At 39.4% G+C, this 143837-nt stretch overlaps 11 protein-coding genes across 15 annotated transcripts; 4 read left to right on the top strand and 7 right to left on the bottom strand.

Moving 5' to 3' along the window:
• Window positions 1-573: 573 nt before the first annotated feature.
• On the top strand, window positions 574-1771 carry LOC102709832. Its single transcript, XM_006652145.2, has one exon. It carries the CDS (start codon window positions 720-722, stop codon window positions 1332-1334), a length of 615 nt encoding a protein of 204 aa, XP_006652208.1. The 5' UTR covers window positions 574-719; the 3' UTR covers window positions 1335-1771.
• Window positions 1772-6718: 4947 nt separating this feature from the next.
• On the top strand, window positions 6719-12497 carry LOC102709552 (SNF1-related protein kinase regulatory subunit gamma-1). The gene is made up of 6 exons (XM_040523068.1): window positions 6719-6972; window positions 9803-9975; window positions 10631-10837; window positions 10915-11190; window positions 11594-11757; window positions 11948-12497. Exons 1-6 carry the CDS (start codon window positions 6819-6821, stop codon window positions 12243-12245), a joined length of 1272 nt encoding a protein of 423 aa, XP_040379002.1. The 5' UTR covers window positions 6719-6818; the 3' UTR covers window positions 12246-12497.
• A 3386-nt stretch (window positions 12498-15883) lies between these two features.
• LOC102709266 (exocyst complex component EXO70B1-like) lies at window positions 15884-18455 on the bottom strand. The gene has a single exon (XM_006652143.2). The coding sequence runs from the start codon at window positions 18344-18346 to the stop codon at window positions 16268-16270; it is 2079 nt and encodes a 692-aa protein (XP_006652206.2). The 5' UTR covers window positions 18347-18455; the 3' UTR covers window positions 15884-16267.
• Window positions 18456-22409: 3954 nt separating this feature from the next.
• Window positions 22410-24414, bottom strand: LOC102713625 (SWI/SNF complex component SNF12 homolog). The gene is made up of 3 exons (XM_040523179.1): window positions 24110-24414; window positions 22865-24031; window positions 22410-22762 (listed from the first exon to the last, which is right to left on the bottom strand). The coding sequence occupies exons 1-3, from the start codon at window positions 24412-24414 to the stop codon at window positions 22678-22680; spliced, it is 1557 nt and encodes a 518-aa protein (XP_040379113.1). The 3' UTR covers window positions 22410-22677.
• A 3830-nt stretch (window positions 24415-28244) lies between these two features.
• On the bottom strand, window positions 28245-30026 carry LOC107304003 (transcription factor BHLH156-like). Its single transcript, XM_040522932.1, has 3 exons — window positions 29583-30026; window positions 29018-29461; window positions 28245-28364 (listed from the first exon to the last, which is right to left on the bottom strand). Exons 1-3 carry the CDS (start codon window positions 30024-30026, stop codon window positions 28245-28247), a joined length of 1008 nt encoding a protein of 335 aa, XP_040378866.1.
• An 11815-nt stretch (window positions 30027-41841) lies between these two features.
• On the bottom strand, window positions 41842-47471 carry LOC102708984 (small ribosomal subunit biogenesis GTPase RsgA 1, mitochondrial). The gene is made up of 5 exons (XM_006652142.3): window positions 46752-47471; window positions 45459-45680; window positions 43147-43335; window positions 42788-42981; window positions 41842-42254 (listed from the first exon to the last, which is right to left on the bottom strand). Exons 1-5 carry the CDS (start codon window positions 47403-47405, stop codon window positions 42086-42088), a joined length of 1428 nt encoding a protein of 475 aa, XP_006652205.3. The 5' UTR covers window positions 47406-47471; the 3' UTR covers window positions 41842-42085.
• Window positions 47472-54332: 6861 nt separating this feature from the next.
• LOC102713353 lies at window positions 54333-59043 on the bottom strand. The gene is made up of 8 exons (XM_015835935.2): window positions 58637-59043; window positions 58194-58238; window positions 57594-57708; window positions 57190-57253; window positions 57050-57098; window positions 56489-56586; window positions 54823-54961; window positions 54333-54654 (listed from the first exon to the last, which is right to left on the bottom strand). Exons 1-8 carry the CDS (start codon window positions 58994-58996, stop codon window positions 54508-54510), a joined length of 1017 nt encoding a protein of 338 aa, XP_015691421.2. The 5' UTR covers window positions 58997-59043; the 3' UTR covers window positions 54333-54507.
• A 4194-nt stretch (window positions 59044-63237) lies between these two features.
• On the top strand, window positions 63238-73495 carry LOC102713075 (dynamin-related protein 3B-like). Of its 2 annotated transcripts, XM_040523296.1 has the most exons (21): window positions 63238-63647; window positions 64284-64566; window positions 64659-64687; window positions 64769-64870; window positions 65436-65504; window positions 65610-65669; window positions 66145-66258; window positions 66765-66813; window positions 67216-67322; window positions 67860-67952; window positions 68066-68158; window positions 68231-68368; window positions 69004-69117; window positions 69568-69672; window positions 69792-69816; window positions 71011-71132; window positions 71210-71356; window positions 71955-72007; window positions 72122-72221; window positions 72291-72495; window positions 73147-73495. In XM_040523296.1, the coding sequence occupies exons 1-21, from the start codon at window positions 63312-63314 to the stop codon at window positions 73197-73199; spliced, it is 2397 nt and encodes a 798-aa protein (XP_040379230.1). In that variant the 5' UTR covers window positions 63238-63311; the 3' UTR covers window positions 73200-73495. The 2 variants fall into 2 exon arrangements, with proteins under 2 accessions (XP_040379230.1, XP_006653321.2); XM_006653258.3 differs by lacking the exon at window positions 73147-73495 and having other exon boundaries at window positions 72291-72853.
• A 31-nt stretch (window positions 73496-73526) lies between these two features.
• LOC107304002 lies at window positions 73527-76429 on the bottom strand. Its single transcript, XM_015835934.2, has 2 exons — window positions 75663-76429; window positions 73527-74433 (listed from the first exon to the last, which is right to left on the bottom strand). Exons 1-2 carry the CDS (start codon window positions 76427-76429, stop codon window positions 73557-73559), a joined length of 1644 nt encoding a protein of 547 aa, XP_015691420.2. The 3' UTR covers window positions 73527-73556.
• A 21285-nt stretch (window positions 76430-97714) lies between these two features.
• Window positions 97715-101345, top strand: LOC102708706 (ras-related protein RABC1-like). Its single transcript, XM_006652141.3, has 6 exons — window positions 97715-98028; window positions 98153-98221; window positions 99514-99579; window positions 99930-100051; window positions 100231-100359; window positions 101019-101345. The coding sequence occupies exons 1-6, from the start codon at window positions 97869-97871 to the stop codon at window positions 101124-101126; spliced, it is 654 nt and encodes a 217-aa protein (XP_006652204.1). The 5' UTR covers window positions 97715-97868; the 3' UTR covers window positions 101127-101345.
• A 28968-nt stretch (window positions 101346-130313) lies between these two features.
• Window positions 130314-132942, bottom strand: LOC107304054. 4 transcript variants are annotated; one of them, XR_001550045.2, is made up of 3 exons: window positions 131414-131657; window positions 130960-131040; window positions 130314-130862 (listed from the first exon to the last, which is right to left on the bottom strand). XR_001550045.2 is itself a non-coding variant. In XM_040523426.1 (3 exons), exons 1-3 carry the CDS (start codon window positions 132623-132625, stop codon window positions 130528-130530), a joined length of 570 nt encoding a protein of 189 aa, XP_040379360.1. In that variant the 5' UTR covers window positions 132626-132942; the 3' UTR covers window positions 130314-130527. The 4 variants fall into 4 exon arrangements, 1 of the variants encoding a protein (XP_040379360.1); XR_001550043.2 differs by having other exon boundaries at window positions 131475-131647; XR_001550046.1 differs by lacking the exon at window positions 131414-131657 and adding an exon at window positions 131382-131404.
• Window positions 132943-143837: the final 10895 nt, after the last annotated feature.

Raw genomic sequence — 143837 nt, 5'->3', positions numbered from 1 at the left:
GCACGCCCGTTTTTCGAACGGTTAAACATTATATTTTTAAAAATAATTTCTATAGAAAAGTTGTTTTAAAAAATCATATTAATCTATTTTATATTTTTTTTAATAATTAATAATTAATTAATCGTATACTAATCTATTACGTTTTTTATGAACTAATGTCCACCCGCCGAACGCGGCGTTAGAAGCATACATCACATACTATACACATCCATCAACTTTTACTCTCTCTTGCCTTCAAAAAAAAACTTTTACTCTCTCTCTCTCTCTCTCTACAGCTTTGCATGCATGCCCCATCAACTAATTAGTTAATCATCTTTAGCGAGCTGCACTTTTGCTTTGTTGCTGACAGCTAGCTAGGGCCTGCCTTTGTTACCACCCTCTCCTTTTCCACCATGTCAATTCCTTAGCCCTGTAAACCTCTCCTGCCTTTCATGAATTGATCATGTGATGCTGAATTAAACTTGTTGCTAGCTAGCCCTCAGTTGGTCACCACTCACCACTCACCCTAAGCTAGCTCTGCCTCTATATATACCCTTGCCATCCCACATGCCAAACTCCATGTCCAACCATCCATCCAATGCACCACACACAATCAGGAGAGATTACACCTTTGGATCTCCACTAATTAGTTACTGTGTGTTCTTTTGCTAATTGCATTAATTGTGTAGTTTTCTTTAGTGGTGAGAGAGAGATATAGGTGAAGGCCGGGAAGAAGCTAGATGATGATGAAGAGCAAGGCGTCTATGTTCTTGAAGCAGATGGTGTCGACGATCATGGCGGTGGTGAAGGCGAAGTCGACGGCGGTGAGGGCCAAGACGAGCGCCATGAAGACGCGGCTGCTCGTCCTCGGCGTCCTCCGCAACAGGAAGCTCCTCGTCAGCGCCATCAACCACAAGATCCACGCCATCATGGGCGGCCAGGACAGCAGCAGCAGCAGCAACTTTACGAGCAGCGGAGGCGCCGCCGGAGAGGAGGAGGACGGCGGCGGCAAGAAGGCCATCGTGCTGTACAACAGCGCGCCGAGCTTCCTCACGGAGCGGGGCTACGACGCCGCCGCCGCCGCCGGGGAGGAGGAGGACAGCGACGACTACCTGACCCACTCGCTGTTCCAGGAGGAGGAGGAGGAGGACGACGACGACGAGCTGGTGAACGCGCCGGGTTCGGTGATCGACCTGGTGCGCGACGCCAAGGAAGGAGAGGGCGGCGAGTTCCGGCTGGAGGACGAGATCGACCACGTCGCCGACGTCTTCATCCGCCGCATCCACAAGCAGCTCAAGCTGCAGAAGCTCGACTCCTTCAAGAGGTTCTGCGAGATGCTCGAGAGGAGCGCATAGAGAGCTAACCCATCGCCTCGCCGGCGGCGGCCGGTGACCGGCGACGACGTGCTCTCGATATATCACTCACTTGTGCATGCATGGTGATCGAGTACTCTCCTTTTTTTTTACCCGTGAAGCCAAGGTTAATTAATCACACAAATTAACTTAATCCGGTGACTCGATCCATCCATGCATGCATGTAAGTAGAGAGAATAAAGTGACAAGATCTACTGCATATATACTTCTCCTGTAGAAAGTGGTTTACTGCTGCTCTGCTTTATTTAGGGAGGATGACAAGGATCAGCTGCAGGTTCATGTACTTTGTTTACTCGTCATGTTCTTTTGTTCTTTTTGGGAGGGAGGAAGAGATTGTTAAGCTTCCAAGGAAGTTAATGAGTAATAAAGAAGATAAAAAATATGTAGAGATTGGAGAAACTTTCTTTCTGTGATTCTGACACTCAATTGGGTCGATCTGAGATTTCTGTTGCCTTTCTACGTGTTACATGCAGTAATCTTGAGTTTTTTTTTCTTTCATTTCTCTCATAGAACATGTAGAAATGTAGAATGGACCGAAACATTCGCCTTGTTTGGATGGGCCTCAATCCCTGGACATCCATGTAAAATGGGCCGAAGTACTGGCCTGCCAAACAAAGGATGGCCATTCACAGTACTTGAAAGATCGATTTTTTTGAATTTTGAATTTTATTTATTAAATATTTTACAAATTTAATGTTGCATTTCAAAAATTCACATAACTAACCTCCTGCCGCCCTATAGGAGGCCGGAATACCGACGTGGTAAACGGCCACCAAGCCTGGAGGGACGGCCGACAACGGTATGTCAGGCCATTTTGCATTTAGCCCCTTTCCGCTCTCTGGGCTAAGTGCAAAATGCCCATGCGCGCCCCAGGAACTTTTCACGATTGAACCGCGGTTTGATATATATATATATATATATATATATATAACATACGTGGTCATTGCCACTCTTCTATCCTACAAATTAGAGGTCGAATCCTCGTAATAGTATATTTTTCTTTGATTTTTGCTTGGGCATTTCTTCTATCCTGGAGACTAGAGGTCGAATCCTCGTAGTAGCATAAATTATCAAAACTTGGTTCAATTGCGAAAAGTTCTCGGGACAGCATGGCAAATTTACATTTACCCCCTTGCTGCCCTTATAGAGGGCGGAAAGAGGCTAAATGTAAAACGCCCCGAACGCCGTTGCCGGCCATCCCTCCAGGCCGGGTGGCCGTTTTCTACGTCAGCATTCCGGAGGGCGGCAGGAGGTTAGTTCTGTGAATTTTTGAAATACAAAATTAAATTTGTAAAATATTTAATAAATAAATTAAAAATTCAAAAAAATCTTGAAAGATCTATTTACGCACGATTGCAAAGTACTCCCTCGGTCCCTCCTAGAAGTATTTTATATGTTTCGAATCTGGTAAAAAAAAGCATTTTTAGCATTATTTATAATATGACATATTCTACCGATCACTTCTCTTTTAAAATTTATACGTTCTTCGTTCCAACATACTCCGCCTTTCCAACATACAGTAATACATACAGTAATATAGTAATGATGTGACACATTCTAATATTATAAATATGATATATACGCTTCATTCTAAAATAGTGGAAATATTAATTAATATTCAAAATTTATTCTATGATATAAGCAATTTTGTCATTGTATACGATGCTACTTATCACTTCTGTTTCAAATTTCCAAGCTATCAAAATTTCAGTGCAATCTCAATCAAATACACTTCCCAGGGTTACCGAAACCGTTTTTCCCACGAAAACCATGGTATTGCACTCCCGCGGATCTCGCAAGGTAACCGCAAAAAACCGTAACGAATTTAAAAACAAAAAATTTGAATTCAAAACCGCGCGGTACCACGGTAAGTATATGCTGAAACAGCGCACGAGAACGGCGAAAACAGTGGTTTCCCGCGCGATTTTTGCAGCCAAAACCGCGGTTACCGCTGGTGTGATGTCAAATACAAAAAACCATTAAAAAATCTTAAAAAATACATGAAAAATAGGAAAACATTTTGAACTATACCTACTACCAATTATTACTAACGTGTACATATAATTTTTCTGCATACATATTTTTCATATATCCATCGTTGTATATTTGTATTTCAACATTATGTACCCTAGTGTCTAGTGTAAATTAATAATGACTTAACAACAAAATATTCTTAACCATCTTCCTATGAAATATTATTTGCAATAGGCTATTTTTTAATTTTGTTTCTTGAAATTCTCGTTTAGGATTTTTAATTACGCCAGAAATATATCTTTTTCATAAATTTCTTTGACAAAACTACACTATATATCAACATATACAACATATATTTTTTTATTAAATTCCTCAATTTTTTTAATTCTCCTCAAATTTAAACTCGATTACCGCGGCTTACCAAAACTGTGCCTCCGCGGAGGGCACGGTTACCGTCACGGTAACCGTGGTTTCGGTAACTCTGTCACTTCCTCCGTCCTAAGATATAAGAGATCGTCTGTGGATAAATCTAGACAATCACTTATTTATCACTAGAATCTTTTATATTTATGGAAAGGGAGAGTAGTTATTTCTTATTCAAACTCTTTATCATGCTTAGTCCAGACCGTAGATATTTATCTGCATCCAAGTCATCTCCATCTTCATGGTCGATTTGCCCTTCACCATCCCGATTGCTGGGAAATAAAAACCATGTGTCTTTTCAGCCTTGACTCCATGTCCTTGCAGACTCTTATCTGCAGTACTGATTGATATATGGACCCTACGACTAATTATCAGTGAGTAGTAATGTAGAGGATATGTATCCTGGGGGCTGTATTGGATCACCACCGCAGTTGCTGCCTCCAGGCTTCTCTACTGTGTCCTGGCCTCTTCAGTCGTGCAGACTAGTACATGGATTAGCAACAACGTAAATATGTATCCTACTGAATTTTCTCCAGAGCATCACACATACGTACGGCTCCTTGTGATACTAGTACGTACTCTCACCATGAAGCATCTCTCTGTCAATCCGCGGCATCCATCCGTACCGTCTCGCAAATCACATCGGCCGTCCGATCGAGCAAGATTGGTGATTGCAACACGTACTCGTAAGGCCCCGTTTAGTTCCCAAATTTTTCTTAAAAACACCACATCGAATTTTTGAACACCTAAATAAAACATTAAATATATATAAACATTAAAACTAATTACACAGTTATAGAGGAAACAGTGAGACGAATCTTTTGAGTCTAATTAGGATGTGATTAGCTATAAGTGCTACAATAACCAATATGTGCTAATGACGGATTAATTAGACTCAAAAGATTTGTCTCGCGGTTTTCAGACGGAATCTAAAATTTATTTTGTAATTAGACTAAGTTTAATATTCAAATATGTGTTTAAACTTTTGATGTGATGTTTTTGTAAAAAAAAAATTTCGCAAACTAAACGACCCCTAAAACGTACTCCTGCAGTCCTGTAGCATCAGTGTGTGAGCTTCGTGCTGCATGATCGATATATCGCAGTACTAGTACTACTACTGTAGGGAGAGCGAAACATCACTCTGGAAGATCGGAGACAGGAAGGACAAGATCAGATAAGCATTAAGCACTCACGATGACGATGCAGGTGGGCCCTCCCTCCTATCGCTCTAATTAATCTGCCCACGACGACGATGCAGATATTTGTCTTTCTTACCACAAATTCTCTCGTGCACATGCATTCCACTCATCCAAGAAAGAATAAATAAATAAATAAATACTCCGTACGTACTCGTTGTTGTTGTTCACATCAGTTTTGCTTCTTGTACGCTTATTATGAGCTGTTTATTTTGGTGCGTGTTTGGTTTCAAAAACTTAAAATTGGGCGGCACATGTACTCTTTAATTTCTTTAGTTTATAACTACAGTCTGTTGCATTTATGTATTATTTCTTCTCCCAAGGGGTTTTTATCATTATTTTTCTAGATTCATCATATTTCTTGTAACACAAAATTGGAGGAACTTTTGAATTTAGGCCCATAACCGTTGAATGTGCCTTGAGATTCATGCATATGAGAGAGAAATTAGAACGAGGCACGTGTGAGTTTGTGCTGAGAAGAGAGGAGATAAATGAAAACAAGACGTGCATAGGGTTGCATCAAGAACAAGAGAGATTTTTTTTGAAAAAAAAGATAGAACATGGGGGAGAAATTAAAACAAGGCATGCGTGGGGCAGTACACTTGTCGACACTCTACCGGCTATACTAAAGCATGTATTTATTGATTATATGCAAGATAATTATGTTATAGTTATGAAATTTTTTATGGCTGTTAATAAACTATCTTTAGATACTAATTTTTTAATGTAAAATTTGTCAACAATCACATTGGATCAACGGAAATTAAAGGGCACCTCTCTAGTATCTTGAGGTACCGAAGTTAAACTTCAGTATAAATAATGGTACCAGGAGATACACTAACCGTCATAAAATATTTTTTTTCTACCATATCCATTTGTTTTAAATCGTAGCTATTTCTCAACCTATCCTCATCTCAACCAATCACAATAATTTTTTATTTAGTTTTTCCTCTATATTCTCTTCTCAACCAATCATACACTTTCTCGAATCATTCTCACGTACTTTCTTAACACCTGTGCCAATCTCTAAATACACGTTTATTTTGTGACATATGGAGTACCTCTCAGGATAGTAAAAATTGTACAGATACATACAAGTTATAATATAACTATAGTATAATTATACTATAGCCTATAGCCTATAGGTATATTTAAAAGTTTAGAGAGGATATTCAATCAAAAGTTTTTGGAGGGATGTTTTATGTAAAATGCTCCTAGTAGTACGGAGTCCCTTATTTTTTTTCTTCCCATGGTGCCGCGTAGCATTTCTTCCCCACAGCCCAGACAACTGGATCCCCGGAATGAAAGCGCGACACCACACGAGTACACCACCGACACGTACAGGTGGACCCCACCAAGATCCGGGCCCACACGTCATTGTTAGGGCTACCTCTCCAGTGTGTGCCACCCACCTAGAGGGCCAGCCGGAAAGGAAAAAAAAGAGAAAATACCAAACCACGTCAGTCCGCAGCGGTTTTCTTTAAAAAGCCCAGAAAAACCATGCGCACCATTCCCCCGCCTCTTCTACCCATCCCAATGACCGGTGGGCCCGACCTCCCCGCCGTCCCGCGGTGTCAGTGACTGCGGCCGACATGGTGGGGACCCGCCGCCTCACGGCTGGATCGGCATTTCGCCCTCGCCCTCGCCGTGGCCGTCGTCGTCGTCATCATCAGTTCGTCCCCTCCACTTCCCCTGCACCTGCATTGACGCGCAGACGCAGAGCAGAGCAGCACGCGGCGAGCAGCAATCGAGCAGTATTAGTAGCAGCCGACACGATCCCGGAGCTCATCATCCATCGCTAGGAGGAGGAGGAGGAGGAGGAGGGAGTTGGTCGGGAGGAAGGGGGAGGAGCGAACGAGTTTGTTGGTTGGGGATGGAGAGCCCGCGGAGCCCGGAGGCGGAGATCGGGCACAGGGTGGAGGACCTGTGGGAGGTGGCGGAGCCGCAGCTGTCGCCGTCCGAGAAGCTCAACTCCTGCTTCGAGGACATCGCCGTCGCCTCCTTCCCGCGCGCGCGCGCCTTCCAAGGTAACGCTTATCATGCCTCTGCCTCTGCTGGCTTTGCCGCTTGCTCTGTGAACTGTTGCTGCGTGCCTCTGGTTGATCAGATGTTTAGTTCTTTCATGCAAGCTGACATGAGCATTTGTAAAATGTTTTAGTTCAGCTGGGTGATGAAATTGCCTCATAGAGATGCTCAACAGATTGAAACATTCAGTTCCGTGTAGGAATTGAAACATTGATGAAACAGCCAGTTCGTTGATGCAAGAATGTGTTTGCTGTTTCATCCTGATTGGATTAAACTGGTAGCATTAGCACCTACCTTGTCAGTTGTTAGTGTTGTGGGTTGAGCCATCAGGCATGTCTCTTTTCTGTGCTGTCCTATTATATTTTTTTCCCAGCCTGTTGATGAAATGGAGGTGGCCACTATATAGTATTTTCATTTCCTTTGTGTGGTTGCTTGGGTCATATTTGCAGTCCTCATCTGAATCAAATGTGGATTGACACTTAGTGTGTGCTAGTGCTGATGGCCTACATCCCCTCTACAATCTGGCCACTTTGGCTCTTGATGGATTCAAAAGGGTGGCACCTTTTCTTTGGTATTAGTGGCACACTTTTATGCGAGCGGCGAAAATGCTATAGGACATTTTAGGAATTCACTCTTAGCTGTATGATGAAGTTTTTGTTTTGGAGAGAAACCTGTATGATCAAGTCAGGGGGGACATGGTGATTGCTCTTGTTGAAGGGTCCTTTTCATTTCTTACACAGGCTGAAGAACCTTTTTTGGAATTTCATTTCTTTATGCCAAATGCGATATGTTATTAACATAGGTATCTGCTTATTGACAAATTACTTCACTATCATGATTTCCAAGATATGTTCTAGAATGGTTTTACCATTTGATTTCTTAATTCTTATCTTTGCTAGAGGACTAACCAGGAGATTATTTTGGAAAATAGACTTGTCCTTAGATTTCATCTTATGAATCTCTGTCAAATAATATGTTTTTGGTTGGTGATTCCCTGATGGTTTTATGGTCGATACAGATTGTACAAAGAGGTGTAGGTTTGCCAATAGCCAGCATTTTGTCCAACCTCAAAATCTTAAGTTGGACAACTGGTAATAACAAGATTAGATAGCCAAAACTGAATTTGACTGAAATGTTGTGCTGTATGGATGGCATTGAGTGTGTTTCTATTAAACTCATTTTTGGTCTGCTTGGAGAAGTTTATATACCATATAGATCTTAAGGAAGTTTTATACTTGGAAATTTTATACCTAGAAAGTTGACTTCACTACAGAAGTTTGTTATGAGGGGAGAATACACCTTGACTTGTACGAAATGGATTTGTAATCATCACTCTAATTTATTAGGAAAATTTTAAGGTGCTCCAAGTATATTTGAACCGTTCATTGGTGTTTGATCCAATGGATGATACAGTCTCTTACCTTGCTAGAGGTAATACTTCATTACAAGGAAATAAAGTATTTATGTTGCATGTGCCATTAAGAACAACCAGGTTAATAAGGTAAGTAAATATTTGTAAATTGAACTCACAGCTATAATTTGTTAACTTAAAATATCATGTTTTAATTTCACATGTGTAGAATCAAAGGCACCAATAATACTTCAAACATGTGAAATCAGGTAGAATATTACACACAGAATTTAATTGTAAACCGCTGTAAAAAAAATAATAGTGTCTACAAAGGTGCTTATGAAATTCAATTTAATTTTGTGGTATCCAGTTTATATTTTAGCGTGATCTCAAATATGACAACGTTGACATGTAAAACTATTAAAAATTGCGACCAACTACTGCCAAATTTGTATCCCTAATTGATGGCATGCACGACTAATTACGCATTAAGTTTGGAAAGAATAATTAGCAGTGTCAGTTTTTTCCTTCTTTCACGGTGATCTTTTAATTGAGATAAATACAATATTTTTATTTGAAAAAATGGATAATCATCAATGGCTGAGATACATTTGAGCTCTTACCTCTAGAGAGGTAAGTTGGAGCACTGTAAAACTCCTCAATTTATTATTTACATGAAGTCATTCATAACATGGTGTTGTTCTGGCATAATTATTCATAACAAAATGTTGTTCTAGCATAATTATTCATAACAAGATGTTGTTCTGGCATAATTATTTATAAAATGATGTTGTTCTGTCATAATTACCATAAAAGGACACATATTATTATGATATCATGGCATCTAAAGAACCTTTCGAGCATACCACGTCCAACAAGCAGACTATATTCACTTTGCTTCTTTCAGAACTTGTGTTCTTGGCTTCACAGACTAACCTATCTGGTATTTCATCTCATCTCAGGAAGTCTGGATCGATAAACCTGTTATCCATACATATCTTTTAGACATACTTTGCTTGTGTTTTAGAAAAGTGTAGTCTTTCAGCTTATTTGATTCGGTCACACATGTTTTGACAAAACCAGATGTTTTTTAATCATTATATTCATTTTTTTGAGGCAAATAAATCGTTATATTCAAGCGAATATGAAAAGTAATAAATTATGAATTGTATTGAACTTGTGACATCACCTTGTATGGTTATGCTCCAATAGGCTAGTATATTTATATGTACAAAGATATTACGAAGTTATGCTCCAACAGGCTTAGTATACACTAAGATATTATTCAGAAATGCATTATTACTATCTGTGTATCATAGGCTCAAATAGTTTCCTGTGGACTGCTTTTACTGCCACAGTTTTAATTAATACACACATATTTGATTATTTTTCCCTCAGAGAGAATCTGTGCTCTATGCCTCTATGACTAAATATTAACTGATCATCAATTTAAGCTTCAACCTTTATGGTTTTTTGTGCAGTAATCGAGATACCTTCAAATGCTAGCCTTGCTGATACTGTGGAAATATTGTCCAAAAACAAAATTTTGAGTGCACCCATAAGAAACGTTGATGCTCCAGAAGATGCTAGTTGGATTGACAAATACATTGGTATTGTGGAATTTGCAGGCATTGCTATTTGGCTGCTCTGCCAGGTTAGCAACCTAAGTACTCCAGGCTACATCACTTCTTAGTCCCTCTCAGTTAGTTTCCTTTTCAGAATAATGGTTGGACACTTGGACCCATATCATAATGTATCATATCATGTTAGTTTAATCTAGTGCATCTTTGATCAACATGCTATATTTATGCACGCCAAGTCATAATGCCAGATTTAATGATATGGTAGATTATAATGTGCTATACGATATCATTCAGTTCAACCCTAATCATGGTGTTCGCATTTTTGCAGTGAGCTGTTCAATTTTGGACTGCCCATCAATCCATACACAGTAGCTTAGCACCTTACAAGCTTGTTTTTCTCTTATGAAAATGCATTTTCAAATAACATACAAGCTTGTATGTTATTTAAATGTTGGGATGGCTAGAAGGAGCTAGCCTCCTTTCTTAATTCCATTGGATGGCTAGCTCCTTCTAGCCATCCCAACATTTAAATAACATACAAGCTTGTTTCTTTACAAAATAACGAGTCTGATTGAAACATAGAGGTAGTTAGCTTAAAATAAAATAATCTGATATAGGGAAGGAAATTTTATATTTTGTGATACAATATAGCCTGTATGAATTCATGAACATCCCATCTATCTGACATGGATTGTGGCATGTTTGCTGCTTCTGTTTCTGCAACAGTCTGAGGCTGCAGCTAATGGCACGAACGGATCTGCAGCAGGGTCACCGGTAGCCAATCTAGTATCTAGGCTGGGCTCTTTTACATTCAGGAGAACATCATCTGGCAGGGTAGAAACCACCACTGATCCAGAATCAGATGAAACCACGGCAGTTGGTGGAAGCTTTTTTGAAACCCTCACTTCCTCCGAATTCTATAAGAACACAAAGGTGATTTTCTTTTTCCCTCACTTAAAAGCAGATGTATTCACCAGGATCCATTCTTGACACAACCTATGCCACCACAGGTTGGCGATATCTCAGGAAGCTTCCGATGGGCACCATTTCTGGCATTGCAGACCTCCGACACATTTCTCACCATGTTGCTGCTTCTGTCCAAGTACAGGATGAAGAGCCTCCCAGTAGTAGACATGGGGGGAGATAAGATTGAGAACATCATTACACAATCTTCCGTTGTGCACATGCTTGCAGAGTGTGTTGGACTTCCTTGGTTTGAGAGCTGGGGAACTAAGAAACTCTCAGAGCTTGGGCTTCCTCTTATGAAGCCACAGAAACTTGTTAAGGTACCTCCAAGGCTCCAAGGGCCTTCATTCATATATATGTTTGGCAAATTCTTATGCTTATATCTGTTGCATTCAGTTATTAGCATTTCTTGTTCCATAGTTCTTATGTACTTGTGCCAGTAGTGAGTATAAACAGCAATCTGACTGTCAACAGTCAACAAGGTTTAAGCAAGATAAATTTGCTAGAAGCATGCTGCTGTAATAACTAACCGACCTGTGCAAGCATGTTAATTTGGTCTGCTGTGCAATACTGACATAATGTTTCAATAATAAACTGTTTCAGCACACCTGAGCAACTATAGGGAGGTGGAGGGGGGGGGGGATACTAAACCTTATACAGTGTCTTCTATTCTTTTGCTCCCTTTCCATATGAGATCTGTAATGGCTCTCTGTTGTAAACCAGGTAAATGAAGACCAACCTGTGTTAAAAGCCTTCCAACTGATGAGGGAAAAAGGTGTTGGTGGCCTCCCGGTTATGGACACAAGTGGCACAAAAGCAATCGGTAATATCAGCATCAGAGATGTCCAATATCTTCTAACTGCCCCCAACATATACAAAGATTACAGGTTTGAAGTTCTTAGCACACTTTTTGATATGCTTTCTTATGTTTGTTAACCAATGCAAAACTTGATGCTGCAACTTATACTCGCACACCCCATCCATCAAGGCACTTCAATGCACTATAGGAAGTAGGAAAACCAATTGCATCCAGCACAGCAATACATGTGACACTGTAACTTTTTGATCCATCCACAGGACAATCACGGCCAAGGATTTCCTTACCGCGGTCCGGCAACATCTCCACGAGCAACACGAGGCCTCACCCTTACTGGGCTCTGTCATCACATGCAAAAGGGACGACGCGATCAAGGACATCATACTGAAGCTGGACTCAGAGAAGATCCACAGGATCTATGTGGTGGATGACAAGGGGAGCACCGAGGGAGTCATCACACTGAGGGACATAATCTCCAAGCTGGTGCACGAGCCACGCCATTACTTTGGGGATTTCTTTGATGGTGTTGTTCCCCTGCCTCCAAACAGCACTGTATGACGCATCTGTACTCTTCTTTGTATAAATGTACTTTATGTGATGTCTCCCTTTCCATCTTATGGACCTAATGGATGGCGATGGTGTACAGTTTGTTTGCCCCTGTAGTTCTTTTCTCATAACGAACAACTAATGGACTAATGGATGGCAACGGTGTACATTGAATAACTTGAAGAGAATATGAGCTCCCTGCTGTGTGTTTTTACCATTTTCTGACCAGAATTTGGTCTCTTCCTTCTAGTGGACAATTGCTCCCTTCATTCTTGTTCTTTTTTCTGTCAACATTGTGACATCTTTCAAAGAAAAAAAAAACAGAAGGCTAACTCCAACATCTGAAAGTGTCGAGGATTATTCCAGCATTCCATGTTCCATTACACTGCATATAACAGTGCCATGGCCCTACTGAATTGGATTTGCACTGCTTGATTATGTCTTTGCTGTCTGTCAGAACTTCTGGAATCAGTGTTATCTCTGCCTAAATTTTAACGATCAATTCAGTTTCAGATGTAAATGTTATTTTGTACTATACTTGCACACACACAAAAACAAATATGACCTGTCCCTACATGTAATGCAAAACTTGCCCTCTTCTGCATACTTAGAAGCAGCATGGCACACATATCAGTTACTTATAGTCTCTGTAATGTTAGCTACTTGTCATGTTATAACTATTTTTTGCTGCTTTCGCAATACTTTATTTTATGAAGGCGATGCTGCTGAAATTTTTCTTGTTTCCAGTATAGTTTTTAGTAGATCTCATAGTGGTTATGGTTCTTGGGGGTGTTACAGCTAACCCCCACCAACTCTTCTACCGTGGAAAGTAAAAAGGACGGTGTAAACCCAAATGCTATATATGTTAGTACCAAATATATAATGATATATATGGGAAATGATATTAATAACGAGTTAATGATGATTTTTTAATTTAAATGTTTTTGCTGCAAACATGCAGTATGCTAGTAGCTCGAAACATCTCATCCAATCTTAACTTGGACACAATCAGTACTACAGAAAGAACAAAACACTGGTACAAGATTATCAACTTTTTTTTTAAAGCATCCAAAGAGTTGAGAGTCCTCAAAGAGTATTGACAAGGTTTTGTTATTTATTTATTTATTTATTTATTTTGCGTGGAGGAATACAAGATTAACATTATACAAGGAATCATAGTCTCCATTTTGTCGTTCACTTAGAATCATGCAGCGATATACTGAAATTCAAAACGCGGCTTGACCTTTTTTTCACAAGGTCGTTTCTGTTGAAGATATTACTCAAGTATAGACATGTTGGATCTGGTTTTCTGGACCATCATAGCAGTATGCCAGTATCAGTGTATAGCTGCTAATCCGCAAATATGTGCGAACGTACTCTAGGAGACATATGATGGGACCTGAAAAGCATCGCAAAGAAGTCAAATCTCAAATCTCTATAGCATGGATCTGGATATCAGAAACTGTGATGCAGCTATGATTTTAACAAAGGTTCTTACTGACACTTGACAAAATTTACAAAATCATCATTGTCATCACCACTACAAGCAACAAAAATAGCTGCAACACAGTGACATACAGCCTATATATCATAAATTGAATGCCCAAAATAAACCAATTCAATGTACCTACTTTTCTCTTACATGTTGATGAGGTCCAGATCCAGTCAGAGTTGAGGTCTAGCTGTCTACGAGTAGGGGTGACAATAGATACAAAATGAGAACTGTTTTTAGTAGCAGGGAAAAGAAATATATAAAAAAAGTATCTTTGAAGTTATCCAACAAACCATCAATGAAATTATTGTCAAACAACACAACGGAAACTGCAGCAGGTCCAGAATATTAGAATAAAGGAAATAGATTTGTGAATTGGCATGAAAACAAAAGGATAATTGCACTTGAATTCAGCAAATATTGGTCCCAGTTATGGAGACAAGCAGCATGGCGATGAAAATCAACACCAGAGTACCACTACCCATACGTATTACTGCTACCTCCGTTTCATATCGTAAGACTTTATAGTCTTGTCTAGATTTATTTATTGATGAATGTATATAATTTGTATATATGTCTAGATTCATTATCATCCATATGAATCTAGGCAAGGCTAGAAATCGTACATTATGAAACAGAGGGAGTACTTGATAATAAAACAGTATGTAGGAAAGATGTTTAATGATCTTACCAATCAATTATTATTTCATAATAACACCTCCACATGCTTTATCGTAAACCATATCATGTTCATTTGTCTACAGCAATAGAGAGAAACCTGCCAAACCATGCTTGTCATAAAGAAGTTGCCAATACAATGACAGATCTAGACAAGGATAGCATTGTTCCATCAAGTGAATCAAGCTATATAAAGAACAAATGAATCAAACCCCTCCTGTCGATGCTAATTCTGGTGTCAACCTCAGGTAGTTCAACAAGTTGTTCCAGCTAGGTGCAAATACCAAAAAAATGGATGAATCAATTAAAACACTTGATCTGGTAGACGTTATTACAAGAGACAGTAAGTATTATTAAACTAGGAGATTTTTCTTGCAATACATGCTTTCTTCGCTTAACTCAAAGCCAATGTTCCGGTGACAATACATAAGCAATGTTCTAAGTCCTCCCAAAAATTTTCACAATTGCAAATTTGCATAATTTCAAGAAATCAAGAAGTGTAGAAGATGGACAGACATTCCCATGGACAAATATATTTTTAACTATAATCTATACCGAAAACAACTAAATATTTAATTACATAAAAGTACTTCCTACAAACTTAATATTTTACAGTTATTGACACTCAAAATTTTAAAAGTTTTGACTTTAATGTTGTCCAAAACGCCAAGAAGTATGGAACCGGAGGGGGTACAATAATAATAATTAAAAGTGGAAAATACAATATTACATAGAAAAATATACTGTATTGAACTTACGAGACCAGAAACTACACTTTCAAACCAGAAGATGACCAGCACCAGGATATTTTTGGTGTTCTGCTGAAATAAGTAGAGATGTGAAAGCCGCTTCATATAAGCAACTACTAATGGTACTTTTCATAATTTTGGAGCTAGAAAAGGCATGGAATTTTATGCACTTAGTGCGCAACTGTTTAGATAGAAGCTCATATTCCGTAGATAATAGTTGTCACGTGTTACTGACTACTTGACATCCAACCAATGGGTGCCAGGGATGTGTATATATTTTTCATTTCCCCACTACATTCTAAAGGAACTTCAAAAATACTTGCAAAATGTAAATTGTGAATTGTATTTAGATTTGATGAGCATCAATAGGACAACCTTTTCAAATGTTAAATGTGAAAGAACATAGATGAAATTAAATGTTGCATGCTGGTTAAATACATCTAAGATGTCAAGATTGGGCAGTGGTAATAACAAGTTCTCATTTTAATAAGATATGTAGGCGCTGACAGAGAACTATGTACGATGATCAGAAAAGGAAAAAGAACTTAATATGCACAAGACTCTGGTAACATATTTCATAAACACTGCAAAATACTATTTCTCATAATATAACTAAACAGATGAGATAGTTTGTCCAAAATGTAGATGTATGAATCACACCGTCAGAGATAATATTATCTGAAGACCATCGTTACCTCCTAGCAATAGCTTACAGATGGACTAAAATTACATTTATTTCAGAATCGACAATAAATGAGTTCAGTTCATATCAGTATCTTGCTAGATATGATTGCTCCAACAACAGATGCTTATTACTTGTTAGTTGCATTCCAAGAAATGGCCACTCTACAAAGTGCAAAGTTCCTGGATCTTGGAAATGAAGTGTGCAAGGATATGAACACATTGAAAAAAGCAATGTATGTACATCACTTCTTGGTAAACATAATCCCATGGTGAAAAACCAGGGGATCCTTGTAAGGTATTACAATACTGTAATAACCAAGGGGACTATTTGAAAGCACTAGTCAGTACATGTGATGACTCAGCACTTCAGCAACATAGCATCCCTTATAACGAAAGCATACCTGTAACCAAATTTAATCAAATGGGAGCTACTATCTTCTCCTAGAATGGTTGGCAGACCCTAGTGAACCTTCGAATAGATCGGACAGATGATTCTCCAAATCCTCTGGGGTATACTTGATGTATCTTCCTGAATTCCTTCCACTATCCACTAGACTACCATATCTTCCCAGAAAAGCACGATATGCTGGTATCACATTTTCAGATATAGATATCTTGAGCTCTTCACGAAGCTGAGGATCTGGTACCTTCCAGAGTGTTTGACTCCTGTATATCTCATCAAAGGCCAAGTTGAAGTTCTTGAATTTCTCCTTGATCCTAGAGCTATTCCCACTGCCACTACCACTACCACTTCCACTTCTGCCACTGTGTGCATCATCCTTGAGAAAAGACAAAACCTTAGTCCATGATACCCTAAGGTAGTTCTTTGAATTTTGCCGAATCTTTCCACGGCGCCTTCGTATCCAGTGATCACCTAAAATCCTCCCAAGCTCAGAGTCCTTCACCTTTTGGACAATATAGAGTATATTATTCATGGAAAATATGCACTGCAGTGCACCATCCTCGTAAAGTTTTGATTTTTCCTCCAAATTTGCCTCCAAATAAGAAATCAACTTCACTAAATGGCGTCCAAGTGGGGACAAGCTCTCCAGATACTCCTCTTCATCAGCATCTCTATGCGAATCATCATGATCAACGTCCCTAGAAGAATCATCGTCCAAGAGTTTGTCAAGTGTGTCACTGTAGATAACCAACAACCTAAGATAGTTCATCACATAACGTGTCATTGGGTGGATCTCACCAGCCATCATAGGCCGCCGTGATGACTCCTGCTGCAGAACCTTCCCAAACTCAAGAAGGGTTCCCTTCACTGCATCTCCAAGCCTTTCAAGAACCCCTTCCAAATCACAGATTACATCATTCCCAGAATTCCCAAAGAACAACTCCTTCAGTTCAGGGATCACCTCGGCAAGAGCCTCATACATGTCAAGAATACGAGAGAGCTTCTCCGATGAACGAGTGCACACCGCCACGGCATCCCCAAAGTTAAGGATCTGCATTATGCAACCCTTGGTAGATTCAACAAAGCACTCATCACGCAGCTCATCAGACACAGCGAGCACCTGATCACAGATCCGACGCTCACTGGTGAGCAGGGATCGAGCAACCGTCTTGACCCCATGCACCCACTTCTTCATCTTGTCATTAAGAAGCTTCCACTCCATACGCTGCACCTCGTCGATGCTGAGACGCTCGACCCCCAGCACTGCGAGGCACTCCTCGAGAAGGTCCCTTCGGATGCCACAGTAAACCTGTGCGAGCTCACTGGCATACCCCGCACGGTCCATTCTTTCGGCGATGGAGCGCAGATCATCGATCGCCTCAGGCCGCACGAGGTCGAACACCTGGTCCTCGAAGGGGTTGGCCACCAGGCTGGCGCTACGAGCGGTGTCTGGCCCGCCCTCCAGGCTGTGCGGGGTGGTGGGATCGAACTCCGAGGAGGTGTCGAGGTCGTCCATGGACTCGAGGGAGAGGCGGCGCAGCGAGCAGAAGAGCCCGCTCGCGTCCAGCGGCACCGCGTGGCGGACCATGAGGTGGCGGAGCTCCTCCTCCAGCCGCGCCATCGCGAGCTGCACGACGACGCCCGCCGCCTCCGCCGCGGCGGCCGCGGCATCCCCCGCACCGCCGGCAGCGGAGGCGAGCTGGTCGACGGCGACGTCGACCGCGGCGAGGTAGCTGGCGACGTCCTCCTCGGGGGCCTCGAACACCAGTGCCTCCGGGGTGGCGTCCCAGAGGCGGATGAGCTGCTCCGCGGCCTCGAAGGCCTCTCGCGGCGGCGGGGGCGGCACCGGGGAGGTGCCGCCCCCAGCCGCGCCGCCGCCGCCGCCCGACGGCGACGGGGACGGGAAGAGGTCGGCGGTGATGGAGGAGAAGCGGTGGTCGAACCCGGAGAGGATGCGGATCATGTCGTCCGCCGCGTTCTTCGACGTGGCCAGTGACTTGACGATGTGCTGCGCCGCCGCCAGCACCTTGTCTTCGTTTCCCCCTCCCCCCACCGCAGATGCCACCTCCCCCTCCTCCGGAGGCGCGGCCGCGGACGGCGCCGACATCGCCGGCGGCGTGGGGGGCAGCTAGGGTTCGGCTGGTTCAAGTGAGCTCGCCGCCGCCGCCGCCGCGAGCAGTAAAAGGCAGCAGCAGTAGGAAATGGCGGAGGGATAGGAGACTGGAGACGGCAATGCGAAGGGGACGAGAGAAACTGAGAAACCAAGCAGATGGCAGCGCTAAATTTTTTTTATTAAATTAAATGAATACTTTTAATATTTATTTCTAAAATTAAATCCTCTAAAAATCTTTTATTATCCGCTCTGTTTTATCGACTAAGCAAATATAATTGGGTTATTGTCATGAAGGTAACTGTGATGGAGGCCGTGTTCGATTTGCGTTCTTTTGCGATAAGCTATTCGGCGCAAAAAATATAGTAATAAGTTAGTATATAATTAATTAATTATTAATTATAAAAATTTAAAAAATATATTAATATGGTATTTAAGCAACTTATCTATAAAAAAATTTATATGAAAATACACCGTTTAACCTTTCCAAAGGGTGCGTGTGAAAAATGAGAAAAATCTGAGGGCGACTTATAATTGATAGTCTCTCCATTTCATAACGTAAAATGTTTGATTTTTTTTCTTGAAATGTTTGACCATTTGTCTTATCAAAAAAAATATGAAAATATTATTTATTTTGTTTGTGCCTTACTTTATTAAAAAAAACTTTAAACACGACTTGTCAGTTTATATATTTGTATTAAATTTTTAAATAAAACGAATGATCAAACGATGCAACAAAAGAGTCAAGCATCTTGCATTATGAAACGGATGTAGTATTTAAAATGTGTATTTAATAAAAGATTCATGTTAATGCGGTGATTTTCCATCGTTTAAAAGAAAAGAACAAAGAGAAAATAAAGGAGGGAAAGCGTCTGATTTTGAGATCCAACAAACATGATTTGTTGATGCGTACGTCCAGCCCCATCTGCACCGCATGAATTTTCACCATCGATATTACATCTGAACTTTTTGTAAAAACGAGGCGCCTACGCATCGGATGATTGACATGAATGGAAACATCTGACAGTGTTACAACAAGAAATATTTCCGATGTTTGGTTACATTAGCATATTTTGCGTGTGTGTTGTAAAGTAATTTTAGTTAAAGAAAGTGATCGTTAACTCATTATTACTATCCAAAATAACTTAAAAAAATGAGGATGGCTGCCATGTTGGTCATTTGTAAATGAGATTGGTGGCAGGGTGGTGACAAATATAAGAGTTGGTGGTAGGACGGTGATAGATTTACCATCACCATTACTTTTTTTTAAAGCAGTACAGATAGAAAAATATTTTAATAGTAATATTTTAGATGTTTCAACCTATAATAAAATAATGTTCTCCAACAAGAAAGAAAATTTTTGACAAACATGAAAAATTGGTGAGGCTAATTCTTTTCCTCCTATAGAATGAGCCCTAAATTTCAGTAATAATGTTCTCTAACATTTTATCCAACCGGATGGAAAGCCTTTTGGCTAGCCAAATCACCCTTCTAGATAGTCAAAATTGTCGCGCCACCCAATTGATTGAATGGTAGGCCTTATTATAGAACCCACCACTTTCCTCCTCATCTATCTCTCTCGATTTAACATAAGACCACTGACTACTCTACGTGCCAGCTCTGTCCTATGCCTTCTACTAGTGAGGACTAAGGAGGAGTGTTGCTACTGCCATCTTTGCCCTATGATTCTCGCTCTCGCCTTCATGTAATCATTGTCGTTGGTTTGTCCTAAAGTGCAGGCGCTCCTTCGTCCTTGTCCTTATGTCTATTGAGTAAGAGCACCATAGCCTCCGTAACACCGGCTTTCGCAGCACACCCTCCTTCATCCGCCACCTCCCATCCGTCCCACTCAACTCCCCTCCCCCAATACTTGCTCGATGCCTTACCAATGAAGCCTTTGCTCGGATCGTTGGTGCACCTCCTCATGCCACCTTCTTCCTAACAAACAAACTGCTTGGGTAGGAAGAGATCGAGGAAGGGAGAAATACAACAGGTATCAACGATGAGATTGGAGTCTAGAGAAGTTGTTGTAGTAAAAAGAAAAAATTACTCTCCAAACTTTTGAGTAGCTAGCCAAATAAATATTTGGAAAGCCAAAATGCCCATTTGTTGGAGATGCTGAGAGACACTTTCATATATTTTCATGTAGTCATTTAAATTGTGTCGAACATCTTAAAGTGATTGTGTTTTAGAACCGATGGAATATATTACCGAAGCCTTTGTATTACGTGTATCGGATAAAACAAGAGCAAAACGTGGTCATTAAAGCACAATGCAATAAATAAATAAATAATGTTCAACACAATATTTCAATCTCTCCAAGATTGTTGCATACAATTACTATAAAAGATTCATGGAGTGTCCTACCTCAGCTCCAAGACGGTATTCAAATCAACCCTAAGTCTTACATTACTGCCAATCTCTGATTCTCTGAACCTGAACTCAGCATAGGATGTGATGTGGGCAAATTGGCATGTTCCTCCATGTGCATCTTCTTCGTACAAAGTTCAGTTCCAAAAGCCCAATGTGAGGCACCAGATTAGTACGTGAATAAATCTAATAAACTATGCTGGTAGGTGCCTCAAGGTGAGGCACCAGAGATCGCCTTTCACCATCCGTACTGCTGGTAGGTGCCTCCTAGTTCTTGGCATGTTTCGTTGTGAGCTCACGGGTTGATGCAAAATTTCAAAGCTAAAATGGCCCACCCACCCGTGACTTGACTGAATCTGATATTCTCCCGTTATATATTATAAAGTTTTTTCCCTAACTATATTCATATTTATACTAATAAATTTAGATATATATATATATATATAATATTAGTACGTGAATAAATCTAAATAAACTAGATAATTTAATGAATTTATATATATATACACATATAAACGAACCAGAATGTTTACGAGAGAAGAGGAGGATAAGAACACGGGGATCAATCAGTCTTATCAATCATGCATAGTACTGCTACTTCTACATGGATACATCGATCGAGCTGGCCTTCACTCCACAAGATCACATCTGCTCAAGAGCACCAGCTCTGGAGCTTGGATTTCTTTATTGTTGCATGCTTCAGAAGTTCAAAGTTTCAGATCCAGCATTTCGTGATTAATACCTTAGTTAGGAGTATATAATATGGTAGGATCATGCTGTTACAGTTCACAATGAAGTACGTGTACTAATAAGGGGATAAAATAAGGGCCATGTAACTGCGATTGCCCAACTACCATTGCCGACTGATGATTCTGAGGTGGTGTTTTTTTTTTTCTCTCATTAGATTTTAGATAATCTAAATTATCTGATTCTACGATAGCTATTCGAGAATATAAACAACTAAATTAGCTAATGCGAAATTAAACATTAGAAATATTAGATGATTGGTAAGAAACGCGCTATTTTGAAGTTTAGAAAACGTGCCGCCAAAATCCAAAATCCACAAAGAACGCCTGAAGCTCACGCTCAGACAGATTACAGTACGGGGCAATGGCATATCATGCATCCTTTGCAACAGCTCTGAACTGAAATTGCACGCCTCAACTCTCAGAGTGTTTACTGTAACATTGAAGAAATTCAGAAACACTGGTGCCGTTCCATGAATTGAATTGAAAACTGAACTGGGAGACAGGAGCCACTGACCAAATATAGGACGAGCACAAGAATGACAACTTACGGATCCAGAATATGACAACCAATCAACCAGGCAAGTGAAGAACATGGAATGAACAAATAAATGAACCAGAACCAAGTAGTGCCTTGTGTGCATAAATACCCACAATGATATGCCCACCTGTTAGCCAACAGTGGACAGGCATGATGATCCAGCAAAAAACAAGTTACAGCAAGGAGAAGAAGCTGGACCAAGAGACCATCCAGACACTAAAGATAGGGACTGGAGATGCTCCCTCTCTCTCTCCATTTCCCTCCACTCAGCATGTTCAAATACAAAAGGTACACTTTCTCTCAGGTCCCCTCCAGTCCACATCCCAACCCAGTGAGAGTGTGAGACAAATGATAGCTCACTCAGACTCGGGATAGAGTAACTTTGTGCCCACATATGTATATGTTAGGTAACTAAAAACAGTGTATTTCCCCTTCAGCATTTAGCAATTAGCATGACAATTCATACTGCCACCATAGTTAGGGATCACTTATCACACAATCATACAGTAGATAGCTCGTTTCGACAGACAGACAACAGAGGTACACCTGCCAAGATCATTCACAGCAGCGAACAAATCACTTGTCACTAACATATCTGAATTTTTACTAGTACATAACAGATAACTTGTTTCTACACCAAAATGGCACTACAGAAATCATGACCCTTTTCCTCATGAACCACCAGCACCACCACCTGGACCCTCATTACCGCTAGCCGGTTTGCGGTTCAGATATCTTATAACAGCATCCTCAACCCTATTGCATTGTGGAACGGAAATCAATTTATTAGTCAGCATATTCATATGTGCTTTAAAGCAGTAAGTACAGTGTGTAAATCATAGATTTGCTTGAGCTTACCATGGTTGGTTATAGAAGTCTGCACGTCTTTCTCTCTCAATATTCCTATTTGCTTCTCCAGCAACCAACTTCAAATCTTTACTCTGTGATGCTATCAGCGCATTGATGAACTCCACTGGGGACTGGCTGAAACCAAGGAAGAATGCCCTCCTCCGGCGGTGCTCATGAATCTTCTTGATCGAAGCAGATATCACCTCATCGCATGCCTCAATGTCCTTGTGCTTCTCAGTGTTGGCGAGAAATGTAGACATCTCCTTCTGCAGAGGGAATGGAACATCCACCAGCACATCATAGCAAGCACTCGCATGCGCACCATTCCCCGAGAGCTTAATCTTGTGCTCCAAGTTGATGGGTGGCGGAGGAGACAGATGTTGCGATATCTTCTGCGATAGCATCGCAAACCTCATCTTATCCTCCCCAAAGACCTTCTTCAATTGAGGATCACACATAAAGAACGAAGGATCAGTTGGATTCTGCAGCTTCTTCGCCTTGATGTACTGCCAGAGGGCGGCAATCACCCTTGCACGAGTGTCCACCTCGACCCCGAGCACCTCCATCAGAGGCTGCGAGAGCTTGAACTTCTCAGGGCTATAGTTCATCTCCAGCCGGATATTCGCAGAGAATTCCTTGTCTCCTTTCCTCTTCACCTCAAACCCTTCCTGGGGGGCAGCGGACCGCGCATTCTCCCATATGATCAGTGGGTTCTCCGGGTACAGGGACGGGTCGAGAGCAATCGTCACCCTCTTGAAGAAGGACGAGAACTTGGGATACACAGGGTTGTGCTTGGGCACGACGCTGGCGGGGTCCAGCTCGGCGCCGTCCTCGAGCACGCGGCCGATGATCTTGAGCGACCAGGTGGGCGGCTCGGCGTTCTTGGGCGGCGGGATGGTGCGGGGCGCCTGGTTGGCGAAGGTGTTGAAGACGTAGATGCGGAGCGTGCGCTGCAGCGCCGGCGGCGTCTTGAGCGCCTCCTGGATGTCCACCTTCTTGCGGTGGAGCGCGGCGTCGACGCGGGCCTCGAACTCCAGCAGCTGCGTGTACAGCGCCGACTCCGGGAGCAGCGCGGCGACGCGGTCGGGAAGCTGCTTCTCGGGGAGCTTCCGCTTCTTGTTCCTGCGCGCCGCGGCGGGCGTGAGGTCGACGCCGCCGCCCCCGCCGCCGGAGTTGGCCCCCGCCGCCGCGGCGGCAGCGGCCGCCTTGTACGCCGCGGCCGCCGCCGCCGCCGTGGCGGCGCCGGACGAGGACCCCGGAGCTGGGGGCCGCGCGGGGGGCTTCTGCGGAGGGCGCTTGCCGGAGGCCGCCGCCACCGCCGCCGCGGCGGCGGCGGCCATGAGCGGGTTCTGCGGCGAGGCGGAGGCCCCCATGTGGATCTGGAAGGCCGGGTTGTGGGTGGGCGGGGTGTGGAAGAGCCCCTGGTAGGGGGAGCCCGAGAGGGAGGGCGGCCGCAGGTGGCCGAGCGGGGTCGCCGGGGACCCCGCCTGCTGCGGCTGGGGCGGGCGCGGCTGGGGCGTCGGGGTGGAGGCCGGATTGGGGTTGCCGCCGGTGGCCATGGCGGAGGCGGAGGCGAGATCTGATCTCGGTGGGGAGATGGACTCGGGAGCTAGGGTTTGGGGAGAGAGGCGAAGCGAGCGAGGAAGGAGGTTTCGGGGAGAATGGAAAGATGGGGTTGGGTTTTGGGCTTGGGCTGCCTTGTGTGTGGGCTGGGATGTGCAGATGGGCCTTGGTGGTGTTGGGCTTGGGCTGCCATGTGTGTGGGCCAGGATGTGCAGATGGGCCTGGGTGATGTTGGGCTTGGGCTGCCTTGTGTGTGGGCCGGGAGTGCAGTGGGCTTTAGTGGGCTTCAATCATAGCCCATTTTAGGCTCACGTTAGTGGGCTAAATGGTGAGAGTGGGATGGAGCTAGTGCGCTGTTTATTTTCCCTGATAAACAGCAGGAGGGGCTCCTAATGTATTTACTATTAAAGAGAATATAATATTTACAGGATATATTTACGACGAGGGAAAAGAAAAGTACTATGAATATATAGTTACAATGAGTGTGAAAATATATTTACAGTGAGGAAAAAGAAAAGGACTATGCAAGGTTTTTAAATATATCGATGCCCATTTCGTCGGAAATTTTTAAATATGTTGGTTTGGATTTTTGTCTGAAAAAAGAGAACAACGACCTCTTAGCTACTTCACTGCTCTGTGCACAGTGCACGAGTAGAGCAAACTCCTCCTAGAAGTGGTTTTCCAAGAAATAAATGTTGGATTCACATTGTCAACAATGAGATCATTCCTTCTACAGCATAAACTCTAGAAAGCTATGCACCCCATCTTTTTTCTTTTCCTTATGCTTCTATGCCAAATTTAAATTTAGAATTGATTTTTGGGTTTTTTCACTAAAATTTATTTTTTAGGATTGGCTTTTAGATCGTTGAAAATACATGTATAAAAGTTTTATTTACAAATTATTATTTTTTGCAAATATATCATTTGGTTTTTTCTATAAAAAAAGCCAAACAATCAACCCCCACAACTTCTAATAAAAATTTGTTGAAAACATCTCCTTGCATCCTAGAGGATATTCATAAAACGTATGTGTTTTCCAATTGTTCCATCATCTTTGTGCAAAAGTGCAAGAAAAAAACATATGCATGAGATCTTCTAAGAGCATCCATACACAATACACATTCTTGGCCACTTTGTATTTCATAATGTCTCCTCTGTAGCATATCCATGGTATTAACATGTCATTCAATAACTACCACAGGGAAACTTTGTACTTCATAGTGCGCTTGCTTTCCCAGATCAACACTAAAGGGACTTCAGCTTGAAAATGTTCAAAGTGCAGATCATAAACTCTCTTTGATTTGTAAGATGCATTGTCCCATATGTAATGCCATTCACTATCATCCTGAGTAAGATTATATATTCCGTAGAAATTCATAAAGGTTTTCCCATTGTTGCATTCTTCCTCCGTCCCAAAATAAATCATTTTTTTAATTTTTAGATATAATGTTTGACTCTTCGTCTTATTAAAAAATCGATTAATATTTTTATTTTTATTAGATGATAAAACATAAATAATACTTTATGCGTGACTATTTTTTAAAAAAATTTAAAAAATTTTCAAATAAGACGGATGATCAAACACTCGACAAGGAAACCGAAAGGCTGTCTTTTTTAGGGATGGAGGAATTTCAGGAATGGAGGAAGTAGCTTCCATAGATAGGGGTAAATTGGATTTATCAGCCGGTTTGATCCCTAAGAGCATCCGAACAGCTCATCTATCCCATCCTCTATTCTGAAAATAGAGAATAAAAATTATAAATTGAGCTCCAACAGAACGGTTATCCTATCATCTATTTTTAGAGGTCATCCATATTAGGAGAGATTTAGAGGTCATCCATATTAGGAGAGAGAACATTTATATTTAGATGATCTCTCTCCATCCTCAAAAAAATATAGAGGATGTCATATATGAATGATCTAGTGGAGTATAAATAGATATGACGGATGAAACTAGTTTAGATGATCATCCAAATAAAAATATGGATGACTAAATTTAAATGAGCTGTTAGGGATGCTTTAAGGCCCTGTTTGGAGGGGTCATGGCAATTTCAGGTACTCAATCTACAACTCTCTAAAGGCATGTTTGGCGAGCTCTATGTATCACATCTATTTTCTTTCTTTAAGCTGGAGTCTAACCAAACTAAAAGTGAGCAAAGAGCGGGTTTGAGTGAATAAAAAAAATGAACTAGAAAGTTGGAGGGAGGTTCAGACTTCTCCACAGCTGCACTATGGAGTTAGATCCATGCCAAACACACTTTAAAAATAGTCTAGATCCTACTTTGGATTCAAATTATGAGCCTTGGTTGTTGCAATATTTAGAAACAAAATTAGTAACCAAAAGCTGGGTAATCCAACTTGTTCATATTCTTAACAAAATCAAATACTCACGAACCGCTTTTCAGAATCCTCAGCAGTTGCCCAACAGGGCCTAGTTTTGAATTAATGTGGGGAGCAATTGGGTTATTTGATGGTGAGCAATCTTATTTAGGCTTCTCGCATTTTAGACTAAGATTAGGAACCTGATTCATCATATATTTCATTTAACTCCATATGGTACATATAGAAGTGGGTAATTTGGTAAATGAGTTATAACTTCCAACTATCATTATGATTCCGATCCTTACCAAAATTTTGGGAGTGCCAAATCTTTGGTTTTGGGCACTATAGAATATTGGTAGGTAGATTTACCTTAATAGCTAGTACATGGATTTGGTAAAGGTTGGCTCCAATCCAAATACTAACTACCAACTGCTGTTGAAAGCGACAACAGAACTGTTAGGAGACTATAAAACAGCCCTTAACTTGATCATTTCACTGGTTATGACCCTAAGTTCCCTTCCAATCATAGATGGTTCTTTCCTAAGCCGTATTACTGTTACTAATTTACATCAGTACTCACATACACATCTGGTCCAGGTCACATCTTTGCCATGTAATCTCCCCAATCTCTTATCAAAGTGCGTAAGCCTTTTTTACAAAAAAAAAAAGGTTATTTGAACAAGTGTTACTAATTTTCACCCCATCTTTTCACTTATGTTTGTAGTTATAAGCCAAAATTTGAATTTTCAACCTTAAATTTAAATTTAATTTTGAGTTTTTCACTGAAATTTATTTTCCAGCCTTGCTTTTAGTTCGTTAAGAATACATATATACAATTTTTATTTATAAATTGTTTTTTTACAAATCGGTCGTTTTGATCACCCCTTTTCTAGTAAATACAACAACAGGACAGCCAACTTAGGAGCGAAAAATTAATCCTATTGTAAGATGCATACATACAAACACATGCCAGCTCCTGAAATAAAACCGGCACAAACTTAACACAACAATATGTATCCTTTTGTACCACTATTTATTCAAATAGAAATTGCACGCTTTTAAGTAACCTCTTCACCATCAGTCAGACCATGTTACACATGAACGGTAGTACTACCTCCAGACTTTAATATTTGTCGTTAGGATAAACAACTTTAGACAAAAGCCAGTGAATTTACTTGTTGGAAGTGTCAAATATTAGCGACCGGAGGTAAGTATAATACTCCCTCCGTCCCTAAATGTTTAACAACGTTGACTTTTTTATACATGTTTGACTATTCGTCTTATTCTAAAATTTTACATAATTGTTAATTATTTTTATATCATTTTATTTATTATTAAATATACTTTTATGCATATATATAGCTTTATATATTTTATAAAGAAATTGAATAAGACGAACAGTCAAACGCATATAAAAAATTCAATACTGTTAAACATTTAGAGATAGAGAGAGTAGACGAAGCCGTTCGATCCAAAGGTGGGGATTAGCTGGTTGGTGTGCGGATCAGGAGATCTGGACCGTTGGTTGGGGCCGGAACCCTTCCTTGAGAAGAGCCGCCATCACCCACAGCTTCACCGTGCATTCGCTGATCGCCGCTGCGTCATCCTCTGCTTCACTGGCTACCTATATCCATACATAAGTAACTAATCAACAGAGGTCAATGTTGTAAGTACTCTAGTTTTGTTTCAGGTTATAAAATATTCTGTTTTAATTCATTTATAAACTTTTATATATATATATATATATTAATATGAATATAAGAAAAGACAAACCATGTCATAACAAAAAATAGGGTAATAGTTGTTTTGTCCTTTAATTATTATGTCAGTTATAGTTTTTTGATTCGCGACCTTTGTAATATATGCTTGTATGGCTTCTTCTAAGTGAAAAGGTCATTGTTTGGTTTTTTTTAGTTAAAAAGTCAAATAGAATATTTGCAAACAAAAATAATTTATAAATAAAACTTTTATAAATATGTTCCTAGCGAAGTAAAAACTGAAAAAAAATTATGATGAAAAAAACCGAAAATCAATTTTAAATTTAAGTGAAAAATTCAAATTTTGACTTATAAATATAAGAAGAAGCGAAAAGATGTAGATGTAATATTTAAAAAAAATAGTGCTTAAAGAAACATCCCAAGACTGAGAGGATAGTTAAATGAAGTAACCGGTTAACTTGTGATGATTAATTGACGTGGCAGATGTGGTCAAGAGGATAATTACATTGGTTAGGTGAATTAGTGGTACGTGTGACACGTAGTCACCTATGATACGTACCTTGAAGGTGAGAGTTGACACGACGCGGTCCGGCGAGCAGCCGAGGGTGGAGCTCTCCACCTTGAAGCACGACAGCGACTCCACGGCGGCGCAGAGCGACGCCGCCGCCACGCTTCCTCCGCCGCCGCCCGGTACTGGCTCGCACTCCACCGTCACGAAGAACCGCCCCTCGCCGACCCGCGCCGCGCCGACGTGCGTCACCCTCGCGCCATGCGCCGTCGTCGTCGTCACGGCGGCGGGGGCGCCGTTGCTCTCGGCGTCGTCGTTGGCGCGCGCCGCCGCGCGCCCGCCGCGTGGTTGCCGCGGCTGCCGTCGAACGGCTGACGGCGACGTCGCGGCCGGGCGCGACTCGAGCACGGCGACCTCCTCCCTGAGCTTCCTGGCGTGCGCCTGCAGGTCCTTGACGTACACCACGGCGTCGGCGATGATCGACGCCTTGTCCATCTGCGACGGGATCGATCGCAATTCAAGCAATTGAGCTACTGATCGCACGCATGGCCATGGCGTCGTCGTCGTCGCCGTCGCCGTCGCCGTCGTTGCAAAAGCAGCAAGAGCGAGCACTGACCTTGGTGATGTTGGGGACGAGGGCTCGGAGCTCGTAGAGCTTCTCCTTCATGCGGACCCTCCTCTTCCGCTCCGACACGATCGTCTTGGACCGGTCCCGCCTCTTCCTCGTCGCCGAGTTCTCGCCGTCGTTGTCGCGGCAGGCGACCTCGCCGCCGCAAGGAGCGCTCACCTCACCCCCGCAGCTAGGCTGCTCCGGCGAGCCACCGCCCTCGCATTCCTGCCACACGCACAGCACCTGATCCTCAACGACGGCGGCGGCATTACCACCACCATCCTCGCCGCCGCCGACGCCGACGCCGAACAGCTCTCCGAGACGCATGAGCTCCTCCACCCAGTCGCCGCTGCCGGCGACGCCGACGTCGAAGAAGCCAGGGCTCATCGTGAGGTGCGCCGGCGGCGGCGGCGGCGGCGACGACAGTTGCAGCAGGTGGTGGTGTTCCATGGTTGCTGCAAAACTAGCTCGGTGATGGTGGATTGGTGCGCTGTTTTGGATATAATTAATTGTCAGCGGCTTAAGGAGCTAATTAAGCTTATCTTGGCCTCAAAGTGGTGAGCTTTTTATATAGAGTAAGCAGCTCTGCAAGTGTGTGCGTGTGTGGAAGGAATCTCGAATCTTTTTGTGTGTTTTTTGTGTGTGTAAGGCTGAAACATAAACTTCAGTAAAAAAAAGCCCAAACTTAACTCTAGTTTTAAGATTAAAAATTTAAATTTTAGATTATAAATATAAGTAGAAGAAAAAAGATATGGATTCTGATTGTTAGTAAGCCGTACGCGTGCAAAGGCACGGGGTTAGATACCTTAGGTCATTAGTGAACTGCAGCTTCATTTTTTTATATATATATTTATAAGCTAAAATTTAAAATTTTAATCTTAAATTTAGTGTATATTTTAGAATTTTTATTATAGTTTATTCTTTTAACCTTAGATTTTATATTGCTATAAACAATTCTATAAAAAGCCTTTTTTTTAATCGCCCCCTGACCTCTCTTCCTATGGAAGTCTAAAAATTCTTGCTCAAAATTATATTTTAGAATTTTTATTATAGTTTATTCTTTTAACCTTAGATTTTATATTGCTATAAACAATTCTATAAAAAGCCTTTTTTTTAATCGCCCCCTGACCTCTCTTCCTATGGAAGTCTAAAAATTCTTGCTCAAAATTAACTTGTCTCTACACGTACGGTCGTTCTTGAAATGCGTGTGGCAAGGTAAGTTAAGGCTTTGACTCTAACTAATTAATCGAAGTTTCAACATATTTCTAACAGAAACAAGATAATGCTTGCTGCCGGCCGGTGAAAGAAAAAAAAAGTTATATTGAGGCAAGGCACCATGAATTCCGCGAGGCCACGTTCCATTTTACTACTCTACCTACTTCCGTTCTAAGCTAAAAAAAGTTTCAATGTCTATATTCACCTAATGATTAGTGTAGGTTTGTATGTGTTCATTAACGTTTATATGAACCAACGTAAACCTAAAAAGTTTTATATCGTAAGGAGGAAGTAACTTCAAATGTAACGTAAAAAAGAAAGTGCTATATTATCATGACATGATACCCAAGCCAGCATTAAGAGTTTTTTTCTGAAAAAAAATCTATATAGAAGTTTCTTCATAATCATTTAAAATTTCAAAATTTGTAATTTGTAATACTCCATTGGATTCCATATTCGTATAGTTTTGGATAACATGAAGTTGAGCTTTTGAAACTTTAACTACCGATAACTTTTAAAGTATTACTACATCCGTTTCATAATATTTTAAGATGTTTGACTTTTTTATTGCTACGTTTGAGCATTTATCTTATTTAAAAATTTAGTACAAATATAAAAAATGACAAGTCGTGCTTAAAGCTTTTTTTTGATAATAAAGTAAGTAACAAATAGTCAAACATTACTAGCAAAAAGTCAAACATCTTATATTATGAAACGGATGGAGTAGTTCGAAGACAGTAGCTTAGCATGTGAAGATGAGTGTAACAAAATGCTTTAATTAAAGTAAAATTTATTTATTTTTTATATATTATAATAGATAATCAAAGTCAAAAATAGGTACTGATGACCGTGTTATTATCTAAAACAACACAAATTATCAAACTGAAGGAAGTTGTTACTTAATTATCATGCACCAACTACCTATTACCAAAAATGTTAAATGCCTGAGGAGTCATTTATACTGCAAGGTTAGGGTTTTTTTTTGTTTTGATGAATTTTGACCCATAGAAATAGAAAAAAAAATAGAAGAATATGAATAAATATGCACACCAAATATGTACGAATTTTTTCAAGATATTGAAGTAGATATGAAATTTAATTTGTTTTTTCTCTACAACATGCATGAAAGAAATTTTCTTTCGATTTTCCTATACTTCATTCCTTACAAATTAAATATAGCTCATAGGAATTAATACTTAAGAATTCAAATACTTTGTTTTTTCTCCAAACCGAACAAGCCCTATGTTTTATTGTAACTTTCACGGGACCATTGGGAAAATCTTTTGTAAAGCAGAAGCTATTTTGCTACTCCTACCTGGTCAATACTAAAGTGATAAAACCAATGACTTTATTGTAATTCCTGTAAAGCTGGAAGGGGGCTATGAATCATTTTTTCTTGATGAAGCTCCGGTGTCCATCTTTTGGCTTATTAGAAGAATAAGTGAAAACGGTATAATTGCAAACGAAAAATAATCTATGAATAAAATTTTTATATACGTGTTCTTAGCGATCTAAAATCCAAGGTTAGAAAAACCCAAAAATCAACTCCAAATTAAGGTTAAAAAATTAAAATTTTGTCTTATAAGCGTAAGTTTAAAGATGAGGGTGTCCACCTCTGCTGATGGACAATGGTATTGTGAATTCGTCATTCACTATTTAGATGCATTACAATTTTACAGTAGAAATGCATTGATGCTTGGAAACTCTTGCTAACCACAAATCTAAGCAAGAAAATTAGTTTCCAGTGCTACTAAAATGTAATATATTCAACGAAAATATTTGAATTTTGAATATAATTTTCATGCATACAGTCTAAACTATTTGAATATTGATGTTCAAAATTTGGAAATGTGATGTGAAACATGACATGCTCTTGTGACATGATGGAGTAGTTAACTATACATTGAATAGTCCTTTTGAGAAAACTATTGCATACATTTTGAATGGTGTTTTCTTTCTTCTCTTTTTGTGGAATTCAGATATTGTTAGTGTGTACTTAGGATTCTAGATGAAGAGCAGAAGTACATGATCAAATACTAGCACTCAAACTTATTTTATTCTCTCCTTTTATGGATCTTATTGTATTCACTTTTTCCTTGAAGGATCTGATTCAATAATTGACTGCTTATACTTTCACAGCTTGCTCTTATGTCCACATGATTGCTTAATTGTCAGTAATGATAGGACGGAAGGTACTTATTAGTTTATACACCCAAGTTGTATAACAAGTGGACTTTGCAGAAAGATAAATATTCCATATAAAAAACTAACATGGCAAAGGACTAGACCGTACGAATGCAGTTTAGGTTTGAGTTTATAATTTGCAGCAAACTTTCTATTCAGTGGGAATGGAAAATAACTTTAATGTCAAATGTGTCCTTGGTGAATTATATTGTAACCATGCTTGTATGACTAGTAAAATGGCACATTGCAATTTTATAGAATCATGTGTAGGTTCTTTAGCAAAACACACTTCAAATAGGGTGAGGATAAATCGAAAACTCCTTTCTTGATAATAAATCTAAAGCCCCTAAAAATCGTCCTCTTTGTAATTTACCATCCTAGTAGAATATATCGTGTACCTCTTTCCATACTATAGCCATCATATTTAGGCCGCGTTCGCTCGGCGGTATAAGTTAACTTACCTCTCTCGTTTTCCGCGTGTACGTTTCCCGAACTGCTAAACGGTGTATATTTTACAAAAATTTTCTATAGGAAAGTTGTTTTAAAAAATTTCATTAATCAATTTTATATTTTTTTAATAATTAATTAATCATGTACTAATCTATTATTATGTTTTTCATGCCGAGACAAGTTAACTTAACACCCCTGGACGAACGCGGCCTTAGGATAGGATGGTGCAAGCAACCATAGCTATTTACTTGCTCCCTCCGTTTCCATTAGTTTTATACTGTAAAATGTTTTGGCTATAATTAGATTTATCTATATATCAATGTATATTGTTTATATATATATGTTCATAAGCATCCATCGTGAAACGAAGGTAATACTATTTACAGGAGCGGTTCAATTAAGGAACCACTTATGAAAGTCGATCTTTGCAAGTAGTTTTTAACCATAATACCCTCTTGTCATTATCGTAGGTAGATTTTTGTAATGTCCTACAGTAAAACAGAAGGCATCCGTAAAAATTGGTTTCATAATGTGTGTCAGGAGGTAAACTGAGTGACTTCACGGGTAATGGTAGCCCGGTTTAGAAACCATGAATGAAGGGGCATTTAACTTTTTGCCACTTTTAGAAATGACACCTAACATATTTGCCATCCGCTTTCTATGACACGTGGGGCCTCACGTGTCTATGACATATGGGCCCAGTGGCAAATATGTTAGTGCCATTTCTAAGAGTGGCAAAAAGTTAATTATTCCATAAATGAAAGGCAAATCCTGAGCTAGTTTTACCCAGAAAGTAAGGAGTAGGTCATTGTCAAGTGACAAACAAAAATGGTCAGAGAGATTAACGTCATTTATCCTTCCTGTTAAAGATAATCGGTTTAGGATGTAATGCTGCAGTAACTAGGTTTAAGGTTCTATTGCTCCGACCATTTTGACAAAACAAAGCATCCATCCATATACAGAACTCCATGTGGCCCTTGAAGTAGCTAGCACAGTTGAAAAGCTGGTACAAAATAAAATAGCTACATGATTGTGTATCTCTTAATTTATATTTTAATTAGCATTAGACGCAAGGCATTAACTAATCACAGAGATCACCATCGATCGTTGCTCTGGTCAGGAGTTAGTTTATGGGAAATATTTGGAGTACATGCATCAGCATGACAACAACCAAGGGGAATCTTGTGGTTTCTTCTTACTCCTTAATGGACTTGCTTATGCTCTAATCGATTTCATTTTGTGTTGAAGTGATTTGTGATAAGTCGATACAATCATTAATTTGGTGGGCATTCACCTTTTCTTTAACATAATATATGCAAACAGAAATGCTGTTGTGTGTTCAGAAGTACAGAGGTGTGAAACAAACTAGATAACAAAGCTACTTATTTGAGGTGTCTAGATTTTCTGTTAGAATTGAATCAGATCCCATCTTTCTAGATTTGCCTCATTCCAATGTGAGCTTGAGCATATGCTTGAATTAGCTTTGAGATGGGAAAGCCATTCAAACCCTTACATGGATGTCACCACACTTCAAATGCAATCCAAGTACTTAAGAAGAAAAATAATTTGAAAAATATTATTCTATGGTTGAATTTATCATGTCACAAAATTTTCATGTCTAAACTCCATACACACTTCACAAGAGGAAACAAAATTGACCATACTGCTCTTTTATTTTTCTCATGTGACTCGGTTTTACTTTTACACTTGAATTTTTTTAGTGTAACATGTGAATATTGTATCAAGGTTATTAGATCTCTTCAGTATTCTGCATAATTAAGCTGGATCGGAGGAGTTGAGAATATACAAGAGGCATTCCCTCGAAGATTTAAAATATGCCTCCCTTTTTAACAACAAATAAAAAAAGGGGGGGGGGGGTAAGCTTCATCTGCTCTATAGGCATCTAAGTACAGCGATGACCTAACATTGTCCACTATAGTCCCATTTTTTTTTTCTCTCCTATGGAAGTTTAATGTCTCCTCTCTCAATTATGATAGTGCAGTTATGCACCAGGGCCACACTAGGTTCAGATCAGTCAGTAGGAAAATTAATGAGAGTGCACTACTTTTTTAAAGTACTAAGCTACCACTGTTAATTACAAAAGGTAATTTGGTGCTGTTGCCAAAACATTGTTGTCCCCTAGTGACAGAAGAAATGCTAAAATTCAGAGTGCCAATTCTTTTCAATCGAGTATATAACACATACAGAACACAGCAAATCTTAAGTGCTATTTTTTTCATGTAAGAAACTAGGTCATATAATTAACTTTTACATTTAAAATCGATATAGAATATTCTGTCTCACAAGTGTTACTTACATTTTTATTGTAAATATATTCCAAACTGTGTGGCGAATATTTGCCTTATCCAGCCATGCAATCACTGAAACTTGTTAATTGTGTCATGCCTTTTGGGAGATGGAATATGAATTTGCTGCATCGTTAACAAACCCACAAATATTTTTAGTTGATGTGCTGAGTAATCATCTTGTCTGATGTTCAACTCTGCACTCTGCTCCAAAGCAAGCCAAATAATACTGTACCCCAAAGGCCAAGGCTCAACCATTTTTAAACAATCCTATTGTGACATGGTCGATGAGGAAGCTTTGATTGGAAACTTCTAGAGTAGTTTCATATAAGTACTGCTTGTTGAAGTGTATATATACAAAAAAAAATACACACAAAATGGCCATGACATTGTGAGTTTTTCTTTTATATTTTGTGACAGAGACAAGCTGAAAAGTTCTAGCCAGGAACAAACAAGAAGGTAAATTGTAGGGACAGAAGTCTATAGAAAGGGGAGAAATGGGGAATGGATAGGTTAGAACAGAACAGAAGGAAGAGCATAAGATCAACCGAGAAAAACAAGAATATTGGAAACTTGTTTGAACTAATATTGTCTATTTATGTTCCTTAAGGAAGTGTATCATATGGTTAATTATGTTGCATATAATACATAAAATCTAAAATGAGAAGTTTTTACTAATGTACAAATTTAACTGAATTATATAGACATCTAGTGGTTTACCTGACTTTTGCATTTGCAGTGTTCCAGATAGCGGGCCAAGACATTTAGCGATTGGTCTCCTAAAACAGCCAATAGCAGGTTAAATAGGGCTATAGTAGCTAATTGTACATGAGAACAAATAGTTATACCCTCCTCAAACAGCTTTAGCCAGATATTTAAAACCTTGATACTTTTTTGAAACCAAACCGGCCAGAGAACTAGCAATTTTATTTCACATAAGCAGAGCAAATCCAGACATGATTACAGAAAAATAAAAAAAAAATAGATGAGAGAAGTCCGCCAAGCAACAGAGCCCAACATAGGTTTTCCACCAAAGCGACAAATCAGGTCCTAGTTTGCAAAAGTGTGTCATAGTTTCCAAGCTTGCCATCCAAACGACACAATAGCTTTGACTTCACAATAAATGCGTCAATGTTGTCAATATTGCCATCAAGATGAACAACTAGCTCCGACTATATATGTTGGACACCAGCCGAAGCCACCAGAGCATTGTTTTCTCCACACGGCTAAAGCTAACACACACTAAGCCGGAGACTACAATATGTTATTGTTGCCGAGCTTCACCACACCTCCAACAATGAAGTAGCTCCGACTCCACAAAGGAAAAAAAACAAAGAGAGCTACTCAGTCACTAACAGAACAACGGGAAGCAAGGCGAAAAGGCCTCGACAAACCTACTAAGCATGCACAACAACTAAGCCAACACAGAAGGTCAGTAGTGACCAATGTTGCACGAGGTATATTCTCCAAAACGACAACCCCAAATGGGACGTGACGTGAAACGCCGCCACCGCTCATCCAAAACAAAACAAGGTTTTTACTCAAAGATCCGGTGTGCGTAGAAGGGAAAACAAAACCATGATGATGCCTCCAAGGAGGGTAGTAGTGTCCACGAGCATCACTATTGTCAATCGGCCAATGTCCTGACTTGGTTTTCACCTGTAGTTCCCCCTCCACCCTCATGCAACCAACTCGTAAAAAACGATGACCGACACATCACTTCTTTGTGGTCAAACAAGTTGCTTTCTTCTCCCTACTAGCACACAAAGACACTTGTGTTGCCAACATCCCACAACAAGAGCACCAGAGAGGGGCCCTAACCCATTGCTACCATCATATGAAAGCCCACGGTGAAACCAGTGAGGGACGACCCCAAGGGGACAGCCTGGAAGGGCAACTTCCCCTCGCTTGGTCACTGACACCTACTGTGGTCGCCCTGCTGTCTTGGTCATCCTACACGGGGGTCCGTCCAGATCTGGGCCTCCCCATACCTTCGCGTCGTCATTGTCATTATGCATGTGCCCTTGATCTTGTGAGATCGTCGAGGGTTGCAACGGTTGGCAACCTGCTCCCGCCGCCTCCTTCCTGCTACCACCTCTACCCCTTTGACCAGATCCATCCACAAGGGTGGCAGATCCTCTTATTTTGACGCTAAATCTATCCACCCTCATCTTCCACTGCTGGTTGTCCTCATCTTCCGTTGCCACCCAGCCTAGTGCCTTTCCACGCCACCCCCGTCCGTCAGGGTCATGACCACACCGGTTGAACCCCTACCACCGTCGTTGGATGAGGGAGGGTGTGGCGGCGGTCGGTGGCCTAGTCACCCGTCTGGGTCGCCCTAGGTCTTGGGCGATAGTAGGGCACGTCCGTCGACGCTCTGGTTAATCCTTATCTAAAACCTTGATATTTGGTCATACATCTCAACTAACCAACGTTTCGGGCTCCTTTCGAATGTACGAATCCTACCAGACTCATTTCATACTATTGCTTACCCGTTCAAATTTGGTAATAAAATTTTGCTGCTTGCATGTGAATATATGTCCTAGATAGGATTTTGCATTGAATTGCAGAACCAAACTAAAATGGGTTGATCGGAGCTATTCTCTAGAATTTCAAACTTGAGATGACTTGCTTGAAGGAAATGCTTACACTGAAGTCTAATACCGTTTGTGGCTTATAGGGATTAGGGAGAAGAGAACCAATTCCAGTGGCTAGGACTCACATGGTTTTAGAAGAATCAGCTCATTTCCCTAAAATTCTTACAAAATTCCTCCGTTCCAAAGGAGGCCTTAAAATATATTAAAAGAAGTTTTCATGTCTATCCATCCTCTTAGACAAGACTACTGGAGGAGAGATTTGCTACAGTTAAACAAAAAGTACCTCGAGGTACTGATATCTCATGGTACCAAATCGTTTTTTTATCGTTGGATCTAACAATATCCATCCTGCTTAGCTAGATCTAATGATGAGAAATGATTTAGTACCGTGAGATACCGGTACCTCGAGGTTTTTTTTGTTGGAACAAATCTCACTTAAGGATGCCTTATACTCTGTATCTTCTTCAAAACAAACGATGCAACAAGAACCCCCCCCCCCCCCCCCCCCCCCCCCCCGCGATGAACATTGTGAATTCAAAAAATGAACAAATTCTAAAAAAGCTTGAGCATTGTTAGTTGTACCAATTATTCAACATGGCCAGTAAGCATCTTCTGAATGGAAAGCTCTCGAAACATACCCCCAATGAGTGACAACACCGACGGCCGAACCTGAAAAAAACATGAAACAAAACCAAAATAAAGAAGATGGGATGCATGACATATTCAGATTGAAGCTCTCATCTTTGGGAGAGTGACAGCCAGATGAACCTCGACCAGAAACAATGCATACTACATACCAACTGAAATAAAAAAAAAACATAGATGAACTCCGGATAGCATAAAAGTAAACAAAAAGAAAAACCATTCCCTCTTAACTTCTTCTCCTTCTCCCCAGGTACAGCTGACACCATTCAAGAACACAAAAGAAACAACAACACAAAGGAATTTAAACTCTAATGATTGGCTGAGTCTTACCCTCTTTGTCCAAAAAAGTTAAACTCTAATGATGAATATAAACATAAACATATTTTTGCTCATCTTTTGACTTATTCGAGGAATAAGCGAAACGGCATATTTACAAATGGTGGAATAAAACTTTTATACGTGCGTTCTTACCAATCTAAAGAAAATGCTAAAAATAAACTCCAATGAAAAAATTCAAAATCAACTCCAAATTAAAGATTTGAAATTTAAGTTTTGATTTATAAGCACATGCGTAAACGAAAAGACGAGGGTATAAGTTTCCAAATTTATTCTCAAAAATTCTCTCTCTATATATAATTGGGGGATGAGGGAGTAAATTCTATTTTGTATATCATCTTGTGCGTTGCATCAGCAGCAGCAAAGCAAATTAAGGCGAATAGTTAAATAGCCACAAGACCGGACCGTGGAGGCACGAGCACACCGCACGCGGCGGCGAGCGCGCGCGCGCGCGGCGGCAGGCAGGCGGCGGTCAGCGGCGCCGTCGTCGTCGTCGTCGTCGTCAGCTGCGCCGTCGTCGTCGTCAGCTGCGATGATGGGGCCATGCGCCGGTTAATTCACGTAATCACCGGCCATGGCCAGTTCTGTCTTGCTGGCAGATGCGCATGGTGTGGTTGGTTGCTGGTGGCTCCAGAGATTTATTTTTTCCCTTGTCACATTGTCACATTAGATATTTGGACATTAATTAGAAATATTAAATATATCTAAATAAAATTAATTACATAAATAAAAGCTATTTTATTAGATAAATTTTTAAGTCTAATTAATTCACGATTAGCAAATGTTTACTGTAGCACCATATTCGCTAATTATAGATTAATTAGACTCAATAGATTTATCTCACGGAATAGTCCAGAGTATAAGATGTGTTCTATTAATAGTCTATAATAAATATTTTTAATAAATATTTAAATATTCGACGTGGCAGGGATAAGTCAGAGGAAACAAAGAACCACTCGTCTAGCTTAAGCTAGCTGTTGCATCGCATTGCGTCGGGGTTTGGGTTTCGTATCATGATCAGCAAGATAATGCTGCTGCTATAGGCGTTTTGTGTCCATGCAGATTCATGCTGAGCTTGATCTGACCATAATAGAGACTTAGACCACCAAAAAATACAGTATACTCGCCGTCGCATCAGATGTTCACATCAGTGACAAACTCTAATAACGTTTAATCAGCTTCTATTAATTATTTAGGTGCAATATTAAAATTTATATGATAGCCAATAAAACCATAAAGGCTCAAATATATTCTAATAACATGACACTGTTAAAAAAAGCCATACTCCTACATTTAAAACATTGCACTGAAAATGACCTATGGACGCTTCGCGAAGAAAGACTGTTTTTTGTGTCACACGACTGAGGCGCTAATTCCAAAGCATCACAACTTCATTTTGAGTCCATGACTAGCACTCTTCTTAATTGCATCCGTTGGGATACATGAAAGCTCCAAGTCAGGTGCTTAGCTTCCCCCGGGCCCTATACCTACCTTCACACTCAGTATTCGAGACGACGGACATACTTGATGTAAGTTTTATAATATAATTATTTAAAGTGATATATCATTTAAAAAGTTTAAAACTATAATAAAACACTCATCTCTTAATACATAGTTTTATCTATTGTTGCTTCCTAAGTTACATATAAGAGACAAACTGTTTAGGTAACCGTGCATATAATGTTTCATCTCCATGAAATTTATTTCATCTCTCTCTTCACTAATACGTTGTCACATCAACAAAAATATCTACATAACACCATATTTATTGTCCATGAAATTTCCATTGAGACTGACCTAAGCCAATCAAACAAATGAGAGATTTGGTTAGCCACTTAAATGACTTATAAATAGCTTTAGAGCAAGTATAATAGCAGGCTATAAGCTAGCTAAATACTTATGTGGAGGAGAGAGAGGAGATGAGAGAGTGTAAGCGGGCTGTAAGCTTGTAGCCAGCTCAGTCACAAGAAGTAAAAAAAACTCTGTAAGAGTGACATGAGAGTCTTGTATTAATGATAAAGAGCTAACTACTATATATGGGCTAAGAGAAGACTATAAAAAATCTTATATCCAGCTTGTTAACTATATTATTAGCCTTGCTCTTGTGGTCCAAGGTTTACAGTCCATATACCATATTAAATACCACTCGCTAGAGGTATATCTGATTTTTAAAAAACCTTTGATAAATCAACGTAAACTGGAGAAATTTTGTACAGAATAAAATTCAGTCTCCTTATTTTTTGAACTTGACAAAAAACACTAAGCGGTTGTATGGCCAAGACACCTTTGATGATTCAACAAAAACAGGAGAAATCGTCAAAAATAAAAATAAAATTCAGTTTGATTTTTTTTTCTGATTTGTGTTATCAGACCGGTTAAGAAGTCGGAATTTCATGAAATCTGAACAGGTCTCCGTCGGTTTTGCAAACCTTGCGCATAATAGGCAATAATAAAGTTCATATGTACTGAAACAGATAGCATAGTCGATTAAATATACCAATCAAACAGTTCGAAACAAATATCTGCAGAACATTCAGAATTCTGCTTCTTTGTTTAGCTTGCTTTCTTTTCAGCGTTCTGCCACAACTCGCAGGGAACACAATAAATCAATAATCGAGCACGTTTGTACAGTTTCCTTTGTCTACAGATTTCTATTTGCAAGTGTTCACTGTTCAGCATACAAGTTAAATGGCATGGTGGAACAACAGATCCAGCTATGTACAACACATACATGGGTTACAAATGTTTAGAGCCGTCAGATAAGAAAGTAATTAGGTCATCGTTTCCTAGAACGCTGCTTCACATCAAACCAGTCGTCTTCATCTAGGTCATCATCAATATCATCAAGAATCGACTGGTTAATCTTCTTTCTAGATACCCTTCTGTGCTTTTTGAGTTCAAGACGAGGCTCTGCTTGCTTTACACCCATGACACCTGTTTTATATCTGAAGCAAGATGTGTATGTTTTCATTGTTAAGATAGCAAAACTTAACATATCAGTATTCCATTGCAAATAAAAACTGTGACATGAGAAACTATTCGCAAGAAAAAAGATGAGAGGATGTGGATTTGATTTTTTAAGTTAGAATCCTTATGTGTATAGGCCAGTACAGATAAAGATATTCTCTCAAGCACAGATCAGCGCAAACATCTTATCTGGGACTTTTGGCAAAGTTCAAATTTGAAAACATGGCAATATGGGAATAAATTGTTTGTTTAATGTACCAGTCCATCGGTGTATAAAGTAAAAGTAGTTTCATAGGTAATCAAGTCTAACATTAAAAGAACTTTTTTCAGAAAATGGATTAAGTTCCAGCCCCTACACCCAATGTGGATGTACATAACCAAAACATTAAAGGAACTGACTATTTCTCAGAAGAGAATTAGCAACGAGCCAACCACAGTACTAGTGCAGGAAAAGGCATAAAACATCTGGCACTGAAAATAATTAATAAATAAATATATCTTGATAGCGTACCTGACATCACCCTCTCTTTTTGTTCCAAATGTTCTTAACTGGAATGATTCTCTGATTTTGATTTCATCAAGCAACTGTAGATAGTACGGATACCTTTCCCAATCACCTTTTACAACACATCCACGCTCACCAAGGTGAACACAGTTATTAAATAAACATTTTGAGGGTTCATTCTCTGCAAGCATCTTTCTTATCTGGATAGCCAAATGAACATAATAAGTAATCAAGTGACATCAACCAAGATACATGGCCTTAAAAGCACATTTGGCAAGCATAGAAACTAAAATGAAGATTATCAAAAGAGGAAAGCATTCTATAAAGCATATGTAATGACACATACATAGAATTAATTAACATACCTCTGGAAATGTTTCTGCAAGACCCTTCTTGGTCACTTTTGTCAAGCTAGGCTGGTTGAATCCTGGAGTATCTGCAAGAAAACCTCCACCGGCTATAGGAAGCAATGAAACATGACGTGTTGTGTGCTTTCCTTTGCCGCTTTTCTTTGAAACGGTACCGACCCGTTGTTCACCAAACCATTTACTATTCTGAAAGCGATGTACGCAAGAAAGCGACTTCAGTGTCCACATCAAGAAAGGATTTGGCATTTGTTAGATTTTACAGGAACAAACCTGTGGCATTTTATAACAATGATAGAAAGGAGAAGATGCCAAATCTAACTGGCATACAATTTCTAAGGTATCGAGAATGTCTAGGATGTTCATATCAAGTACAGGTTACTTACATCATCCTTTGCATTATTTGTGCCTCTCTCCAAGCCAAACTAAACAAATAATGTGCAAATTCCTAATATTATTACCAGGATAGCTATGAATAACGACCAATCGATCACTCTGTAACAGGGAGCATGTGGCTATTTTATTCGTGATACAACATGTATGGTAAAGCAAATGTCCAAAAATGCAATCTATCTATGGCTTTTAGTCATAAGTTTAATTGTATTTATATTTCAAACTAAGATTCATAATTTGTTTCGACCATCATCTTCCTTACAATAAGACTAAAGAGGCAAATCCATATCGAATATTAACTGGTAATATTTGCCAACAGCATATCCACTTGAAAACCATCTTCATTTTTGTTGCAATGAAGTTTTAGCTTTGCTTCATGGAGCGGTCATATGGGAAGGACAGTACTGGGCACACATACATCACTCCTTTTGTATCTGGAACTATGGCTTTTTTGCAATAGCATATTCACCCATTTCTGTGCGAGGGCCATTTTTTTCTCTTTTTGCAACTAATATGCTAGTTGTTCTGGAAGCACTTTCCTTAGCCTATATGATTTTGTCATCAACAGTTTCCCTTTATTTTTAACAAATAAATCGTATTTGAACATGACAGGTTCACAAAAGAAATCCCATCATAATAGTGCAAGCAGAAATATCAACATTAGGTTCATCAGAAAATGTTGAAGAACTGTAGCGTTCTTGGCACGTAAGAACACAGGTTGCTTTCGTTTTGCCCAACAGGAGGGCTACAGCTTGCCATTCTATTTACAGAAAGTGCATACTCGTTTGCCGTGTGGCACACATGCACCACGTAGATAACCTATGATGACACTAGATCTGCAAGTCAATAATAGCCCCCCAATCAGAGAAAATTCCTTCTATGCTCCTGAAAATTTAGCCAATCCCTTGTATACCCCTGAGTTTTTGTCACTCTTCTATATACCTCCGAAAATTTGATTTGATCCCTTCTATACCCCTCCCGTTAGTTGACCGTGAGTTGACCATTAAATAAGTGTAAAAATGTCTATTTTACCCCTGAATATGTAAGAAATGAGGAAATAAAGTATTTACACATTAAAAATACAATACTTTGTTTTATGAGAATAAGTTTGATGTATGAGAAAGTAATATGGGTAGCACAATAGATTTTTAATAGTAACCATAATAAATTTAAGTTATCGTATTTACACATTAAAATTTTAAATATATGTTAAAAAATATGTGTAACATTTTTAAATTATGGGTAACATTTTTTAAAGTTATACCACAAGTAGCAAATCTATTATACTACTATCACAAAAATGCACTACATATATTTTTAATAAAAATGATATATTTTATTATTATTATTATTATTATAAAATATTTTTGTCATGAATAATAACTTACACGGTAAGGAATATAATAATCACACGCAACTAATTTATAGCTTTTTAATACTATATTTCACATATTTCTATTGTTTTTTCTTTCTAGGCATAAGGGCAAAATTGACATTTTTACAAAAATTAAATGGTCAACTAACGGTCAATTGACCAAAAAGGGCATGGAAGGGATCAAAATCAAAATTCAAGAGTATGCAAAGGAGTTAGCAAAAATGAGGGGCACATAGGGGATAGGCTAATATTTGGAGGGCATGCAAGGAATTTTCCCTCATTAATACGATGCATAGTTTACCAAAATTCATAATCCAATAGGAAGGTCTTCTGGATAGCTAAAATCCATCAAATTTGCAATCCTAGGAGCTGGTCACTAGTTCGTTACCCAACAAAGAGCAAAGAAACAAATCATTTGCTCAGTGAAATATAAAACTGAGAAACAATAAAAGGTCAGAATGGATACCTTATGCCTAGTCAAGATTAAGGAAATTGTTGAAATATAATTGAAGCAGGTAAAGGATATGAATGAAATAGTAACCACCTGCTCAACTAGTTTATGTATGGGGTCTTCTTCTGAGATGTTCTGATTGCGTCTCAAGGCATTGATCAGGCTGGACTTCCCAACACCGCTTGGACCAACAATTACAGTTGTCTGCCCTTCCAACATTTCTTCAAGGGCAGATAATCCTGATTTCTGATCAACACTTAAAAATAGCGGATCATATCCCCAACTCTTCATCCTATCTCTCCAGTATGCTATGGTCTGCATATAGACTAATATAAGTGATTATCTGAACTATGTTAATATGAAATGAGGAAAAACATGAGACATCACAAAACAAATGAACTAAACAACCTGTAAAAGCAAGTAGAAATATGATTCCATCATGATGATTTAAAAAATAATGGAGAAAACTATATATGTACATGATGATATTTTTTTTTATTTAAGTAAAAACATGTACTCATGTACATGCATCTGAGTGTTTTACAGACACACCAGCATCAAAATTTGCAGCAATTGTTAGCATTTACCATTATCAGCTTAACACAAACAACATAAGTTTTCTATGCACATGATTATTTTTTTTTTATTTAAGTAAAAACATGTACCCATGTACATGCATCTGAGTGTTTTACAGACAGACCAGCATCAAAATTTGCAGCAATTGTTAGCATTTACCATTATCATCTTAACACAAACAACATAAACACTACCTTTTGTGAATCCAAAGGAGCATGATCCCCAGATGTCTAGAATAAGTTATAGTCTGCTGCAACACAACTTAATCCGTGTATGTTGGATGAACCAGGAAATCCTATTATGTCCCAACCATGTTTACTATTGGCCTGGTTGATCTTTTACTCAAAAAGCTCCTGTAGCGGCACATTTGAATAACTAAGTATTGCTTAAAAGCAACACTCACATTCCTTTGGTACAATTAAAATAGGATATCTGTTCAATCAACATGAGAACAGCAGAGCAAGAGAAAAAGGATTGTTGTTATTTCAGATATACTTCAGTCCCTCAATCTTTTTTTTAAAAAAAAAACTGTTAAAGAGAAGATACGATTATACGGATAATGTTAGTCCACAAGCTCAGTGTAACCATCTTGAATCTTCCTGACAAGTAAACACAGCAGGCAACAGGGACAACACCTAATGTCTTATTGCAACTGACAATGGTTCATGATTCATCTTCTTTACTTTAAAGCGGAAAAATACTAGACGATACCCTAAATTCAGTTCACGTGATGATGCAGAAGTAGAAACAGTTTACTACTGGTAGCAACCAATTCAATCGAAGAAAGGAACAAACAGGCTGCTGGGGTACCTGGTCATCGACGAGCTCGACCTTGTTGAAGACGAGCACAAATGGTATCCCGGTGGACTCGGCGTCGACGAGGAACCTGGTGAGCGTGGCGGGCTCGGGCTGCGGCTGGTCGAGGGAGAAGAGGAGGATGAGGCGGTCGACGTTGGCGACGGGCGGGTCGGCCACCTCGGTGCGGCGCTCGAAGACGTCCTCGATCATGCCGCGGCGGTCCGCCCAGTCGACGGCCCCAACGAGCACCCTGTCCCCGACGAGCACGCGGCGGCGTATCTTCTTGAGCAGCGCCCGCACCACGCACAGCAGGTCCCCGCCCAGGTGCTGCTCCCGCCCCGGCGGGGCCGACCCCACGATGACCCGCATGTAGTTGGCCTGCGACGCCGCCACCAGCCCCGTCGACTGGCTCGGCAGCAGCTCCTCGGGCGGCGGCGGCGGCGGCGGGGGCAGCGGCGACGCCGCCGGCGCGGGCAGCAGCCGCGGGTGGTGGTGCCGGTGCCGCCGCTGCTGGTAGTGGCCGAGGGCGAGGGGGGAGTAGTGGGAGGAGGAAGCGCGGCGTAGCCGGAGCCCCCCGCCCCGCGGGAGGCGCGCGAGGTGGGGCAGCGCGGCCGCCGCCGCCGTCGCCGCGGTGGTGGCGGCGGTGGAGGGGAGGGGCGGCGGCATTTCGCGGCGCGCGGGTGAGGCGCACTGGATTTTCTTTTTTTTTCTTTCTTTCTTTCTTTCTTTCTTTTCGCGGGGGGAATGAAATCGGGTGGGGTTTCTTCTCTCTCGTGGATACAGACGAGAGGGATTGTGGACAGCAGAATGGAGAGGATTTTCGCGTGGTTTCTCGTTTCACGCGGGTGGTTGTAACTTTACATTTATAAAGAAAATAATTTATAAATAAAAATTGTTATGTACGTATTTCTACTACTAATTTAAAAGTCAATACCGAAAAATAAATTTTGGTGAAGAAAAATTAAAATTAACTTTAAATTCAAGATTGAAAATTCAAATTTTATCTTTATAAGTATAAGTGAAAAGATGGAGGTGGAACTCTCAAGGAGGCGCCGGCGGAGATGGTAGTTTTGGTGATGGGCTCCAGCCCAATGAATGCGAGTATGAATTTAATTTTGTACTGTCCCTATATCCGTTCGTAACCTCGTAACTCAGTGGATGACGGCTGGATTTTATATTTTACATATAAATAATGCTCGTCTAAGTCGATGTATACGTAGGGGTTGAATTTTTTGGCATATCTCTCATTTTTCTATTGGCTCTTAAAATCTTAAACTTCGATAGTTTGCTAACTTTTGGGATAATTTGTGTTGCTCTATTAAATTGTATGATAATTTTATAACTTATTGATTATGTTGATATTTATAAAATTATATTTCTATCGAAATATTACCCATATGAAATTCGTTGGGTGCTCACTAGATATATCCCCGATGAGCTCAATACAGGTACGGAGTTTTACCAACACTATCGGATATGGATCGGATAGAGATTTAGTCTATCTATACTCGACCTGACCCATTGTTATCTCTAGTTGTACAAAATTGCTAGAGAATTGCTGCCGCTGGTAAAATTCTTGATTGGTTTGTATTGTTTTTTATTTCATCTGTATATAAATTTTAAATTTTAAAAATATTCATCACTATTATATTAAAATCAACACTAAGTAATAAAGTCGATAAATATAGAACATTTCCAACTTATCGAAACACATTTTCATTTCCATATGAGTGATATCATTTTCTGGTTATCTTCATCCCTAGAAAGTATTATGTATTATCGGAAGAAACACAAGACCATCTGTTTCAAAATGTAACTATTTTATAATTTAAATCTGGTACCCAAATCCATCACTTTTCATTTAAACATTTCTGACACTATTTATAGTATTTCTTGCCATATCAATCAGTTTTATTTAAAATGTTTCCTGATTCATCTCTACTTTACCGTCCCACTTTCATTCATCTATCATTTATTGAGAGTCAATGCAGTTTTTTAAAAATTTATTCTCTGCTAAATAACATAGAGTTGTTTATATTTTGTAACGGATGAAAATATTTTAGACTTATGAAAGTTAACAAGATAAAACTTTGTTCTCTTGATTCTTTCGTAGGTATACAATCTACAGATCTGCTATTGTAAAAATATCTGTTATGACAAACATAAATACATAATTTTTTAGATATTTAATATCTATATATTATATACCGTCCTTATACAGACAGTTAATTTGCGTTGACCGGGGAATTTCTCAGTATGATTATAGGTTTTGTGGGAGTATTTATGTTGGTCAACCGCAGTTCAAATTATTTTTTCAATAGATTGCTAGCATGCATGCCATAGGAGGCATGTCAAATCTTGTTGCGAGCTTCAGATCTTCTTGGTACTCTCCTCGGATGGGTTGTTTATCCGCTGTAAACGGATTTTAATTAAAATTATTGTTATTAACTTGTTATTACATGATTTTCTGTTATATTATCTCTTAATTATTATATATATGTAGCCGATATGCTAGTCTTTTTGTTATCTTACTGAGAAGATGAAGAGAGTTGCTAAAGTGGTGGCAGATACCACCACTTTTTTATTTTACAGGAGTATTGACACGATTTTATCCGTAGTCTGATGACTTTTCACTGCAATACTTATCTTTTGACATACAGATATAACTAAAACGATTTATTGATAATTAAAAAATAATTTATATATAAAACTTTTATATATGTGTTCTTAACCATATACATAAAAAGGCCGGAAAATAAACTAGAATGAAAAAACCTAAAATTCAACTCCAAAATTAAATTCTACAATTTAAATTTTAACTTATAAACATAAATATAAATGAAAAGATGACATCCTAAAATTAGACATCAACCAAAATACATACTTTTTTTAATATATAAGGGGATAAACCAGTCATTGCTTTTAACAAAATCAACAGCCAAATCAAACAAAAACAAATTAAAACATGCGGTTTTAATTTACCCACCATCATTTTATTCGCCCTTTTTGCCGACGCTAAAAATTTTCCACAAACCCCACATGAATCTCCATCCCGTCCGGCGCTACAAGCAGATGAAGCAGCTGCAGCTGGAGAAGAAGAGGCCGTGGCTATGGCAGCGCCCGCCCTGGTGCAGCTGCAGGATGCACGCCGCCGCGCACAGGATCTCGATGCACGGCCCGCGGTACAGCGTCGACTCCACGCAGTCCGTGCTCATCGGCGGCGCGCCGCCGCCCACGGCCACGGCCGCCACCCCGCCTTCTTCCCCTTCGCCTTCCCATGGCCGATCACTCCACGCCGCCGCCGCCGCGACCACGCTCTCGCCGCCGCCCGGCTGCTGCCCGTGACCATCCCCTCCTCCTCCCTGACCTTCTTCAGTTGATCACCGAAACAAAAGATCGATCATACGCTACGTACGTGCGTGATCACATAGCATTCCAGCTAGCCATGGACGACATGCATGGAGGGTTACCTGCGGCGACGGCGAGAGGAGCCACGGCGACGGCGAGGAGGATCATCAGCGCGGCGGCGCTTCTTGCCGGAGCCGTCGTCGTCATCTTGCACCTACTGGAGTGATGAAGATAGTAGCGTGCGCTCTGCATGAGCATATGATATAGGATGATTATATATGGTGATGCAGGAATTAATTAATTAATTAATGGATGGATTTATATTTTCACATATTGATTGGCTGATTTATGTGGCTTTGGGCATTAATGCTGTCCAGCATGAAACATCTTGGATTATTTTTTCATCAATTTTTATGGATGTTGCATATAGTATCAGGATTTTTATTTATTTGGTGAAGAAACAGTGAGTGCACATTTAATACTAGAGGAGAGTTGTTCTGGATTTTCAGGGTATTAATTAAATATATGGGATGTGTACTGCAGGGTTGTGAAAATGAATATGGTTTTCGAGCAAATCTTCCAAAGATATTAATTGCTCAAGTATGTGCCATCGGATACACTGGCCAGTGATATGATCGTCGTTGATCACTCATGAAGAACAGAATAACAAGAAAAAGAAAATCATCACAAATCCTTGTCTATTAGATTCAATATATTTTTTCAAAGAGAAATATGTCCTATCACTCGTAAGTCAGTGATACCTTAGAATTTTTCCTCTCTCTCTCTATATATATATTTTATCTCTGGTTCCTGTACATTGCCAGCTATTTGGAAATAAAAAAACACTACGTGTTACCAAATGTTCATAGAAGATTGCAACTTCTATGACTTTGGTTTGTCTATGCCATCAGAAATACATAATTTCGTTCAAAATGTATTACAACATAGATTGTAATTTCTGAACCAAAACATCATGGATCAAGGACGTTTTTGGAATTAAGTAGCCTTAAATTTCCTCTAACCACACAAAAACAGAATCAGTTTTGAAGCATAAAGCACAAAAATATAGAATATTATTTTCCAGTTATGTGGAAGCCCCTTTCATTTCCTCTATCACGTTCTCTTCGTACATTTTAGTATAAAACCGTATATTATGCATGACGTTCTAAAATTAAGATGCATTAGAAATGTATTTGTCAATTTTATAGACTCAATATTTCGCAAACATATAAAGTAGTATGCCTACCCATCACCGAAAAGAAAATGCTGAGAACACTAAATATGAAACTTCATATAGCTGCATAATACAGAAATAAATTGCTCCATTCGTTTCAGATGGCTTGTTGTTCTAGTTTTGTGACAGGTTAAATATTTCTATCTTTGACTATTACTTTCTAAAATTTCATATAGTTTACCAACATGGTGAATATAAAATCATAAATGTTATGATGTTAAACTATGCATTTGTATAAAAATTGATAGTGAGATACAAATAGTTGATTTAGGATAAACCTAAAATGACAAGCAATTTGAAATGTAGTTAGAAAGGTGGTATACTTAGTAGGTAATAAAAACTATAAATTCAGGGAAAGGACTTACAACTTACGTGGTAATGAAAATCAAAAGAGATTAATGATGAACCTCACATTTCCTGTGCTTAATTGCTCCCTGGTGCCATATGGTATCCTTGACTTTCATCAAACTGCAAATATATATGTAACCTAGCTCCTGCAATTTTGAAGCATGAGAACACCAGAATAACGTCAAAAATTAGGGTAGCAAATAGCTAGAATGCATAGTTGCCGCAAAGACAGTTCAATCATTGATTAAACAGTGTGGCCAATAAAAACGAAGGTGTGTTGTGTGGTTGCATGCCTACGTGATGGCCATGATTAAAAAAAGTAAACACACTAAATTGCATGCACATGCGCACAATATATCCGACGATGCCAATGACCACACGTAGTCATTAGCTATTAGCTAGTGTAGTTTTATAAATAGGCAGCGAGTTCGTGCATGCAGTTCCACGAGCACGTCAGTGCAAGTGATGATGTATGTGTACTGTGCATGTCATTGCTAATTAGCTAGCTTAATTTCTGCCTGTGACAGTGGGCGCCTAAGGGTGTGTTTGGTTGTTATGACGTATGCAGCCGGGCTCGAGCAAAACAGGTTGGATAAGTTAAGCCAGGATAGTAGAATGTAACTGACGTTTGTTTGAGAACCGAGCGTTGCTCGGATGGCTAGCCGTGCGGGCGCACGATCGAGCAGCCCACGCGAGTTCGATCCTGGGATCACAACTCGTGTCTCACCCGGGAATTTTTCCCTCACACGCGTGCGCATCCCCCAAAATCCTAAGCGTGTGGTAGGGACGCGCACGCATGTGTGTGCGTGTGTCGTGGCGTGAGTGTGGTGTGTGTTCGTGTGCGTCCCGAGTTGTACCCTTTCGAAAAAAAACTAAGGTTTGTTTGGTCGCTTGGTGTATGGTGCGGATAAAATGGACGATATGCCACTCAATTCACGTGGCTTCGATCAAATACAACTCCTACAATAGAACCGGATAAAATACTACTCCATACGCTGTTAGCCGGATATTTTGCCACTCCAACTAGTTTAAACCATTTTATTTACTATTTTATTGTTTTCTTCTCTCTATCATACGCGAAATGACGTTATTGCCCTTGAGGCAAATCACCATGTCGCTGTGTGCATGCAATCTTGTGCTCTGCCTGTGCGTTCTTTCCACGAAATTAGCAGATCGCTGTGGTGTTCTCTTGGACCAGTGAGTGCACCGAAATATAAGCAGAAAAAATAAGCAGCAAACATATAATTTGATAGCTTAAGTTTGGATTGCATTCACCTAAAGTTTGAATTCATAGCACACCAAAAATAAGAGCAGCGCCGGGGCGGTTCCAGCGATGAGCCGATCTGTTCTCTTGCTTGAGGGAGAGAGAGAGCACGAGGGGAGATCTGGTGATTTGCCTCGGGGACAATAACGTCATTTCGCTTATGATAGGGAGAAGAAAACAATAAAATAGTAAATAAAATGGTTTAAACTGGTTGAAGTGGTAAAATATCCGACTAACAGCGTATGGAGTGGCATTTTATCCGGTTCTATTGTAGGAGTGGTATTTCATCGAAGCCACGCGAACTGAGTGTCATATTGTCCGTTTTCTCATATGGTGCATGTATTTGCTTGGATATTGTTTGGTTGGTTGGGTTGGAGATCTTGGATAACTAGTATTGATGTGATAAAAATATCAATAGTTTTTAAATTTTTGGAAACATAGTTTAATAGATAATATGTGTCATATATATTCTTAATATAAATTTATATACACTAATATCTCATAATCTACCCTAATGACTCCTTAATGATAGTGCTAATCTAGTTATAGTCCGGCCAGGTTCGATAGAAACGGATGTTGCTCTCGTTTTCTAGGAGCCTGATTGAGCTATACCTGGTGCATGTGATGAGTTAGGCTCTATCCTGCACATAGCTAACCAAACAAAGAAATCGTGTATCTTTTCAACAGGGCTCCTCTCAAATGTTGGTAAACAAACACACCCTAAGAAGATGGTGGCACCAAACTTGAGGGGTGAAGGTGTAGCGAATGCATGAAGAGAAATTTCGGAAGAGAGGCCTAGAAGTAACCTTAGACGTCCATTTGAATAAAAAAGATTTAGACCGCTGGATTTAAAGAGTGAGGATAGAATAAATGAGGATTTATAGACTCGGACGTCCATTTGAATGAAAAAGATTTTAGACCGATAAATTTAAAGAGTAGAGATTATAGAAGTGAATTCTTGTTGGATAGATATATAGATCTAACTTTTACGTGAGAGCCGACACTCTTTATTCCTTTTTTTTTTCTCTCCTCGACATAAGCTCATAGTTTGCAGCGTGTTATTGTTCTCGCTCTCAGCCCTCGTTGCCTCGTTGGACCAGATTCAAATCACCAAAACACCACCACCAAAAAAGCATTAAAACGGCCACAAATAGGAAGCGAGTCTCTTTGGATTCCGTCTTGTAATGGATTTGAGTACTTTCAGGGAAAAAAGGAAATGGATTTGCGTAAATGTTTGACCAAATGTATTTCTTACCAATTCCCTAGCTTATAACTCCTGCAAATAACAGCCATAATGTTCATGCAGCCGTTGAATTAAGAATAATAACTAACAGTGACGAGAACACAAAAAAGCAGTAACAAGATTAATCAGCATAGAGATTCAGACGAAATGCCGTCATACTATTTGCAATATCGTGCACTAAACATGCTTAATTTTTGTTCAATCAAACAATAATACAAAAACAACTGAAGAGCACTAACTAAACTGCCTAGCAACAGAAAATTCTACAATACAATGAACAAAGGGCTACAAAATGTACAGGCAGGTATCAGAAAGAACAATAATAGATTTATCATGGTGTGAGTTTCTCCAACCACGACAAGATTATTCCAGCTCCTTTATCCCAAGAGAAATCTAGCATCATGTCATGAGCTATCCCTTCGACAGAGACTGGTTGCACATTGTAAAATTTTGCAGTTTCTGCAAGCCCTTCAGCATCCTAAATGAAGGAAATCAAATGGTTTAGGTGGAAAGAAAACAAATTTGTGTGGAAAGAAGTAAATATGTTATCTACAGAGATGAGAGAGAGAGAGAGAGAGAGAGAGAGAGAGAGAGAGCGAGAGTGGGAGAGAGTGAGTTTTGAAGGGGTGTATCCCTGGACCCTTACAACTATGAAGTCGTTGCTTGCGCCGACAACAAGAATGTCTACTGTCTTGTCTGGCACAGAAGTTACAGGCAATGATGCATTCAGCTTCCTTAGGTCAAACAGTGGCAACTTTGAGCTGTCCTTCATTAGCCCTTGGTACCTTCAAGACATTGATAATATCAGTAGTAAAAGAAATATTTAGAATGCAGAAGCGCGTCAACATATATTTATATCTGAATGTGATGCAATTAATCCACATATAAAGGTCCCAATAAGAACCATATGCCATATTGAAATCATGAAATGGTTGATTGGTGGTACTCAACCAATCATCCGATAGGGAAGAAGGCAATGCCTCGTAGGAACCAATATCAGGATCAGGAGGCAACACACTCAAATTCAAGGAATATACATGGTTGGATGATATGACTAGTTTATTTTCATCGTGGTTAACCGATCACAGAAGTCTCATTGAAACATGGTTTTTCAGGAGCAATCGGCAATTTTGAAAATATTTAGCATCAATACTGTCAGAACAATTTAGCATTTCTGCAAGAATATTGTAGACATGTTTCAAACAGATTGTATTTAGTAAAGTAATCAAGTTACCAAGACTTAAATCTGTGAAATATCTGTTAACATGTCAAAAAACAAAATTAATGATTTTACGAACTGCAAAAACAGAGATAACTGTTTCTACAATTGGGTGGAAAATGACCAACTTTGAATTGAATAGCACCAAGTCACCAACCAGAATGAATTGTGGATTGGAATAAACAGTGCAGCTTACAAGATGCGGAGTGAGCTTGTGCAATCGATTAATTTTTTTTTTGACAAAAATAATCGATTAACTATGGATCGCATAGGTCCAGGTTTGACTCAGGCATGCCCCTTCATGAGCTTATGAAATGGAGCAAAAGAAAAGGCACAGTTGGCTAGTTCATAGATAACCGGTTACAGTTGATGGAATTCAATTGATCTTTGACATGTGAAGATCAAAGAGTTTAACTGATCTTTCCAGAACACTAATACTGCATAAACTGTGTAACCAAGCAGATGGCAGGAGATTGATGGTTGCTTATTGCTACCGCTACACAAAAATAACGTTTCCGAGTTACAGAATAAATAATGGAATGGAACAATCTAAAAGAAAGGTTAAATACCATAGTTAAGCCCTGTTTGTTTCAACTTAGGATTATTGTAATCTAGATTCTAGAAATAACCTGAAACAAACAATTTGAATATTATGACAGCTTATTATAATCTAGAGCCCAGATTACTATAATCTGATACGCTCTTCCAAAGATGCTTTTTTCAGATTATTGGATTATTATAATTGTTTCTTCCAAGGGTCTTTAAAGACCCTGGGTACTTTAAAGTAATTACTCAACTTATCATCCATTACATACTTCAGCTTATAATAATTTAATTTATATTAATCTGGGTCAATAATCTAGATTATAGTAATCTTAAGTGGAAACAAACAGGACCTTAGTTCAGATTTTAGTTTATCGAACCTTTATTACTCCTTATAGAAGTTATTATTATTGTAATCAAACAACATATTAGAGACTACAAAGTAATGACCACTGCACTGGTACGTTAACATCGTTAACATGCATAGAAATATTCCTCCAGGTATATGGTCCAATTTTAAAATGATGAAGCCATTTCCTGTAGAGAATACCTTTGGACAAGCTCATCATCCATCTCTGGTGAGAAAAATGTTTCCTTACAGAGGGACAACGAATTTGCATATTGTTTTGCAGCCAAGCTGAGTGTAACCTGATTCAAAGATGTTTAAGATTTCACAAAACGTCAACAATACATAAACAAATTTCTAACAGCGTGAAAAGGCATATGAAGGGATCATTTCTAATTCAAATAAAAGAAATGCATCAAACATCAGTTCATATATGCACTTTTGGGTGCAGATGATTATGACAATATCAAAATAACAGTTAATTACTTGTTATCAGGATATTAACTAAACTGAACTTGCAAAAAGGAATCAGAGGTTCAAAGCTATGAAACAAGGTGAACATTGGACTACCAGCACTAATTGTCAAAGTTTATCAAATGCTAGTTGCTTGTTTCCTTGAACAAAACAGAGGACACATGCTGCGTAGTATAACTGTATAAATAGTTAAGTGGATAAATTGATTGAGATGCAAGATGATTCAATGGAACTTCAAGAGAGATGGGTGATAAAAATCAAAGAAAAGGACAAGTATACAGGTTGATTTACCTTAACAGCAGCAACTGGTTTGGTCAAAAGGTACCGCCATACCAACCCACTATAGAAGTGTAGATATGATAACATAATTGGAGTTAAACCCCGGTATAAAGATAAAGATGTGATATTGCAATGAGTTACATGAGAAATACCTGTTCCCTGAAGGAGGCACAGAGCATATCAGAACAGCACCAGCAAGACTTGGATGCAGAAGTTCTGAATTTGGAACAAAAAAGTAACATTGATTAACTTTTGCATGAAATAAAGTGACCATTGTTGCCACAAACTTAGACCATAAGTTACTGTGTTAGAACATAATAAGTGGCAATCATTCCCTAATCCGCACGATAATTCACCTTTTTCCTCTAATTTAAGGACTCAAGAAACCATTGAAAAACCGTTTGGCAATTGGCAGTTTGGCATATATATGTGATTGAAAAGTATAAGGTTCTTGATGATGCAAATTCAGTTAAATAGAAACTGAAAAAAAACACAAAGAATAACCAGATTTAACATATAAATAACAGCAGTTCATTTGATAATTGAGAAGGCATACCTTGCAAACAAGATATATACTGCTGCACAATCAACCCTCCAAATGAATGTCCAATTAATACAGGCGGCAAGGAGATCTCCTTCCGGATGAAATCAGCAATATCACCAGTATGTGTCTACTGCAAGTTAATAAAATATTGGACCGACTATATTGAGATGGCGGAATGAAATACCTTAATGTAAAAGCTGCTACAAAATATTAATTTTCTCAAGTGACACATCCTTGCAACTCTGCAGAGTTTACAAGTTCGATATCTACCAGTATATTTACTCATATGATTTTATAATTAACAAATTAAAACATCGAGTGAAAGGTCAGAATTGATTAGATATATCAACACTAATTCAAAGCTCATCCTATTTTTTACGTAAATTCAAAGCTCATCCTTGTTTGTGGTTGGGGGAAAATGAGGATTTGCCAATATCCCAATGACATGTGGATCCTACTCCCGCAAATCATAGACACATGAGTGCCAAATCCTCAATTGTCACAAGTGAGGAGTAGAAAATCCTCAAATGGAATGCATAACCATGAAGTACATAAGACACATCAATATTTGAGAATTTTTTAATGCAGTCCAATTATGTTTATCAGAATTACCTCGAGTGTGCCAGCCACCTTTTCTGACGGAATGCTACTTTCACCCTGCAGCAGCAGAACCAAATAAGTGAAGCATTATATACCACGGAAAAGAAGTGCAGACAATCAAGACATGCGATCAGTCATTACTCAAAAACCGCAGTGTTGAATGCTGCACATACTCTACAGTTTGATAGCAGTGTAAGTCTGGGCAGCAACAAACACGCTATGATTCATATCCCTAATATAAAATCCACACACATAGACCCCTTTGTATGTCTCATCTTTACTGAAATGCCCGTAAACACCGCGACGTCAATCGCTGTGATTTTGTGTCAATGTTTGAACTTTCGCTTTAGGAGATATGCGCCCAACACTATCCATGATGCTTCATGAAGCAATGGCACTCCCTCTGAGGCAATTCGACAAGCACTCGCTCGGCGGGGTGCAGGGTGACGACGTACCTGGGCGCGGAGGCTGAGCGCGTAGCAGGGGAAGCCGGCGCGGGAGAAGAAGGGGAGCCAGTGCTCCGCCCAGCACCAGGCCGCGTGGAAGCTCCCGTGCACGAATACGAGCGGCGGCCGCGCGTCGCGCGGGGCCGGGGCCGGGGGCGGCTGCTGGGCGACGACCTCGAGGTCGAGGCCGCAGGGCAGGCGGTGGAAGCGCCGCGACTGGCCCTCCCGCAGCGCGTAGGCGCACGCCACGCGGGGGAGGGGCCTGCTCCTTCTTGCCGGGGCCGGGCGCGCGCGCGTTGGCGGCAGCATTGGCGGCGGCGAGGTGGGGAGGAGGAGGGTCATGGTGGTGGAGGCGGTGGCGGTGGCCATGGGTGGCCGGCGCTCGCGCTCTGTGGAGATGTGGATTTGACCGGATGAGTGTGACGACTGACGACCCTCGACGTCGACGGGTCGCTGTGGTGACGGTCTTCGCATGTTTCTTTCCTTTTCGAGATTTTCGTTTTCATATTTAAGATTATAAGATTAAGAGAGAGAATATAGCGACAAAACCAAATTTTATATTAAAAATTTAGTATATTTAGTTAATCAATACAGAAATACTATACAACGGATGGGCTGGGAGGAGCTGCTGGCGCTGCAAGCTCCGCCGCCGATCTCCCCCGCACCCGCGCCACCGACGCCACTCCTCCTTGTTGCCCTGCACACCAGCGTCGATCTCCACCTACACAATTTGTGTTGCTCGCGTCGCGTCACGCCGATGATACCAATTGATATCATTTTATACGTAGTCGTGCTGTAGTATCATATGGTTTATAATGTATCTTATCTAGTGGGATTTCGTTATATAGTCGTTCTGTAATCAATAATGGTATAGGTATGTTTGGCAAATTTTGTTGTCGTCCTATCATCGCTATCCTACCAAAATTTGAAATTTTTGAAAGCTCACTGTCATCAAAACATTATAAGCAATTAAAAAGATTCTAAACTAAACACATTCCATGGTATCAAATTTTGGTGGCACACCAAAATGTACCAAAAATATGTATTACCAACATTGGGAAAGGTTGGTTTTGGCAACAAATTAAGCAACCCCTATATAAAATAAGACTCCTTAGGGTGGGTCGGTAGTATGGGTAGTAATGAGCCTAACTATTCAGCCTGTCAAATTTAAGCGTTGGATATGGGTAAGAAGAAAACAACTAAGGCCCTGCCTAGTTCACAAAATTTTTTTCTAAAAACATCACATCGAATCTTTGGACATCTAAATGAAGCATTAAACGTAGATGAACCAAAAAAACTAATTGCATAGTTATGGGGGAAATCGTGAGACAAATCTTTTGAGACTAATTAATACGTGATTAGCTATAAGTGCTACAGTAACCAATATGTGCTAATGACGGAGTAATTAGACTCAAAAGATTCGTCTCGCAGTTTTCAAGCAAGCTGTGAAATTCGTTTTTTCATTCTTATCCGAAAACCCCTTCCGACATCCGGTCAAACGTCCGATGCGACATTTTTGCCAAAAAATTTTGCAATCTAAACACCACCTAAGACAAAAAAATACCAAAACCGAGACATTCGATTATTAGCTTGGTCCTAGCATCCAAGTAAATGAATTTTATGCGCCCAATTCAGTTATCGACCTCCATTAACCAAATTGACCCAAATAATGGGCTAGCAAAATAGGCTCCATGACTAAACCCTATTTGCTACAAAACCATCAGGACCAGCACCTAGCCACTAGTGGCGCACTTTCCCTCACTCACTTCCTCGGTGCTCTTCTAGCTCGCCTATTGGCTCTATGATGCCGCCCTAATCGCCACCTCTGCTTGTCCTCGTCTTCTCTTCCTCTTGTCGTTGCATGTCCTCCTCCATGGGTCCAACCCACTAGATTGTTACCACCTTCTCCCCCATCATCTAAATCTAGCGAATGCAAGTGGCACCATTGCTGCCAACCCCCTCTTGCTTTCTCCTCTTCTCGCTTGTCACTTGTCTGCTACTCCTACAATCCTCCACCCCACTAATTTGTAGTTGCCTCCTCCCACCGTGCAAATCCAATGGTAGCACATTCTGCCCCTCCTCCTTAACTCCACTCCACCAGGCCACTCTTGCCTCCTCTCGCTGTCTAGATCTAGTGATAATAGGAGGTGTCACACACCGTGGTTGCAATTATGTTTTTTTCCTAAGATTTTTTATATTTTTTCATTAATTTTTTGTATCTATGAAATTGCGGATGATCTGTGGTAGCTTAGAAATTTGGTCATGATCAATACTTGAGAGTGAATTACTCAGACTTCAATTTTGATGAAGACCAACCAATCTTGAGTTTGTGAAGACCGAATTTTCACTAAAGACTGAAACTAAATTGCTTAGTATGACCAAATGCCCACCCATTGTTCTTGGTATAAAAGTGGGTGGGTTGAGTTCCTATTGATTTTGGAGCTAAAAATATATAACGCTCGAGTGGGTTGTGAAAAGACCCACGGATCATGATGACACGTTACCCCTGCTAGTTAGAGGAAATTTACCATTTGTCTTCTTCTAAAAACGGCAATACTCAATTTCACTTCCAAAGTTTTGCTCTCATTTATCACCTGATCCCAACTAAGATTCCAAATACCATGTTTTTTAGCTTTTCTCATCTGCATCAAGTCCTTTTACATTCTCACCATGTCCTATTTGGAAGCAATGGCTCAAAGACAAATATGGATGCCTACCGTCAACGATGGTGGATTGGTGGCTTGGAGACATGAAGCCATTGAAGGTAGTGGCAACATCACATCCATGTGAGATCAAGGCAGAGAAGCAGCGATCGTGCTAGAGGCGACCCCTCCCTGTTCCGGTAGAGATTGGTGTGTTGGTGGCCTCGACCATGGATGCTAGTGGAATGCATGGTTGGTCCGGGGAGAGTGGAGTTGAGGTGGAGGAGACGGCACTCGATGTGGTGCAAATCAAGTAGAGCTTATCGTCAATCTGGTCTAGTAGATGCCTCCACCAAATGAAGGACGCTCCGAGCATGAGGCCATCACTCGAGAAAGTCATCTTTCTTATTGATATCTTCTGCCACTAGGTGGGTCATCGAGTTGATATCTCCATCTACCAGGTGCCCACTGAGGGGACGAGCGCCATGGCCACGTCCTCAACTAGCCTTCGACTCATTCACCAACTTCCTGTCTCTATCTACTAGATGTTCCATGCTCACCCATCTACTCTCTCTCATCGAAGACCAAGGGGATGAGCGCTCGTCACTAGCATTCTCAACTATACCACTGGTCCTCATTGACTTTGACTCATCTTCCTGCTTCCTTGTCTTCATCTGCTATACGCCGCTAAGTTCACTTATCTGCTCTCTCTCTCCAAAGACCAGGAAGAGACGCGTTTGTCGCCGACTTCTTCGACCCTATTGCTAATTATCATCACCTTCATCTTCTACGACCACCATGGTCACCTCAACCGGTCCCGTCAGTTGGGATTGTCTAGTCCCTCCTCGCACATCTTACAAAGTGGAATTGAGGGCATCTTTATCTTTTGACCGCTTCTTTCATGTAAGAGAGGGGAAAATGCAAAAATGATACTACATAGACGAGAATGCTTAATAAGTGGTGCATGAGAGAATCTTAGTGAGGATGGTGGCAAATGAGAACAAAAATTTAGGTTGACATCATTTAGGCATTACTGTTTCGGAAAAATGACAAATATTAAACGAGAAAATCTAAAAAATACTACTGACAAACGTCTAAGTCTAAAATGTCATTGACGAGTACGAGTTCTACGAAATGCCATCGTACAAATGACTTTGTCTGAGAAATACCATCGTCGCTAGGGTTCTGTCCATTTTTTCTGTTAAATGCGTTGTTCATACTATAGCACTTAACATAGAAGTGTTGATGGAACCCTAGTGAGAACTGCATTTTTTAGATAATTCGTTTGTACAGTAGTATTCTGTAGAACTTGTACTAGTCGATGACATTTTCTAGAATTAAGTATTTGTCAATGACATTTGTTAGATTTTCTCATAGTAAATTTGCCATGAGCCATATATGAAGAAGATGGTGAAAAAAATAGGAAGGGCATTTGGTCCTAGAAAAAAGATTAGTCTAATGGGTCATAGATGTATATAATGGTATGATTTAAATTTACTTAAATACTAGTAGGTTAAATTGATTTAACAAATAATAATACTATTTTTTCTAATGGAACAATTTTAGAATACCATAATTTCAATTAACATGGATTTAAAACGTCCACATAATCATTATGTCTGACAAAAAAGTTGAACAAGAAAGCACTTGTTTGGATGTTTCGTGAAAAAAAAGCTAAACGCCATATTTACAAACAAATAATTAAAAATAAAAAATATACATATATTCTTAGCGATAGAAAATTAAAACTGAAAAATAAACTTTAGTGAAAAATATTAAAATCAACTTCAAATCTAAGATTAAAAATTTAAATTTTTGTTTATAAGCCTAAGCGAATAGATATGGTGACGGGCACCACCAATTAAATATAAATATATCCCCTAGATAAAAATTTGAAAAACTGCAAAAATCTTCCATCGCAATAGGTACGTCACACCAAGCACGACAGCACATCCGTGCAAAATCCAGCCCAAAAAAAAGTGAGAGGAAAAAACCCGCGTTTTGCTCCCTCCTCCCAAAACCCTACTACTCCGTCGGCGGCGATGGCGGAGGCGGCGGAGGCCCCGGCGACGGTGGGGCAGGCGGTGATCCCGCTCGTCAACAGGCTGCAGGACATCGTCGCGCGGCTGGGCGGCGGCGGCGGCGCCGGCCTGGAGCTGCCGCAGGTGGCGGCGATCGGCGGGCAGAGCAGCGGGAAGTCGAGCGTGCTGGAGGCGCTCGTCGGCCGCGACTTCCTCCCCCGGGGCCCCGACATCTGCACGCGCCGGCCGCTCGTGCTCCAGCTCGTCCGCCACTCGGCCGCCGAGGAGTGGGGGGAGTTCCTCCACGCCCCCGGCCGCCGCTTCCACGACTTCGAGCAGATCAAGCGCGAGATCCAGGTCAGTGCTGCTTTGGTTGCTGCACCTTGTTTATGGTAATATTTTGATGTAATGCTTCGAAGGTTGATAGATCTTTAGCCTGTGAAATAGTTGCAACGATAATGCTACAGCCATTCAGTAATTTTAGGTTGTAGTTTGGACTTGGAGAAAAATGTTCTGCTCACTTTGTTGACTTGATGCATTACTAGCACCCCCAACAAAAAAAATGTTATTGGGTAAGAAAACATCTCGAGCTAAATTTAGTAAATGGAAATCTTTGTTACCCTTGCTTTGTTTACTCTAGGCTCCCATTGTTTCGCGTTTTGAAAGGAAAAGTCAAACGACTTATTTGCAAACGAAAAATAATTTTTAGGTAAAACTTTTATATACATGTCCATAGCTATCCAAAAGCAAATGCTGTAAAATAAACCACAATGAAAAAAAAACCACAAAATCAACTCCAAATTAAGTTTTAAAGTTCAAATATTGGCTTATAAGCAGTTGCAACAAAGAGATGATGGGAGCCTACTGGGCACTGATACATTCATTTTACTCATATTGTATCCACACTTTCTATTTGGGGTATCTTTGAATGTTATTTTGGGAATATAGTTTTATGCCTCTGTGATGTTCTAATGAGATTAATCCTATTTTCAGTTAGAAACGGACAACGAAGCTGGAGGTAATAAAGGGGTTTCTGAGAAGCAGATTCGTCTGAAAATATTTTCACCAAATGTCCTTGACATCACCTTGGTGGACCTCCCTGGAATTACAAGGGTGCCAGTAGGAGATCAGCCCAGTGATATTGAGTCAAGAATAAGAGCAATGATCATGCAATATATTAAGCATCCAAGTTGTATTATCTTGGCTGTCACTCCAGCTAATGCAGATCTAGCTAATTCTGATGCGCTCCAACTGGCAAAGCTTGCTGATCCTGATGGTACTTAAATAACTCAAGTAAATCAAATGATTATAGTTATTAGTTTCTTTGCGGTGGAATAAAAGTATGAAAGTTTATTGTCGTTCTTGCAGGGTCTCGGACAATTGGTGTTATCACCAAGGTACTTTGTAATATATGAACAATAATGTGTACCCTTTACTTACTTTGTGATCAGTATGTTAACCTTGCTTCAACGGGCTAGTTGGACATCATGGACAGGGGTACTGATGCTCGTAACTTTTTACTGGGAAATGTGATCCCCCTCAAGCTTGGTTATGTAGGTGTTGTAAATCGTAGCCAAGAGGTACTTTCTAAGACAATACCATGAGCCTTCATTAGATTGACGTTCATCTTGAATTTCTTCTTTGAGTTCCATAATCTCATGTAATATGCCAAATTTTTCTGCAAGAAAGTTATATGGTTTGCTCATGCATCTTCAATTGAAATGAATTTAGTTTCAAACTAACTTTTTTTTTAATATGCTCTGGTAATATTTTGAACTGTTTATTTAAAATTGAATATTTGTAGATAGCTTCCAGCCTTATATGACTGATGGTTTTGTATTGGTACCAAATGATGGCTTGATACATAGTTACATACAAGATGACATACTTTTCGTTGAATTTGAGCTTGATATAAAAATGAAAAAAAATGTACACATGAAAATAACAACTATTCTTTCAAAACATGATATTTTGTATTGTTACTAAATTTAGGTGCTTATCCTTTTGTTATTCATAATGACCACCTTTACTGTCAGCTACACTTCTGGTCTTATAACTGTTGATGCATTTCTACATTGAAATATTTGCACTCAGATTGATAACCTTTGTAACATGTAACGTCTAACACCTGGATGATTCTAACAGGACATCAACTTTAAGCGAAGCATCAAAGATGCACTTGCCTTCGAGGAGAAGTTTTTCTCAACTTTACCTGTATATGCTAAGACCCCAATAATTTTTTCAAGCAGTATACTATTCATTGTGAGCTGGGCATATTTTGCTAACTCAGTGGTTAATATTTTTTTGTGCTATTAACAGGCTTATCATGGTCTTACACATTGCTGTGGTGTCCCTCAATTGGCCAAGAAGCTAAATATGGTATTCCTGTTAATTATCGCTATTTAGTTTTTTCCTTTGAATATTCATTTCTCTGCGTCCCTAGATTCCTCCTGTCAATATCTTAAACAATTGTTGGTAATATGGGCTTTAACGAATATTCTTTGTTAGCACAAAACTACATGGAATGACTTAGTAGTCATTTAGTGAAGGATGACAAGCCAAAGAAAGATGCTTCATGATTAAATTAAAAGCCCCAAAGATTTAGGGAGGAGCTCAGAAAATCACATACACTTAAGGAGCTAGTAGCGTGTTTAAGAGTACTTTCAATACCCATATCAGCATTGGTTTTAAAATAGTAAACAATGAATTTTTTCTATTAAAATCTAAACTCATTACAATGCTTTATCTTTTAATTGAAAATGCAAAAGTTTGGTACTGTTACTTTATTCGCAAGTGATTTGCTATTCATTGTATATCTGCAATTGACTATGGCAGCTCTTGGCTCTTTTTGCAGATTCTACTAAATCACATCACACATATGCTTCCAGGCCTGAAATCTCGCATAAATTCTCAGTTGGTAGCAGTTGCAAAAGAGCATGCTGCGTATGGTGATACTGCAGAATCAGCGGTAATAACATTTTTAGCTCATAATTGTAAATTTGTAACATGTGCCTCATCAATTAAGTATGGAAACTCTACCTCTAGTCGCAAAAGGGTGGTGTTATTCACTTTTCATAGTAAACAAAGTGTCACATCTATCACTAAGTTTATTGTTGTGTATTTGAAAAAAAAGTTATTTTATAGAAGTGTTTTTATTTGGCTCATAACATTACTCCTACCATTTTTATGTACCAAATCATACATTTTAGGTGGTATTTTTGGCAAAAACAGCATTTCAGCTGCATATGTTCCTGAGTATCAATATTCAAATCTTTTGTTACTAGGGGGTTTCAGTTTATTAGATTTTTTGCAAGATAACTGCTTATTATGAATGTCTTATGCCTTATTTGATGCTGTCATGCTTCTTAGAAGCAGCTTCCTTATGTGTGTTTTATTTTATTTTGTATTTTTTGTTTTAGTTTCTTTTCAGCATTTATACATTTAGTGTTGATTTTGTCATCCCAATGCATGCAGGCTGGTCAGGGGGTCAAACTGTTGAATATACTGAGAAAATATTGTGAAGGTACAAAAAGAGGAGAATAAATTTACCCTGTTTATCGTAAGACTTGACTTACCAACTGTGCTTTGTTACCAGTTTTTCTAGAATTACAGGTGGCTCTTATGCAGTTTTTCTTAAACAATCCTTTGTTGCTTGTAGAAATAACTTGCATGATGCCACAGAATAATCATGTTGAAAGCTCAAAAATAGAAAAAAGGATAGCTAGAAATTATCCTTGATTTGTGTAAATGTCTTAGGATGATTGTGCAAATATTTAGACCACACAGTATTGAGCTTTAAAACTAATCGATTCTTTCATAAGATTATTGCTCTTGTGCATAGATTTTCTTCCTCTTCGATCTGCCACTTTGATGATTCCCTATGCTATACTCTTCTAATGTGATTACGTTTTCTCTCTGTTCTCAGCCTTTTCTTCCATGGTGGAGGGGAAAAATAAAGTGTCAACAGATGAACTTTCTGGTGGAGCAAGAATCCACTACATTTTTCAGTCAATTTTCGTCAAGAGTTTGGAGGTAAGCAAAAGCAACAGCTTTACATTTTTTGGATGTCAATGATGTGTTAGTGTGATAAAACTTATATATGTGTGAATTTTCGAAGGAACTTTGGAATTGGACACTAGACCAAGTCATATGGTTTAAATAATGGAAAATGAAAGAAACATTGCTTATTTTTGGGAATTTCTTGTGATAGTTATCCATCTAGAGTTTTGAGCAGTTTCTCATCCAGAAAATAAATTGTGCTTTTGCATCATTTGACCTTTCTACCAGTAACACTTTCTACATTACCTATCTCAACATGCTCGTGTAAAAAGAAACTGTGCACTCTGCTTAGTCTACTACAAAAACATTACTTCTTGCAGCAAATCACTGTTTCTAGGTAGAAACAATTATATTTCTGTTAAACTATGACATTCAGTGGATAAACTGCGCACATCACACCCTGCCTTGTATTTCTTTCGTTTCCACCTTCTTGGCAACATCATGCATCATTGTTTTTTACTCATTTCATTTCATCTGTTAGTTTATATTTTAGTGCTCTTGTATCTGCAGGAAGTAGACCCTTGTAAGAGCATAACTGATGAAGATATCCATACAGCTATACAGAATTCGGACGGTCCAAAGGGTCCTATGTTTCTACCAGAGGTTAGTGTTTTCCTGAAATATGTGTATCATCAGAACAATTATGGTATGTCTGATTCATGCTTTTTTTTTAATGTAACTTGTTGCATGCTCATAAATGTTCTGTGGAATTGTAGTTGCCGTTTGAGATTCTTGTGCGAAGGCAGATAAGTCGTTTGCTTGATCCGAGCCTTCAATGTGCAAATTTTATCTATGATGAGTTAGTCAAAGTATGTATTTATACCTCTGTTATATCGTACGAGCCTTTATTCAACCTGTTTAATAATCCCTAAATCATGCAGATTAGCCGTGGTTGCTTAATCAGCGAGCTGCAGAAATACCCAATTCTTAAAAAGCGGATGGGTGAAGCAGTTAGCAATTTCCTGAGAGATGGTCTTCGACCTGCAGAGACAATGATAACCCATATTATTGAGATGGAGGCAAGTGTTTACTTTCCTGAATTCTAACTGTTCAACTGAAAGATTATTGAATTGTTCTCAAAACAATGTTTATTGTTATGAGTGTTTACTTTTATATTCATATTATTTTGAAATAAGCTAAACCATTAAACAAGGATTTGTTTGCACGAAAATTTAGTTCCCACCAAACATTTGAGATATCCCATGATGCACTATTGGGTATCTTTTGAAAATAACTAAGATGCTTCTGTGAACAATTTTGTTTTAAACCTTTTAACCTGTTGAATTACCGAGATTGTATTGTTTTAGGAATGACATTTTCGTTTCCCAATGGCATATTAAATTATTATCTCACAATGTGTCATGTTCACAATCATCTTACATTTCTATTTCTTTTTTAATTAACGAATAATCTAATTTCATTACTAAGTGTTACACTTACTGATGCTAATTAGATATTTTAGATTGTTAATTAGTATCCCATCTCATCCATGGGTTTTTGTTATTTTGAATTTTGGGTGTTGCCACATGCTAATGGAATTACAAATACATTCTGATGAGGTACCTGTTGGTTTTGTTCAATGGTTGTGCAAAATAAATTACCTGTATTTTGTTGATTTTTTGTGTAATGAGTAATAACACATATCTTTTTACAGATGGATTACATAAATACTTCACACCCAAGTTTTGTTGGAGGCAGCAAGGTTGTCGAACTTGCTAAGCAAGAAATTCTACCTCCCAAAGCACCAGCTTCTGCAACAATTCCTAAGGCACTTCCTTATGCCCCTTAGATTTGGGTTTACTTCTATTCTTAGAAGAAAATAAAGGGAGAATTAGTTTTGGAGTCCTGTGATTGTACCTTCACAGCCAAATAATGAGGATTTGCTTGTTCATTTATTCTGCATCTCAATAATTCTACTTGTGTTATCCTACATTTTTTATTCTCTTTAGTGCTATAGGTAATCATAGTAACGGTAATTAATAATTCATTAGTTGCTGTCAACCTCATGTTCCTTACGAAGAAATCAACTAATTGAAAGTGAAAAAAAGAACAATTTGTATGTGTCATTGTTAATCTAAAATCAATGTGCATACAAGTTCACCATTTGATTGTAAGATAATACGTAACATATTAACATACACCGGACTATTCTGTTGAGTCTCTTTATACTCCTGCATTCAAAATATTACTGCTTAATCTTCTATTTCCCATACTGTAGGATGGTAGCACTATTAGCTCTGAGATACAATTAACATCTGACAGAAGTCAAAAGTCACGTGCTGTTTTTGCAAGAGATGCTACTAGAGGAGCCACATCTAATCAGGTTTCAAATGCTATTGTTTGTCTGTTTTAGGTTTTAGTTTTCAGATATCTTGAATTGGACATTAACCTTTCATTTTTTTTTACTTCATTTCATTATCTGCTTCTGCTTCTGTTGGACAGGGAGTGCAGCCTGATGCTGATACAGGTAAACCTGTGTACCTATAACTATACAAGTCATGCCCTTAGCCCCATGGTTTTACATGAGTAGAACCTCTTAGCAGTGGTACCACGCTGCCAAGCATCTTAACGCTGCTTTGTTCTGATACGCACTCTTTCTGTTCCTAAATATAGGTCCTCTTGGGTCTGTGACTGTGTTCCACAACTTTAACTTGTGCTGTTAGTACATAAGAGTACTTTCATTGGATTTGACTTTCAGAATACTTTCACAACATATATGTACATATTTGTTTTAATTTTGTTGCCAAGGCATTGTGGATATAGCATACTGTAAAAGTACAAAATAAAGGCTTACTCCCCCGTCCCAAAGTGAAGCTATTTCTAACACCCACCCTTTGTCTCAAAATAAAGCTATTTCTCCACCTACCTCATCATTTCAAACCAATCACAACCATTCTCTATTTAATTTTCTCACATATATTATCTTATCAACCAATCATAACATTTCTCCAATCATTACCACCTACTTTCTTAATCCCTTTGCCCAGCTCTGTAAATGGTTACATTTTGGGACAGGGGGTGTATATTTTTACAATGAAGAAGTATTTAGTGAAAGGAGGAATAATATATTTTGAATGGAAAATACTCTTGCTGCTCCAAACTGTAGTGTTGATTTGGCAAAACAAGTTTATGTGCTAATTTGCAGTCTTTGCTGCAGCAGTTGATGTTTAATCTTGTCTCCTACTCTTTTAATATCCTTGCATTGGGACTCTTGGATAGTTGGATCCACATTTTTTATTTGTATCATGATTTTTAGAGTGCTAACTTGAAATCCACATGGCTGAATACCAGTTGTATATTTTACTTCTCCTTTTTAATGGTTGATGTAATTAGATTGCACATGTTGAAATTTACCCTTCTTTTTTGAGATAATTAACTAGAAGGCGTTCTAACTCATGACACACTTCTGAAGTAAATAATACATTGCGGAGGAGAGCATCTAGTACAGTGTGTCATGCACCTATATTTTTTCTTTTAAAAACTGAGTACCTTACAATAGGTGGAACCATATAGCTTCTTATGGCAATCTTTTACCAGAAAGTACCAACCTGCTTTTTGCTAACTCCAGCAATAGTCCATACATTAAACTGTTATGATTGTAGCAGCTTTAGATAAGTGATTTATTTTGTCTATGATCTGACGTATGACTTGGAAAATCCAGGAACAGGTCCGGCAGGCAGAATTCAGAGGGGTCACTCATTGGTTGCTGGGAGTTCAGCAAGCAAGTCAGTTTCACGAGTTCAAAGCCTAGATAACCTTTTCTCTATCATCCAGTTAAAAGAGGTAATTTCACTATCACAAGTCAGTCTTGGAAGATGGAGGTCATCATATTTTAATATTCCACTTTATATTTCCACTAGCCACCCATCACTTTGAAGCCATCAGAAAACCAGCCTGCACAGGATGCAACAGAGGTGGCTATTGTGAAACTATTGATCAAATCATACTATGACATTGTCAGAAAGAGTATTGAAGATGCTGTTCCAAAGGCTATAATGCATTTTCTGGTAAGTTTAGTTTTTTACATCTTGTTATCTGTAAAAGAAACAGCAGTGGTGGTGATCAGTGGGTGAGTGATTGGTTTTTTCATGGAAAAAATCAAACGACATATTTGCAAACGAAAAATAGTTTATGAATAAAACTTTTATATACGTATTCTTAGCGATCTAAAAGCCAAGACTGACAAATAAACTTCGATAAAAAAACCCCTGAATTAACTCAAATTTAAGGTTGAAAATTCAAATTTTGGCTTATAAGCATAAGTATAAGTGAAAAGATGGGGTGGACATTTAGAAGTCACTGTCAACATCTGCTCTCCAGTAATTATTGGTGGTGGTTATGATATTAAAGCCTACTTCAGGCTTGTATAACTCATGTGCAATGTACTAAATCAAAAGCATGTGAAACTCACACTGTTGAATAAAAATCGCATGCTGCTCAAGGAGTTGAGTTTCTAAGTGACTAATGGGATCAACTCTGGACTTTGGTCATTGTCCACTCAAACTATCATTATTGTTGATATAGTGTTATAACTGCCCAACTGTGATCTAACATCTTTGGTTGCTGTATTAGTAGCACTGGTTTTTGACTGATATTTTACCTCAGGTGAACCACACAAAACGTGAGCTGCATAATGTTTTAATTCGGAAACTTTACAGGTGAATGAGTTGTTCTTTCTTTTAGTTTGTAACAAGCTGTTCAATTAAACTGTTAATTCCGAATGAGATTACTTTTACAAAAGAATTGTTCTGAACGATGTTTATGCTATGCAGAGAAAACTTGCTGGATGAAATGCTGAGGGAAACTGATGAAGTAATTATCAGAAGGCAGCGTATTCAAGAAACACTCCAAGTTCTTGAACAGGCGCATAGGGTATCTCCAGTCTCCTAGATGTCCTAATCTATTTGTTCGGCAATCTTTTGATATCTGTTTATTTTTCAGACGCTCGAGGAATTTCCTCTTGAAGCTGAAAAGGTCGAGAAGGGGTACAGCCTTGGCGAATATGCAACCGGCTTGCCAAAAATCCATGGTCTCAGCAATGGCGACCCCAGCTTCATTTACGGATCCTCGCCAAACCACAATCCAAAGAAAGCATCTCATGCAGATCAACATTCGTCGGATTCAACTTCTTATCCAGATGCTAATGGTGGGTTTCTCTCCATCTGATCTCGATCATATCCTCATGCCATTTTCAAGTGACGGTCTTCAGTTTTGCCCTGTAAATTCAATTTTCATTTTGTTGTTATTTGTGGGCTATTTTTGCTGCAACTGGCAGCTATTTCTGATGCTGCACCTTGATCTAGCAGTTGTACCGAAATAGCAAGAACTGCAGGAGCCCACATACATTCATAGCCAACAGGGGCAGTAGGATGGTGGTTGTGTAGATTCACAATGGAACTGACCCCCTTGTATCATTTTTTTACTTTTCACTTCTGATGAGAAGTGAGAGCGGGAACGGCATATTACGTAATAATTACTTGCAATCACAAAGCTATTTTACTGTACCATGAGAGTCCATGACGGAAGTCCACAAATTCTTCTTCCAGGTTCCAACGTGCAGTGTTTTGCTAGACATCATGTAACACAAGCTTGCTTGCCCACTGCTAAAATAGTAACATTACTACTTGTAGTTCTGGATCCCCAAGTGTGCTGATCTTGTGACCAGTAACACAGATATTTGGGGTCAAGTCAGATACTGTGGTGATGAAACTGGTTGAATACGCTCATATCTTCAGACTAGGAGGGATGCCGTTGGGCAATCTCGCTATGCCAACAAAACCTGAGTCATGTTTATTAGCTTCGTGCAGAGTGAAGGATGCGCCACCGGAGTTGGGGGGGGGGGGGGGGTGAAGGATTGCATGTTGAGCGATATTGGTGTGGATGCTGAGATGAATGGTGGATTTTCCTGGAGCTCTGGAAGCACAAGCAGGGGAAGGGGAAATACAAGCATCAGGACATGAGGAGGAAGGAGAGAGGAAGATGAGCTAGACGAGAACAGTTATTCTAGTATCAGTTAGGATAAACATAGTTCAAAACTGTATCATTTTAAAATTATTTTCAGAAATGTTTGGTAACAGTCAGAAATTTTTCACATTTATGAATTACCTATGTAGATGTGAATTGAATATGACACCATCAGAAATTTTTAAAAAAACACTAAATTTTAGAAACATAAATGGTTGGAGAAGACATTATTTTTCATATTAATTATTTATGAGAAATGGTATCGATAGTCCACGAGCTGATAGAGGCACGCAGCTTCTCCGACTCCCGCACCACCCACAGCTTCAGCAGCGGCCTCGCTGACATATCCCGCCACCCCTCCACGCTAAACCTCATCCTCATCTTGCTCCTACTTCTTCTTCTTCCTTCTCCCCGTGGAGTACTCCCGCCGCCGCCGCTCGCATTGGTTGCCTTCTCCACGCAGACGTGCGCCGCGCCGTGACCGGACCTCAGGCACACCTGGTACGTCCTTGATGCCGTGTGCGTGCGGAGGTGGTCCACCGCCCTTGGAAGGAGCCTCTCGTCGAGGTCTTGCAGCCGGCACGCGCCGCCGCCGTCGGCGTGCTGCTGCACCCGCCGCGCCTCGATCTGATCCTCGTCGACCACCTCCACGGCGTGGTACGGCGGGCTGGACGGGTGCTGCTTCCTCTTCGTCGCGCCGTCCTCCTCCTCCTCCCCCCGATCCTCATGGGTGCCATGGTGGTCGTGGGGGAGGAAGAGGACGGTCAGCTCCAGCGGCGGCGGCGGCGGCGTTTGTTCTCGCTCGCCGTTATTGTTACACGCCGCCGCCGGCGCCGGCTTGGCGGCCGGGACGCAGCAGTGCAGGTACACCTGGATGACGTGCTCGGGGTACGCGGCGGAGAGCGGCGCCGCCGGAGATGGCGACGGTGATGGCGCGGTGGTGTCGCGGGGGAGGGTTTGGTGGGTGGTGCAACAGAGAGGGTTTGGGCGGTACCAGCGGGTGAGGGTGGTGTGGACGTCGACCCAGTATTTGGTGTGGGCGTAAGGTGAGCGTGGCATCCAGGTGAAATCCTGCGTCGGCAGCTGCACCAGCTCTCTCCTTATATCCTCAGCAACGACCCTGGAGAAATCATTGCACACATATGTGAGTTTTATCCAAATTGTTGGAAATCATTGATAACAAGAACCAGAGAGAGGTATGTATATAATATGAGGCGCGGAGCTAGAGTAAAATAGAAGAGAGTATTATTTATTTGTTTTTTTAATGCTTTGTACTAAATGTTATGATTGAATTTGGATTAAGGGGATGTGTATAGGAAAGCAGTTTTTTAGCACACGGGTGTATATACACCCGTTGCTTGCATGCCATCTAAATAGTCATAAAAAATTATGAAAAAATTTAACAAGATAGTTTAGTACGAGTTATATCACTTCATCAACATGCAAGTTTAAATTCAAATTCTACAAGTTGTAGCAAAAATAACAAAAACAATTATGAATATGCGTATACTTAGTTTCAGTTTTGTTTGTTTTTTGCTACAACTTGTAGAAGTTGAATTTAAACTTGTATGTTTTTGGAGTGATATAAATCATATTAATCTATCTTGTCAATTTTTTTCATAATTTTTTATGAATATTTAGATGGCATGTAAGCACACGGGTGTACCTACACCCGTGTGCTAAAAGCTGTTTCCCGGATGTATATATGGTAAAAATTAATTAACTTTAGCTAAAAAAAGTTTGGATCCTCCGTATACATAGCTCCATCCCTATATAATACAATGTCGATATATTCATGAGTTTACTTATATGCCACTGTAGAGTCCACATTTCATCAAATTTTTCTTACCCTATACCCTATAATTCGTAAATTGTAATGACATCCTTCTGAATAGCTATATTTGCAGTGGCATAGAACGAATTAATCCTAATTAATTTGCATGTGCGTTGAGACCATAAATTTAGAGTGATTTTGTGGTTTTAGATCATAGTTTATTTTCTAGCTTTGACTTTTAGATCGCTAAGAATATATATATATAAATTTTTTATTCATAAATTATTTTTCTTTACAAATATGACATTTGATTTTTTCCATAAGAAAAATCAAACAATGAACCCCATAAAGAATTAAGAGGGGATGCAAATTAGATCTGGTTAAATTTTACCAAAATTCTTTTAATTAAAGAGGTATATTGTACCAAAATTCCTTTTTGCTGGGGTGTAGTAATAACTCTTTAGTTGGTGTGAGTACAGAGTAGTATTTGTGCGTGCGTCTTTCCATGGTTGAGATGCTCTAGAAGCGAAATTGACCAAAATTTTTCACTGTAAAGAGGTTAAAATTTCGTTGACCTGAAGTGAGTCGTGGACGAGGCTGACTGCATGCAGTCGATCATGGTGCCGAGCAGGTCGGTGCGCTCGGAGAGGCGCACCATGAGGCCCAGGTTGAAGCTCCTCGCCGGAGCCGCGAAGTCCTGCACGACGAACCCCACCATGGCCTCCACCCCGCGCTCCTCGAAGCTCACCGGCCGCACGCCCAGGTAGCACAGCCTGCTCCCCCGGCTCAGCGACAGGTAGCTCAGCGTCTCGCCGGCGAGGAGCCGGCCGATGAGCGGGTCGAAGAACGCGTGCTGCCGCGGCCGCGTCCCGCCGAGCTCCACCAGCTTCAGGAACTCGCCCGCCCCGTCCGCGAGCCTCTCGAACCTCCGCACGTCGTCGGCGCTGCCGCCGTCGTCGCGGCCGCCGACGAGGAGCGCCGAGACGAGGGACATGGTCGCGCGGGCGACGCGCCGCGGAAGCGAGGACGACGGCCGTCTCGCCGCCTCGGCCTCGGCCTCGGCCACGGCGCGCTGCTTGCGGCGGCGGACCGCGCCGTCGCACTCCTCCGCGGCGCGCTTCAGCCTGCGGCGCCACCGGAGCAGCGACACGTCGGTGACGGGCCACCGCGTCGAGAGCTCGAGGACGGCCTCCATCCGGCTGTGCGCTATCTCCAGCCTCTCGACGCTGGCGCTGCCCCCCCTCGCCCCGTCCTCGCCGCCGTGGCCGGCGACCGCCAGCCGCGACACCACCCTGTTCAGCGCTTCTCCCACGACGGCGGAGCTGATCATCTCCGCCGCCATAGTGGATTGTCCGAGCTACGGGCGATCAAATTACAAGAATCTAGTTGGTAGTTGCCCCGGTGACCAAGAGTTAAAACATGAGGGGTTCAGAGAGTTAATTGTTTGAGCATTTTTTCATCCTCAATGAGTTACCCGAGATACTATCGTTTTCTGTATAAAATTTAGTACCTTATAGTATCTAAGAGGTACGAAGAGATATTAAATTTTACGTAGAAAACAATGGTATCTCCTAATACCTTCTTAATGATGAGTAAAATTACTCTAATCGCTTAATTACGTAGTAGCAGTGCTATCACACGATACCTGCCTGGCTATCAGACGGTAAAAAAACAATCTTTACCATTATTTTCTATTATAATATATATTAATTCTCTAGGGTTTTAAATTAAGTATTTTAAAAGTTATTGATAATCAAAATTCTATAAGTTTGAAGTTAAAATATCTGATATGTAGGACTTTTTTAGTCTTGACTAGATTTATCTATTGACTTATAAATAAATAAATAAATATATATATATAAGTCTTAAATTGTGAAATAGATGGAGTAAGTAATATGGAACCGAATGCTCTTTGTTAGAGCATATCTAATAGCTCATCCAAATTTAGTTGTCTACATTCCATTTGAATGATCATCGAAAAAAGATTCTTCCGCTGTATCTATTTATACTCAAACAAATCATCCATATCATATCTAACAATATTTTACTAATATACCAACTAACCATTTCCTCTTAAGCATGTACTAGTAGTATTTCATTCATGGAGTACGGAGAGAAACTTCAAATTTAGGATTTTTTTCCTATATGAATGATTGCTAAAAAATAAAAAATATGTTGGAGAAAATACTATACCATATTTTTTTTATCTTTTATCCTCTATTTTGTAAAGTATGAGACCCATGAACCGTTGGACAAGCTCTTAGCTCTCTCTAGTAGTACCAGTTTTGCTTTATTGGAGTGTGAGAATGAAGATCAATTTTATGATAGTTTGCTACGGCATGATATTTGTTACTAACACATTCTTGTTTTCCTCTAATGATTATGCATTCTAGTGCTATAAACAGACCGAAAGTGGTCCTACAGTAATTATATCATCTTAATATACTTATTTAACATTAGTAACGAACTATCTTTATTTTTTAAAAATCTATGCTTCTTGCTTGGAGATCATCCTAACGAAAAATGAAATATTTAACTCTTCACTGCTCCGAAAGGAATGAGTGGCAAATAATTTGCCACTTCGTAATAAGGATATTTTGCTAGAGATTAAAAAGGTAGTTTGGCATAGAGTGGTAAATAGCTAAGGCCCAGTTTAGTTCACAAAACATTTTCTAAAAACATTACATCTAATCTTTAAATATTAAAACTAATACACAGTTATAGGAGAAATCGTGAGACGGATATTTTGAGCCTAATTAGCATATGATCAGCCATAAGTAATACAGTAACCAACATGTGCTAATGGCGGATTAATTAGACTAAAAAGATTCATCTCGCTATTTTCAGGCGGAATCTGAAATTTGTTTTGTAATTAGACTACGTTTAACATTTTAAATATATGACCGTATGTACCGATGTGACCCATCTCTCAAAGATTTTTAGAACTTAACGTGCCCTTATAATGCCAAGAAAAAAAGAGTTAACTTGATTGGTAGGTGGTCATTGTCAAAGACATACTTTGACCACAGATTGCACATACCGTGTCTGGGACAAAATAATGGACGAGCTGGCACATAGTTGGTGAGGTGTAAGTCAACATAATAGACCGAAGACTTGTTGTTTCCTTAACAGCATTCAGACTTCGTTTTCTACCTCCTTGAATCAAATTATACTCCCAGCCTTTTCACTTCTATTTATACTTATAAACTAAAATTTAAATTCTTAATATTAACTTTGAAGTTGATTTTAAAGTTTTTTTTATTGTAGTTTATTTTCAGGCTTAGTTTTTAGATCACTAAGAACACATAAAATTTATTCATAAATTATTTTTCATTATAAATATATCGTTTGGTTTTTTTATTGAGTATTCTGCTGAAAGTCTGCAAGGCGATTGCTTGCTGCAATGGTGATGTTGCCTACCGCTCGTCATCACATCTAATTAACTATCATCTACTAGTATGGATGTTATCACCTCTGTTTATTTAAAAAGATATCAAAAGATTCACTGTTAATTATTTATGTGACTAATTTTTGAATTTTAAATTGATTGCATTCTTTTTCTGAGTATCTGATTGGCTCTGAAATGATGGGAAAGATTGAAAGCATGCTGGTCAGTACCAAAATACTTATATTATAATATAAAATTAAATTATAGAAATACTTACGTTTGGAGCTGAGGGAGTAACTGACGAGGGTACGAATCGTAGTGGGAATAGTGGTCAATTAAAGATAAACTTTTAAGATAACAATGGAGTCAAATTTTGTACCATAAAATTATCGGGGTGTTGACTAAAAATACTTAGGGCATGATTGGGTACGAAGTTGATTCTGACACGGGTGTAAAATGTTGATGAATTCAGCAAAGGCGTATAAGTAGTAACCTCGGCTGTTCGGAATAACCTCGATACATTTAGACCTGTGCCGGGGTTTTATGGACAATAAATAAGATGTAGACATTTTTATGATGTGACAACGTATTAATGAATAGAGATGAAATGAGTTTCGTGGAGATAGAAATCTGTATGCACACTTAACTAGACAGTTTGGATATTGCATATAATCTAGGAAACAACGATAGATAAAACTATATATGAGAGATGTGTGTTTTTTCCTAATTTCAAATATTTTTAGATGACATATTACTCTAGATAATTGTATCCATGAAACTTACGTTCAGAACAACCTTACTACACTATGTTTGATACACCGGCCGGTGTTGTATGCTGCAAATTTTAATATTACAGCTGCGCTCTTCTATCCCGCTTAGGCGCTTACTCACAGCTTTTTGTTTAGCTTTTATGCGCTTATTCCCAGCTTTCTTCTTATATTTTACGCATATTTCTTAATCTGCTAAATAATACGACTCTTTAAAATATTACATATATAAATTTATCATTTTATCTTTATAAAGTATATTGTAAATCTAACAGTAGTTAATTCAATTATTTATACCATTTTAAATGATATTGAAAACATCAATCTTTTATCTATAAAAGAACACATCGTCAAGTATATATATACACGACCGCACTTTTTTCTCTTTGATCGTTCTGTTTTCGAGTAATTTGCGTTTCTGTTATCACACTCATGGATTGGCAGCAAGGAGAATTTGTTTCAGCTGAGTGCAAGGTAGATGGGTACCGTTTGAAGATTAAACTTAAGATGCATGGTATGGTAAAGGCACTCGGCTCTCAATTGTGGCGTTGCCCTCTGCCTCATATTTACAGCTATATAGAGAGGCATAGCTCTATTACTGATTCACTGGGAAGAACGGCAGTACGATGGACCACAGAACCAGTGTTGTCAAAGTCGACAATCACAACCGTTTAATTGGCCGTCTAAGTGGAAACGGTGGTAGACCTGTAACGTATCGTCAAGTCGGAGTAGCAGAAAATTTCAATATGACTATGCAGCCAAATAACACGATTAATTGGTCATATTTAGTCTAATTGATCTAATCAACCCTGAAGTGTATTTATTAAACTATTGTAACCTTGCAGTACAGCTGCACTCGTTCCATAGACAATCCTAGTTATATCAATCGATCGTTATTTGTATTCTTGAAGCAAATAATGATGTTCTCATGATATACTTATTAAAAAGTACAAATATATTTGGTTAAAATTGTATAATCTCCATCAACTACAACCATTAACATAAAAACTATATGCACTACGGTGAACGTACATAATTCATAATAATTCCATTTAATCATCCGTATTCCTACTAATTGTTCGACAGTATTTCGTCCGACCAATACCCGTATTCTATCTTCCATAACACTGTGATGGACCATGTGTAGCCCAAGTAAGAGATGCACACTCGGTGCTTCGGAGTGAGCAATCCTCTTGATTGATATCTCTCTTGTAAAATCCTAGTTTTTACTAGTGTTTCGGTCCATTCGTGTGTTCTTGTTTTGATTTAGGTCCATTAGATCCAAATGTTTGTTTTGTGGGATTAGTTTCATATGGAATCCCACGTGGAGAGTTTACGTAGGCTTGAAGTAGGTTCACTCCAAACATATTACCTATAGTTTAATCCTTTTATAAAAAAGAAGATGAAGATACACGTGATGTAATATGCAACGGTGAAATTATAAGCGAAGTACTATGAGAACGTAGACTCAATGGTTAGAGTTGACTATATGGGCCTCTCACTACCTTCCTTTTATCCATATTTACAGTGATGTGTAAATAAGCAAGTAAAGTTTTCTGATGAACTGTGTTTATGTGGTGACATGCAAATGATATTTACTCGTGGGACTAGGACACACTGTGAGAACGCCTATTAGACATATTTGATAGAAAAACCATGTGATTTTAGTTACTTTTTCCATGGATTGCATAAGATTTGTGTGTAAACAGTAACCATGTCTTCTCCTCTCAACCTTGTTTCTCCGAGTGAAGAGGCTCGTTGGTGCTTCCTCCTTCCTTCTTCCTTCCCTCCTTCTCGTTGGTGCCAATGAGGCATGCCCGGTTGGCCTCCTCCTCTCCTTTTTTTTTTTCACACGCACGCTTCCCCGAACTGCTAAACAGTGAATTTTTTAGAAAAAAAATTATATAGAAAAGTTGTTTAAAAACATATTAATTTATTTTATATTTTTAATAATTATAAATTAATTAATCATATACTAATCTATTACTACGTTTTCCGTACCGAATAACTAACCTACCTCACACCTCTAGCCGAACGCGGCCTAGGCTATCTCCACCTCTCGCTCGAGCCACCACAATTCACCGGAGCAAGATCTGAAGGATGCTATAGTTGATCTTGGTGTGGATCAACGGTCCAAAATTCAGCAGCAGCCCACCCCAAATTTCTGTCGGGAAAAAAGTTAGCAATCCCATAAATGTATGTATTATAGCCCATCACCATTTTGAGTATGCCCCAAATACTTCTGTTTAGACATAAAGTGTTTTATGGCACCTCTTCCAGGACTGTAACAGTAACGCCTTAGCGGCCATAAATCAACTGGTTTTCATGTTTTTTTTTTAATTTCGTATTCACACTTGTAGCTAACAGCTGATATCATCTTAAATTTCTACGTCAGAAAACGGGGTACTCTGCATGCTAATTAGTCAACGTTACGGCTTTTAAAATTTGAATATTCCGACGTTAATGCAAGATTGTTTGGTATTGTAAGGAAAAAAAACCAAAATGACACGTTTGCAAACGAAAAATAATTTATGAGTATAACATTTATATATGTGTTCTTAGCGATCTAGAAGCAAGACCGATAAAAATACGATGAAAAAACATCGAAACCAACTGTAAATTTAAGGTTAAAAATTTAATTTTGGCTTAAGCAGAAGGGAAAGATGACATGCATGACACGCCTAACTTCAGTTTGTCCGCTGAATATTGAGTATTTATATTCTGTTTATTTAGTCTTGTTGAAGTGTCTCCTGTGTATTTTTTTTTTTGTCATTGGCATGTCTCCACATCGAGTGATTTTGCATAAAAGGAGAGGAGAACACAGCAAGGTGCAAGCCCCTGGGTGTTCTTAATGTATGTTTTAAGAACACATATGGTAAATTATTTGGTGTAACAACTAATAATACAGTAAGGTTAGTACATATTTTATTTGAGGCTCTCAACATGTTAACGACACCGTCTATTAAAAGCCGAAGGGAATACTAGTTGGCACACTTTTGATACTAATTTTTGATATTTATGGCCCTCTAAGTCTCTTTGACCGTACTAGTATGGTGTCGAGAGGATACATAGATTAATAATAGAAAAGTATGATATCTCATATAACTCTGAATTACAACTATATATCTACAACTATAAATACATGATACATTTTTAAAAACAACCCTATAGAAGGTTAGGGACACATGGCATGATCTAAGGTAGTATCCACCATGCCCAAACCAATCCATTCATTTTATGCTGTAGACATGGAGTTTGTTTTCCTGTTATATCATACAAGTTGGTGTCTCCTTGTATTTTTGTCCCTTTACCATGTGTTTTTGGTATCTAGAAATTACTTGGCCTCTTTTAGTAAGGCAATGTTGAATGTAGTTTGTTTTGTACACTCAATCACAGTATATGGATCATTGCCTATCATAAGACGGTATCGAGAAACTTGAGAAGAGCTATTGCGTTTCTCACTAGATTAGACCACGGGTATGACAACAACTTGGTCTACTTGGTGATCAAAGCAAACTTTCTCTTTTCCCTATGCCTCCTGTTCTTACATCATATCTGATCTAAGTGCTATGCTTCCTGCAGTTTTCTTTTGCTTTATACTTTTTCCTTTTTGTCCATTTTTTCTATCTCCTATTTATTATTGGGTTTTGTTTTGCCAAGCACAACACACTCCTATAAAGCAGTGGAAAAGAAGAGAGCTACCACTGCATGGAAAGTTCTTGGCAGGCCTTTTCATGTATGAATATTGCAGTAAAATGAGGCATTTTTATTAGCTACCCTCAATTTAATGTGTAGCTTTATGATCTACTAATGTGGCCACAGGCGTAGTCATAAGAAACGAGAGAGAAAGAGAAGCACATATTATTTATATATGTTATATTTTTTGAGCCCTGCTACTTGTGCTACAACTATTTTTGTTGACACATTCAACCGATTCTTCGAGTTGGGTGAAAATGAGATGATTTCAAAGCGATCAATGGTAGAAGTATGTTTGTTCCCATTCTAGCATTATACTCTGTCTCATCACCACAACTACAAATCTTTGTTATAAATTAATTAAGAATATCATATCTTTTGTTTTGTTTTTGTTAGTGTTATGTTTTATTCTACAGATGAAATCAATATGAACCTGTGCCAATTGTTTTATTTGAAGAATCTGACGTACTGCGTGTCAAATCTAAAATATTTCTTCACCCCTCTAACGTAAGCTACACCTTTCCTTTCTCTTTTCACCTTTTAGTCACACCGCTCCATTTGTGTTAATATCTTCGATGCTAATTGTTACTCTTATATTTTGTACTTGACGTGGTTGACTTCTGGATATGCTTTTAACTGTTTATTTTATTTAAAACTTGTGTGCAAATATATAAAATTATAACTCATACTTATATGCTTTTATTAATAAATCAAGTCCAACAAAACAATTAATAATTATACAATTTTTTTAAATGATCAAACTAACCAAAAGTTAATGGTTTAAAAATATAAAAATGGAGGAAGTAGGCTTTGGCACATTCTGTTCCACACATTCAGCAATCAGCAACAATTCATTGAAGCTCTAGAGTGCAGAGCAGTGCTTCTCCCTATGAAGTATGGTGTAAACACTGGTTTCACATCGAACCATATAGCTTCAGAGTGCCAGTATTTCTTTTGCTGGAGCAGCATTGTGAGCATGATGAACAATGTTGCAAACCAGGGACAGAGACCCTGACCTGATTGGTGGCTGCAAACATGGCTCATGTCCCCAGCGATATCCCCATGTCTCCTATTCCCTGTGTTTTCTGGTTCTCTCAGACCTCTGTAGGCTTCCCACTTCTTCTCATCCATCTTTTTGGTTTTCCAGCTATTGTGTGGTGTGTGAAAATTAGCAATGTTTTCTCATATATTGTGTATATAAACACAAAGAAATTGGTATACTATAAATGCATGGACCCCTCTCTAGCGCATTCTACCGGTAGTACTATCATTAGAATTAATCTGAGCCATTGATTAAAAAATGTATTTTAGTAATTTGTTAATTAATTAATTAGTAGTATTTTGTAATTTAGATTTTTTGGCAAACAAAAAGGTAGCTCACAATTAAAAAGATGGTAACTTCTACTACTCTTACTACCATTGATAGTATAATTTAATCATAACCATTTAATAAAAATAGATCAACGGTGTTGATTAAATTCTGCTGCCAGTAGAATGCACCGGAGAGGGGCTCTAAATGCATATATTCATTATATATCGTCGTCGCCTAGAGTATACTTATAACTTATAAGGTGTTTCCAAGGAAATATAACTACTTTGTACAACTTACGTTATAGTTCAATTCTTTCAGAATAACATGTGAGCATTGAGCACACCTGTTTATGTGCATTAGAAGCAGGTGTAATAGTCTTGACTAAATTAAATGGAGAGCTTTCCGCTGTGCCTGAGGAGGTACTGTGAGACTAAACACTTTCTAGTGTTGATTACTGGTATATATATCTCATATCTCAACATTAAAAATTTTGCGGGGAAGTACGAAAGATTAGCATTAAACTTCTCCAAGAGTCTAGCAAACTTATCAACCGTATTTAGCAGTAAAAATACATGGTAGTACTCTTCAACTTGCATGGCCACCCGCCAAAGCAGCAGCACATCGGTGATTTACTGCTAAGAGATTTTACGGTTCTTACAAAAGCATGTAGTGAATTAGGCATACTTTGAAGGTACAGCCCCGTATACTTCTGCACACCGGTAATCAGTTTCTAGGGATATGCAAAAATATTAGAAACTTCATGTTTCTTTAAGATAGCACACACATAATACGCCTGAACATTAAGCACGTATAATTCCTATTTTGTGACCAAAAAGCGCATCAGATCAGACACATTTGTTGAGCCGGAGAGAGCAGCTGCAGCTGGTGACCTGAGATCTCAATCAGCTGGTTTGGTTGGTCTTTGTCAAAGTTTCTCAAAATTTCAACAAACTAGACCACGGTAGTAGAAAGCAACTCATAATTTATTTCCTGATGTCTCCTATTCCTAAAAGATCTTGGTGGTGCCGTTGTTATTTTCCTCTTTGCTTTGGCTGTCCACTTCATTCGTTTGTGTGGAATGATACTGACCATCAAGGCCACAAGCTATATATTACTAGCACTACATTTGGCACATTAGGTAGTTATCATATCTGGAGTTTCTGATTCTGATTTTGAGTCTAAAAAAGTATGAAAACAAATATGGTAGATGTATTTTTCATCCGTTTTCGAACATTTCATCCCTACTGATATTGAGGTCACTTAACCGTTCACCTAGCGCAACACATGTGATGGAAAGAAAATACATAGTATTTATAGAGTAGCGTTTCAACATATGTTCCATTCAACCAGATGGTCAAACCGCTGGACCGACACAATGGCCGGGTCCAACCACTGGTCCGAGTTTTTTCCATTGTGCCTTCGTACCACGGCAGGGAGGACTATTATTTTTGCAAGATGTGTCTAGAAACTACATAACATCAGTTAGGATCATACGATTGGCAAATAACAGCCTAGGATATCCTTATCACTTCAAGGACACTTGTAGGCCCAATGCACGACACACCTCTAAGATTGGGGAATGGTCTAAAGGAAAATAAAGTCTTGGGTGACTAAGCTGCACACCGAAAACTCTAGGAGAGAGAAGAAAAACTAACTGGGGTATTCAAGATGGATAGGATGAGTTTTGCTTCACAGGACATGAGACGTTGTCATTGATGAGATGAGGCATATGGAATGCCATGGCAGATTCTCTTGTTACCAAGAATAAGGTCTCATTCTGTTGCCAAGATTGATGGGCTCATTAACATTGTCATACATTATTGATTAAGGTGACTAACTTTAGTCTTGCTATACACTTTTGCTTGCTGACTTTGCCAAGCCATACTTTAGACAAGAATGTGGCTGCCATAAGAAAAGTATGGCTAAGAAAATGATAACGGCAACTTGGCTAATGTTAACCTAGAATATGAGAGTAGCTATGATGTGTGAGGTCATTTAGAGAGAATTGTGGCTAGCGGGCATGAACTAAATAAGCGTACGTATAAAAACAACTGTACCTGCCTAACCTTTGGTGAAGCAAGTCGAGGCATCCAACCAAACAAGCCAAAATAACAAACTAAACTTAGGCAAAGTTAGATAAGAAAATAGAGAGAATGACATGTAAGTCAGGCGGCTAAGAGTTAGGTAGGTTAATGTGATAAAAAACCAAACACTATCCACGAAAAGTATGGCTCGCCTAAGATTAGTTGTGGCAAAGTTAGTTGCCACTAAATAGACCTTGAGTATGGGAGCCACACTTTAGCCTAGTAAGAGACACTCTTGCTAGACATTTTTTTTGTCTCAATGACATGTAGGAACTACATACTAGAGAAAGAATCTTATCATAAGTATGGCTATGAACCAAACAATAACCTAACTTAAGATGTAATAAAACCATAGTTAAGTTGTGGGAGCCATCCAAACAGCATTTGCATAACATATTTTGTTGCCAAACCTCTAGTGGTTTCTTTCCTAATACCACCTATTCCGGGGCGCTATTTGCACCTTTTGGAACATCTATTCCACCAAGCTAGCCACCTTTATTTCCTTGTAGGTTGCAACTGCATATCGAACACCCAATTCTAAAGGTGGTGTGTGGTGTGTACTTGGTAAGTTTAATTGCTGAACCATTACACAGGAGTTTAGTATTTTATTATACAATTGGTATTTCTAGCTAACTATTGTTTATTGAAATGTTTTGGTGATCTTTTTTTTCCTAAAAAAAACATACATATAGTAAGTGGGAATGTTATGAGCTACCACTGATAATCAGGTTCTTGGTTAGTAGGTACTTGTAATGCTGTTTGACATTTTTCCCATTTTGTGTTTGAGAAAATTGATCCTAATTTATCCTAAATTAACCAAAAAAACTATATAAATGATCTTGGACGGACAAACCGGAACACTGCCCATCACTTGGGATAATTAACAACACTAAAAACTACAGTTTCATGTCCAAGGCTTATAGCTTGAGAGCTCTACCAGAGAGGTGAAAAGGAGTTGGACAAACTCGTAGCTATTTCTTTAACGATTACTCGAATTCCTAACGTTTTTGTTGCTGATCTGCATCTGCTTCTATATATCCATTTCATCCATTGACATGGCAATCAGAAACATGCCACTGATGTGGCGATATATATGATGCATGTTTGAGCAGGAATATGCATATTGAAAGGAAAAAAAAATATATCGAGCTAGTATATATGTACCACAAAGTGAAAAAAAAATCTGCCATAACCAATTGCCTCTCTATTTGGTTGGGATTAAATGGGCTGAGCATAAATTAATTGCATCAAAAATTCTAGGCCTACAACAAATATTATGTGGAATTAGTCTCATATGGTATATTAATAAGGAATTGACTCAATTTGAATAACCATAATGAGCATATCTTGAGAGAACGAGGGAGACAGACAGAAAGGCACACACGTATTTACAGGCCGGGTGAAAAAAAGTTCGAAGCTCGTGACTTCGATTGGCTGGTATTAAGCCCATCTTAGCTTGGCTCGAACTCACGGTCTTAATGAGTCGAGCCGAGCTTGGCTTTTAGCTCGTGAGCTTAACGAGCCAGCTCGCAAACTGCTTGTTTAGCTCGGTTGTACCAAAAATCACTATATTCCTATAATTATCTAGTGTCTATTCTTTAGTGTCTGTTCTTACATTAATTTATGATAAATAATAAATTTACATATTATAGAGATGATTTAAATGATATATCGCTCATTAATGTTAACAAGTCGGCCAAGCATGGCTCATCAAGATAACGAGCCCAACCAAGCCGAGTCTTAATGAGCTGATCTGGCTTATTATTCACCTCTACGTATGCGCGCCGAACTGGGTTGTGGGCGAGGCATGCGTGCGCTTGTCTTGATGTTTTGTGTAAGAAAAAGAGGAGTTAACCAAAGTTTGCTTACGGACGACTGGAGGAGTCACCTCCGGTATGTCGTTCTTTTATCCTAAATATATTACTAGATGTTTTATTTCCAGTTAGTTTATGCATGTTTACCACTAGCAATGGATTACTCATGTTCATGATTACACTATTAATTTCATGAAATTCTGGATTAAAATATACTGAAATTTGACTAAAAATTCATCATATTTCACCGAACTCTGTATGGTAGAAACCTTTCATCATTATCTCACTGAAAAAAGGCTCTGGGATAGTTATAATATTTCTGTGCCTCAAACACGCACAGGAGCTGTGCATTATTATATTGCGAAGAAGAAAGAATGAGTTATGTACCTAAGGAAGTCGAAAATAGTCATAATTTCACTAAGAATCAGATTGTAGGACCAGTAACTGAATACTCATAGTCATAATTTGGGCTAGCTAGTGTGAAGGCCTGAGGTAGAAATGACAGGTATATTCATTTGGATATACACTAAAAAAATTGAGCAAGTGATAACTCCTGTTAATTAGCACCCAATCTTTTGTAAAGATGGTTCATGAATTGAACTGTTCTCTCATGAGCGAGGCTTGTGAACCATGTGTGATAAGAGTATCCCGTATGCAGCAGTTTGGCTGGCCTGAGCAAAACTGAAAGAGGGCACCTGTAAATGTTGTTTGCACTGTACTCAGAACTCTGCCAAGGAATTTGATGTTGGGAGAATTCACTAGGACAGTGCAGGGCCATGTTGATCCGGCTGCACATTGTCACTCAGTGAGAGAACTCAGTCCTAACATTTGGTTTCTGTCAAACAGAGCCAATATATGCCCAAGAACCTACGCTCAACAAGATGTCAATCATTGAGTACTCGGTTCCACGGTCGACGTCGAAGGAGGGGCAGAGTGGCGCTCCCATATCCAATGCTCACCTCCACCTGGGCGATCAAGATGGAGGCGCAAGGCATTTGGGATGCCATCGAGCCCACGGCCGACAAGGTTGTGAAAATGAAGAAGGACAAGGTGGCATTGGCATGTCAAGAAGAAGACGGCGAGAGAGGCTTGGCAGATCTTGAAGACAAGGTTCCTTGGTGTTGATCTAGTGAAGAAGGCGCATGTGCAAACCTTGAAAAGTGAATTCAAGGCATTGCATGTCAATTAACAACTTCGTGGACAAAATTAGTGCTCTCACGAATAAGTTGAGTGATCTCAGTGTAACCATGGAGGATAATGGGCAAGTCAAGAAGCTTAAACTATTGTGGTCAAACAATTCTCTAACTTCAACATCCTGCCATTTGATGAGGGGATTGACCGTCTCAAAGCACACGAAGAAAGGATACACAAGCCGGATGACAAGAATGGTGAGCATGTCCGGCGACACAATCGGTGGTCGAAGTCGCGCCAAGAAGCCGGACAGGTCTAAGACAATGTGCTACTACTGTCAAGAGCTTGGACACTTTGTATATGAATGCCCTGAGAGAGAAGAAGAAGAAGAAGAAGAAGAAGAAGAAGAAGAAGAAGAAGAAGAAGAAGAAGATAACGCTCCTTGCACAGCGTGAGTTGATGATGAGCCAACTCGTCTCTGAATGAACTATGCCAAACCGTTTTTTGCGCGGATAGTATTTAGTTGGATGTGTTGAGATGCATGTAGAGCTGCAGCTCTCAGGCTGGGTGGCCACGAATTGATTTCTTTGTGGAAGAATAGGTCTAAGCTAGTTACCTTTGTTGCATGTCTCATCTGTAAAAGTAAGGCGTGAGTCAAGGCCAAGTTGACTAATTCTTATCTTTTGCATATACTTAAAGCCTATATATAAAGACGATAATTGTGTGAACTGTGTGTGGCTGCTTTGACCAAAGCTTGAGTGTGTGTTTAGTTCTCGTGTTTTTTAATCCACCGACTTAATACAAGTGTCTTTTGGTAGTGCTAGTGATTATCACCTGAGCAATTAGAGAGGAGAGACTCCTAACAATGCGTGGGACTATAGATGTGAGACCCGTATGTGCTTGTGTAGGGTCCGTTAGTGCTTAGGGATATGTGTGACTGGAAGATTGTTCTAATAGTCCATATTAGAAACTAAGTGAGAGTTGCACCAACTCAGAAGTGGATGGCCACTTCATCTTTTGAGATAGCTTTTTGGGTGTAGTAACTCTTTCTCCTCGTTGGGTTAATCTCTCCCAGTTTTAGACCAACGCTCGGTTCAAGCACCAAACTTATTGGTCTTTTTTGAATGCCAGTTACCAATGGTTTCCATTGGTGCCTCCAACTCCTAATTATCTAATCAGCATATGTGCTTCACACCTTTTGAGTTTTGTGCCCTCCTTCATTTTGTTCAGATTTCAACTTTCATCTGATCCACTGTACTGATTTACTGAAGTATTATGTGGGAGTAGAATTGGTATATATAGAGAGAAACACACACTACAAAGTCCTAACTAAATCCTGGAACACATTGGTATATACTAACAGCTAGCTCATACGTCATATTAAGTGGTTGGTTTCTGGATCAAATATGCTGAAAGATGTGGTAGGGAAACTAAGTGGACAGACGAGAGTCTCTTTAAATAAGTTTTGCAGTCTAGGGGTTTTTTTTTATTTAGCAAAACGGCGTTAGACACCTGCCGGGACATATTTGCCGAAACAAAAAAAAAACACAAACAGGGTTTAGGTTACATAATGGAAAAGGAAAATGGGGAACTTCAGCTATTAAGAAAGGTAATGATAAGGGAGGCTTGAATGCTATGCTCTTCAAGTCTAAATCTTCCTTTGACTAAGTCTGCATTCTCTTGGTCGATGAAAGATTATTTGATTTTTATAGCTATTAATAGTATAAATGATAAAATTAACTACTATAAAGTTAAAAATCTACTCCATATTGATAAGATGTTGAACATCTATATGGAAATTTGTTGAAAAGGTTACACTGTTAATGGTTCAAAAAACATTTGCGCACTTCCACACGAACACAGCCTAAATAAGCTACTTGCATCTCCCTTTTCGAAATTCTGAAAAATTAGAAGGTTTCTGTGGAGCAAAATGGTCCACCCATATAGTCATCATGGGCGATACTATCTTTGTTCTGTGGTGTTTTGGTTGTATTTTTGCTGTAGTTGTGTTGTTTTGGTTGATAAAAGATAAAATATTATTTGAAACTTTAATATCTATTTAATAGTATAAACGATGAAATTAATTACTATAAAATTAAAAATCTGCTCGACAAAGATGAGATGTTGAACATCTATATAGAATTTTTTTACAAAAAATACACCATTTAACAATTCGGAAAATGTTTATGTAAAAGATGAGGAATAATCTTCTAGAGAGCAACTAAACTACAATAACATCATGACTGTATATTGTTGCTACAGTACAACTAATGCATGTGAGAGAGCTAAAATATTGTATTCCATTCTTTAGAGAGCAATATCTCATGTGTTGTATATTATTTTGCAAAACCGTTTTCACCACATTGATTAAAAAAATGTGATTTAAAAAACTAGATCCGTCATGACTATATTTTTGATGTTGTTACTGTATTTTATAAGGCATGTTACTGTATTTTTGTTTTTGCGTTACTATACTTTTCAGATAGACGGGAGTTGACAAAAGTGGGGTGTGGAGGAAGGTCAAAGGACGGGTTTGACCAACAGGAGGGTGCTTTAACCAGGCTAGAAGAGGGGTTTTAGGCCTTTGGAAGGGGGTGGGAGAGGGTTTGAGCCTTACGAGGGAGAGGGACATAGAATAGCTTATTCTAAGAGACATGCACATATTAGTTTTGATATATATATACCGGCCGTTTGGGAAACGCACGTGCAAAGTCCGAGAATTAACGTGGGGTAAAATAATGCAGCTCACAATAATCCATATTACACGTTTCTACCCATGACCTACTCCAGCTCATAATAATCAATATTAGAGTAAACTAAACCCCAATTGTCCTGCTTGCTGTCGTCTTTAAAGGTACACTGTCGATTTAGTGAAGATTTAGGGCCTGTTTTGTAGCCTCTGAACTTCAGATCCTAGCTCTAAACTTCTACTTTAGTAAGAGTTGCACCTGTGGGAGTTGGAGAGTAGATCAAAACTCTTTGGCTAGCTTGGTTTGCTTCACAACTCCTAAAAGATAGGATAGAAATTTGATTGACAATAATATCTTTTTAGTCATGATTAAGCCATAATTTAATTATGTTTTTTTTATCCAAGCACAGTGGGGAAGGCCCCCACGGTATATATATTTAAAACGAAACTGTACAGTAGAGAAGAAGGAGAGAAACAAAAACAAAACAACGAAATTACAAGCGGTTAATCCATGTTTGGACTAGTTGGTGAGAATCATTGAATCTAATCAAATGTAGAATCAAATCTGCTTTGAAACTGCGTCTCCAACTTGTAACCAAGGGCTGATTTTGATGGAAACTTTTGCCATTTCTTTGCTTCCAAATATTCCAAGCAGCTAGGAGAAAAAGCTCCATAAAACAGGGACAGTTGATGGTGGAGCTTTGTAAATGAATTCTTTGGAAAAAATCCAACTGCAAATTCCAAATCCAGCCCATAAAGTTCTAGCAGTCACGACTAAAATCACAGCAGAAGAAGAGATGATCCTTGTTTTTCCTTAACGATCGAGTGCAACTCAGACAGTTCAAGGAAGTATTCGGCGGTAGACAATGTTTTCTATCCAATAGATCTTTAGTGTTTAGCCTGTCCATCATAAACAACCAACCAAAGACTTTGATTTTTATATTTAGCTTGCTCTGCCTGATCTAATTTAGAGGCTGGGGTGGTACCAGGGACCAGAATGAAAGTCGATAGAAACGTTGGGAAGAGTATTTAGCTGAATTCCAAAGATAAAACCATGTATCCTTAGCATCTGACAAGATAACCTGAGCCAAGGAAGTTTGCAAATTTATATACTCTTGAAAAGCTTGTGGGGGGAAAGGGGAAGCTGAAATTGGTCTGGAGCATCTGTTGCAAGAAACTAAGCAACCGTATCAGTTCTATGTTTTGAGAAAGAAACAAGTCTTGCATACTGTAGAGATCTTACAACACCTTCCCAACAATCATCCCAAAATAACACTGTTGTACCAGACTTGATTATTGGCCTTGCAATCCCCTGAATAAAACATCAAACTGTTGAATATCTTTCCACCAGAAGGACCCACAGTTTAAGGAAACCTGAGGTCCTCAAGTTATATAGTAAGATGACCAGATTAAATTGACCTCAGGAACATCAAGCTTATTATAAAACTTGTTTCAGCACAAGTGCATTGTTTTGCACTCTTAAGTCTAAAACACCGATACCACCTCTGTATTTCATGTTTCTTTTTCATGTAATTAAATACTGATTATTTTTCTTTTAAATTTGAACAACATAACTATATAGTTACAAAATACTATATGACAGCTAACACACAATATAATTGTTTAGTAATAATATATAGTATCATTGTCATAAACATAAATGAAATGAGCACAAAATAACATGCTATGGTATAAATCTATTGTGCTGCGAGCACTGCCGCCGAGTCCTACGAGTGTCGTCGCCGCTATGAACCGCCGTGCGCTTTACGTACAGGGGGAGACAAAGAGAATAGATTAGGGTACTTGAGTGACAGATTCGAGTAATTACAATAAAATAATAAAGAGTAGTGGGTCTTTTGGTATGGAGTGGAGTTGTGGAGTAGCAAAAACCTAGTTCCACCCTTGTAGTTCATTATTTAGAAGCAGCTCCGTCAACTTCGTTCCAAAGAAATTAGAATATGTACCGTTTGACATAACTCTAGCTCCAGATAAGTTGGAGTTGAGAGCTGGAGCTGTGCCAAATGAGTCTTTAAGATAGAGCTAAATATCACTTTCTTTCCCATGACTCTTAGATCCATAGAGAATACAGCTAAGCAATGGCAACAGTGAAACTAGGGCATCACTTAGTTGAAGGGGATCTCATGAAAACACTGATCCAAGCTGTATCTTTTAAACTTGGAGCTATTTCCTTCACGATTCCTCCGATTCCTAACTTTTTCTTGAAGCTGGTCTGGTTTACGAGAGACTATTTTCTAGCACAAAAAGACATGTCACTGATGCTGCGATGCGCATGTGGAGTCTTTGAGCAGGAATGTATGCTTGAAATTTAGTTTTTTTTTTATAAAAAAATTGCTTGAACTTTGGTGGTGACATTAGTTATGGTACCGCTAGTGGTTGGTAGCTTGGATTAAATATGCTGAAAGGTGTGACAAGGAAGCTAGTTAAGCCACCACTTCAAAACTTGATATGGCATAATGGTAGATAAACACATCTGGTGAATATCAATATGCATGCATCTTGATGAGTCTTTAAATAGACAATGAAACTACACCGTTTTTAAGATATGGAACTTTTGCAGTCTAATTGAGTGCCAAGACCGAGTTCAGAGATCCGTCAAATGGTCCTGCCGAAGATAAAAGAGGATTCAATGACAAGAATTTATGCTGTATGTTTTTTTCATAAAAAAAAATCAATCAAACTATCACCCCCTTCGGTTCTAATTTACTTATCCTCCTTTAAGATGATATCGGAAGAGTGATTATGAAGCGAACAATCTTTTTTTCTTTCCTGTTTTACCTATGAAACCGTCTTGTCATCTGGTGTAATCTTGAAGTCAATAGGGAGTACTCAGCAGCAAGCAGCAGATCAGAAGCTCGTGATCTTGCGCTACATTAGAGTATTAGAAACGGCAAAATGGGCTTTTTAGTTCTAACTGTCCCGTCTTTTTTATTATGTTTATACCTAGAAACTAAAATATAAATTTTAGAACTTAAATTTAAAGTCGAATATAGGTTTTTCTTCATCTTAATTTATTTTTAACCTTTCACTATTACACAGCTAAGAATATATATATATATATATATATATATATATCAAAATTAATATGTACACCCCCTTAGAATAAGCTATTCTAAGCCTCACTCACCTCACAAGGCCCAAACTCACCTCCCAGCCCCTTCCAAGGGCCCAAAACCTCTCTTCTAGCCTGGTCAAAGCCCTCCCCCGTCGGTCAAACCCATCATTTGACCTTTCTTCTCATCCCAACTTTGTCCAGTCCCGTCTATCTAAAAAGTGCAGTAACACAAAGGTAAAAATATAGTAACATGCATTATAAAATACAGTAACAATATCATGATAGATCTAGTTTTTTAAATTATAATTTTTTAACCACTGTAGTGAAAACGGTTTTAAAAAATAATATAAGACACATAAGATATTGCTCTTTAAAAATTGGAAATACAACATTTTAACTCTCCCATATGTATTAGTTGTACTGTAGCAATAACTTTCAGTCACACCTCATGTTACTGCACTTCGATCATAATATTACTATACGTATCATGATGTTACTGTTACAGTAACAACACATGTTAATGCACTTGTATCACTATATTTCTATATATTTTATAGTAACATGACGTTATAGCGTTACTGCAGCTATTATCATAGTATTAGTGTATACTAATACAAATTCTATAGATATTTCTTAAGATTTCAAACTTTAAACAACTTTATATGTCGCCTCATATATTATTTTTTAAAAAATTTGTACCACGTTGTTATAAAAAATGTTTTTAAAAAGTAGATCCCTCGTAGGTATGTTTCGACGTTGTTACTGTGAATTAGTTGTGGTGTTACTGTATTTTTGCCTTTCGTGTTACTGCAGAATTCGTGTGAGACGAGGGGTGAGCTTAGATAGATATTTTTTGCCTTTCGTGTTATTGCAGAATTCGTGTGAGACGAGGGGTGAACTTAGATAGACATGAGAGGAAGCCCTTGCCCCGTGGGGAGAACTCTTTGACCAATTAAGGTGGGGATGATTTTTGGGCCTAGGAAAAAGAGATGGGAGGTGGAATGGATCTTGGAAGGCTTTGAAAGAAAAATGATGTATAATAGCTTATACTAGGGGATGCACGTATTAGTCTTGCTATATGATAATTCTTCAATAAATGGCTTCTCCCGTGCTTATTAAAGACAAAATGATAAGGCGGAGAGTGCGTGCAACTACTCCCTCTTGTTGCTTTACATTACTGGATAGTGCAAATATTTTTTAAATAGTTAGCCTAAAATAATATAATAAACAAATGTTTGATGCTTATATTCCGAATATAATGCATTTTAATAATATGACATCATTTGAAGAGCTTATGATTTCTTTTTTTAAAAGAAGATAAGCGGTCAAGGTTTTTAATATGAAGTGTCTGATGCCATCTACAAAAGAACTGAGTATACTCTTAAATGGATGAAACATTTGTAATATACGGAGCGAAATCATTGACCTTAGGTTGCTACTATCGTTGATCAACAAACACTAACAACATTCAATTGGGGTCGTTTACCTAACAAGGAAGTCGATAGCTAGGTCAAAAGGTGCTCTACATTTTTTTTTTGTTATAAAACCAATAAACCAGGAAAGATGGATGTCCTCCTCTTTTGGCTTTTTCTGAATAAAACAAATGATATGTTACACCATTTTATAAATATAGGACTTTTAATATTATCCATATATATATATATATATATATATATATGTGGATTTAGGCACAACCAAAACACATTACAATATGAAACATGAAGTATTTTTAAATAAAAATAATGATTTATCAATAAAACATTTATATACAGGCTCTTAAGTCTTAACTATCTAAAAGCAAAGGCTATAAATAAACTATGATAAAAAATGTCAAATCAACTCTAAATTTAATGTTGGGATTTTAAATTATGGCTTTAAAACATAATCAAAAGCAAAAAGGCCATGCTGAGCGTATTTTGTGAAAAAAAGTTCAGCCTACAAAAAGCAAATTTGTGCTTGTGAAGAGCATGCTGAAAACAAAGATGAAATATTTTAAAAAAAGAAAGTTATAACATCGCAGCTTGATTGCTTTGGTAGAAAAATTTGGAGAAGTCTTAAGAGATGGAGGACCAGTCATTGGAATCCAAACTTCTCATAGCCTCTGTATTCTCATGGATTTTCTAGACTCAGCAATTACAAAATCCAAGAACCTATATGAATATGTCGGGTTTTTGCATTATTTGACCATTTTCAAGAACAAATTATGAAAATAAATTGGTTAAAAAAATATTTTCAAAGTGAATCATTTGCTCCACGTACCCTAAAAGGTACGAAGGTCCTTTATCTCCACACCAGAGCGCGGTTCGGGCCTATGACTATGTGTCACGCCTAGGTAGAAGGAAACTCCACGCCAATCCACTATCGCGGTGACAAAAGACCTCCGAATCATCAGGAGTATCGCTGAGCGAAACGGTTGAATTTTAAAATAAAATTTAAAACCGGCTTATTTTCGCAGTTACTTCTAAAAATAGTTAATTAGCTCAAATTTTAGTAAATATGTATGTACGTTTGGAGTGACATTCCGGTCAAAACTGCAGCCGCTAGATGCTCCGGTACCTAAACAGGCCCTGCTAGTCCCGTCCCGGCCCGGCCCAAGTCGAGTAGTTTCTCCTCGCCTCCTCGTCTTCCTCCTCTCCTCTTTTGGGGAATTTTACTCGCAAGCAGGAGTATTTCTTTACTCTACACTATACTGTTGCGTGACCTTTCCTGAGTTTGCGTGAGTGCGTCGCAGAAATCGGATCGATCTCCCTCCCTCCCTCCCTCCGCTCGTCGGTGGATCGCCGCTTTCCGCGCGCGCAGAGGGCGGCGGCGGTGGTTCCAGCACGGTATGGCTTCGTCGTCGTCGTCGTCCTCCAGCCAGGCGCAGGGCCCGCCGGATTTCGACTACCTCTTCAAGCTGCTCCTCATCGGCGACTCGGGCGTCGGCAAGAGCAGCCTCCTCCTCCGCTTCACCGCCGACTCCTTCGAGGACCTTTCCCCCACCATAGGTCAGCCCGTCTCTCCTGCTAGCTCCAAGTTTAGTGCTTTTTTTTTCCTCCTTGGTGTTCGTCGGTTTCCTCGTGTGAGGATCCAATCCATAGCGCTATCAATAACCCGGGCTGACCTATTCAGGTGTCGATTTCAAGGTTAAGATGGTTAACGCCGGCGGCAAGAAGCTCAAGCTTGCCATCTGGGACACAGGTGCGTTTCGATTTGTTTCACTTTGCAAAACCCCATTATCATGTTGTACTACTCGCACCGATGCGATTTAGATGCGGAATATCATGTTGTACTACTCACACCGATGTAATTTGGATGCGAAAGCGGTAGTGGGAGGCCAAAGGAGCAACCTTCGCTGATACCATGAAAGCGGAACAAACTTGCGCAATCATTTAGCTTGATATGTATAGCACATACACATTTAAGCCTTTCCATATCCTAACTGCCGTTTTATAGAAACAGGACCATGGAAGATAGGGAGGAGACAGATCGATTGAAATATCCAGCATAAAATAAGTTCCTGTGCTCCGAGAATGTACGGCACTTGGGCTAACCACTGAAAATGATGTTGCATTTAGTTTTCTTCTCATCTTAAATTCTTAATATTACTTGTGGATTATCAACTCAAATCTCTTCACTCATCATCTAAATGCTTACGGTCACAACACAACTACAGTCCCCAAAGGCTTGATTTGTTGTTAATTATGCTCATTACTCGATAGAAACTAAGCCATATCTGTGCTAAATGGAGCCCAGAAAGACTGTGATCTCGTATCTGAGCTTCAATCAAGTCAAATGTGGCCATCGGATGAGCCTACTCACCTTTATTTACTTGTTTTGGTTATCAGAATTAAACATGCTCGGTGCACCTGATCTATAAGCACTCTCTCAATTCCTTACATACTGCTATATGGTATGGTTCCATTTATTTTTATTTTTCCTGCATGTTCAAATGTACACAATATACGAGTGTTGTTTTAGGATGGCTATGGAAAACAAGAAAAGTGCAACTGGGTTATTTTCTCATAAGAGCCTGATTATTCTTTAGTTGATACCCAATTGCTGTTGATAATACCTTAGGTAATTTGTTTTGATGAAAAATTGAGAATTTGCCACTCTTCAAGTGTGGTGTCCTATGATTCGCCACGCCATGTGTGGATGATATGTGGGTCCTGCTCGTACATGTGATAGACACATGCTCATACATTGGATAGACACATGAGTGACAAATTCTATATTGCAACTACTAATGCAGTGCAAATCCTCAAATACCCTTTCATGCAATGGGATATAACATACATTTGATCTAGCTATTCTAATTCGCCTCACTGTTTTGAATAATTAAGCCTTGATGTGGTGTTATTCCTTGTCTGTTTTTTGAACCTTTGATGTTTTCCTTACAGCCTGTGTCTGGAATACACAAGAATCTTTTAATATCTATAATTAAATTATCCTGTTATTTTCTTATTTTACCTTGTCTACCTGTTCTGCAGCTGGACAAGAACGATTTAGGACCTTGACCAGCTCATACTACAGAGGTGCACAGGGTATTATTATGGGTAATTGTCTTCAACCTCATCTCTGCAGATGCTCACTTCTTTTTGCAGTATTGAAGGAACCTTTACTACTTGTTCCATTTCTTTATGTAAGGCATGCAGTCTCCCTCTTACATTAATAACAAACAACTGACTAATAATCAGAAAAAAGAATCACTAACCATCACATCTCTTATTCCGAGGATATGTAAATATGTGTAGCGTATTCGTTTAACCCTTTTTCTCTTCATCTCCTACTCTCCGTAGATTTTGTCCACTCGAATTAAGCCTTATAAAAGAGATGGATGGAGTATCTTTTAACTTGTGTCAAATATCAAGAGATTTATCTTGATTAATGCAAATTAATTTTTCAGTATACGATGTCACTCGACGGGAAACATTCACCAACCTTTCTGACATATGGGCTAAGGAAATTGACCTCTATTCTACAAACCAGGATTGCATTAAGATGCTTGTCGGAAACAAAGTTGACAAGGTAATCCCATTCTACAGTTTATTCTACAGCTACAAACCAGGATTATGTGCTTCAATTCTACAGTTTATTCCGCTCTATGCTTCACTGAATTATAATCCCATTCTAATTGTGATAGTATTCTGTATAGTTTTTTATGTTTTTGGTGCATTATATCAAAATATAACTGCTTGGTTTGGCAGGAAAGTGAGAGAGCTGTCACAAAAAAAGAAGGCATTGAATTTGCCAGGGAATACGGGTGTTTATTTCTAGAATGCAGTGCTAAAACCAAAGTGAATGTTGAACAGTGCTTTGAGGAACTTGTCCTTAAGGTATGCATGTAATATCATTTGGCTTCATTTTGATTCGTACATGGTATGCTTTATTCTTTGCTACATGTTTGGTTGCGAAATTAGTGGTGAGAGAAATTTGCCTTTATATATGTGTGGTGTCATAGGAAATGAATTTTTATATATCTGTGGTGTCATAGGAAATTAATTTTTATATACCTGATAGTGCACTGGTGTCATGTTTTTGATCTTTTTAATATCAGCTTTTTAGAGAGAACCAGTAGTAGTCTGCATCAGGGCAATTTTGCGTCATACTTTTTTTTGAAGCAAAACCATCTTACCGATAAAATACACATTGCAGCGACAGAGAGTAATTTGCATAGTCAGATTCGTAAAACATATTTCGTGGCACTGTCACAGAAATTATACATTAGTATAAGTAATTTTGTCAGGTAAAGTTCCTTATAGAGCTGCTCTTGACAGATACTACCTTTGTTTCATTATATAAGACTTTTTAGTATTATCTAAATCCATATAGATGCTAATGAATCTAGACATATACATATAAACAATATACATTGATCAATAAATGAATTTACGTATAGCTAAAAAGACTTGTAATACGTAATGAAGCAAGTACAATTTATATCTACAATTAGTCTGATGTTGAGCTCAGTTAATGATATTCGTTCATGATGTAGATATTGGATACACCAAGCCTCTTGGCTGATGCTTCCTCAGGTGCGAAGAAGAACATCTTCAAGCAGAAGCCGCCAGAAGCCGATGCTGCCGCTGGCAGCTGCTGTTAACATACTGGGAGATGCTAATCTGGGCTCGTTGATGAAATACTTGGTTGCTGAAAGTGATAAGCTTGTTTTTGTCGATTTGTTTTTCGCTTTCTGTATATTTCCATGTGAACCGCCCACCCCAATGGTTCATACAGAAAACACATATAGTCTCCATTACGTTTGCAGCTACTTAATGTATTAAGTTTAATTTACTGAATACGTACGATGATCGTACCTCTTCTTTTTGTTAAAAAAATTGCTGAAAACATGTTACTATTGTTGAAAGTTTATTTCCCTAGTCTGTTTGCTGCTACTTCGAAGGCTTGAATCCCACTAGGGCCGTGTTGGGTAGAGGCATAGTTAACTTAACCGGCATGGAAAACGTAGTAATAAATTAGTATATAATTAATTAATTATTAATTATTAAAAAATATAAAATAGAATAATATGATTTTTTAAAATAATTTTTCTATAGAAATTTTTTGTAAAAAATACATCGTTTAGTGGTTCGGGAAGCGTGCTTCGTTTTAAAGGTGTATAAGTTAACTTGCAGGGGGAACAACGCGGCTAAGGTCTAGTTGGCAAGAAGCCACGAGCTTAAATTGCTGAGAGCTCGAATTGCTGATGTATTCATCACGTCTCTCCATGAACTCCACCCTGCTCGATATCCTTGCTGGCTGCCACCACTCCTCGTTGGATGAGATTTTACTAACTTATTGCTCTCTGAGATGTGTCACTAATATATGAGCCCATTGGTATAGGGTCTACATATCAGCGATCGATTTAGTATTAGAGGGCAGCCCATTGCTATAGGGTCTATATATCAGCCACTTAGTTTTAGGGGACAGTAAGCCACATATCCCCATCAAACAAGTCCACATGTCAACCACTTAATGTTAGAGGGCAGCTTGATGTAGGGTCTATATGTTAGCCACTTAGTGTTAGAGGGCAGTAAGTTATAGGATCTTCATCAAATAGGCCCATATGTTAACCACTTAGTCATAGAATCTCCTTGTCTTGTTGCCTCTACATCTGCTCCTCAACGGTGCCCTTGCCACTGTCGATCACCTGACCCACCCAATGTCTTCTTCCCACTACTCATCATGTGTGAGATGACGGGCTTCTACACCTACCACTGCCTTGGCACATGGGTCTTGCCTAAGGACATCGATGCCCGTGTCAACACACTCATCTAGATGGCAAGAGACCTCAAATTCCTAATGGATCCGACACGTTTCCTGCTGCCTCGGCCTTTGCCCTACTTGATATCCTTGTTGGCTGACAACACTCCTCATTGGATGAGACTTCTTTAACTTACTTCCCTTAAACATGAGTCACTGATGTGTGGACACGTTTGATATGATGCCTACATGTTAGTCACTTGATGTTAGGGGATAGTAAGTTACATAACCCCCTTGTCTTATCGTCTCTACACCTGCTCCTCAACAGTTCCTCCACCACCATTGATGACCTAACATGCACAATGTTCTCTTCCCGCTACTGATCATATGTGAGACACTGGGTTTCAGCTCCTGCCACCACCTTAGTACATGGGTTTTGCGCTAGGACATCGATGCCCACGTCAACACGCTCATTGATGGATACACTCTCATATGCATCCCCTCCGCCAAGTTCACGACCCTCTCCGCGGCAAGCAAAAGTCAACAAGTTTTATAGGCGAATGACATAGTCGGCCGTGAAAATCCATTTTCACATAATAGATTTCTATTTTTTGTTGTTCGTATACAAAAGACACCAAAAAATATTTCACATTTACTACATATTTATATATAGACATGATTTATTCACACAAAATATACAAATGTGCGATATATAGGGCAGGAACCTCTCACTGCACAAATAGAATTGTTACCATCTCGTCTAGAGACTAAGAACACTTAGGGGAGGGATGATATTCTTTTAACTTCACCCTTCCTAGATTTATAATACATTTTTGGCTCTCTAAATAATATTAAATAAAAAGGTGAACTATAAGACCTCTCAAGCTATACAACTTTTATATATCCATCTAGAATTCTACAAAAAAAATTCAACACTTCATTAAAAATAACAGATTTGAGAGCTTTAGCGAGTATGTAGGCCCCAAAGAAATATCAAACGAAAAACACTAAACTATAAGATTCTAAATCTCATCAAGGAAATACACAACACACCATACTTAGCTTTCATTCTCACTCGTATAAAAAGGTTAATCCAGAGATACTATAAGTAATCTGCGTATATAATCTGGCCAAAAACTATCTAAATTTTTTATATGGAACAATTCTCATCAGCCAAATACATCATATCATTCGGTCTCACGGGTCTAAATCAGAAGCAGAAAACACAGGCCAAACCGGACTACGAATGGGCTAGGGTATTACAAATGTCATTTTTATTGTCACTTTCATTAAAAAAACACTTGTAAAAGTTTATTATTACCGCTCGAGGACGTGGCACACCCACTGCAATCACCACCAACGGTTGGGAAAGTTTGGACTCTACTTGCCGAAGGCCCCAAGCAAGCATGGTAAGAGCGAGGGTGAAAATAGTTTTTTGTAAACAGTGATAAGCAGAATGCCTTTACTTTGGACCTGACCATGGTAGGTAGATGCATATGCTGAAGATCAATTAATAGGTATATATATGTTGATGCTAGTCCGTACGAGCCTTTAAATAGACCACAGAACTAAAGGGTTTTCCTCATCCATTGTTCTAAGGGATGGATGATGGACTCCTGAGATAGCAGGATGGGTAAGAAATGGAGGCATTAGGAACTTATGGGGCACTCGTATACAGTGGATAGGAAACCGCCGAAGACCTTTGCATACCGCCCGGTGGTAAATAAGACGTTCTTGTGCCGTTACCACAGAAGCTACGATGAATTTAATATTAAAAAATTTTGAATTCAAAAACTACGATGACCGTGCTAGGATGGTGAAAACTGCATGGTTTGGCGTAGAAACACGCGGTTTTGGTAGAAACCCACCCGTATTGCAAACTGAACGTAAAAAGGATTAAAAAAATTAATATACTATAATTAATATACTATAATTGTAACAGTTAGGAAATAGTTCATATAGCACATGTATAAATGTAACTAGCAAATGATTCACATAATATCTAACTACAAACATTTCCATTTTTCCTATAAACATCTCCATTTAAAAATGCAAATGTATACCTATAAATAATTCACATGGTAAATATTACCTAACAAGTAACCATCTCCATTTTTCATCGATTTCTTTCACCAAAAATCACTACAAATCATTCTCTACACACACATATAAATTTTCTCATTTTTTTAAAATTCGGCCAAATTTTATTGGTCCATACTGCCTGATACTGCTACGGGCTCTGACGGAGCACACGGTTACCATGACAGTAACCACGGTTTTGTCTACCCAACTGATATGTCTCCATCTGCCCTACACGGTTACCATGGCGGTAAGCGTAAGTTGAGAAGGACCACAACCAAGAGGTAAGACCAGCAGGTGGTGTGTCATGTGTGGAAGCCAAGAGAAAGATTGTTCATATTTTTATATTCAGCTCTTATTGGATCAGTTTATAATATAAATCATTTCCCATATTACATACTTTTCACTTCAAATTCTGCGTGACACAAAATCCTCATTGCTTTTGTATAATAGTTTTAGGACTGGAAAAATGCCTAAAGTCAAAAAAGAAGAAGATAGAAGACAAACATTTGAAGCCTCTGAAGTGCACTAGCGGTACCTAAACTTGTGTGCATGCGTCATCTAGATCCCTGACTCTCAAAATACATTTTTGGGTCCACGAACTTGTCTGGGGGTGTCATATAGGTCCAAACCGGCTCCGACCCGCTCCATCCGCTGATGTGGCATGTCATGGTGGCGCCTACGAGAAGGGAGAGAAAAGAATAAGGGGGAGAGAGATACTGACATATAAGACCCACATGGCCCCACCAACACGTAGGCGTCACCGTGGTATGCCACGTCAGCGGATGGAGCGGATGGAGTGGGTCGGAACTCGTTTGGACCTATATAACACCCTAGATAAATTCAGGACCTAAAAATACATTTTAAGAGTTCTGAGACCTAGATGATACATGCACACAAGTTTAGGGACCGCTGGTGCACTTTATTTTTTTTAGTGAATCTCGTAGCATTCATAATACGAGAATATATTATTACAGCTTCTGAATTCTTAGTTCATTTGCAGAATATGTTATTACAAATTCTCAAAAATTGTGAACCGTTTGGAGCAGCTTTTGGGAAAAGTTACAGCTAGGAGAAGCTCCACCAAACAGGCCCATTATCTCTAGCCATGCCCAACCTAGCTTGCAAGTGAAAACCCGTCCTTGATTCTTACTGGAACAGGTGGTTTCCTGCTTAAAAGTTTTCAATTCCTCTTTAAAAGTGCACTCAATTCAATCCCTCCTTAAAAGTTTTCCTGCTTTGACAGAAAATCACAAACTTGTAACCACATATTATGGATTTTGCTTATAAACCAGAATTTGAATTTTTAAATTTAAATTTACAGTTGATTTTGAGATTTTTTCATTACAGGTTATTTTTTCAACTATGACTTTTAGATCGCTGCGAACATGTATATAAAAGTTTTATCCATAAATTATTTTCCATTTGCAAATATGTTATTTGTTTTTTCTTTAAAAAACCCAACAGATGACCCCCCCCCCCCCCCCCCCCGCCCATTTTGGTTCCCACTCGAAACGTTCTGATCTCCGTTGCCGCGTTTGATCTTGAAAATATCTATTTTCCTTGTCTAGGTGTGTTTAGTTTCTCTCTTTTCTAATATTGTTCTGGGGCAAGGATGGATGACGATGGATGGTCTCATGAGAACAGTGAACAGTGTGAAATGGAGGCATTGGGAACGTTTGCAGCACCGGTATCTCTTACTCCCTGACCACCAAAGAACCTTTCAGAGCTGAGTGATGGAATGAGTTCAAAGATCCATCTAATGATTCTTGAGAAACTGAATGATATGGTTCCATTAGCTTAAGCGGGAATCATGCCCATATAATTTTTTTTCTGCTAGAAAGCTAACTATTTTAAGGCAGCCTGTACCCCTGGACAGTATAAGATGACAGTTTAATTAGCCTAAGCATAGGTCAAACTTTTAGATTGGGTACAATTTCAGACTAAAACAAAAGCATCCGAATTGCTTCTGAGTTGCTAAATTTCCCTAAGGATTGCAATTACTTCCGCACAGATTTCATGTTCCCATTTATAGTGATCCGCGCAATTATCCATTTCAAACTGAATCAACAGATTGAGCCCATCTGGCAGAGCCCTTCCGAGCGGCGTAAATAAAGAGAAATATTACGACGTCTTTTGTTTTAAAAAAAGAGAATATCTAGTTTCTAAGGGCTCTCACACTTCTCACACTGGGTCTACGTGTCGAGTTGCACTTAAAAGGGAGGTCTCTGCAAAGCCCGTCACCCCGTGTGCTCCGACCGCCGCCATCCTCTGCCCCAAGCTCCTGTGGCATGGCTCGCAGTGGTCGCCCTGGATCTGTGCGCCACCAGTCTGCCACCCCGGATCTGGCGTTGGGGAGATGAGAGTGAGAGAGCAAGATGTACTGCAGTATTTTTATTTATTTATACTGCGGAGGTGTTTGACATCAAATACTGGCTACTAAATGAATTAGAAAAAAATATGAGGACTAAAATATAAAATTGCAAGGGCTGATATATAATTGAAAGACACTTTTTAAGCAACTTTGCACTGTGGGAAAGAAGGTGTGGCCTAGTCTACGTGACAGTTGAAACCACTCGATTTGAGTGTCTTGCACTGTGAGCGCCCTAAGTGAATCCGTAAGGAAGATGCATTAATTGGTTCATTTGATAAAAATAGTATTTCGTAGTCTTCCAACTAACTTCCCCTATAATATATGTTTTATAAAAATTCAGGACACATAAAAATTGTTTGAATATGGCCAAGTAAAACACTTCTCAAATATGCTATTAGCAAACAAATAAAATCATTGTGACATTTGTCGACAGAAGTCAGCATGAGAGTCCTGTAAAAATGTGGGGTGGTTGTTTGCCTTTTTCAGTGAAAAATCCAAACAACATATTTTTAAATAAAAAATAATTTGTAAACAAACATTCATATATGTGTTGTTAGCAATCTAAAAGCAAATGCTGAAAAATAAACCATGATAAAAAAACTCAAAATCAACTCCAAATTTAAGTTTAAAAATTTAAATTATAACTTATAAGCATAAGCGAAAATATGAGATGATGGTCAGCACGAGAGAGAAAATAGTCCTTTATTTGTCAATGGCAACACAACTGCGCAAATGCTAAAATTAATTCGATCTATGATATCTCATACGCTACCTTTGTAGCCTAAATTCTCTACAGAGAGCAGGTAATGGATAATTAAGTACTGCCAATTGGATTCACAGGAAGGTGAAAAAAAAAATCATAGCTGGAGCCATGCAGGCATGGCAGCTGTATTGCCTTGGCATTTCTTCCCTGATGTTGCATATTCCTCCGGTGCTCGTTTTTGTAGTTTTTAATCCTCTATGATGTCCTCGAACTTAGTTTTTTTTTTTAAAAAAAATTATGAGATGAAAGTTTGATACTCAATGTTAATCTACACTAATATAAGAAGTAGATATCTGTGATGATATTGCAGAAACTGAATCTTCTAGCTCAGAAACTTTATATTTATCGCCATTAAATGGATGGTCTCGTCGCCACAGATCAGTATGATACCCCTCGCTAAAACCATTGAACTAGTTTTAAGATAATTCTCTATGTTATCAGTTAAAACAAGATCAAACGAATTGAAATTTCTTCTGAATTCCTGAATTTGCTTGAGATTGAGGATTGACATGACTTGTGCAGAGACATTCATGTGTCAGATTAGGAAAGACTGGCTATCCATTTCAAACTGAATTCTGTGAGAGCTCCTTGCATGCTGAATGACCACCATGTTCAAAGCATTAAGGAAAAGTGTGGAAACCCATTTTTTTGTTTCATCTCTCATTGAGCAGTTTGTACCATAAATCATCAACACATGTTACATCTTTTGTTATTCTACAAAATCTGCACAATCCAAAATTTTAAATCACCTATGAGCCTTCTGGTACGAGAGAGAGACAATGGTTACTTCTCGTACATTTTAAAGCCAATGAGCACGGTATGATGCATCAAGCAGACTATGATATCGTGCAACATAAACGCTAACTTACATAAATTAAACTTTTATGTCTAAGCAATTTTGACCCAATCTTAGAAAAAAGAATCATTTCAGCTTAAGCAATGTCATGCCATAATGCAGATTTTGTGTTGACAGGCCTAGACAAGATGAAACACAAGAAAGAGGGGCCAAAAATTTCACAGTAGGCAAATTCACCCACCCCGCATTCAAGAAATATCCAAACAAATCTTCAAAAACCAATACCACACAATTTACATGAAACTACAATCCAGTTGTATGCTAACTTTATAATTTCCATGTGTCATGAGGATTAGTCACTCCATAAAGAGGGAACTCACATCAACGAAAAAGTTAGAGTTATGGAATAGGTAAAAATTTGTTTCTCGACATCTCCTATTCATAGACGTGTTAATCTGTAGGCTGTAGCCCACAGACCCAATATATATATTCATCATGTTTTTAAGTGATTGTGCATTCCCTAATCCCTAACTATTACTTATGGAGGAATATGTACACAGGAAAACTGTGATGGTATATTTTGGTAGCAAACTGTTGAATAAGTATGGGGCTGTCAGCACTCAAAATATATCTTGATTTTTATGTGCACATTACAAGTCATGGCCTATCTAAATACTGGAAGGCTGGTGGTTGGCATTATTTTTATTTGATCCTCTGAATGTACATTTCATATGGAAGATTATGAGGTTGTTTGGTTACTGTCCTAGGGCTGCATTCGTTTGTGAGTAAAAGGGTGTTAGTTATTCAGCGTGGAAAACATATTAATAGATTAATATATGATTAATTAATTATTAATTATAAAATAGATTAATATAAGTTTTTAAAACAACTTTCCTATAGAAAAATTTTACAAAAAATATGCCGTTTAGCAGGTTAAAAAATGTGCGCGCGGAAAACGAGGGAATGTGAGGATAAGTAATGGGCAGCCAAACGCGCCTAGGAATCTCACTTGATGCATGCGTTGGATTTAGGTTGCCTGCGACTGGATCGACCTGCTTGAGAGAGAGCTCCTATGCCAGCACAACAACCAAACACACCCTATTTTTTTGAGCTACGATGCTTAAATTGTTAGATAAGTGAGTCGTGAATGTTGAATCCTGCTCAAATAAAGTGTTTTATTATTTCTTAATAAATTAATGACCTGATTTTACTCTTAACATATTTGTCCTATCTTTTGTATATGGAAATAGTTTTCCTTCAAATCAATTGCAAAAATAAGGTTTACATGCATAAGACATCTTTAAGCATTGGCAAGCCTCCCAAGTTAGTTGAGCTCGTCTTGAGTTCTCGGCCAAAACTTTATGTTCAAAGTCCAACTATGTAGTTGCCCTGTCAAGCTGAGATTGAGTAGTTTTTTTGGCCATACGCTTTATCAAGTGCCTCATATGTGAAGGTGACATGACCATCTTCTGTGGAGGGAACATATGTCCACTAAAATATCAGCACTCCAAAAGAAACGACCCACTTCTTCCTCGATGTCTCCTATTCATACATATATATGGGGTTTTACCGCCCATAATGCTGATCTCTCTCCTATTTCTTTGCATCTGTCTATTACCTAGCTAGTACTATATATATCCATATACCGTAAAATGGTGATAGTTTATCTTGGTAGTAAATTGTTGTGAATTATGGAGTCAGATGTCACGCCCAGAAATTTACACCAAATTTCTGAACAATAGCATGTATTAAATCTCGGTCCAGGCATCAGCCCGAGTACACACTATGACAAATTAATACACAGTTCCACGTCTTAAAAACAAATAAAAAAAATTATCTATCGAAATGCAGCGGAAAAGGAAAACAAACTAAACCATCTAATCTTCAGCTTCAGCTGGCGATGGCGGCTCTACACCACAGGCACTCTCGACGGCGGACTGAACCTCACTTCAACCTTGGGAACAACCTTCTGACTGAAACTCTGGCACTTGCTCTGGTGGGGGAAAAATTAAGCAAGGCTGAGTACAAACCACCGTACTCAACAAGTAACACCCAAGAGAGGGAGAATAATGAATGCAATAGGGTACAAGGATAGGCTAAGGTTAAATTGCACAAAGCTGCAGTAATTTAGGAAAACACTTAAATAAAATAGACTGAAATGAAAGTAAGGTAACATTTAAAATAAACATCCACTGTTCAACGTTACACCACGTTGCAACAGGCCCAAACCACTGTCGAACGTTACACCACGTAGCGACAGGGTCAACCCTTTGCCCAACGTTAAACCACGTTGCGACAGACCCAAACCACTGCCAACGTTACACCACATTGCGCAGGGTCAAACCAGTTCCAAGATTAATAAAATTATTAAAGGGGTTCAACTAATCCCAGTGAGTCTGTCAGTTCGCCCAATAACCGCGGGCACGGCTATTCGAATAGTTTTACTCAGCAGAGGTGTACAACTTTACCCACAAGACATGGCTGCTAAGCATGTTACCATGCCCCAACGTATCACCACGATACCTCAGTACGGAAACCATGATAAGACCTTTCACCTAACCCTCCCTAGACAATCGCACCACACTTCAGGTTTCACCCCCTCCTTTACACCAAGTCGGACAGTCCCCTCTTGTGCCTTTGGTAGATCCGGAAGCAGCAGAGGCTTTCGTTACACCACGATTGCCCGTCCATACTCCATCACGCCTACCCTTGCCTCGGTACGTCGAATAGGGACAAGCTAGATTACGAGTCTCACCGTTGCCCATTCTGGCTTGTGGTTAGTACGTGTAAGACTTTCAGGGTTTCCTGAGAACCGGTCCTTAATTGCCATGGGCACGACTCTCAAAACCATGCACCCACAGCCCACCATAAGCAATATTTTAGTTGTATTAATCCACATCGGGAGATTAATAATGATTACAACCATTAAAGGTCTATCAAAGTTTAATCAAATAATTAAATAAGGAATGGTGAGCTAGTTGAACTAAGCATGGCTAAGCATTGCCTAACCCTAAGTCTAGTCAAATTAACCCTGGGATGACAATAATAATAAATGGGGATCAACGGATATATTGGTAAATGCCCAACAGATAAATAAAGCAAATACATTTGAATACAATGCATGTTTGAATGTAAAAGCGGGGGATTTTATAATCATAGGTTCAATATGATCAAAGAAGGGTGCCACTTGCCTTGCTTAGACCCACGAGGAACTTCGGCGACGACTTCGGGAACGAACGGCGCTGCGACGGGGTCAAAACCTACGACAAACAAGGCAAAACAAACAAAACAGGCTATAAAACTACTGAAACAGAGAAAGAAACTATTTTTAATGGATTCTTGGCAATTTTCTGGATTTAATAAAACTTGAATGGACCTAAACGGAGACTAGATGAATTACTTATGAATTTTAGAAGTTTTCTGGGTTTTAGCTAAACAGAAAAGTCCTAAATCAATTATTGCGCAATTAATGGGGCTGCTGACGTCAGCGAGGAGAGAGGAGGCTGACGGCTGACAGGTGGGGGCCACTTGTCGGTGGGAGAGAGGGGAAATGAGAGACTGACACGCGGGCCCGGGGAGGAGAGAGAGGAAGGGAGGGCTGACAAGGCGGTCCCACGACACGGGAGAGAGAGGGCAGACCGTCGTGCGGGGCCCACGGGGAGAGAGGGTGCGGCTGGCGGCGAGTGGCGCGACGGCGCGTGGCGACGACGCGGCGGAGATGGCGAGGGCCGAGGAGAAGGAGAAGGTGGCAACGGCGATGACCGGCGGCGCGAGGGCGTCGACGTCGGCGACATCGACCGGTGACATCGACTGGCGACCGGAGGGCGATGACGGCGTCGGCGACAACCGGCGCGAGGCGATGGGCGGTGGCGCACGGCGAGGCAGGGGTCCCGGCGAGCGAAGGGGCGATGGTGACGTCTGGGGCACGCACACGCGTGGCGGCGGCGACGACCTCAGCGACAGCGTGCGGAGGGAAAAAGAGAGGGGAAGGGGGACGGTGACGGCTTCGGCCGGAGCGGAGGGATGAGAGGGCGGTTGAGCGGCGGCGGTCGATAACCAGCGATGGCGACGGGGTCCGGTGACCAGTGGTGGCGAATGCCCGGCGACGGCCGGTGACTGGCGGCGGCGGAGGTGAGCGGAGCGGCCAAGCGGCAGCGACAGAGGAGAGGAGAGGCGGGCTTGACGGCGGCGCGGGGGCAGCGGCGGCCAGCGACGGCTTGACAGCAGAACGGTGGTTGGTGGTCGGCGGAGGCGAAGGTGGTGGTGGGCGGAGGGGCGACGGCGGTGACGACCTGCGGGGAGTTGGCGAACGACGGCCCCAAGCAGCGCGGCGATGACGTGCGACGCGGCGGCGAGGGTCAGGGAGAAAATAGGAGAAGGGAGACCGGGGCGGCGCCGAGCATAGCTGGGGAGAGGAGGAGGAGCGGCGCGTGACGACGGCTTGGCGACGTGGCTCGTGCGTGGGGAGGCAGAGGAGGATGGAGGGGGAAACTGTGGCGACGACGGCCGGGAACTGGCGGCGGCGTCGGCGCAACGACGGCTTTGCGTCGCGCGGCGCGGAGGAGGTGGTTGTGCGGCACGGATGGGAAAAGCGGCACGGCTGTTGGGCCGGCGCAAGTGGAGCGGCGGGATCAGCGGCGACCGTTGCGAGCGACGGCGCGACCGGGGGAAAGCAGAGCGATGGTTGTGTGTGGGAGGAGGTGGCGCGGTTAGGCGGCAGGCGGCCGGGCGAACGGTGGTCGACGACGTCGGCGCGACGGCAGCGGACGGCGGCGACGACCGACGGCGCGGCGAGGGGCGGTGCTAAGGATCGGCGGTTAGGCGGGGACCGAGGAAGAGAGGAGGCACATGGCCGACGGCGGCAACGGCGCCCGACGACGACGGCGACGACGCGACCAGCGGCAACGGCGCGGGACGGAGGCCGGCGGCCGGCAGCAGATGCGTCGCAGCGGCACGACGGGGACGCCGGGCAACTCAGGGAGGCAACGACGGCGCGACGAGCGCGGCGGTGCGGCGAATGGCGGGAACGAGCGGCAAGCGGAGGGGCGACGACAACGGAGGGGCGATGGCAACGCCCAAGGCACGCGCGCGCACGGCGGCGGCGGCGGCGGCCTCCGCGGCATCCTGCGGAGAGGAAATGAGGGGAGGAGGGGAGCGGAGAGGCTCACCGGCGATGGGAACGACGGCGACAGGTCGGCGAGGAGGCGGGACAGGTGGTGACGTCCGACGGCGCGACGGCGACGACCGGGCGATGGGATCGGGGTGGCGGTGGCGAGGTCGGGAGCGGCGGCGACCGAGTGGCGAGAGGATGCGCGGGTGCTGGAGATGCCCGCCGGCGATGACCGAGGCGGTAGCAAGTCGGCGACGGCGAGGCGGAGGTGATGACGCGGCTGGACGGCGACGACGGGTGGCAGAGGGCGCAATCGCACGTCGGCGGCGAACGGCGGGGCACAGCGGCGGCTTGGTGGCGGAGGGGAAAACAGCGGCGACGCGGCGGCAGGGAGGGGACTTATAGTGTGGCGGCGCCGGCTAGGGCGGGACGGAGGTTGGAGACCGAGTCGGCAACGCGACGAACTCGGCGGCGGCGGTTGCGGTGGCGGAGCGGCGGGCGGAGGAGTCGGGGCGGCGGCGGACCCGGCTGGCGCGGCGCGGCGCGGGCGCGGGCTGGCGCGGAGGCGGGGTTTCGGTCGCTGACAGGCGGGGCCCGCCTGTCAGTGGCGCAAGGGAGGCGAGGCGGACTTCGCGGCGGCGCGGGCGCGGACGCGCGAGCGGGCGAGCTGGGCCGAGGCGGCCCGGCCGGGAGGAGGCGCGCGCGTGCGCGGGGACGGAGCGGAAGGCCGGTTCGGCTGGGCCGGCCGGGCGGGGAGAGGTGGGCCGGCTCGGCTGGGCCGGCCCGAGAAGGAGGAGAGGAAAAAGAAAAAGGAAAAAGTAAAGGAAAGGGAGAAAAATTGGACTTCGGCCCAATTTGAGAAGGAAGGGAAAAAGAGAGGAAAAAGGAAGGAAAAAGGAAAACTCCACTTTTGCCGAGTTTTAAATTAATTTGTTTGATCAAATTTTATACTTCTGCAATTTGAGTTTAAATCCAGTTAGTCGATTTGGAATCTCGATTTAATTAAATTAGGTTCTTTTTAGAGGGATTTTTCCTGGGTTAATTAAACCAATTGTTATTTACGAATTTGTTTTTACGATTTAGGCTTGGGATAAAACTCCGGGCGTGACATCAGAGTACTCCATAAAAGTAAATTTCATGAAACTATTTTGATCAACATCACAAAAGTACATATTCATGACGATGTATTATAAAACTACATTTTTAGCACTATCACAAAACTACACATTTGAGATGGACTATCACAAAACAATAGAATTATTCTTTTTAGCCGGGTCAGGCTAGACTGCCGACCGAAGATTTAAGATTAATAGGCAACAAAACAATAGAATTATTAATAAAGTAATCACAAGACTACATGCATAGTGACAATTTAATCACTAAATTATAACATTTATAATTCCAATATGGCATCAACTCCAATTTAGGAGAGGAGAAAAGAAGAGGCAGTTAATTCTCCTTGCAATTTCTCCTGAAATTTTTTAATACTTCCAGAAAAATAGAGTTATAAAAAAATAGGCCAGAAGCCACAACCTACCACCCCACTTCGTGACAAGACTCAGGGAGTAGATCATCTACCTCCTATATTTTTATTATTTATAATAAAATAGTGCAACTTGATTAAAAAAATATACATATGCAAATTACTAATTAACATCTACTTGAATATTTGTCATGACTTGTCAGCTCACTTCTGAAAGAGTAAACGCCGCATAAGCAGTGTTTTATTAGAGATAGGATTGTATAATCGTATTGTGATACATTGTATCCCATGTATTAGAGTTTGTTGTAATCTCTGTTGCCTTCATTATATTTATAAACTGCGACGTATCATAATACTTTACGGTTATCATTCTGTATATGGAGCTCTGAATATACCTATCAAGCCATTATCTAGAAATAAAATTTATAGTTATCATCCTGTATATGCAGCATTTGACTTTGCACATGCTATCTTTTTTTTTTCCAGAAGGACTGTATTTTGCCTTTAGGAGATGACAATAATTAGCTAAAGAAGTTGACCTATGCATTATTAATTGCCTTTTTGTTTTGTGTAGGGTCTTCTTCCAAGAAGATATCAAATATTTGGCCCATGTCTATTCCCACCTCCATGACATACATTGAGATTAATTAACTTTTCTCTATTATTCATGAGAACCATAGCATGACTTTATTCAGGAAATGTGTGGATTTTTTGGCTAGCATAGTACATATTTATTGATTTGGTACTAAACTTCACTAAAATTCTGTCAAAAGGTAAGACTCAAAACATGAGACAAGACATGACATGGCACTCGAGTAAAACAAATATATAGATCCAGAAAGAACGTTGATACATTGACTCAAACATATCATGTGAGTGCAGCAGAGCAGGGGTGGAGATGCTTCTTTGGAAACCCCTCAGAAAAAATTTTAGCTAGAATTCATTAATTTTTACCATATATGTATCCACGATAGCAGTGTAAACCTAGTTCAAAACACTGAAAAACAAATAAGTGGCACCTCCTCTGCAGCAGATTGCGGATGTTTAGAGTGACATAGATTACGCTACAAAACCGATGAAGCAGTTCCTAATGACTGCAAAATTGCAGCTACTTTCTTGATGTCTCGTATTCCCACATGTTCTCCAATTTGCAAGCCCACTCCCAGCCCTCCGTTTAGCATTGGCTACATAATGACTTCTACCACTATAGTGCATCCATCCATCACAGCGAAGGCAGTGAGTCAGTGACATATGCAGTTGCTCAAGTGCTGAACTGATGTTCAGGTTTGATAGATTGGCTGGTGAACTATATATACACAAACATCGCCGGCCTGTCAACTGCCATGATTGTTTAGCCGTCTTTTGGGTTTTTAAAAGAAAAAAACTAAGCGACATATTTACAAACGGAAAATAATTTACGAATAAACCTTTATATACGTGTTCATAGCGATCTAAAAGCAAAACTAGAAAATAAACTATAATAAAAAACAAAATCAATCTCAAATTTAAGATTAAAAATTCAAATTTTGGTTTATAACCATAAGCATAAGCCAAAAAGATGAGGGCGATTTAATTCCACTAAAACATTTGAATGGTTGTATGAACCAAACAATAGAGTATTTTAGGGATCCAGTGATAATATTATAACAGCAGATTAAAAAGTAAAGACGTCTACTTTAGTATGGAACTAAAAAAGTTGACTTGTACATGTTGCCCTTGTCATGTGTAAGATCTTCCAAAAAGACGCTCCACTAAACATTTGCCGTATTTTCGCTACTCCATATATAAGAATGCATTGAGATCTATTTCCCAAATAAGTTATTTTTCTATGCTCTCTCCAGCCATATCAATTATCAAGTATGGATTTGTACAAAATTTGAAATTTACTCTAAATTCATTAAAAATCTAACAGATGTGCTGTCCACTGGAGATAGCTACTAGCTAGGGGATAACAAGCATGAGCTTTAGAGGATGTACGTGTATGCTCCCTCAAGTCTACAAACATTTATTTATGTCAGTTTTGCACTATTGGACTCTTTTCCGAGAACAAATTGTGAAAATGGATTGGTTTAAAAACTATTTTTAAACATGGATTGTTTGCTCTATCTCACCCTCGATGGTGCGGAGGTCCTTCATCTCCATGCCAGGAGGATTGGCGTTGCCGCGATGAGGTACATGTCCTCTTGACACACCGTACTAATTAGTTAGCAAGGTCTGTGTCGAGTCCTAGTGTGAAGATAAAAAACCTCCGCACCTTAAGGGTGGCGTCAAGCAAAACAGTATTTTTTAAATAAGTTTTAGAACCAATCTATTTCCATAGTTACTTCTCAAGAAGGGACAAATAGCGTAAATTTCGGTTCTGAATGTCTCGTATCTAGCAGCTGCAAAGGAGTTGATAGCTGTTAGCTAGTCTGGCACTCGCTGGACACAGTAGACCTAGGTGATCGGTTGGTGATGAGTTTAATTCCACTGAAACATTTGAATGCATCGATCTCATGTACGAAAGATTCATCGGAACATACGTGAATTTCCGATAACCCCAAATTTTGGGCATGTGTAATGTAAAACTGTATTTCACACATGATTTTGTTTAAGGAATCCAGTTTGTTTGGGGCAAATTGTGTCAAAATCCTCAGGTTGCATATCGTTTTAGTGGTTGTTTGGATCCAGAGATTTTTTTAGTCCTTTGTCACATCGAATGTTTGAACGTTAATTAGGAGTATTAAATATAGACCAATAACAAAACTAATTGCGTAAATAAATGTTATTTCATTAGATAAATTTTTTAAGCCTAATTAAACTATGATTAGTAAATGTTTATTGTAGCATCACATGCGCTAATCATGAACTAATTAGGCTCAATAGATTCGTCTCGTGAAATAGTCTAGAGTATGAGGTGGGTTTTATTAATAGTCTATATTTAATAATTCTAATTAGTATCTAAACATTCGATGTGACAGGTACTGAAAAAAGTTTAAGAGGAACCAAACACCCCTTAATGTTCTTCCAGCTATGTACTTGCTTGTTCTCAGGCATGCTATAGGCATCGTAGCCTTCTACAGTAGTATCCTGCACAATTCATATTCAAAATGGACAATGTAGCAATAATTAGTGGTGTTCCTTTAAAAACATTTTACCTCAAAACATAGGTTTTGTGACTTCTGTCAAAAGTAAGTTTCAAAACCTAGGGTTTAGTACTAAGATAGATACCTCAGACAATAGGCCGTAGTTTTCTGTACTCTATTCTTAGAAGAGAAGAGTTTGCATTTTTGAAGAGGTTATGAATTTAATTTGACCCCCCATTCATATAAACCATATCCTCTACTAGTACTGTTGGTGTTATTTTTCTCATGAGATCTTTAGATTTTTTATTATCTAATTTTGTTATAGCTATTTGAGCGTATAAATGATTGAATTAACTCTTACAAAGTTACTTTAGAAATATCATATGAGAAATTTTTTATAGAATTTTTTCACGAAACAAACTATCCAGGAACTTGAGAAACATACCAATGAAAAATCCAAAATATATGGCCAGAAAAGAACACGGCCTTACGACAACGACATAATTGCTGTTCGATCACTACAAATTCTTCTTGAGTGTCCCTTAAATTGCATTCCGCATTTTGTTTAAATTTTAAAACAGGCATCCAATGAAATAAATGACATGGAAGAAGAACAACCGTTCATTTGGTCATAGCAAGCAGCTATCACAGCCTCGTTGTTTTGCATGGCAACAACTTATAAGTTTAAGCCAAAATTTAAATTTTATAACTTAATTTTGAAGTTAGTTTTGGTTTTTTCATCGTAATTAATTTTACAACATTTATTTTTAGAGCGATAAAAAATCCTATGCAAAAATTATACCCACAAATTATTTTTTGATTACTAATATATCGTTTCGCTTATTATAAGTGAAACAAAGATGCTAGAGGAACTGTAGGTGCACTGACCATCTCAGTTCCACCAGTTTAGGAGAGAAGAAGAGAGGAGACTTTCCATCTTCACCACAATATCTCCAGCGAATTGCAGCCATGAGATAACATAGGAGACAGGAGGGCTTCCATCGTTTCGCTTTTTGGAGAAATAACAAGAACGTGTTTTTGCAAATAAAAAATAATTTACAGGTAAAACTTTTATATACATGTCCATAGCGACTCAAAAGCAAAATGTGTAAAATAAATCGTGATAAAAAAACTATAAAATCAAGTTCAAAATTAAGTTCTAAAATTCAAATTTTGGCTTATAAGCAGTTTCAACTGTAAAACGATAGAGCCCGAGCTCTCACCACCCTACTTAATTTGTCACCGTCTCTTCCATTCATCTGAAGTATATCATGGTGAGGAAACAACACAACGTAGAATGCAGCTTGGTAAAACTGAATTTGGATCCAGTAATTAAGACCATTTGAGCACAGGGGCGGAGCCAGGATTATTTGGCACCGGGCTCATGCTAGTCTAAACTAACATCGTGTTTAGTAGGGTTCTAATTCGTAGATTAAACTTGTAAGGTACATATCTTTCGATCCATAAATTTCTGGAGCTAAACTAACTATGGATTAATATAAATATTTATGTGCGATATTAATTATTTACACCAAACAAAAAGTCTCTTTAATTGTTTAGAATATAAACTTGACATTTAGGAATAATTTATGAGTAAAATTGGCTATAATGCATAATTCTTTTGGCCACAAAATTCTCAAAGTTGTTTATATTATCTAAAAAGGCCTTATGTGTAGCACACTAGCACTACTTAATTACCACCAGAATTACTATCCTAATGGAATGTGTATTTTTTGTGCGACTGTCGTAATAACATGTATAAGTGCACTAGTAAATAGGTAATTTATGGAGTAATCAAATATGCTAATATGCTCTCTGATGGTAGTGGGTTGACAACACTATAATAAAACTGTTGAAGAATAACTGATTAGTTCTAACACTAGTCTATAACTCTGTAATGTTAGTTAATATGATGAACAACTTTACGGTACTTGAGAAGATATCCGAAATCTAGTACCTTTTAGTACCTCTTGGTACCTACTCAAAAACTGTAAAATTGCTCTAACATGATTTAGCTATTCGAGAACACCACCGGTCTTTGCTTAGCTAAGATGCACACAACCTATCATTGTTAAAAAGAAAAGAAAAGGAAGAGTAACATTGTAATAACAAGCCCATTAGTAGTGTTTCGGCACGTTAATTTGTTCTGGTCCTGGTTCCAAACCATTAGATCCAAGTGTTTGTTCGGTGAGATATCTCAATGGAGAGCTTAGGTAGTTTTGAACCAACTTATATACGCAGTTTACCTAAAACATACTACCATCGGTTTAACCCTTTTATGCGAAGTGTGGATGAAAATATAATTAAAATGCTATGTGAACGTGTGCTAACTCAACATCTAGAGTGGGTTACGAGGATTTGGGGCTGAGGTGCAACAGACACAACTACACATATCATGCCAATGAACTACATTATACTATTTTTAGGCTGCCATAGTACATATTTATTAATTTTCTACTCAACTACACCGAAATTCTACCGAAGCTAGTAAAACGCAAACCATGAGACATGACATGATATGGGACTTGAGTAAAACTAAATATTGGTCCAAAAAGATCGTTAGTAATTGACTATGGAATCATATTTTTCTTGAGTTTGGTTGCTCTGTTGTGCCACCATGTATATAGGTGGTGATGTTTAAACTGATCACGCAATTTTAGTGGGTCATGTGTAGTGAGTTACCCTGTACTGCAAGACTGCAACTACTTTCTTCTTCTTTTACTTTGTGGCTAAATTTCATTAAAAGTAAGAGAATTTACATGTTTTGATCAAGTAACACCGACAAGAAGTTGCTGATGGGGTTTGACACAGCGGCGCCCCCCGGCAGGATGCCTAAAAAGAAAAACTAAAACGCATGTCGCTTATTGTGGTTAGCATGTCGGCCAATTTCTAGACCTCTACCTTCTCCTTATTCTCTGGACTATGTGGTGGGCAGCATTGTACGAAAAAACATCGCCCCAAACAGGGTCGAGCACGACAGGGTTTATCTCTTAAAAATATTGGCTTACTTTCAAATCCCGATTTCTTCCCTAATATCCTCGTGTCGAAGATTTTCTCTGAGGTTGTCATGCGCTGATTGAAATGGCAGTTGTTCCTTTCCTTCCAGCACTGCCAAGAACGCGGGGCAAAACTTGCAACCCGGTTGGTGTGGCCACCCTTGTAGTGCTAGGTTGTCGGCTGTTAGGCATCTGTCTTTCTCTGCCAGCCATACGAAGAACTCATTTTAGTGGGAGTGCGTGGTTTCCAGATGAGCTCATGGATCAATTGTATTAGGGATGAAGAACATCTTATATGCCTCTGCCACCGTGAAGGACCCTTGGTTGATGTCTAACATACCAAGGTAATCATCTTCTTTCTTGATGCCTCATATTCCTATATGTTCTCCAATTTGCAGGCCTAATCCCTCCCTCTATTAACCATTAGCTACATGATAACATATCTACCACACAAGTGCATTCTTCCATAGTATGGAAGGCGGTGACCAAAACTGAATTGATGAACACTGTCACTCACTGAGCTATAAATGCACAAACATAGCCAACCTGGTGTGATTGGTTGGTGATGAGTTTGATTCCATTGAAACATTTGAATGCATATCATATGTTTACGGAAAATTTGAATTCATACCGCACTGAGTTTCAAAGAGACTTCCATTTCTTTTTCCTTTTTGAAAAAAAAATGTCTGTGCAGCTGTGCTGAACAGCAGCATCTGGTTTTGCCATATCACGCAGATTTAACTGAAACTGATCTGGAACAGTAAATACATGCTGATCGCAGTTCCAGCATCTTGCGAGAGACAAGAGACGGCGAGTTTTATAGCAAATTGGATTTGTGTAAGGTCTATCAAGAAGATATTAGACATTTGTCCTTTTGATTTGCAAATTGGAATAGTGCATTTTGTCCTTTTGATTTGCGTAAGGTCTATCAAGAAGATATCAGACATTTGTCCTATATTTACAATCATCCATGGAATATTGTGAGATCTACTACTTCTGAAGTACCTCTGTTTCATATGTTAAAATATTTTGACTTTTTCAAACGTTAATTTTTAAAAGTTTAACTAAATTTATGATACAAAATTAGCTTCATTAATACAATATTGAATATATTATGACACTATATTTTTTATCTTGAAAATGTAGCTATATTTTTTGTCAAATATATTGAAGTTTTAACTCTAGAAAATCAAAACATCTCATAATATGAAATGAAAGGGTAGCTCTTTTTTCTATTCCCTCTCCTATTCACATTCATATGTATGCTAATGAATCTAGACATATATGTAAACCATATCTATCGATCAATCGATGAATTTAAGTATGGCCAGAAAGTCCTATAATACAGAATCGTGAACATCACTAATGATCTACCAATTTTGAGACCAACGACACCAGACCGGACAAGAGGATTTGTAAAGCTAAATAAGTATCATCTGACCGCATTTCCTTTATTGTCCATTGGAGCTAATCCTGCTTACAGCAATAAGTGGATAACACTCGCGCACTACAATGGAAATCATCTAAGATCAATAAAAGCTTCCTTTATCTTAAAAAACTACGGCGGAAATGCACAGCATCTCAGAGTCTGAAACTGCTTCTTCCTGGATGCCTCATGTTCCTAAATGCTCAGTATCTTCCTTACTTTATTGGCAGCTGTGTGATGCATATCTACTACTACTCAAGTTCATCCATCCATAGTAGCGAAGCCAGAGTATTTAGTTTGGAACTTTTGCTCTCAAGTCTGGTACTCCTGGACTATATGTAGGTAGACATAGGCATTTAGGTGATGATCGAGTTTAATTCAATTGAAACATTTGAATGCATGTCATGTACGAAAGATTCTATGTAGGATAAGTAAATAGTTTTAGAGAACCCTATATTGAGAGCATATGTAATGTAAAATCCCACACCTGATCTTGTTTAGCAAAAGCTCAAAGTTTGACGCAAGGTCCATCTAAATCACTATGATATATCAGCTCACTTCTGAAAGGGTGAAACGCCGTACTAATTGTGTACTCTTGATACCAGAAAAGATTATTTCTGTCACATGGTTATCATCCTACATTGCTCTGGCTAGCCCTAGCCGGAGGGTTATCTGAAAATAAAAGTTGCAAATCATGCTGATCACTTGATCAGCATGACAGCATGTAAATATTTGACTTCCCGGAAGGAGCATGATGCCCCGTCACTTCCCGGAAGGACTTGAGTGCGTTCTCGAAACGACAATGCTGTTTTCTTTTTTTTTTATTTTTATGCTTATAAGCTAAAATTTAAATTTACAACCTTAAATTTAGAGTTGCTTTGGAGTTTTATTTTTCAGTCTTAGCTTTTAGATCACTCAGAATATTTATATAAAGTTTTATTTATAATTTTTTTATTTATAAATATGTCATTTGGCATGAAAAAGCCAAATAATCACCCCCTAACCTTTTTAAGTAGTTTTTCACCCTGTTTTCTTTACTATTCATGTCAACCATAGCATGACTTTATTCGGGGAGGAATGTGTTGATTTTCAGGCTGTCACAGCATACTGAAACTTCATTAAATTTCTACCACCAAAGGTGAGAATCAGAATACGAGGCAAGACATGACACCTTCAACAAAATTGAATACAAGACCAGATTCATTGATTCTGGAACCACATCGCTTGATCATATTTCCTCTAATATTCATACATAATTCCTAATCATTGGACAGTAAGACATCAATTAGAAGAGTTTTACTCTTATCTTTTTTTACCGCGAGGTACTACTAAAATCCTCACTCGTGATATCCATCTCACGATCAAATTGGTACTAAAATCCTGACTATTAGTGATGATAGATCGAACGATCATAATTGCATGGTATCTCGGGGTACTAGCTTAGTTGTAGGGTGGATAGCACGAGTGGGGATATTAGTACTCACGGTACTAGTACCTCATTGTAGAATCAAGATGTCGACTAGAGGGGGTGAATAGGCGATTAAAAATTAAATCACCCCTAATCAAAACTAACCTAAGTTGCTAGGCTTGCTAGAGTACAAGACTAAAGAAGCAACTATGTTATGTTTTGCAATTCTAGGGTGATAGTGGCTCAATTATATCACTAGGAAAGTAAATCACGCTTCCTAAGTCTAGTTTTGCAATCCTATGGTGAAATGATCACAAGTATATCTCTAGAAATGTAAATTGCACAAATATAAATGTGGCAAGTAAGAGAGACAATGAGACAAGCAATTTTTCACCGAAGTTTGGAAACTCGCCGGTTTCCTACTCTCCTCCACCGCTCAACCACAAAGCCACCGCACGCCCCTTCGTCAAGGGGTGGGCAAGACGGGAGCCGGTCCAAGGAGAGGACTACCCAAGCCTTGATCACTAGGGTTGTTCTTCTTCCACTCCGGAAATGGCGAACACCGTGCCACTCACAAGCCGATGCCGGGCCTCTTCCACAACTTCTTAGAGAAATCACTGGGCAACTCCTCCACAAGCCGTCTAGGAGACGGCAACCTCCAAGATTAACAAGCAATGACCCGGCGTGGAGATGATCAAGTGTCACACTAGCTCTACAATGAAGCAATGCACTTAACTCTTGGCTAGAACTCCCTCTATTATCACACTAAATGGATGAACCCTAAGCTCAAATGAGTGTGAGAGAGATGCAAGAGGTGTGAGCAATTGAAATGACAGCCAAGAGAGCTCCCTTCCTGCTGGTGTGGGAGTATTTATACCCCCACCAACAAATTCTAGCCGTTGGGGTAGAAATACCCTAACTCTGTGTACTGTCGGTCTGACCGGAGGTATGTGGTCGATCAGACCGTGCTACTGTGCAACGGCTAGAAAACTAGCCGTTGGAGCTCTGACAGATGATGTCATGGGCCCGACCGGTCAGACCGACCATGGCTTGGTCAGACCGCCATCAGGTCGATCTAACCGACTACGGCTCCATCGGCTCTGTATCGGCTAACCCATGAGGCCAAAAATCGGCCTCCAGGGGGGCTGATCAGACCGCCCAAGTGCCTGCGGTCAGACCGACCGAACCAGCCGGTTAGACCGCCACAAAGTGGCCGGTCAGACCTGCCAGTGGCCTGTGGTCAGACCGCCCTATCACCATCGGTCTGACCGGCCTAGGTCTGGCCAACTCTAGTGAATGTTGCAAGAATAAAAATATGTTTCTAGTGTTTATGCAAATGACCTAATGTAGTAATTAAACTATCTCTTTGCTAGGTCATTACCCCTCTTAATAGTACGGCAGAGCTAAAAACAAACTATCAAATTTGATCGTCCTTCGCCTCGATCAATTTAAAGCTAATGTCCGAGTTTTACCGTTTCTTTTCTTCGCTCCGTGCCTCCAATCTTTTAATCCTTCGATAATCATCCATGTGCATCAAGGACGTGGTACTAACTTAAATATTTAACTCAAAGGGAACGGTTAGTCCACAATTAACGTATGTCATTAATTACCAAAATTAACAACGGGTGCCTAGATGCTTCACTCCCAATACAAAAGAAAAGACGGGAGTAAAGCTATCATCAGAAACAACGGTGCGCTGGACTGATTTCCTGAAGCTTTCAGCCCCCTGAGAACCAACCAAGATACTGTTTCAGTCGACTCTGCAAGACTGCAAATACATATTTCTTTGGTTCCTTTACTGATTTCTCTCCTGATGTCTCGTATTCCTTAAATGTTTTCTACTAATTTGCAGGCCCAGTCCCTCCCTCCATTTATCATTAGCAACATACCTGCATATCTACCACTCCAGTGAATCCATCCATAACAGCGACGGCGGTGAGGCATCGATTTGCTCGAGTGCTGAACTGATGCTCAAGTCTGGCACTATATATGGAGCAGTTGGTGAGTTTTTATTTTATTTTTTGAATCTTTGTGTGTTTTTAATGATAAAACTAAGAGCATTTTTATCATCTTTGAGAAGGTACGAAGAGTTATCATGTTTTTCTATGTAAAATTTAATATCTCTTGGTATCTTAGATACTAGAAGGTACTAAATTTTATGTAGAAAGCAGTGGTACCTCATGGTACCTACTCAAGTATGAAAAAAATGATCTAAAACTAAAGTCACTTGAAACTTATTTTTCAAATCTATGACTATTGCACTTCCACCAATTTAGGAGAGGAAGAGACAACCAGTTTCCATTGCGACATATATCTGCAGCAATTTGGAGCTATAAAAAGATGACGTATTTTAGTTTCTGATATTTTAGCTTCATATATTAGTCCTGAACACTTCTGGTATTTTGGTTTCTGATATGTCAATTCTGAGTCTCTGATAATTTTTTTTATAGCAGTGGTAATTGTGTGATAACCGATAACTCCTTGTATTTGTATGATGTCCAGTTTGTATATAAAGTGTAAACCATCAATCTTTATAATTTTTTTGTATACTTTTTTTCTTTACTAATAACTATATTTGTGAAAATTGTTCTCCTAATACTTATCTCTTAAACTTTTTTCTATGTAGGTAACTGGCCATGATGAAAATGGAAATCACCAGTGGTTAATAGTTATCAAATTTGTATAGCCATTGGTACACTAATGATAACCTAAATATGCTTGGATGCTAACATCGTATTTCTAGTCGGTATTAATGTTTTCCATTATTTTATTTAGATATTGGCCAGATGTACAAGAGAGGGACATGGTCCTACTTCATTAATAAGGAGAAAACAATTTAAGGTCTTCCAGCATCAGATGGCATTTGACAGAGAAGGCAAAGAAATCTGAGTTGAGGAACCTCATCTTCGCATAGTTCAGACCATTGTATGTAATGATTCCCATTTGTGATGAATTGTGCTGCTTGGACAGCCGTGATACATAGCAAGGGATCATTAAGGTTGTTTAGTGCTCACAAAGCGATTAAGTGCTAAAAGGTGCTTGCTTCTGCTTGTTTCAATGCTAACATTTGTTGGAGCAAGAGAAACCGCTTGTTACATCAGAGACCTGCCTCCCTGCTACAATGCAGCCAAAATTCATTGAGAGCAGGGAGTTCACTGCTGTTAGGATTAGGAGGAGGCTTGATGAGCGGATTTATGTCCTTTCACTGGAGCTGGAGGGAAGGGCCCCTGCTGGGAGCAGCAGAACAGGATACTTCCTCCTATGCCTGGACTGACTAAATCTGGGTTTGGTGTGGTTGTTCTTGATGGAAAGCTGTTTGTCATGGCTGGCTATGTTGTTGAGTATGGAAAGGAATCTGTTTCTGACGAAGTTTATCAGTATGATAGCTCGTCTGAACAGGTAGGTTCAGAATCGGCACAAGCATACAAATGTTCCTTTCTTTGCTTACATCTGACGAATATTTCAAATTTCCATAGTGGTAAATAGTTTTCGAAACAAAAGGAGCAGTAATCTTGCACTGGTAATCTGTTACTGACGTATATTTTGCAAATAAAAAATTTTAGATCAGCAACTTGAGCATCATAACTCCAATGCCGTCCTCGACGGACGGCTGTTCTGCCTGCCTCGAGTGGAGGAACCCACCCGCTCGCGACCTTCAGCACCTGGGACGGAAGATCCCGGCAGCTCGAGCAAGCACTCTCTTCAGCCTTGGGGTTCTTCTCCATGGGGAGCTGCTGCTGCTGCTGCTCTCGCGGGAGGAAGAACCTGGGTGGGTGTCGGACGCTGATGTACGATCCCCGGGGCTGCGCCTGCAGGATCTGAATGGCGCTCCAGCCGTCAGGGCTGTGCTTAGGCCTTAGAGCAAGTTCGAGCCAACTGCCAGCTTTAATTTGTCTATAGTCAGTCTAATAACTAATTCATACAATAGTTATCTATAAAAACATCACTACATGGTCTCACATATCATACGCACGCTATGTCTTGAAGCACGTGCTGCAGCTGGCTATAAATTAGTAGCTCATTTCTCTTCCCTCTCTCACTTATCTCTTTAAAATATGTTTATAGTTGGCTTATAGCCTACCTGCTCTTATGCAATGTGACCATTGAAGTCTGATTGTCATGGTTGTGTTCTTTTGCAGCGCTAAGGTGCAAATTATTACTCGGTTTTTACGGGTATGTTTTCCAGACGTCTAAACATTGTGTTTTTTACAAAAATAAAATTATATAGAAATTCATCATATCATATTTCTAAAGTTGATTTTCAATTTTGCAGTAGTTTAATTCCATCGTTTACACCATTAAATATTTAAAAAAAATCAGATAATCTTTCATCTTTCATTCATAAAAGAACACGGCAAACACTCACTCTTCATTAGGCTAGCTTGTTAATTTGGATGGAACATTGGCAAGTATTTTCACACCTCGAGGCCTTTCGATGGGATATCCCTCGTTTTCTCAAAATACATGTAAATAGTTAATTAAATGTAGGGAGAGGGATGTATATATTTGACTGCTTGAATAATGTCCGTGCTTGGTGAAGTACTGAAGTCCAGTTCAGAATACTACACTTGCAGTGAACTGAATCCGATTTAACTGCTCTGATGATACAAGATTCCATTTGCTTCCCAGTTTTTTCATTCCTCTGTGTAAATAGCCTAATATGGGTTCATAATCGATAACATCTTCACCATCAGAGTACGATCAATGAAAGAACACCATGCATTGATGCATAGTAAGGGCCCATATTGACTATCATGACTCATGAGATCTTATAAGTTCTTATAAGCGGTAGACTTATGTCCTTTAGTCTTACCTAGAGGACCTACAGCAACAAATGCTGTCAGGAAAAAGTTACCAGTAAATGCTTCAAAGTTCTCAGAAGGTGAAAAGGCATGTCTTTGAAGCAAATTAGGGATTGATCAATTACTAGCCCCACTCAATTTTACTGTGAATTATAAAGTAAAAAGGTACTAAGAGCCAGACTTCGGAGGCTTTTCTTGTCATCAACTGAAAGACAACAGAGATAACCAATATCAGATGGACCAGACACAGAAGTGCAGCAACTTTCTAATATTAACTGAAATTGCAAGAGCTTTTAACAGTGGAGCAGTTGACAGCAGCTCTCCCTTTTCTCTTAGTCTTGTCCAAGTGCTCTCATATGTAACAACAGTAAATCATTTCATAAAAAAAGACAAGAAACAAATAGCCAAAAATCTGAACATAAATGAGTGGCTGCTCTGCTACTAAGTACAGTACTGACAATACTGCATTACTGCCTCAATATTTGTCTCTTTTTTTCGTTATCAGTAGGACCAGAATTATTGGCACCCAACACCTGTCATGAGATCGGACATGGGATAATTTGCCTAGTGGGTGATGGATCCCCACAAACTAGTATGCCATCATCCAAATTGATCATGAAGCATGGCTTGTAAGGATGATTTTATTAATTGAGCATAATTAAACTTCCTTGCTGGAGTGTTTCTCTCTGCTGGATTGTAATAATGGGAATAAATGTAGAGACACATGATTTTAAAAATAAAAAACATTCCATTATATTTTCTGATTAAAATTTTTCGTTTCCTTCTTAGGTTGGCTGGACTGAAGAATAAATGTGCACCGAATCTCAGTGACTATCCTGCATGGATTTGGGTGATAATTGGTGGCACTTTACTTAAAACAGTTTTTATACTAATCAAGGTGGAAATGCTCCAAATGCTCATTCAGGAAAGCTCATAAAATGCACCTTAGCTGTAGTTCATATCAATTTAAACATCCTAAATTTGCAAGCAGTAAATGTATGTGTAAAGAGCTTTACTCCCCTCTTTTCTTTTGTACCGCGAGGTACTAAAATCTCCACTCGTGCTATCCATCTCACGATCAAGTTCATACTAAATTCCTGACTGTTGGTGATGATAGATCGAACGGTCACGATTGCATCGTACCTTGGGATACCAGCTTGATCGTGTAGTATATAGCACGAGTGAGCATATTAGTACCTCATGGTACTGGTACCTCATTGTACAAAAGGAAATATGGAAGTAAAACTCATGTGTAAAACAGTCAAAACAAGAGGGCCGTTAGGTGACTTGGTTTGTGAATGATACAAGGAAAGAGGGACCCAGGAAAGGCTCCTTGCTTAGACAAAAAGGATCAATGGGACATAGCAACAGTGTCTATGTTGATGGTCCAGCAAACATAGTCAGATCACCAACACATAATAATCATCAATGACAAAAACAAGTAACCATGCATGCTTTCACTATGCTACTATGCTACGGCGTAATTTTTATTAAAAATATAATGTTTAGCAGTTCAGAAAGCGTGCGCGTGAAAAATGAGAGGGTTAAGTTAATTTATGTCCAGGGACGAAAGCGGCCTATATCTATATTGCTTGTTTTTACAGCACAATAAGAAGCCACTTCAAAAAAAAAAATTCCAGCCGAAGCATTTCAGGGGATAAAAGTATATGTACCCTTCGCTCTCGTAAAAACGATTTTCACAGAAAATCATCTGGACATGGCAACAGTGTATATGTTGATGGACCAGCAAATATAGTCAGATCACCAACACATCATAATCATCAATGACAAAACAAGTAACCATGTATGCTTTCACCCTACAATTATATCTATATTGCTTGTTTTTACAGCACAATAAGAAGCCACTTCAAAATACTTTTTTTTTGTTTCCAGCTGAAGCATTTCAGGGGATAAAAAAAGTATATGTTCCCCTCGCTCTCGTAAAAACGATTTTCACAGAAAATCACAAAAAAAGAAAACGAAAATCAACTTCACAGTGCTAGTTGAGCTTAGCATCCTGCTCTTTCCTCTTCTTCCTGCAGCCCCTGAATTTGATCTTCCAAACAGAGCTTGGGAAGCAGCAGCCTATCTTGGATGCCTTGCTCGCTTTCGCGCCTCTCTTCGAAGACTTCAGGTACTCTTCAGCATGGACGGCGCCATTTTCTGTCTCGCCACCAGCATCGTCATCGTCGTATTGCTGCTTCTCCTGGAGGAGTTCAAGGAGCCTCTGCTTCTTTTCAGCCAAAGATGGCTCTGATCTATCGACAGATATTCTCCCTGCGAATGGTGACTGTCTATGACGATCTGGGGTGTTGCCTCTTGATGGAGTGAAATCTGCAGAATTTTTCAGATAAACAGAAGGCAGTAGTGTTAATATTTGGTAACTAATCCTATTGATACAGCAGCATATGTTTTATTTGCTTTTTTTTACCTCCTCTCACACTGTGGAAATCATCTTCACTGTCGGAATCTAACCATGGTCTTGACTCGAAGAACGATTCATCTTTGCTTCCTGCCACAATCAACCAATTCAACAAATGAATCGACATTTTCACCCTGACAAGACATCACTGGAACTTGTTTTCTGCCGTAGCTAAATGCATTTATCAAAGAAACAGAATTGCAACTGAAACTGGCACAAAATATTGGCTGCATTCCCCTAGATATGAATCACATTCGTACTCCTAATAACTTCATAATCCTCAAAAACAACTGTAACTTCAGTTTATTGCAAAAGAATGAAAAGAAGAAGAAGAAACACGTAGTCGGAGTAAAATGAAGAAACACTAAACAACAGTGCCAATCAAATTTTAAGCTAATCGATGAAAAATAAATAAATAAATCATGTTGTACAAGTGAAAGGAATCAGCTGTTTCCAATCCTACAAAATTCCACGAACAGCAACATGTTTTTCAACATGCACGGACTAAGGACGAAGAAATTCACCCTCAATTACTCCCGTTAGTATCAACTATGCATATTTTCCAAACGACACAATCCTGCAATAAACATCTTATTTATGTCCTAAATTCCGGGATGCCATCTTTGAAAACCCACTCCCACCACATTAAGGCTAAACATTAAGATCCATAAGAAATTAAGCACGTCCAAAGAGGTTAGAAAATCACTGTCCTGACACTAACATTAACGCTACTACTAATCTACCATACCATGACAGCAAGCAGATGAAGCTTACAACCTCATCTCAAAGAGGACAAATCAAGAGTAGCAAAGCAGTAAGGTGAACAATCCCAGTGAAGGACTGTTCTGCAATCAGGTCGGCCCCAACTCGTCAGATCGGAGGCGAAAGCTGTCAATCTTTTATCCACCACATGGTGGCAGAGTAGCAGTGGCAGGCCATACGAAGGTGTGTGTAAATGGAAAATAATTTTCGAATGAAATTTTTATATACGTGTTCAAAAGTCAAAGCTGGAAAATAGACTTTATAAAAAAACTCAAAATTAACAGATTAAAAATTTTAAATTTTAGGTTATAAACCTAACCCAAAGCCAAAAAGATTGGGTGGAACCGAGCCAGAAGAAGAGATTTAGCAACGAGACTGCACTGCTATCTGATCGATCGCATCGCACCCAAACCAATTCTTCGTGGAAGGATTGGGTTGCTGTGATTGTCAAAACGGAGTAAATCAATTGCAAGAGGGGGGATAAACTAATCATTCATTGCCTTGACGACGACTCAACTAACCCCACTACTAGTGGTGGTGATGGAATTGCTTTGGCCATGTCGGTGCTCCAAGATATTACTATTAATCTGCGACGCAAAGAACAGGAAAGGAACAACAATTCCGTGGCGAAATTCGTGATCACCATGAATTTTCATGACAGCAATAATCCGCGTGATTTGTCGCCGCCATGAGAAGTCAAGAACAAGATCGTAGAGGGGAAGGAGGAGAGGAAGATGGGTGGGGGCGCACGTAACGCACCGTTCGTCGCGCTGTCTTGATCTGGGCTCGCGTCGGCGACGACGACGGGCTTCCCGCCGCCGCCGCCAGCAGCAGCCGCCGCGGGAGGAGAGGGCGGGCGCCGGGCGCCTCCGCCGCTCGGAGGCGCCGCCTTCTTGCGGAGACGGAACCTCATGGCCGCCGCACCACCACACCCGCGGATCGGGGAGAAAATCTCAGAAGGCGAGAGAGAGTCTCCCGCCCTGGCCAAGAACCGCAATGGCGGGGCAGGCCAGCGACCACACACACTCACGCACCCGACCCGCCACCGCTCACCGGCGCCGCGCGCGTGACGAAGACGAAGCAGAGCAGAGCAGAGACTGGAGAGAACTCAGCAGGCGGCGGCCGCGCGCGCGCGTTGCGGCGGAACGGAACGGAACGAAACGAAAGCCAAGGGAAGAAGAAGGAAGATGCATGCAGAGGAGGAGTGGAAGCGGGACGTGACGCCCACCGGTCCTATTTGGGAACCACGTCCTCTCGTGTAGCCCACGGTTTCATTTATCGTGGAAGAGAACGAATATGGTTATAAAAAAAAATGTGTGAATCTAAAACTTAAAAATTCAAAAAATTCATCATGGTTTTCGACGTCAAACCATTATTATGCAGTTTTCATCGTGATAATCCTGCGGTTTGCGACACTTATCACGATAATTTTGAATTCATCCGCATTAGGTCGTATTGGGACTTATAAACAGTGAAATTTTTAATTTTTCTCACCTTTTGATATTTTTTAATTAATTCATATCTTCTTTTTGAAAATTTTCTTCACCACTAAATTTAGGATAAACATAACTATCACCATGATTTTTTTATATTTTTCTATTAATTTTTTTCAAAGTTTTTGAATTGAGGCGAATTTAGGATAAACAACGATTCCATATCGCCAAAAAACCGTTGCTGTACCTTGACGATACGTGCAATTATCACGGTTTTGTGAACCCTGGTTTAGTCACGCCTCGAGTTAGAGCCACAGACATGTACCCCTCCATAGTCCATTCCATATTATAACACTTTATGAGTTTGTCTAGATTGTACATGTATATATTTTGTATATGTGTTTAGATTTATTACTATAGGTAAGACCGAAAAGTCTTATATTGTGTAACGGAGAAAATACTCCCTTCGTTAAACGGTGTAAGCATTAGAGCGTCAGATCAATTTTAATGCTAAAATCAATTTGTCCCGTATAAGCATATAATTTAGTTAACCATGTATAATAGCTGAACTATAAGATTGGCTATAATTTTTAGGGTTGATCGTTGGTTTTTTATTGAAAAAGTCAAATGACATATTTATAAAAAAAATAATTTGTAAATAAAACTGTTATTTATGTATTCTAGCGATCTACGAGCTAAGACTTGAGGACAAACTTCGGCGAAAAGACCCCTAAACCAACTCCAAATTTAAGGTTGAAATTTAAATTTTGGCTTACGAGCATAAGCAAAAGGTGAAGAGATGGAGTTGTTCACCCTCTATTTCTTTCTCTCAAGTATGCATTTAAACATTAGGTAGTAAGATTTGGATGGGTATTGAAGTGAATTCACTCTAGGAAGTATGTACCTATCAGAATGGGCCTGCTGAGTCGACAAATTTAATTAGGAGCTATTGTGCTAAAATAAGTACATATAGAAAATTATTTAGCATACAAATGAACACATTCTGCCATAATAATAGTCTAATAAGTCAAATAAGGATGGATCTTGCATTTGGGTAGGCTAGACCAGATGCCAAGCCAAGTGCGTTTAAGAGAGGAGGGGTTATCGATTTTGCACGCAATCCCCTTACCACCCTTTCTGTGAGTGTTTTTTCACTTACAGGGGTCATTTGCAAAATTACCCCTTCTCTTTATAGCATTCATGAGCGGAAACATTTTATAGGCAGACTCTTTGCTCCGGTTAAATCGCTCGGCAGTTGAGCGTTAAGGGGCAACCTATAAATGTGACTAGCATAATTGGTTGCCCGTCTAACGGCTGTTTGACACGTAGCCTAGTTAGTGATGTTTTATCCCACTACACGGATGTTATGGGTTTAGTTTTGTAGTTGTCTCTAATTTTTTTATACACAGACTTTATATGTATAAACTATATATATATATATATATATATATATATATATAAAAGCTCTCTGTATGAATATTTATATAGATAGAAATATTATATATACACAAACATTACAGATATAAACTTAATATATAGAAATATTTATACATATAAATGTATAGGTGTAAACTATAAAAAAAATACTTATTCAGTTATTCTGAAAGCGTTTGCGTGCGGTCTCTCCGCGTGCACGCCAATCAGCCATTTCGGAGCCTAATTCCTAATAGGCGACCGTGCACGCGCGTGCTAGGCCGTGCGAACGCATCCGGCCCACGTATGACATGGCTTAGGGTGGAAATCGGCTAAGATCTGTGGGTTTTTTATAATCCTATTTAATTTTAAAAGGAATAAGTTTGCTTTGGCTCCCTCAAGTTGTCACGAAGTATCAAAATCGTCCCTGTACCGCAATACCAGAAATGTTGGCCCTCGAAATTATGAAAACCGTTCAAATTAGTTCCCTTGGTAGTATTGGAGGGTGGTTTTGGTGAGGTGGTATCTCACTCAGCAAAAAAAAAAGCCTTACAAAGTTTGTGGGACCTACTGGTCAGTGAAACATGATTATAAAAATAAAAAAAACTCTCCATCTCTCTCTTCTCTCCTTTTCCAGCAGCAGGAGGAGCTCGGCCGGCTCGGTGACTGCCGATCGGCCCCCCCACCCGCGCCATCGTTCGCAATCCGCCCGTCCCTAGCCCGCTGGCCGCCGCTAGGCACGCCGCCCACCCCCTGCCCGCGTCGTCGCCCGCGCCGCCTACCCCTGCCCACGCCGCCGCACGCCATCTGCGTCCACGCCACCGCACGCCATCTGCGTCCACGCCACCGCCGTGCGCGTCCCAGCTCGGCGACCGCCGCCGCTGGTCCCTAGCCCGTCAGTCTTCGTCGCCCGACCCCGCACGTGCCGCCGTTCACCATCTGCGCGAAGATCGTCGGCCACCCCAGCTCACCATCCGCGGCGAGAGACAAGGGACCGTCGGTCGTCCCTAGCCCGTCGGCCGTCGCCGCCCGACCCCGCCCGTGCTGCCGTCCACCATCCGCGCGAAGATAGCCGGCCACCCCAACTCACCATCCTCCGACCATCTATATATAAACTCCAGCGATCATCGCCGCTGTCTCCACTCCTCCTCCTCGTCCGCCGCCGCCGCCGCCACCGTCTCAGCCGCCCGCCGCGCGCGCGGGGCTATGCCTCCCTCTCTCTCTCTTCCTCCCCGGCAACGCCGGCATGTACGTACAGGTATATACGCGATCCTTTCCCTCTCCCTCTTCCTCCTCTGCCGGTCACCACCGGAGGCAGGCGCGCGGCGACACCGACGACGCCGGATCCTCGTCGCGCGGGGTCGATCCACGTACGGCCCCTCCCCGGCCGGAGAGGGCACCCAGCCTCCCGCCGGCGCGCGCGCGTGGCCGTGTGGTTGCTGTGCGTACGTCGTCTCATCTAGCTTATCTAGCTAAGCTAGCTGCCACGCGCCCGTACGTGTCGTCCCCGCCGCCGTCCATCATCTGTCTCCGGCCGTCCACAACGAATCTCACTCCACTCTACTCCACGAACCCCTAACACTAACTTCACCGGAGCTACGTACGATTGGCTGGACGAGTTGAGGTTTTCGATGGAACAAATGGAGGGACCTTTTCCTCTTGCATGGTTTCTAGCTTAGAATCTTGGAGCATATCGGTGTAAGATCGTATGTGTTTGATTTGAGGCTTGCAGCTGACATATGGGCCCCACTTTCTTTTTTAATTTTCTTCCTGCTGATTAGGATTCCACGTCAGCGAAACCATCCATGCATACTGTCATAGGACCTAATTTGCACCGTTTTGTATAATTTAGGGTTGAAGATTTTTGGTATTAGGGCTCAGGGACGTCTCGGAGACTCGATGTAATGTTGAGGAACGTCAGGTGAACTTATTCTTTCTTAAAATTTTTTAGCTCAAAATTCTATACAATTTTATTTTAAACTTATTTTGAACTGACCCTTAAATTTTAATGACAAAATAGTTGGGTCAATACCACCCTACGCATGGCAGGCTTCCAGAACGGAAATAGCCCATGAGAGCAAGTCTTTTTGTCCCTTTTCTTTTTTGAAGCCCAGTAGACCACATCATTCTGTTTAGCCCGCTAATGATCATGGCCCATGTGCTGAACCTTTTCCCGTTCGGCCCACAAGCATACGTGCGACCCATTTACATCTATGAATTTTGTCCTACTAAAAATTGTTAGAAACTATATATATATATGTGTATCTTTGTGTATACAAACTTTATCAGGGTCATCTTCGGGATGTTTAAAATAAAAAAACCAAAATGATATATTTACAAACAAAAATTAAATTGAGAATAAAAATTTTATACGCATGTTCGTAGCGATATAAAAGCAAACAACTAGAAAATAAACTTCAGTGAAAACATCAAAATCAACTCTATTTTTAAGGTTGAAATTTTAAATTTTGGGTTATAACCCAAACCCAAATCCAAAAGATGACCATGTATACAACAGGAAGATTCGGTATTGAAATATTTATACTTACAAATATTAGAATTCAAAAATATATACATTGTACAAACTTTTATATATAAATTTTATAATAAACTTATGTAGAAAAATCTGGTATAGAAAACATAGAATATTCTAATTAAAAAATTATACAAAGTAAAATATATACATATAAAATTTTATATATAGCAAATTTATAGAATATACAAAAAATTGGTATATAAATATTCATAGATAGAGATATTCGAGAAAAGAAGACAAAACAAACGGGCTTTGTTCGCTGGGCCCACGTGTTAACTCCCACATCAGCCCCATCTAGTCAGAGGATACGTTCGCTCGCCAAAGTGGACTCTCGGAAGAGAAGCGTAGTCTAACTCATCAAAAGAGCATTCTCAAAATTTATGCTCCATCTTTTTTTTTTTACGTTTACCATCGTTAATTTTCAGATATACGTTTGATCATCTGTTTTATTAGAAAATACATAATAATAAAACATTACTTAAATTTTGTGTTTGTAAAAGAATAAATATATTAAATAATAAAAAATATATCTAAGAGTTAACAAAATAAATGAAAGGGTTATTATTTCTAGAGCAATTGGAGTCATGTACATCGATATACGTCCCTTATCCTCGTACCTCTACACACATAACACGTGGTTATGTCTTCTACACGTCGAGAGAGTGTCGACATGTGCATATGTATATGTACCCATAATTATGACAACTACATGTGTTTCATCCATACAAGCTCAAATGAAGCTGACATCTTTTATGTTTTAGTTTTGGTTTATACCTATAAACTAAAATTTAAATTTTAAATTAGAGTAGAGTTTTTTATCGTAATTTATTTTCTATTATTGGCCTTATAATATAGGGTATGCATATGCACGTCTTCCATGTGAAATCGAAAACAAAATATTTCATTAGATAGTGAAATTCGTTTCGATGTTTGCTTTAAGGAAATTATACCCAATTACGCGAGAATTATTAGGTTGAACGACTAAAAATTACAAAATTCCAGCTTAGTCAAAAAGAAGGAATTAAACTGTATAGAATCTTTTTCATCTCACGGCTTATAAGGTATACCGTATGCGTAATCCGTATCTTTCAAATTAAATCACAATTAATCTTGCTCTCATGAATCATGCATGTGTGCTTATCACATGGTTCTGTAAACCTTGCCGGCCACCCTTACTGGTCCCAACTCCCATGTTACTTCCGGCCGGCCGGCTGGGAGATAGAGCTATCTGTGAGAATTAACACTTTTTCAGATTTTAGAAAAGCTGGTGGGTTATCTTTTTGCTTTACATGAAAAAACCAAAACAATATATTTATAAATAAAAATATATATGAATAAATTTTTTATATACGTGTTATTAGATATCGAAAAGCGAAGGCTAAAAAATAAATTATCATAAAAAACTCTAAATCAAATTTAAATTTAAGATTAGAAATTTAAATTTTGGTTTGTAACCATAGTAAAAGGTCAAAAAAGGAGGCTCCGGGTTTTTTTAGCTTTTTGGCTTCTATATTCTATTCTTTTGATTCTACTACTGCACATTCTCAAAAGTTCTGTTTGAAAAAGCTTTCTGACTTTCAGAGGCTACAACAATCAAACACCCCTCGGAAAGTGCCTATACGTACCAGCCCCATATTTGCGATTAGCATTTATTTATAAGCCAAAATCTGATGATTTTTTTTATTTTTAAATTTGGAGTTGACTTTAATGTTTTTTTCATTCTATTATATATTATAGCGTTTGATTTTAGATCGCTAATAATATATATAATAAGTTTGGTTTAAAAATTATATTTTATTTGTAAACATATTATTTAGCTTTTTTAAGATAAAATGCCAAACATGACCACCACCTATGTGTGTATGGATCTCCGGTTTGTCCTTTCTCACATTCGTAGGACGGCGAAAGGTCATTATGGACGGTGGTATACGGCTGCATGTGCATGCATGCGCAGCGTGCTATACGTGCCACGTGTCACGATGATGCACAGCCACGCACGCATTCGTCGACTTCCATTTCATCGCACGTCGACACAACGAAAAATAAAACAACTTATGAAATATTTTACACAGTAGATATCTAAAGAAACCGTATTAAAAGAACTCATTTTTTCTCGGGCTATTCGCTTAGGCCTAGTTCAGTTCCTAAAAGTTTTTTTAGAGAGATATCACATCGAGGCGTACGGTCACACCATTTGAAGTATTAAACGTATACGGTCACACCATTTGAAGTATTAAACGTGGTCTAACTACAAAACAAATTTTAGATTCTGCTTAGAAACCGCGAGACGAATATTTTGAGTCTAATTAATCCGTCATTAGCATATGTTGGCTACTGTAGCACTTATGACTAATTATGTACTAATTAGGTTTAAAAGATTCGTCTCATGATTTTTCCTATAACTGTGTAATTAGTTTTAATATTCATGTATATTTAATGTTTCATTTAGATGTCTAAACATTCGATGTGATGTTTTTGGAAAAAATTTAAAAAACTGTTAGCCTAAAAGTGATTCTTCTTTTTCTAGACGGTTTTGTCAAGACAACCACTTGTATTGCAGTAACATAACTAAAGAAAAAAAAAGGGAGGGGGGAATCCAACTGCTCTGCACCACAATATGTTCTCAAAACAAAAATGTCATGTTTTTAATTATCTACTCACATGCACAACATTCTCATATCATATACATAGTTCACAGTACCAAATCAATATCCACACGAGTAGAGATCCACATCCATATTTATATTCACTTGGCATTGACACTTAAATTCAAAATACACATTCCACACACATAGAGTTTGAAGGCATACGCATTCGGTGGCCTATCTTTTCGAATTTTAAATTTAAAATTGTTTTTTGAGGTTTTATTTTAATTATATTTTACGTTTTTAGTGATCTAGAAGCATTGACTGAAAAATAAATAAAGTATAATAAAAAAATTAAAATCAACTCTAAATTTAAGAATGAAATATTCAAATTATTGCTTATAAATATAAGAATAAATAAAAAGATTACGTTAAGAGTCGTTGTATGGTTCAAACTGCAACAATGACACAAATTTACTTGATAAAAAATAAATAGATAGATTTAGGAGTGATCCAAGTAAAACTTAAACAATTGTGACACCCAGGGTATCCACGTACTTAGAGTACTATGCAACACACATACAACCTTTTTCAAAATCTATAGAGCTATATACATGATATGGAGTTCACAAACATAATTGATGACACTTATCATATAAATATGATACCATGAATATCATTATAATCTAACTATTAAATAAAGTATTATATTGTCAAGAAATTATATTCAAATTAGAGTTGTATGTAAGAACGGGTATAAATGGGTGCTACTTCCTATCCATATATGTCAGTGGAGAATTGCTTTACGTGCCGCCGTCACTTTAATTGTTTGCCCCTCCACACGTGCCGATACACCCACTACTACGTCGTCGCTGCATTGCCGTTGAATAGTACGTACGACGATCGTACGTATAGCACTGCTCTATGTTAGTGTTACTTGATACCTAAAAGCCAAAGAATTCCTATTCATATATGTCAATGTTACTTGCTACCTAAAAACCAAAGAATACATAAGAATGAGTATAGAAATACTCAACAAGTGCAGTATGGAACTAAAAACATATATTACATAGTTGGAAGTGCAGGGCAACCAGAATCAATTATCTTCTTTCAAAAGAAACTCTAAATTCAACTTAACGATAGTTCCCCTCTTGAGTATACATGAATAAATATCAAACTCAATGAAATAACAGTTTCCCTCCATGGCAAATTTGGATATCCTTCAGCATTACCGATAAGCTGAATAAGCGTGGCTAGCACGCTTACTACAATGATTATGAATGGAAATTATCTGAGACACTCAATGACTACGAATGATATTGAATTGAGTTAATCGGAGAAGAACCATTATCATGAAACTTGAAAACGACATGGGAAACTTAATTGTCAACTTGAAATATGAATAAGTTTAATCTGAGTAATTATATAAAATCATGTCCAGTAATATGCACGGTGAAATAAATAAATGTATATGAGAGAATAATGCTAGCATACATTCCACTTACCATATAAGTTTATCATGCACTGCCTAAATTTCGGCGGTAACTTGACTCTAATACTAATGGAGGTATCATAGTTTGAGCACAGAGTCTTATAAGCAATTTCTCGTCCAGTAACACTCAACTATCATTGTATAACCACTTATAAGCCATATGGGCCTAATTCATACCGATACTAGGCTTCAAATAAACTAGAATGTTTTATTGAGTGGACTACATAGACCTAGAGGTTTGGTGTTACAAAAGTATGCCTCAGTACAATCCAATAAGCAATTTAATCTTAATATAACTTGGCATCTCTCCTTATCATGCATAACCATACAACCGTAATAACCCCTAAATAGTTTACGCTAGCCGATAGACATCTTATGTAGACACAGTTCATATATTAATCGTCCTCATTAAAGATGTGTCAACAAACATATATACGCACGGTACCAGAGGAATATACCTTTCACAGCTCTAGAGAAATCCGTCAAGAAATCACGGCAGAAATATATCGTGAGAAATTTACATGACAAGTGTGTGCACTGTCATCTCCTAATTATTCGATACTCCCTTCGGTTTTTTTTCCGATGTCATTGAATTTTTTATCATATTTGATCTTTCATCTTATTTAAAAATTTTGTCAAAATATATAAAATTATAAATCATACTTAAAGTGTTACTTTAGTAATAAATCAAATCATAATAAAATAGTCAATAATTATATAAATTTTTAAATAAGATGAATGATCAAACGTATATAAAAAAAAGTCAACGAACGTATATAAAAAAAGTCAACGTGTGGCGTAAAAAAAAATCGGAGGGAGTAATTAATAATTACTCTCAAACGCATGCTCTGCACACACTCTATCATTAACGAAGTTATTTCTTCAAAACTTGGAGAACATTAAAAGCTTAATTATAATCAACAAATATATCGACGTGTACCAGACTTGTTGCTTACAGCGTGCGTGAATTAAGTTTTCTCAAAAAGCTAGTTGTTACTACTAGCCAATTAGTAGAAGCAGGTAGAAAAATTACGACCTGTCGTGCACTAATTAATTAGGCTACCAAGAAATTAACACCGACACGAAATCGTAATTAACACGATTATCTCGCGGGCCGGTGCGTGATAACACATGCAACCGCCACGCAATTAACAAACAAAAACACGAGGAGCTAGTGTGTACTTAGCTAGCTAGCTGAGACACGCACACTTGGTCAAGCTTAGCCGCTACGTAGTACTGCTCTCTTTTTCTTAATCCCAGTGTCTTTCGTCTCTACGAGGTTCATCTTTTGAAAAAGCAAAATGATATATTTATAAATAAATAATAATTTATGAATAAAACTTTTATATACGCCTTCACGATGATATAAAAGTCAAAGATAAAAAATAAACTATAGTAGAAAAACCTAAAAATCAACTCCATATTTAAATTTAAAAAATCAAATTTTAATAACTTATAAGTATAAACAAAGTAAGAAGACGGAGTGTCATTCAGAGTATAAATGCAAGCGCTTAAAATATACACATTCACAATTTTCCCTATAAACACGAACGCGCGTAGTGATATAGTTAGAAAACACTGTAGGGTTAATAGATTATATTCAAGTGAGGTTATTTTCTAATTCTTTTTTTAGATTTATATTTGAAAAATAAAGTTCATAGGAGTGACAAAAAGTTACCAGGTCAGCTGCCCCACAGCTTATGCAAAGATTTGCCACCGAGGACATATATCTATGTATAAAGGTCTTCAAAGACTACATCAATTTATCTCAATTTCGACGAAATCATCACGTGCGTTTCGCTGTTGATGAATATGCCACCTATCATGAGCACTCGTGTCAAGTCTATTATTTAAACTCAGATGAACGAGTTTCACCGACAAGAAAATCTAACTAGATTAGCTATTTTGTATAATTATATGTTTACAGAAGGCCATTATACAGTGAATCTAACAGGTTCTCTGATTTAGAAGCAATAAATTCCTTAATGCCATTTCCACGTGATAAGGTCACGATACTTTTTCTTATATTGTATTTAATATAACAAAACTTAGAAATGTATGCATGCACCTTTTTATCTTTGGTACTAACTTTTTTTTTGTCTTTTAACTTGTAGGTTAATTGGAACTAAGAGCAATTGATCATTATAATTAAGCTACGTTTTCTTGCCGGGTCGGTTTGTTTTTTGGGGTGGGACAATAAGCTTGCTTCTTCACAAGCTTATCCCCGCCCCTTTCCTGTCAGTCCCGACCGGCAGCAGTTGGGTCTCCCCATCTCTCCTCAACTTCCCCGGTCTTCGGCCCTTAAAATGCTTAGGAGAAATCTAGATGATTTGAGAGAAGGAAACCCTAACCACAGAGCAAAGAAAATACTCCCTTCGTTTCATATTACGAGGCTTTCTGAATTTATCTAGATTTATCCTTATATCAGAATATATTATATATATATATGTCTGCATAAATCTACGTAAGTACGGTATGATTGTGGGAATGTAGTACTCCTAGCTAGCAGTGAGTTTGGTGAGGTCCATTCCATCGGCCCTTGATATATCCGTCCCATGATCGATCTAGAAGCTTCCGGCCAACGTATGGTCTGACCAAATCCGTGGCAAGAATGCCCGGTGGACAGTTTGAAATCTTTTGGAAGTTCATTTTATTTTATACTTGGT

This window comes from Oryza brachyantha, chromosome 4, assembly GCF_000231095.2.
Source record: "Oryza brachyantha chromosome 4, ObraRS2, whole genome shotgun sequence".
NCBI classification, from domain to species: Eukaryota; Viridiplantae; Streptophyta; class Magnoliopsida; order Poales; family Poaceae; genus Oryza; species Oryza brachyantha.
The sequence above is the reverse complement of the archived record's forward strand: the minus strand, read 5'-3'. Positions and strand labels throughout refer to the sequence as shown.

Excerpts from the sequence above, each read along its gene's own strand:
- LOC102709832 (XM_006652145.2), top strand. The coding sequence starts at position 720 with ATGATGATGAAGAGCAAGGCGTCTATGTTCTTGAAGCAGATGGTGTCG.
- LOC102709552 (XM_040523068.1), top strand. The coding sequence starts at position 6,819 with ATGGAGAGCCCGCGGAGCCCGGAGGCGGAGATCGGGCACAGGGTGGAG. Across the intron at positions 9,976-10,630 it reads CTATTTGGCTGCTCTGCCAG|TCTGAGGCTGCAGCTAATGG; the intron begins GTTAGCAACCTA and ends TTTCTGCAACAG. Across the intron at positions 11,191-11,593 it reads AGCCACAGAAACTTGTTAAG|GTAAATGAAGACCAACCTGT; the intron begins GTACCTCCAAGG and ends GTTGTAAACCAG.
- LOC102709266 (XM_006652143.2), bottom strand. The coding sequence starts at position 18,346 with ATGTCGGCGCCGTCCGCGGCCGCGCCTCCGGAGGAGGGGGAGGTGGCA.
- LOC102713625 (XM_040523179.1), bottom strand. The coding sequence starts at position 24,414 with ATGGCCACCGGCGGCAACCCCAATCCGGCCTCCACCCCGACGCCCCAG. Across the intron at positions 24,032-24,109 it reads GCGCGGCCCCCAGCTCCGGG|CAACTCCGGCGGCGGGGGCG; the intron begins GTCCTCGTCCGG and ends GGCGGCGGGGGC. Across the intron at positions 22,763-22,864 it reads GACTTCTATAACCAACCATG|GGTTGAGGATGCTGTTATAA; the intron begins GTAAGCTCAAGC and ends ACAATGCAATAG.
- LOC107304003 (XM_040522932.1), bottom strand. The coding sequence starts at position 30,026 with ATGGAACACCACCACCTGCTGCAACTGTCGTCGCCGCCGCCGCCGCCG. Across the intron at positions 29,462-29,582 it reads TCGTCCCCAACATCACCAAG|ATGGACAAGGCGTCGATCAT; the intron begins GTCAGTGCTCGC and ends ATCCCGTCGCAG. Across the intron at positions 28,365-29,017 it reads TGTCAACTCTCACCTTCAAG|GTAGCCAGTGAAGCAGAGGA; the intron begins GTACGTATCATA and ends GTATGGATATAG.
- LOC102708984 (XM_006652142.3), bottom strand. The coding sequence starts at position 47,405 with ATGCCGCCGCCCCTCCCCTCCACCGCCGCCACCACCGCGGCGACGGCG. Across the intron at positions 45,681-46,751 it reads TCGAGCTCGTCGATGACCAG|ACCATAGCATACTGGAGAGA; the intron begins GTACCCCAGCAG and ends GTCTATATGCAG. Across the intron at positions 42,255-42,787 it reads AAAAGAGAGGGTGATGTCAG|ATATAAAACAGGTGTCATGG; the intron begins GTACGCTATCAA and ends ATCTTGCTTCAG.
- LOC102713353 (XM_015835935.2), bottom strand. The coding sequence starts at position 58,996 with ATGGCCACCGCCACCGCCTCCACCACCATGACCCTCCTCCTCCCCACC. Across the intron at positions 57,709-58,193 it reads AGGTGGCTGGCACACTCGAG|ACACATACTGGTGATATTGC; the intron begins GTAATTCTGATA and ends AACTTGCAGTAG. Across the intron at positions 56,587-57,049 it reads AACCAGTTGCTGCTGTTAAG|GTTACACTCAGCTTGGCTGC; the intron begins GTAAATCAACCT and ends TCTTTGAATCAG.
- LOC102713075 (XM_040523296.1), top strand. The coding sequence starts at position 63,312 with ATGGCGGAGGCGGCGGAGGCCCCGGCGACGGTGGGGCAGGCGGTGATC. Across the intron at positions 69,673-69,791 it reads GAGGAGCCACATCTAATCAG|GGAGTGCAGCCTGATGCTGA; the intron begins GTTTCAAATGCT and ends TCTGTTGGACAG. Across the intron at positions 72,222-72,290 it reads TTCTTGAACAGGCGCATAGG|ACGCTCGAGGAATTTCCTCT; the intron begins GTATCTCCAGTC and ends TTTATTTTTCAG.
- LOC107304002 (XM_015835934.2), bottom strand. The coding sequence starts at position 76,429 with ATGGCGGCGGAGATGATCAGCTCCGCCGTCGTGGGAGAAGCGCTGAAC. Across the intron at positions 74,434-75,662 it reads TCGTCCACGACTCACTTCAG|GGTCGTTGCTGAGGATATAA; the intron begins GTCAACGAAATT and ends TGATTTCTCCAG.
- LOC102708706 (XM_006652141.3), top strand. The coding sequence starts at position 97,869 with ATGGCTTCGTCGTCGTCGTCGTCCTCCAGCCAGGCGCAGGGCCCGCCG. Across the intron at positions 98,222-99,513 it reads GCTTGCCATCTGGGACACAG|CTGGACAAGAACGATTTAGG; the intron begins GTGCGTTTCGAT and ends CCTGTTCTGCAG. Across the intron at positions 100,360-101,018 it reads TTGAGGAACTTGTCCTTAAG|ATATTGGATACACCAAGCCT; the intron begins GTATGCATGTAA and ends TTCATGATGTAG.
- LOC107304054 (XM_040523426.1), bottom strand. The coding sequence starts at position 132,625 with ATGAGGTTCCGTCTCCGCAAGAAGGCGGCGCCTCCGAGCGGCGGAGGC. Across the intron at positions 131,041-132,471 it reads TCAAGACAGCGCGACGAACG|GAAGCAAAGATGAATCGTTC; the intron begins GTGCGTTACGTG and ends TGATTGTGGCAG. Across the intron at positions 130,863-130,959 it reads TTTCCACAGTGTGAGAGGAG|ATTTCACTCCATCAAGAGGC; the intron begins GTAAAAAAAAGC and ends AAAATTCTGCAG.